We start from the raw sequence: 107,490 nt of genomic DNA on the forward strand, positions 1-107,490 counted from the left end.
CCCATACAGCCAGCGTGGAGCGCTCCACCCTAAGCAGGGGAGGTGAAAGGTAGTTCTGGGTTGAGCCCTGCAGGTCCAGCATACCCTAGCCTCGCCCTTACGGCGCCTCCGAGAATTCCCGCTCCAACAAAAGCGGCCCGAAGCGTCCTTTTCCCTTTCCGTCCTCTCTCCTCCCCCCCCCCCCCGCGGTGATCAAAATGGACTCGGCCGGCCCGGCTCGCTGCCCGCGCCCCACCCTCGCTCTAGCCGTTTAACGGTTCCTCGTGGGCCGTGAGGCGTGGCGCCGGCGGTCACGTGGGTGGGCGGGGCGCTCTATGAGGGAGGTGGTGGCCACGCTGCTACCGCGTGCGGGAGCGGTGCGGCGGCGGCGGGATGTGCTCCGCGCCGGGGGTGCCCAGCCCCGGCACAACCGTCTCCCTGCGGGTCCGCGCAGCGGACGTGCACTCGGAGGCGCCCGTCGTGCGGCTCTGGGGGCTGCTGGGCGAGCGCCGCGAGGACTACGCCCGCCTTCACCGTGATGTCCAGGCTGCGCCGGGCCCGCGCCTGGCGGCCTCTCCGGGCCCCGCCGGGGTGGCGGACAGTGGAGCCGAGCTGCGTGCCGGGGAGCTGTGCCTGGTGGAGCTGAGGGGCTTCTGGCACCGCTGCCGTGTGGTGAGTCGCCGTGATCGGGACTACCGCGTCTTCCTGCTTGATGAGGGCTGCACAGTGCCTGCAGCTGCCTATTACCTGGCACGGGGTCGTGAGGAGCTTTTCCACCTGCCGCCTGAAGTGCTGGGCTGCGTTGTGGCTGACCTGGTACTCTTCAGAGGTGGCAGGGTAGTGGCCTGTGGGGAGCCGCCACTCTCCACCTGCACAGCGAAGGCTGTGGAGTTTCTCGGTTACCTGCACGGCAAGGAGGTGTCCGGCCTGGTGCGGGAAGTGATGATGCCGCAGCTCCTCGTAGTGCTTGAGCTGCCGCAGCTTGTGGCCCAGATGCACCACCTGGGCCTGGCCAGGCAGGTCACCCCCAGTTGGTTCTGCCTGATGCTCAAGCGCTGCCTGGCTCATGCCCACTTGCAGAACCAGCTCAAGCTGCAGCCTCCAGCTCATCTGCCTGCAGCTTCTGCAGTGCCACTGCTCCTCCATGTTTTCCCTCTGTATCAACCTGTGTCACCTGCCTTGGATTACTTCTACCCGCAACTTCAGCTGGGAGTGACAGAGCCTGTGCTAGTGACCGAGATCTCTGACCCCCACCACATATATTGCCAGTTGCGGAGCCTGTCCCAGGAGATCCATCGCCTTTCTGATACCATGCACCAGCTTTTTGATGGAGCCACTTGGGAGCAGGTTTTACTACTCAAACTGGGCTCACCCTGTGCTGCCCGTGGCATTGGTGGCCACTGGTACCGAGCGCTCCTGCTGGAGGTTGTTGCTGGGGAGCGGGACCAACAAGTGGCCCAGGTGATCTTTGTGGACTATGGCAAGAAAGAGTTTGTGACGGCCTCTAACCTGCGCCATTTGCCTCTTGAGTGTTTTCACATGCCAGTGGTGACTTACCCATGTGCCCTTCAGGGTATCTCGCATGGGGGTCATGGCTGGTCCCCATCCCAGATCAGCAAGATGAAAGCCTTGTTGTTAGGCAAGGGAGTGAATGCTCGCATTGAAACTTTTAATTCCTTTGAACATCTCTATTATGTGAGCCTGTATGGTGAAGATGGCATGAACTTGAACTGTTTCTTTGGGGTGCAGGCTCGCTGCCTGGCTAGCAGCCTTATGCAGGTCAGGCAAACTGAGACTCGGGAGCAGCTTGAAGTAGAAGAATCCACAGCTGAAGATCTGGGGTCACCACCAGGAGCACCTCCTGTTGCTTTAGTGCAAAGACATTTGGTGTCTGTTCCTATAGTTGGCGTGCGTCTGAAGTTAGGCGCGTTCTATGATGCGCAGATCTCCCATCTCCGAGATCCGTCCGAGTTCTGGCTGCAGCTCCAGGAGCATCACCAGCTCTTCAGCCAGCTTATGCAGAGTATGTGGAATTTTTACTCCCAAGCCACGAACCTGGATGGTGTTACAGGGGACCTGCAGCCTGGATACCTTTGTGCCAGCAGGAAAGATGGTGCCTTTCATCGAGCCGCAATCACCAGAGTACTGGACAGTGCTATAGAAATACATCTGGTGGACAGAGGCAATGTGGAAACTGTAGACTGTGGTGAGATAAAGGAGCTCTTCCCTCAGTTCAAGGAACTACCTGCATTAGCTCTGAAGTGTTGTTTGGCAGGTACCTCTCCTCTGAGGGGGAGTTGGAGTGAAGAATCTGTGTCTGCCTTCAGAAAGATTGTGCTGAACAAGAGTCTAAGGATTCGTGTTTTAGGCACACAGGGTGATAAATATGTGGTTGAAATTCTTGACCAATCCCAATTAGGAGAGAAAAGTGTAAGTAAAATCATGACCAAGGGAGGATACGCTAAATACCGGAGGTCTGAAATACCTGAGACAGTACAAAAATCGTCTGGTCAGGCTGCAAGGCAAGATTCATCTGCAGGATGTGCTAGGGAGGAAAAACAAATAAATATGGTGGAAAGACTTGGAGAATCTGATCCAAAGAGAAATGGTAGAGCATTAAGTCCTTATATGACTCTGGTCAAAGATGGTCCTTTTGCCATTCACAGTTCAAAAACTAGTGAATCTGTTCCTGCTGAGAAAAAGTGTGAGGGCACACAAAACCTGCCCTCTTCTCTTGCACAGAATTACCTGGAAATGAGGCCAGGTTCTTATGGTGGTCAGTTAGAAGTTGGAAGTACAGTTAATGTAGTTGTATCATATGTTGAGAGTCCTGGTTGTTTTTGGTGTCAATTAAGTAGGAATTGTCATGACCTTAAGATATTAATGGCTGAAATTCAGGAGTATTGTAAGAATTCATCTCAACCACACATCTGGCCAAATCCTGTATGTTTAGCCCAGTACTCGGAGGATGAAAAATGGTACAGGGCTCTAATTGTTAGTGAAGTTACTTCTACAGAGCAAGTAGAAGTAATATATGTTGACTATGGCAACAGAGAGTTGGTCTCTAGAACACATCTCCGTTCAACTAATGAAAACTTTCTTAACCTAAAGGCTCAGGCTTTCAGGTGCAGCCTTTACAACTTAATCCAACCAAATGGTCAGGATCCTTTTTTTTGGGATGAAAAAGCAGTTCTGGCATTTCAAGAGTTTATTGATGCCTCATCGTGTCAGTTGGAGCTGAAGTGTACAATATTTGCCTTGGCTTCAATAAACAATAAAGAACTGTTTAATATTGTGGACTTAATGACACCTTTTCAGAGTGCTTGCCAGTTTCTGATAGAAAGAGGTTTGGCTAGACCTTTGCCACCTCAAAAACCTCTGGCATCCTCTGTTCAGCTTCATTCTTACTATTATTCTATGCATGATATCAAAATTGGGAGTGAAGAAGACATTTATATTACGCATGTTGATGATCCATGGAAATTTTACTGCCAGCTTGCAAGATGTACGGATATCTTGGCACAGCTTACAGAAAACATTGGTCATCTAAGTAAAACAGTGACTAGTTTAAAAACCTTGCAAAAATCTGGGAAGTTGTGTCTTGCGAGGTATACTGACAATCACTGGTACAGGGGAGTAGTTACAAAAACAAAACCTAATAAGGAAGTCTTCTTTGTGGATTTTGGGAACACAGAGCTGGTAAAGAAAGAAGATCTGCTTCCTGTACCCAGTGGTGCTTATGATGTCTTGCTTTTGCCAATGCAGGCCATAAAGTGTTCTTTATCTGATATATCTACTGTTCCAAAAGAAGCTACAGTGTGGTTTAAACAAGCTGTCCTAGAGAGGCGATTAAAGGCAATAGTGGTTGCAAAGGAATCTGATGGAAAACTGTTGATTGAGTTGTTTGATGGTAATACTCAAATTAATGCAAAATTGAAGGAGGGGTTAAGATTAACAAACAATGTAGAGCTGTGTAGGCATGTAGAAAACGAAACTTCAAGCCATAGAAATACAGACGTGAAAGAGAGGAATGAGACTGCAGAGTTGTCACCTGCGTGTTCAGGAAGGATTCTTGAAAGAAAAAAGTGGAGCCCTGAAGCCCAAGGAGGAGAAGGGAGTAGCAAAATGCACTTAAAACAAAAAGATATAAACCTCTTCCAGACTGTTACAAAGAGAGAACTGGAAGCTGAATTACTGGAGTCTGAAAAGTATGGCAATAATAAAGATGCTTTGTTACTAAATAAAGTGGAGAATAGAAACTGCTTTTCCCTTACCAAGAAAGATGAACCATCACGTGTTAAATCTGATACTAAAAGCCAGTGTATACCACTTAAAAACATATCCGATCTACCTCAGAAGAACATAGTGCCAGCTCTTAAAGTGCTAGTGTATGTTTCTCATGTAAATGATCCTTCAGATTTTTATGTTCAACTGGTAAGTGATGAGTCTGAACTTAACAGTATTTCAGAAAGCTTAAACAGTGAGACAAGAGTGCAGAACCCTTGTGGACAACTCTTGCAAGCAGGAGACTTGATCAGTGCTGTTTATTCAGAAGACAGCTTATGGTACAGAGCTGTAGTAAAAGATAAGACTTCTGAGGATTTGATTAGTGTGCAATATATTGATTATGGTAATACTTCAGTAATTAATGTTGGTCAAGTGTGTAGACTCCCTGAAGACTTGTCATCTATTCCAGCAATAAGTATTCACTGCTTACTAGGTGGACTTAAATGTAAAAAACCTACAAATTGGGCAGAGAAAGCAATGCTTTACTTCTCCCAGAGAACAAGTGAAGTTCAGGTAACATGTGAATTTGTAGAGAAAGTTGAGGATAAATGGGAAATTATTCTCAGTGACCATCAAGGTATAATAACAGTGGATTTAGTTAATGGAAATCTTTCAAGTAGGGAAAGATCTCATTCAACAGAAGCACTTGACAAAAGAGAAAATGGTGCTGAAGTGGTAAATGTGTGTGAGCCTTTGCCTCCTAATGAGCAAAGTGAAACTTCCGATGTAAGTGGCTCTAAATCATTTATCTGGAAGATACCAGAGGCAGGTCAAACTGTAAAAATTTATGTCACAGTAGTAAAGGGTCCAGAGTATTTTTGGAGTCAGGGTGCTGATACAGAAAACATAAAATACATAGAGGAAAAAATAAAGGAAGCTGAAAATCTTGGACTAAACTCTATGAATGATTGCAGATCTTGTATTAAAACTGGTGATATTTGTATAGCAAAATACAGTGAAGATGGGAAGTTCTACAGAGCGAAAGTCGGCAACATAAAAGGTGACAACTTAGTTGTTAGATATGTGGATTATGGAACTGAGGAAATGGTTGGTGTGGAGATGGTCAGACAAATTCCAAACGAATTGCTCACAATACCTAATCAAGCATTTCCTTGCTGTCTGTCAGGATTTAATTCCTCGGAGGGCTCATGGCTTAGTGAAGCAGAAGATAAGTTCTATGATATGACTGTAGAACTCTTACTAGAAGCTAAAGTGATAGAAACTCGGGAATATAAAGCTTCTGAAGTTCCTCTGTCTGTTGTCAAGCTGGAAGCTTGTGGGAAGAGTATTAATGAAGAGATGAAATGTTTTTGGAAGGCCAATACAGGAACTGGTGACACGGCTTTTGTAAATCTTGAGAACCCTTTAAAGGAGAACACAGGGTCAAGTAATAATACGGATCTTTGTCTTGAAAAAGAAACTATTGCTACTTGTAGAGTACTTCAGGAAGAAGATAAAAGTGCTGTGCAGAGTGATTTACTATGTTCTGGATGTCTCTTGGATGTAACTTCTGTGTCTTCAAATAATGTAGAACCAAACATAACAGTGGAAGCTGTGGAACAGATGTCTGTGAAAGCTGATGACGAATGTAAAACAGCTGAGCATCAAAACAGCTTTGATAAAGAGACCCCTCTATTTGAAAAAGAGAGTGATAATGACATGTCACTAGAACCAACACAATGCTGTTCATTTTGTGTTTCGGGGAGTGACATGAAAGCTGCAGAACAAGAGCTATCTGAAGTACCATTTGTAGAGGATGCTGAGCTGAAAGCAGAACTGACTGGCACTGCTTCAGCAGTAAGTCTTCTCCTGGAAAGTAAACAAGAAGAGCTGTTAGGATGGCCGTTGCTCCAGGTACAGCCTTCTTTGGGGGATGAAATGGGGTCATTACTGGAACTGGAACAACTACAAATGCACTCTTCATATGATGATCTGAAAGAGTTCATATTGGAGCTAGAATCGCTTTCAGTGCAGTCCTCGCTTGGTGAAAAAACAAAGGAGGCTTTGGAATTAGAGTCACTTGAAATGCAGACAACTCCAGGCAGTGAAGCAGAAGAGAGAATTTTGGAACTGGAACCACTTGAAGTGCCACACTTGAATGATGAGACAGGGGAACTGGCAGCTCTGAAATCTTTTGAAATATCACCACCACCTCATGAGAGAGAGAAGTTGGCACCTTCAGTTAGCGAAGGGGAGAAGACCTTAGAATTATTTCCATCTGATGTACAACTTCCTGTGGGAGATAAAACACCAGCACTGGAACTGGATTTGCCTGGGGTTCATGAAGCAGAAGCTATGCAAAATGATTGGATGGAAGTAGATCCTACCCTGATGTTGTCTTCGTTTGGTGGTGGAGCTGAGAAACAACTGGAACTAGAGACCCTTGACATACAGTCAATGCTAGATGCTGAAATTAAACACCTTCTTGAGTTGGTGCTGCCTGATGTGCAGCCTTCTCAGCAGGATGAAGATGAGGACTTGTTAGGGCTGGAACACACAGTGTTGCAAGCTTCTGCAAATAGCAAAAGTCAGTTTTCATTCCTTACAACAGACTTGACAAATGAGAGGCCTGTTTGCACTGTAAAATCATGTGACTGCAAAATTGAGAAATGTAAGGAATGGCAAAAAAAGCAAGATGGCAGTTCTGCGGAAGAATGGATGAAACAAGACTCGGCTGACTCATTTAAAGAATGTAGAAGTAAACTTCTAAATGAGCAGTCTTTAGACTGTAAGCCTGTGGGTGAAGAAATAGGAAAAAAGCAAAATGAAAACTTGGCTGACTGCTGTGCAGGTGAAATATCTGATTTTAAGGAGCTAACTAACCAAAATGTAGTATATATTCAAACATGAAAATAACTTTGTTTTGGTGGGAAAACCGGATTTTTATTCTCTAATACTCTATTAGGGTTTTGGTTTAGTCTTGACTTCAGCCTTCATTGAAGGGTTGTGGACACCAGAACGTGTGTAGTGTCTTATGGGTAGTGTGACAGTCTAATGGGAGATAATTTTACTTTGAGAAGTTAACAGTTTTATAAATGCAAAACTATTTCTAAACAAGCAATGTCTTTTCAGGACTGTTGAGGATGATAGTTTTTTAACTATCAAATGCTAAGTAGTTTGGAAGGGGTAGGGAGGGGGACTGGAAACAGGGTGTTGTAAGGCAGTTAAGATTTTTTTTCTTTCTCCCCCTCACCCCCCTCTTTCACTGATATTTCATCATTTTTGTAGAACACAGTGAGTACACTTATAATCTAAAGGGCTTTGCTGTCGGTTCCAAATGCATGGTGTGGACGTCTCTGAAGTGGTGCGAGGCTCGCATTTTGGAGGTATCTGAAAAAGGTACCAGGGTAAGTGGGATTTGAATGCTCTTTCTGCATTCATAAGAACTGGTCCTTTTTCTGTCTTCCTCCAAACTTGAATTATTTTGCAGAAGTTTGTTACAGAAATTAATATTTAGTATTGAAAATGCTGATTCTGGACTTCTAGACTACATAGTATCCACTCAATATGAGGCAACTATTTCTATATGTCAACAGTTCATACTCCATTTAGATCTTATTCCTTAAGCTGAGTGGAGAAAAAACCAGAGACAGATCTCTCAGTTTTAAGCTGCATGCTTCCCCCCACTCCCACCATGTAGTTCTGTTATCTCTGCATTACAAGTCAATGTTCTGCTATGCAGCTTTATTACTGTTAAATGCCCATGACATCTGGCATCATTTTATTGACACATTGAAAAATTAGTCTTAGAGCAATAGAAATTTAGGAAGAAACTTACACTATGACTTAAAAATAACACACAATTTCACTGAAAAATATATCCTTATTGAATGAGCGACTTTGTCCAGATGACTGGAGGGAGTTAACTTTAATACTAATTGTAATATTACAGGCAGCCTTTTCCTACTTCTCTTCCCTAAGTTGTGGAATAAAAGGGTAAATGAGAGAGAAAACTCTCTTCAAGTACCTACTAATTCTTATTTTTATATTTATCACTTCAGTCATAATTTAAGGTTAAAAAACAGGCATCAAATGAACCTGCAAACAAGTTTCCAGCTGGCTCAGATCTTGTGTCTTCCAGCCTTTATCTCCTCAGGTGCTTGGGTTAGGATCCTTTCAGTCTTCAGGAACTGCATGCGAAATAATTAAATTAGATTCTGCAGATCAGGTTCAGTAGTGATATTCAGCTTTGCTAACAGTTAGTTCTTAAACATCTGTTCTTCCTTGGAATATCTGAGTTCAAAGCTTTCTCTAACTTAGTGAATCTTCAATAGTATTTTGCCATTACTGTGCCTTGTAGGGTATACATTTACTGAGTGTGTTTTCAGGATCCGCAGTTGTGCTAGATATGAGTTGGCTCTGTTTGTACAGGTTTTGAATCTTTCCAGTGGCAGTGAGGAGATTGTGGATCCTGAGAACGTGTGGAATTGTATTCCTGATTGGGCTTGCCGATCGTCTGAGGTATGGTGGTGTAGTAGCTGAGAACTAGGGGGAAGGAAGTGGGAAGGGAAAAAAGCAGAGACTTTCTAAAAAGGCTCCCTGAGTTTAGCTGTGATTAATGTGTTGCCATGAGAATAGAAAGGTAAAGTATTTCTCTTTAAGAGGTCACGTTGCCTAATGTTGGGGTTGCCTAATCTAAAAGATTTATATAAGCCAATAAAACCGTCAGCCATTTGGACTAAGGACAGTGAATTCAGTCTAGGGACAGTTTAATGAACAGTGCTTGAATGAAGAAATGTTACTGGAAGACTAATTTTAATCAAGAATTTTAGAATAATGCTGAGATGCATGAATTCTCACAAATCATGCTAGCAGAATATGTAACTGGTCCGTTTTGAAAAATATTTCCGAATTACTTAGTAATAGAAGTGATAATGAGGTTTTGAACAGCGTCATTCATGAAGCACAAACCAGTGAAGAATTCATGTCTAGAGTCTAAAACTCAGTTGATCAGCCATGTTACTGAAGATGATACATAATGAACTGGAAATTCATTCTATTACTTTTGCCTAGAAGCAAAAAAGGGAAAAGGCATCTGTAGTGAGTTATAGCAGGGAAACAGTGCTGAGTAAGAGTCCAGCAGTGCTGATATAACAAGTTAGTCTAGTATTTAGAGAAGTGCATCAACAGAAAACTATTTTGGCAATTGTGCCTGCACTTCCTAACAGAATCCCCCTTCTTTAGGCAGTTACCCATGCAACAGATAACTTGGAGTCCTTACTAGAGGAGTCAGTACTTCAAGGTAAGGCTGCCTTAAATCTAACAAAAAGCTTGTGTACTCAGTCTTGGGGTACATTTTAACTTTTTAGTAAATATTTTACTTTAGAAAATTCATTTGAAATGCCTTTTTTGATTGTGAATTTTTTAATCTAATACTGTGTCTTTAATTTTTTTTTAGTGACTTTAGTTCATATACTGTCACAGCATAACAGTGATTATAGGCAATGAAAACTGCTACTGTGTCTTGAGTAGAAATCAGTTTAGCATGTGTTTATTCAACCTAGTGCATTGAGCCCTGTGGTCAAGCTGGAGAGGTATGCTCAGAGTATAGATTCTGATAGGGCATGGGCAACCACCATAATGCACGTGCACACGCACACTTGCTTTTAAAGCAAGATGACTGCTGGACAGAAATGTTAATGATTGCAGTTTTGGACTTGAATGCCCAAATCCCTTAGGGGATTATGATCCCTGACTCTAAAACTGAAACACCACCATCTTAATTGTCACAAAGATAATTTGTGAATAATGTGCGTAAATCTTTAATACTACTTGAAACTTTGAAGTGTTACTGAAGAAACTGACTATCTATTCTGTGTACCAGCGAAGTCCAGCAGAGGCTTTTTTTGCTTATGCACTAGTCATATAATGTGTAGAACCATAAAGTAGTTGAGGCTGGAAGGGACCTCTGGAGGTCATACAGTCCAACCTGCTACCCCAAGCAGGGTCAGCTAGACCAGGTTGCTCAGAGCCATGTCCAGTCAGGTCTTAAATATCTTCAAGGCTGGACACTCCACCACCTCTCTGGGCAACTGCTTCCAGTATTTGACCAGTGTTTGCCTGAAGAAGACGTGACTTAACTTTATATAATACTAGCATTGTGTTTTCAGTGACTGAATTGTTAACTGTTTACATACAGCTGTGCTAAAAGCTGTCTAGTTTATGGATAACATAAGGCTGCAACTGATAACTATTTCTTGCTTGACAGGGTAAGTAGATCACAGAACTTGATTAAAACGTCAAAATGGAGATCCTGTAAATCCCCCCTGTACTGGGTCACTTTTGAGGGAATGTCTTTCATTGCACACAAACTCTGTAAGAAAAAATACATGTTTGCTGTGTACTTGTAAGTTGTATATTGGTTAATAAACATAGTAGGTAGCCTACTAGCATTTTAGTCCTGGCTAAATGTTAATACAATCACTACTCTGATGTAAAAACTGCTGAGAGTCTGCTGGCCAGACAGTTGTACCAGTCAGGTGGGGAAGTGTGTGCCTTTGTTTCTGCTTAATGCAGGGTGGTTCTTGATCTTGCTGTTTCTGTCTTCAAATACATATTTTGTGGTTTTTATACCACTTCAGTATTTTTTTCCTCTTGACTTGCTAACTGTTGCTGTCTAAATTCAACCTCTGTCTTTACATACGCAGCATGTTTTTTTACCTTATGCACCCTCTAAGAAAAACTTGCTGAGTAAACCTGAGCTGAAGTCACACACCCATGTTGTACAGAACTGAATTTTGCTGAACACCTGGGCCACTGGCTGTAAAGACAGTTTAAACAGAATATATTCAGTCCACAGAATGTGGGGTGTGTGTGGGGCGGGGGGGGGGAACTCCTGCGGTGGCTCATATTAATCCTGCTGAGGGATGGAATGGCTTAACTCAAAACTAGTATCTGGGAACAGTGCTCACTTAATCTGCTTGGTCAGTTTGATTATTCAAACTGTCTTGCAATTGCTTGTCATTATACAATAACTTTTCAGGAATACAGTCTTTAGTATGGTGCAGGATGTAGGTAAGCCTGAAGTTTTATAGAGCTATGTAGAGCTATTTTTAGATATTAATGGATTTGTATATGCTTCTAGAAATGCCTTGATGGGTGTAATCTTTTTATTCTTTCTAGAAAAGCAAACTGGCTGCAGTTCAGATTTACCTGAAGATCCTTCTGTCCTCCAGCATTCTTGAAACTGAGTGACATTACATGTCTACGACTGTGCTGAACAAGTACCCATGTACACAAACATTCCTATGAAAATGTATTTTTAAAAGAACAAGAATATAAGCAAATAACATTCTGAATGTTTCTTTTACATAATTGAACAAATGCCTGTCACTACCATACTTCTCTGTTAAAGAATAGTGCTTGTTGGTAGACCATTTTGTTGTCAGCTTGGCATCTTAACAAAGCTGTCCTCTACTTAAATAAGAATGTGCAGCCTTTGACTGGCATTTCTTATTGAATGTTTGTGTGCACTAACTTGTATTGAGCTGTTAGTGGGCTTTCCTTGAACAAAGGTTTCTTGTGAGCTACTGTATAGACTACTGTGTTGCACACTACAGCTTACTGATGTTCACTTTCTGAAAAGTTGTGTTGTTAAAATAGTGTGGTTCTTTTTTTTTCTTGGAGAGAAGCTGAGGATATTTTTTTGTTTGTCTCTTTGGGAAAGAATTTACTTTGGTTTGAAGTCTTAAATTTGGTGCTCTCATTAAGCAATGGAAGAAGCTGGAATAAAGCTTGTGCTGGGGTATGCTGTCCATTTTTTATTAATGACTCTTTCCCTTTCTGTATGCATATATCCACATGCTGTGTGCATACAAATGTCTTCAGCTGTACTGCTGTTAGCTGTAGCTATGCATATCTTGCAGTTACCAGTTCTGTTTTAACCCTAAGCAGTCCTCTAGAGCAATGTCAGCTGTGCTGACTCCTTTGAAACACCACACACTTGTGGTTTTTGAGTCCTTAATTGTGCTAAAACCTTTCCTGTAAATGTGAGGCACCAGTTCTGCTGCTTCATGCATACAGTGTGGTAGGGACCTCTTCTTAAACAGCTGCAGCTTTTCATACCTTTTGTTCTCCTCACATGTGGAAAAGGGGTTTTTACTGCTAGGATAGTCCTGTTCCATGATACTACCTACTATAGGTTCTTCTCTCTTGGAGAGCTACAGACTCAAGAATTCCAGGTCTCTGACATGGTAGTCTTCCTCAGTATCACAGATCTGAACTGCTACTGCTTATTCCATAAGAAACACTTACAAATTTTGGTTCTTTTAGAAGAGAGACAAGACAAAGTGGTAGGGTGGAAAGAATTTAATTAAGAAAGTAAATTCTGAAAAACAGACCTTGAATGTTGTTGTAGTCTCATGTTAAGATCGCAGACTATATAAATATTTCACTACATTAACTTAGGTTACCTGTGTTGCTTGTTCCAGTTCTATTTTTGTCTGTAGTCTTACTTTGAAGCAAGTAGGCTACAGTTAGATGTAGTCCCCCTTTTGCAAGGCTTATTCACTTAGCAGTCATTCTTCATCCTGGTGGCTTCAGAGAATCTCATCCCAAGAACCAGAACCTTGCTTTAGCTATTAGCAAAGCCAACTCCTTCTACTTCACACAGATACAGACAGCAATGCTAATACTTTAACTAGGGCTAAGGACGTGGAGTACTGTAACATCAAGGTGGTCAAGCAATCTGACCGGGGCATCACATACCCCTTTTCTTAATAGGGACAATGGAAGTGAGGGATGTCTCTTCCATACTGTCTACAGTAGTATTGCTGACATGAGGAAAGATTAACAAGGAGGGCCCTGCTTAAAGCTCTGCCTGAAGAGAGTAATGGTAGCTACAACAGGACTGGCCATTTTAGCAGCTTTTGGAAGGGAAACACTCTGAATATAGCAGTAAACACAGATCTTGGAAAATGGAGGTGGACTAAGTTCATGTGAAAAGTTGTATGTCAGAACAGAAACTCCCCTCTCTTGTTATCCTAAACTATAATCTCTGGCTTTCATTGCAACTTTTATGATGGCAGTTTTGGAGAGCTTCTTCCACTAGCAGATGGCTAGCTTGAAGGAGCAAAAACCTGCTCTTACTTGCAGTTGTTGCCAGAGCATAGCTGAAATACTTCAGATAGTTTGAAGAAAGTCTCTTTCAGTTGTTATTGAAAAAGGCTTGCTGGATGCAAACTGACTTGAAGCTTGGTTTTAGTTGAATTCCTTGATACTTAGCCTATCTTTGTAAACTTGGTTTTAAGTCAAAACCAGGAGGAATGTTTAAGTTGCCACCTGAAATGACTTATTTACAGCTTCCTAGAAAGCACAAGTTATCCTGTTACAGTATTTCAAAGAATTCCATTAATTCATCTGAATTAAAAACCTTTTTACATTTTAACAGTGTAGCCTGATGCATTATCCTTTTTCGTTCCACACCCCAAAAGCTGTGTAGGTGACCAACACTACCCTATAGCTCAGTAATATCTGGCCAGTATTAGTGTCACAACGTCCGTGGCATTTACAGACTTCTTTGTATTAGTTATTCAGGTTGAGCTGGAGACAAATCAATATTGGTGCCAGGAATAACATTGAGCCCTATGCCATCCACAAGAGAATCCCACTTACTGAAGTCCCTTCTCAGACCTATAAAATACAGGAGGAAAAAAACTGAAATGAGTTAAGGAGTCAAATTTTTATAAAGGTGCACCTAAATCGCATTATAGGATTATTGAAGGGTTTTTTATTTCATCTTTGTAAATGAAACAACTCAGCGATGTATGGGAACATTGTTTTATGCAAGGAAACTGACATTCCTTTTCTTACATATTAAAACAAATATACTAAAGCTCAAATGTTCTTCTTCTGAGTCACTTAGATTACAGAAGCAACTTTAACAAACCTCTAGAACAAGAATAGGAATTGAGTGGTGGTTCTTAACCTCTTCTGCAATGCTCATTTTCAATCTTGTTCTAAGCAGAATGATTATATGTAAAGTTTCACAATAATTAAGCATTGAGTCACTCCATACTTTGACTTAAATGTAGATACTTACTCAAATGTTTCTGCAGGAAGGCTAATGAAGCATGATTGCTAATATCAATAGCTTCATTCGGATCTATTTCTCCTTTTAATTTGAAAAATCTTCCAACAAGTTCTCCACTCACAAAGGTAAAGTCAGGAAAGCTCTGATGTACTGACCCTCTGCAAATAGAAAATGTTGAACAGCCTCATAAGAATAGAGTCTTCCAATTAAAAGATGACATGTTGCAAAGTCTTCAAAGACAGTCATGCATCTTATACCTATATTTTCTAGCACATAAAATAAAGCAGGTTAATCTCAGGAACAGGAGTATGCAAGATTAGCAATAAACTCTCCTAACCACAGAAGGGAGGCAAGTTTTGTACATGATGCTGTAAGTTACTAGAACTGCAGCAGTGATAGAAGAGTACGCTTGGCAAAACTTCAAGATCATCAAGTTGCCTCTCTCTTGTGAGTATAGGTGGATTATATGGGAGTCCATTCCCTGTAAACGGTGCTTTTACTAGTTGAGTGCACAGCTGCACCCAAAGTGTATTTAAAGTGTTCAGACAGAGATGATGCATGAGGCTCAGAGTGAAATTTGTGCCCCAGGGCAGGGATGTACACCTTGGAGTATCCTAAACTTTGGGTTACTGGCTGCTCCGAGATAGGTGTCTACTGTTAGAGACGTATTACCATCTGATTTAAACATGCAGTGAAAGCCTGGGCCTCAAGATAGCAGTGACTGCATTCCTTCCATGCAGGTATATGCAAGTGCTTGCCTGAACAGCTGCAACAAGAGAGCAAGTTTTATATGCAAAGATTTGTCTCCAACCAGGAGACGAAGGATGGATTCCTGATACTTACTTGATAGTGATCATTTTCTTGTTTGTATCATTGGAGCCAAGCTTCTTCATCTTTAAGATGTTATCAGCCCACTGGAATTTTTCAGAGTTGATAAAAAGCAGTGGTTGTTGAACACTGTTTTGGTAAATGTCCTCACCTACTGGAAGCATCCAAGCATCCAGTGCAATGCCACACCTGTCAAAAACAACTTCTGGATATTGTCGCAGAGGTAGAAAGCTTTGTATGGAAGCTTTGATTTGCAGCAAAGGTGGGAAAGAGAAACTATCTAGGATACTGAACAGGAAGATGGGTTTGTTTCAAAATGATTTCCGATCTGGGGGAAGAGTAGTCCATCATTTCCTTTGCTGGTCTCCACTACCAGCTGCAATTGGGCACTGGAGCTTCTGCAGGGTCCCACAGTATTATGATAAAACATGATACAACTATGTTCCAGTTCCCAGGCTTCAAAGAAACACAGGTTGAGAAAATGGTACATGGCAAACAAAACTTTTCTTCGAGAGCTGATTAGTGGTCAAGGGATCTTAGGTAAGGCCCTTTCCCCTCCGCCCCCAACCTCTCAAGTGCCAAATGTCCCTTGCCTTTGTTTTACATACTTACTTACCTGAATCTAATTTCTTTGCTGAGACTCTCTATAACTGTAGCACCACCAAAAGAGTGTCCCATCACAGCTATTCTGCTAGTATCAACAGAATCCTGCCAAAAAAATCCAGACGCTGTAAGAGACTTTCTTTTCCAATCTTTTCTTTGTGGATAGTTTTTTAGACACCAGACCCTACTGAAGTAGGAAGAGCATGATTCCAGCTCTTACCAAACTTATCTATCCAGCTTGAGGTGACCTGAAAATATGTTTATAAATCTAAAGTGTGATCTTCAGAACAGTGTACAGGAACCAGTTTAGAAATGTAAGAGGGAAATCAGAAACATTATTAGGCTTTTAACAAAATGAAATCACTGCCTTTCACTCACCTTTAGGAGATTCCAGTCAAAGTCTGAATTAAGTACATTCATTACTTCCTCTCCTGAATTAATTTCAAGAATTACGTTGAGGGCTTTGATACACTCCTGTGCTCTCTGTTGCACCTAGGGAGAGAGAGAAGATAGGACAGAGCAGTGGAATTACCTGACAACTGCTAAACTTGCAGGTCCTTTAGACACGAGATTAGTCTGATTTTTTCCCTAAGTTACAGATACGGTAAGTACTATCCTGAAGTGTAGCCTTGATCTGTACAATGGAACTCTGTCAAGTTTTGATAAATAGCAAATCTGACTTTTGGTGGTCAGAGAGCTTAAGCTGATCTTCTACACAAGGAGGAATTTACACCTATGGCATATGCTAAAGACCTTCAACTCCATCATCCGGTCACTCACAGGTTGTGGGGATGTGCAAAGGTGTAAATTACACATAGGCAAGGAAAACGGACTTGTGGCTCCCTCTTGTGCTCACTTCGATGAGCAAACTGCATTAAACCACTTGCCCTTTCTGCATAATAGCTTTGAAACTGTCTTTACACTGGAGAAACACAAAATAAGAATCTGTCTCAAGGCCCTTACTGTTCTGTGTACATAGGCATTCTTGAAAACTGCAGTAAAGCTGTTGCAAATACTGGTTTTCAAAGTTCAGTATATTGCAGTGCAGTTGATTTTGAGATTTTACTAAAAAGAAAAGCTTCAAAAAGAATCAAAGAACAGCAGCGTTCTAAGTGATCCACAGAGTTTAGAGAGCCAGCAAAATGTCTGTGCATCACTGAAGTTCAACTAAATCTCTCAAAAAACCTCTTGACTTTCACCAGTAGAGTTTCCAGGCAACAGCTCCTGTAGGCTGTTTACAAGCTCGAACATTATGTATTTAGGCTCATAAGTAGGATGTTGCGTAGACACAGGAAAGGTCACTTGTACTGGTGTCTGTTTGGCCCAGTGAGATAAAAAGAAACACTCCCCTGGCTTTTGTTGGGTTTGGATTGGGTGGAAAAAAATGCTCCCATATTTCAAAGGGCAAGCCTATACTTGGAAGAGCTTGCTAGTATAGCCGTATCATCTCTAGTATGGATGCTGCATATAATCAGTAAGTCTGCATTTGTTAACCCAGTTTACAGCAATGTAAAAATGTATTGAAGATGATGAAGCAACCATTCCCCTTAGAGCAGAAATGATTCACCCTGCTATGCAACAGTAAACAAAATAAAAGCAAAAGCAAGCCAAAGGCCACACAAACATTTGAATTCAACTCCATGCCACTTAAAGAACATGTCACACACAGAAGAAACAGCCAGAGCTGACTAAGCATGACATTGCAACCTCACAGGAAAGCTTCACTGAAGAAGCAGTTTATGCTATGAAGAAAGCTGTTGTTGGCTTTCATATTTCCAGGACTACAGGGTTTCTGTGCATTTTTATATATCTGCTGAGTCATGTTAAAGAAGTATTTGGCTTCAATATAGAGTTCTCCTTCTATATACAGGGAGGAAGAACCTTCCTGCCCAAATATTCCAATATTCCCACACACCAGCTACTTCATCCCCCGCAAATCCACCTCTGTATTTGGCCAACATCCCTTTTCATGAGCAATATGAGTAATAACTCCATCTGCACTCAGGGTTTTTGCCACTACAACTTCATCAATTACAAATCATACCCAACAATGCTTTTGACCCACAGCTATGCCGACAGAAGACTTGCAGGCCTAGCCAAAAGGAGAGAATGTCCTAGCTTTCATCAGTCCAAAAGACGCGTCGTTCCTGCCTCACTTCCTAGAGGACAGAGCTATGATGAGTACCTGTTTGTGACGCAAAGAACGTTCTTCCTCTCCAGACTTTAGTTTCCTGTAGTAGATCCACTCCTTCTCCATGTTCGATGTAGACTCTTCCTGTGGCTCAGAAACAGACTTTCTTTTACAGTAGTATGTTGCTGAAGCTGATTCATCTCTGTAACACAGACAAACGATTATTTCTGAAGATATATTCCATTTGGTTTGGGAGAAGTCATTCAAAGTTTTATACTTATCTCAAGAAATGCAGGCTCCCAATTTGGTGCTACTGCAGTTATAACTGATGTAGACAAGAAATTCTAAATAAGGAATTAACCCCACCAAAAGTCCCACAACCTTTCTATCCTCCAGGTTCTAATAATAAGAGAGAGAGAAAAATAGTATGCTTTAAGAATGACAAATGCTATCTACCATGAGCCTTTTCAGTCAGGGACTTCAAATTCATTTCCCTTTGTTTAGCTAAGGGTTGAGCTACAGAAGTACCATGGAGTTTGAAGGATATATTAGTTTTGCTTTTTTTTTTAAAAAAAATCTACTTTACAACAAGTAACATCCTATTCTGCCTCTGTTTAATTATTAAGGCCATTGTTGAGAAAAATCAACCCTCTTTAGTCAAACCAAGTATTTTTTAAACGTAAGATCTCAGACTTTGCTGACAGTTTCTAACCAGAAGAAATCACAGCAGTAGAACAGTATGAAAAAGTTTGTTTCAATTACAAGTATGCAGTATACATACCTGTGTTCCACAGCAGCAACTATAAAACCTTGAGAAGCCATCTCAATGCAAATAGCAGAATAGATAGTCCTGCAATCAAAACCACACTCTGGTTATACACATACAACATAATTATTTTTACTTGGCTCCTTAAACATTGACTAAGCCACATGTGTGCAAGCTGTATTTCAGTATTTCTTGCTTTATTTTGCCGGCTGGTAGAGCATGCTTTTGTATGCCAGTCACCTAAGTGTCTTCTAAGTTTCACAATACCTTGTAACTATCTCAGTACCTGTTTAGAAGAAAAAATGTTAATGATTAAAAAAGTAGCACATTGATGCTTTGCATCTTCAAAGACCTGTTCAAATATTAACTAGCTAATCTTCACAGTATATACTTCCATCCCTAAAAAAACCCAAACAAACAAGAAATAGAAATCAGTAAACCAAAGCCTCTGCTTCCATTTACTGGCATTGATTGCAGTGGAGGCATACTGATCCTGAGCAGCCTGCTCTCAAAAGCTGTTTCAACTATGTGGGGATCTAACCCCCTCTGCTGAAAAGCTGTTCAGTACCATTCCTGGAAGCTGTTATCTTCACAGACAACAAAAATAGTTTGTCAACAAACTGTGGAATTACCGAAAAGCTCCGAGTCCATGGGAAAAAACAAGGAGTGGGTATTTTTCTCCGGACTTGAAAGCAGCATTTGATTTTGCAGGACAGGTCACTGAACCTAGATAAAAAACAAAGCATGTCATTATTACCTACATGAGAAAAAAGCATTTGTTTCTTTGGGAGAGATCCCAAGAGTTTCCCTCACCACAGTGGTGACCACTGATCTCAGAGAGGTCATCTGAAGAACAAGTTACCAAATCTTAAAATGCAGAAGGCAAACGGGGATCTTATTCTGTGAATACTTTCTACTTGGCAGAAGACACTTTCCTCCTCCTCCTCATCCAGTCCACATCCTAGCACAAGCACTATGTATCTTTCAAACCCTAAGAGAACAGATTTTCAAGAAGTGCTAGGCATCCGAGTCTGGTTGATATTCAGAGTTTAATATCTATCTGACCTTTGTTCATTTGCAAATTTCTCTGTGGGATTTAAATCCTGCCACAGTGGATCCTGCCACTTACCCACACTGACTACAGCAAATCTCCCAGACCCTGATATTTATAACAGTCAGGGACTGCTGGTCTGCCCAAGGAGCTGGGTCACATTCAGTATTGAGCCTTGCTACACAAACCCTTCCCAAACACACACGGTTCTTCAGGAAAAACTACCTTGTAGTCCTACAGCAACAACATACTGCTCACACAGCAGTGAGGCCACTAACCCGCCTACAGCTCATACCCTCTCACTAGTCAATAAAAACATAAACCAGTCATACCAACATAGTATTGGAAAAGCCTTTCTCCCACAATTCGGTACATGTTAAGGAAGTCACAAAGTCCGTGATAATATTCTTTATCTGGAATCCATGGTGCCTCTTCATTTTCTGTGGCATCGCATGATGGATAATACAGGCGCAAAAAACTTCCCTAGGATTAAAAAAGAAATTTTTTTAATGTATTGCAGAGAAAAAAGAAGACAAACACATCTATGACAAAGGCTTAAGATGCAAGAAAGGCAGCTCAAGATGTAAGAGAATCTCATGAGAAATTTTTTATCCAATACAGGCTTTGGTGCCAATCCTATGTCACTATCTTTTTGTACCTGCAATGACCTAAAGTAGTATGATTGCTGGCATCCAGATGCACATGATTTCTTCTAGGTTAGCCTACGGCTAATTCAAAACTCTACATTTAATTGATTTATTAATTACAAACATTCACTACCTCTTTGCTCTATTTCTCTCTGTATCTTGCTGAATCTTTTCTTCCATCTTCCTTAAGTCTGGTGACACAGTTCACTCAATTTAACAGTCTGCTGCCTCCAAAAGGAGTGATGGTGTCTCCTTCAGCCTTCCTGTAAGCTCTCATTGCTTTCCTTGCATCAGTGGGTCTCTTGGAGCCCTTACTGAGCCAATTCAGCTTGCTAAACAGGGGGAAAAGTTAACTAACACCCCTAGAAGTATAGTTTTCCACCAGGTTAGCACAACAGATTTTACTTGGAGACTAATTTCTGGAAGTGTGGTCCAGCAGACAAGATGTGGGCAGAGTCAGAGGCATGGTGTCAACTCCTGCGGACAGGGAATAAATTCACGGTCAGAGTGTTCCTGTCTACACTAAGCAAAGGATATTTCTGTTGTCAGTAAAGCACTTTGACAGTTGCACAGCAAAGCAGTGTAATACATTCTTTTCCCTCCAGCCTCCTTGTCAAGATGTTTACAAGTCTGTAGCGGTCCCTCTCTCTAAATACAATTTTATTACCAGCAGTTTATCTGTCTCCATTTCCTATTATGGGTTTCAATCTCCTCTTTCTGCCCATATTCCAAGTCATCTTGTAAACCAAGCAAGCTTTCCACAATCAAGTGGACTCTCCATTCCCCCTTGCCAGTATTTTTTCTACACGGACCACAACAATGTACAAATGTGCAGAGCATAAAGGAGATGTCCCAGCAGATGACGCATGTGCAATCTGCATTCTTACTTCGTGGTTTGCAAGGGAATTTGCAACACATTATTAGAATTCACTTTCTGTCTCTGTTTTTTAGGAAATTAACTCTAAAACTGCAGACAAGGCAAGAAGGTCAAAAAGAACAATACTTAAAATAAGCTTTGGAATAAAGTCAGGTTCCTCAAATACTAGTTTATCAGTTTCATACAGAATGTGTACCAAAAGCTTGTTTAATTAACCTTGTTTCCATTAACAAACTTAAATCAATCCTTGACACAAAGACCCTTAAGGAAAAAAGCATAAAACCTTTATCCATGCTGGTAATTATATTATCTTGATCCCGGAATATCCCTGTGAATTCTTCCAGGTGACTAGCTGTTTAGCAGCAAGGAAGAGAGCTTCATTATGTGTCCCTTACAGAACTGTAATTATGTGGATTCCTTGTCTAATAATAACCCATTGCTTGATTTCAGAGAGAGACTAATTATTTCTTTGTGCTCATACAAAGTAAGCACAGGACAGCAGAGAAAAACATACAAATAACCACTGCAAACCAATCACAAATTCCACTATACCTAGCTAGCCTGAAGAGTAAAACCACAGTGCAAACACAGCAGTGTCCTCGTAGGAAAATGAAGAAGCAAGAGAATTTGAAATGGAAACCCATAAGCAAGCTCATTAGCTAGCTATTACTTTTCCCATCTTCTTATCATGGTGCCTCCCCATTACAGCACTAACAATAGCAGAATAAACATCCTGCTCTTTTACAGATAGTTACAGTTTCCCTAAGACATCTCACGCTTTACCCTGCAGCTGAAACACTACATATTCTCTTTACCCAGCCCTGACAAATCCTGCTAGGATCTTTGTGATGAGAATAGCTACAGTCATGGAAACTGGGTGCAGAGTTGGGCTCCCTGGGAGCCAAATGCAGAAGGGAGCTCCGCAGTAGATGTGAGGAACCCCCTGGGTGCCAAGAGGACATGGTTTCTCTGTAGTATCTTGCCTAGGGAAATCGGAAGGCAGGGATATTAGGGGAGGGAGGAAGTAACTTTCATGCTACATCTACGCTTGTAAATTTAACCAAGCCAGGGAATGTTCCTGGGCATCAGAATTTGATAAACTGAACTATTAAATATAGTCAAAGTGGTCCATGGCCTGCCTCTGCCGTGAGTCAGGCTGGCGTGCTCTCAGTCAGTTCCTGGAGACATGCCATCTCCTGAACCGTGCCCAGTACACATCCTGCTTTGGGATGGAGAGCAGAGAAAGCATGCTTAGCTGTGTGAGCATGAATCATGTAGTGCCTCTGCAAACAGACAAGGCCTCCTGTTTAATTCATCTGCAAAACTACAGAAAGTTGTCAATCCAATATTGTGGCTTAAATCAAAAGGAGGAAGAACTGACTGCTTTACCTCAGCTGCATTTTCAGTCATCAGGTCTGTACATCCAACAGAGTGCGGTCCTTTTCCTTCAGGGATCCTATAAAACTTCTCAGTGTTGCTGCTCCCCATTTCTTTTGGCACCTTAACTGACAAACCTGGGGAAAAACACAAATCAAGAGACTTCAATGGCCTTGCTGGCATTTGTGATCCGATCATCTACACTGAAAAAAATGCAGTGCGCTAAAGGTCCAGACTAGGAAAGTGAAAGGTTTATGAGAAACAGATCTGAAAGCTTGAGTCATCCAGTCTGACTTGCTCTATGAAAGAATTTCCTTAGTCCTGAGGATCAGACAGCACGCTGCTCTTGAAAATGCACCGAACAGGAAGGCTTTGGGTCTCAATATCCTGGAAAAAAATCAAACTCAAGTGATTACACTCAACCCACTTCCATTCTCTCAGTTTCAGCTGGAGGTTTTCTTCAGTCCGTCTCCCAAATGATTCTGCAGCATTAACAGGGCCTGTCCTGCCACGACACAATGGTGTAAGGGGTTACGTTTTCAGATCCTTTAAGTGTGCATTGCTCAGAAGATAAAAGTTGCCTGTATTTAGAGTCCTTTTGTCGTTATAAAAAAGAGAACTTCAGACACTGGGGGCCTTCTGGAGTTTCTAATGCACTTATTTTAATAAAAAGTTATAAATCTTTCCACCTCTGGGCTCTGGCTAGCTTAGGATGGCGTCAACAGGGAGGAAACTTTTGTCTAAGGATCCAGCAGTGGCATTGAGGAGGTCATGTTGCTGTGGTGCCCAGCAGCAGCAATCTCACTTATCAGACACAAACAGGGAAGCACAAGCCTGAGAGCAGCGGGTTTCAGATGTGAAGACAGTTCCCTCCCACACAGGCTACGAACTAAAGCTGCTCCTCATATGAATGGCACAGAGGGAAGTTTTCGCAACTCCTTGGTAAACAGAACTGGCGTACACATCTGGTGGAGAAGAAGCTCATGCAGAAGATGAAAAAAAATCCTGCAGCCATTTTTCCAAGAGCCACAAGGAAACCTGGACTCGGTCACTGGAGAGAAAAGGCACAGCAGAAGAGTCACGGAGGAGTGCAGATGAGGCTGGTGGAAAGGAGCAATCATCCCCCACAGGCACCGCGGAGTCACACGTCTAAGCTGCCTCAAACAGTCTCACCCTGGGATGGGCAGAGGGAAGCAGCTGCTGTCTGAATGGAAGGGTGAAGAAGCTGTTTCTCAGAGTAGCCAGAAGATGTAAACTGGCCCCTGTGACTCGCTCTGGCAGCCAGGATGGCGTGACAGCCCCATCCCAGGCTCGATGCTAAAACCCAGCCGCGGTGCGCGCCTCCGGCAGCCATCCCCCAACGCCGGGCACGTCTGCGTCCAGCCTGCGAGCCCCCGCGGTGCCCCGGCCCCAGCAAAGCCTCCGCGCCCCCCCGCCGCGGCGATACCTGCCTGCGGTCCGACGAGCGGCGGCGGCGGCGGCTCGCAACACGGCGGCATCCCGCGGCGGCCCGCGGGCCCTGCGCGCTCCGCGCTGCCCGGCGGGAGGCGGCGGGGCGGGGCGGGCAGCGCCGGGGCGGGCAGCGCCGCTCCTCCTGCTCCTGCTCCTCCTCCTCCGCCGGAAGAGGCAGCGCGGCGGCAAGATGGTGCGGAAGCTCAAGTACCACGAGCAGAAGCTGCTGAAGCGGCTGGAGCTGGTGAGCTGGGAGGCGGCGGCGGGCAGCTTGGCGGAGGTGCGGGCGCTGCGGCGCTACCGCGTGGGGCGGCGGGAGGACTACGCGCGCTACAAGGCGCTGAGCCGCGCCGTGCGCGCCCTGGCGCGCCGCCTCCGCGACCTGGGCCCCGCGGGCGGCGCCTTCCGCGCGCGCTGCGCCGCGGCGCTGCTGGAGAAGCTCTACGCCATGGGGCTGGTGAGCTCCCGGCGCTCGCTGGCCCTCTGCGAGCGCGTCTCGGCCGCCGCCTTCTGCCGCCGCCGCCTGCCCTGCCTGCTGCTCAAGCTGCGCATGGCGCAGAACCTGCGCGACGCCGTGGCCTTCGTGGAGCAGGGCCACGTGCGCCTGGGGCCCGAGGTGGTCACCGACCCCGCGCTCCTGGTCACCCGCGCCATGGAGGACTTCATCACCTGGACCGACGCCTCCCGCCTCCGCCGCAAGGTCCTCGACTACAACCAGGAGCGCGACGACTTCGACCTGGCCGCCTAGACACCGCCGACACCATCCACACGACCGGACCTCCACCACCAAACTCGACCAGACATCCACCACCAAACTCGACCGGACCCCTGCACCAGACACTGCTCACCGCGACGCTCTCCGGCCCATCCCGAGCCGCTCTCCAGTCTGCATAGCGGTGGGACACTCTCTGCTGCCTCCCAGAAATAAACCAGGATGAACTCTCTCCACGTTGCGTGTCTCTGTTGTCCGTTTTTCCCCCTCAGGCAGCGTTTTGCCTCTGAGCTCAGCACATCAGTAGCAAAATGGTTGGCGTCAGGCTCTGGCTCTGCAGTTATCGGGTCCCAGTAGGTCCCCTTTGATCGGCACGCGTCTTTCCTGCTCCTCTAATGGCTGCTGCGGCGGCACTAGGTTGCCTTGGGGAGTTCGTGCTGCCACGGAGCTCAGCGCTCGACTCCTCCGTAGGCAGCAGCGTTGACAGCTAATCCACCCTCTGACGAGGAAGGGTGATGTGCACGACCGCAGGGCTCGCCGAATTCCTCCTAAGGCGGCCGCACTGGGAGCTAAATCGGGTAATGCCAACATGCCTTGGTGGACCTCGGCCAAGGAGAAGCTTGCCTGGCCTCGCACGTGTGCTCTTGGGCTGTTGTCATACCGTGGGCTGCGCACGCCACAGTCGGAGGTCAGAAGTGACTTTGCAGTGTTGTAATGCTGAATTAGCACTTGTCTGGGTCTTCTCCATATCGGTCGTGTGAATGCGTAGACCGGCCTACGCAGAGATGGCGATGACGGGTGACGAGAGCCCAAAGCGGTCGTGTCTGTACTAGCCCCAGCCTTGATGCCTCTCTCAGCTGTAATTTTTCCTCCTTACCATGCAAGACGCACTCAGGAAGAAGCATTTAATGATAAAACTGTAACAACGACTCCATTAAATACTTTAAATCCCCATATCAAACCTGAAAGGAGAGCAGGGAGGAGATATGTTCATTTTTAGTAAAGGGAGGTATTATTGCACTCCTAGTTTTAAAGTTGGCCACCTTCTCACGTTAGAAGGGATTGCTGAGAGTTGTGAAATGTTCGTCTGCATGCGTAAAACTACATTTCTGCAAACCAGAATGATCACTTTGAGATACCTGGTTTTATAAAACTTAAATCCCACAAATAAAGTGGAAGTGCTCTGATAGCATGAAAGGGCCAAGTTGGATGCTGTTATTTTAAGTGGTTGGCTGCTAATAATAGATGCTGAAAGGAGTATTAAACTTGGACAGCCACTCGGAGTAGCTGTTTTAGGACCAAATGCTATTGCTGTGGTATTTGGCAACTTTGCTGTTTCTTTTCTAAGAACTCCCTTTCCTGACACTGCTTTACCCCATCTCTAGCTACCAGTTCCTCATTTAGCTGGTGTGTGGAAAGTAACCAGAATACTTGCTTTTAGAATGATTTTCTTCCGGTTTAGAGGAAAGTGCCAATAGCAAAATGTTTGGGGTTGTCTCAGGTCTTAGCAATAACAAGGAAGTAGAGAAATGAGTTGGAGTAGTGCTCAGATACATGGGCACTTCTCTGGCTGGCACAAATAGGCTGTGGGCTTCCTATGTGCACCGGGAGAGAGTATTATCTATTGGCTGGTGGGAAGTTTTGATTATTATTATTATTATTTTTTCTTTAAGACATTAATATAGAAAGCAGTGCTTTTTTAAAAGCTCAGCCGCTTAGCTGAGCGGCGGTTCTTGTGTATCTCAGAAGGCCTGGCTGACCTCCAAGCTCATCCTGGAGGTATTTTGATAGGGAAGAACTGGGACTGTAAAAGTCTTAGCTCAGAAACAGAATTGAAAGAAGATACAAACATTACGTGCATAAGAGGTTGTAAGCTGGAAGAGAAGTCTGACTTCCAGCGTTCGGTATCTTTGTACTAGTGCTCCAGCTGACAACTGGGCACTCATTTACATAGCAGGATCTTAATGAAGTTGCCAGATACTGTTTAGACTAGAAGTAAAAGCTGTCCTAAACATGACTACGAGTCTACTATTAACTTTTGCATTTAGCTCATAAGCTGGATAAATATCAGTACTTCAGTGGAACCTAAGGCCTTCCAGGACTGTTGGGAACTTTATTCCTCTTTGGAAAAAGAGCAGAAGAGCAAAAATAAAAATGCTTTTACATTGTTAAAGAAATATGTGTGTATCTTATGATGTAACTTCTCCGAAAGTTTCTTGTGATTTATAAATACTCCACTAGGCACTGTTTATCATCTTGCAGGGAGGTTTCCTGAGGTTTTCTTTCCTTTTTCTTTTTTTTGTTTTGTTTTTCTTTTGAGGAGGGTAGTTTGATAGTTACAGGTCATTAGAGGTAAAAGGACATAAAAATAAATGGTTTGATTATATACTTACATATATACATTTTTTTCCTCTAGAAGTGCTTTCTTTGCCTCTGATCACAGCTACAAAAGGAATTGGTCGAATTAGGAGAGGAGTTTCAGACGCCCTGACTGTTTTGGGTCCAAAGGGCTGGACTGCAGCTCCCACCAGAGCGAGAGTCTGGGTGCATTAGAGCGGCTTTTCTGAACGGGGAGGGTGTTGATTTGAGGGGCGTTGCTGGATTATTGAATTAGGACCAGAAACTGACCTCAAATATTTTGGCAGTTGCTTCTGAAAGCAGCTAAGTGTTAGAATTTTTACCAGTATAATAAGCCAAATGCTATTAAGCAGAGCACTAAGTAAAAAAAAAAAAAAAAAAAAAAAAAAAAAGTATATATAAATAGGATCACAAGAGAGATAGGGTAACAACTTCCCTGCCCTCCCCATTTATCATTTGAACTACTCCTGGTTTATACTCAATTTTTTTAACAAAACATCATACTTAACACCTTGAAAAAATCTTTTTCTGAGTGAAATGCTTTGCTTATGATTAAAAAAAAAAAAAGAAAAAGAAATTGAAAAAAACATTTCATACCTGCAGCAAGACTTTTCATAAACACCTTTCCCGCTTTCATCCAAAATGATGTCATCATTTCTTGGGAAATTTAGAAAGTGTGTAAGTCAGGTGTGGTTAAAATAGCACACTCGTCGTACTTCACTGTTTTGGGGAACTTAAATAACAGGGCAGTGACACGCGCCATTGCATAAGAGCCTGTGTGTTGCATTTCGCTACTACTCAGTTGCTAAGCTGTCGCTGCCTCAGTCTGGTGCATGCATCCCCCAAAGAAATGCTAAAAAGGAAAATCTCAGGCCTCAGATGTAGAAGGCTGACAGAGGGAGAAAGCCAAGAATATTTTGGAGGACTTCGTAACGCTTATTGCTGCCAAAACTTTCTTTCTGCGGGACCAGGGAAATGCGGGTGCCAGGAGCCGGCGCCTGGGCCGATGCCCCGGTTACGCGCTCAGAGGTATTTCGGGAGCCGGAGATGACCTCCTTGGGAGTGCAGAGGTGGGGGCTGGACGGGGGCTGCGGCAGGGGTTCGTTAGGAAGAGCATCATCCTACAGGCTCCTTGCATTGCAGAGAGATGACGTGAAGGTGTGGGAAGATCATTAACCTCGGTGGTATTTAATTATTCGCCTCTTCTCTTTGTCCTAATACAACTTTACCTGGTTCATTTGTGCCTCTCCAATGTCTTATATAGCAGGAAAGGATCTACAGAACTGTAGCTGGTTAAATTAATTGGAAGAAATGGTGGCTAATTGATTTCCCTACAAAAACTGTGCTGTGGGATAAGAATATTCAACACTCCTGCTCTGATATGCTGGCTCAGAAATAAAATTCTTGTGTACTTTTTAAGAAGTACATTAAAAGTACTTTAAAAAGGCTCTGCTTTTATATAAAAGTCGGGAAGTCTGCTCTTCTGCTGGTTATACAGTAGATAAGGAGATGAGTGTTGAGCTGTTAAATTCTTAATGGCTAATACATAGGAATACATCTGCCTAGTATAAGTCCTGAGCCCAGCTTAAATATCATAAGCAGCATATCTTCTAGATATGAAAAAGCAGGTTGCATCTGATGTTAGCAAAAACGTGGGCATGCTGCTAGGTATTCATTTGTAATCAGGCAGATCTGCTTATGGTTTCCTTGTTTTTAATATATTAATGCTTTTGTCTTTAATTTGTGAATTTGAATGCATTTGACTGTGCTGATGTACCCTGTTTGTCATCAGCCAGTTCCTACATCTAGAGGCAGGCTTGGAGTTAAGGACTGTAAGTACACAGAAACGGCCATGCACTCCACTGATACAGGGAAAGAAAATGTGCATTGCGGGAATGTGCAAGGGAAAACATTTCCAGCTGTTCCCAATCCACGAAAGGGCAGTTCTTCTTGTCACGAGCCTGGCTTGCGGCTGCTCCAGCAGCTCCATCCAAGGCAGAGCCCTGCCTACGCCCGTGGGGAGCCTCAAGGGAGGCTGAGCAACAGCAAGGGGGAAAGGGCAGAGAAAAGCCGGAAAGCAGCTAGGACGGCCTCCATGCTCTTAAGTATACACAAAGGCTTGCTTTTTTCTTTTTTTTCCTTTTTTTTTCTTTTTTCTGATTCCAAGGGCTGGATCCAAAGCCGATATAAATCAACACTGACCTCGGTGCATCTGTGCTAACTCGCACAAGGTGAGAATCCGGCCTCGTGCTTTTTTTGTGCCAGACCCTGCAGACTTCTCGTCTCCAGAGCTGCTGTGGGTTGTAACGGCACTTTTCTCAATGTAAGAAAGGCAGGATCAGGTCCTGGGCGATTACCGTGATTAGTTATGCTGCATGCTTATTTCCAGAGCATTTTGCAGTATATTAGCTTTTCCATTATTGTCAAGCTGTGCAGTACCTCCGAAGTGCATGGAAAGTCACTGGCCTAGAAAGGTGACATTGGTGTCAGGGCTGGCTGCCCATTGTGTGATCTGCGGAGGTGCACTATACTCAATCTCTGACGCCTCTGCTGTGCTGCATGCATTCCTGCTGCTGCTGCTGTGGTCTTTCAAAGGTGTTAACACTTTAAAATCAAGAGTGAAAGTCGATTTTTTTTTTTTTTGAACCAGTGCAAAAAATATATCCTGTGCACGTTGTGATTGGGATTGTATTTGTCGAAGGAGGAAGCAAACGCAGAGCTGAGCTACGTGACATACCTCAAAACAAAGCACCTGTGAACACAAATTGCAAGCAGTTCCTCACTCGCGCTTTAAAAGTGGGCAGTGGTAAGGGAGGTTTTACCAGCGCCTGTTTTTTTGTTTTTGTTTTGTTTTTCTGACTTTGGCCTGTACTTTATTTGAAGCCTGCCAAGGAGGAAGGACTGAGTCAGCAGGGCTGCGAGTCTGGAGAATGCAAAAGGGGGAATGGGAAAGGAAGCGTCCCTCAAGTTTGGTCTGAAGGCTTTTGTATTGCAAGGTCTAAATAGCAGAGATGCTGGCTGAAATGCAAATGTGCTGCTCTACGGTACTTTTTCCAGTAAACAATACCTCGTTTTCTAAAGGCTACTTCAGCCTGACATCTTCCGAGCACTTGGCACGGGCTGGTGAAGGGGCAATGCCTGCCTAAATAATTCTGTCGGTAGCATCCCTGCGATCCCAGGTGCACTGCAGGCTGGGAAGTACCTTATATCCCCGCTGTGAAGATGAGGAACTGAGAACTCAGAGTGGTTAGGGTGGAGCTGGGCTATGCTCAGTGTTTCAGGTGTGCCAGTCCAGCATGTGGGGGCCACTGATACTCAGGGCAGTTCTGCTAAGCTGCCGCCAGGCCCCATTGGGGTGAGGAGGGGTGATCCTCCTGCCGCTTCAGCCATCAAGCCCCCCGCACCTCCCTCTCCAGCCGTGTTGCCGTGCCTTTTCCACGTGCTGCTCACAGCAGCGTTCACAAATGAGGTATTACCCCTCTTGTGCCTGCCGAGTCTGGCCCTGTTGCGGTGCACCACGTGCCGCCGGACGGAGGTGCCACCATCCTCCTCTTGAGCCCTGAGCTGGGTAACCCGTTCAGAGTACTTTCTCTGTGTGATTTGGCACTGGAGATTGAATCTAAGAGGGAATTCTTATTGCTGGGGGAAGGGATCATCCCTTAATCTCTACCACGTGCTACAAAACATTTCAACATTCACAGGGTCTGGAAGAAAAACCCTGGTGTTATGATGGCTTTCATCTGAGAGACACAGGTTTGGTCCCTGTTCTGAAGAACGCTAGGCATTTAGGCCACTGTCCTCAACCTCATTTTGGCTTGGTGCTTGCTGTTTCAGGCCTGAAGTTGGTTGTGTGTGTTGGAAAGTGTTTCTGCTCCAGCATAAGGACATGGGGACACGGGATGAAAGGAGCAGGTAGTGGCTTCAAAGTAAGCAGCAGGCGCTTAGGTTCAGTGCACCGTTAAGGGGTAGGAGAACTGCCTGGTACAGAGCACGATGGGCACCACACGTTCGCGGGATTTCCAAATGTGGTCAAGCTTTCTGATGCATAGGGTAGAAGTCATACATCTAGCATTTCTTAGGGGCAGGAACATGCTGGCTTGTGATTTCTATTTTTTAAGACTACTTCTCCTGATGTTATTAGGGAAGCCTGGGCACCTCTATTAATTCCATGAACAAACTGAGAATGTGTCACTGCAGCATGTACATCCCTGTAAATCTAGGCCTGAGTGACATTCCTGGACTCTTACAGATCCAAGAACTAAATCCAACTGTCCTCCAAGTGTACCTTCCCCAGCAGGAAAGTCCCGTCTCTCTCCTATACAAGTATGACTTCACCAGCAGAAAGATCCCCCTCCTACACTAATATTAGCTGATTTTGAGTAGAAAAAATGTCCAACTTCTACCAGGTGGAGAGAAATGGAGACCAACCAATAAACACAGGCAGATATGGAGATCTGAGCATCTCCAGTTTACTCCAGTGTGCCCACAGCAGTAAGCCACAAGAGCTTCTCAGCTGTTGTAAATCATGTCAGCAGGGCAGAGAAGTGTAATTCTACATGGCATTATTTCCCTTAATTTTTACCCAGAATAACCTCCTACCTTTTCTCTAGAGAGTCAACACCTACCATTCCAGGAATGACTTAAATGCTTGTGTCACAGGGGTAAAGTACAGGCTGATTCTTGCGGTGAATTCATCTGACTAATATTAGAGTCTACCACGTAGTCACCTATCTCTGAGCTCATTGTGTTTAAATCCTACCAGGGGAATCATGTCCTAAAAGCACTGTCTGCCAGCAGCCAAGATGAGGGCTTCAGTGTAGGCATCTGCATTGTCTTAGGTGAGAAGACTCTTGTGCTGGCTGCCCGGCCAAAGCCCCCTGTGCTATCAGGTGCTGTCTCCTGTAGACTCATGGAATAATTTAGGTTGGAAAGTGCCTCTGGAAGTCCTCTAGTCCAACCCCTGCTCAAAGCAGGGCTAGTGCTAAAGTTCAGCTGGGTTGCTCAGCACCTTGCCTGAGTTTTGAATATCTTAACAATGGAGACTCCACAACCCTGTCCCAGGGTTTAATCAACCTTGTGATATAGATAGATAGATGGATATTTTTTTCTTTCCATCTAGTCTCAATCTCCCTTGCTGCAGCCCATGAGTGCTGCTTCCCATCCTTTCACTGTGCACCTCCAAGGAAAGCCCAGGCTGAGATTTTCCTCCAGGGAAGCTTTATTCTCCCTCTCCCTTAATGCGCTCTGTGCACACAGCAGCGCAGGGACATGTCGCCTTCTCCCCACCACGGCCCCGCTGTCCCAAAGGGACACCCAGGGGCTAGAAGAGAGCAGATCCTCGGGCAGGGTGCAAGACACAGCCGTTCAGGAACGGCTGTGGGGGCAGGAGCTGAGAGATCGCAACCAGGGAAGGAGAAAGCCAGAAAGCCGAGCAGGCAGCTATGCAGAAAGTCAGCTCACAGAGCTATCTAAAACCCTCCTGCCAGCACCGTCGCTCCTCCCCGCGCTCTTCCCAGCTGCCTCTCGCTGCTTTTTGCCCCCCTCCTTCAGTGCCCAGCGCCTCACGTACCTTGCACACCGTGTCCCCGGGGCCCTCCGCAGCACGAGCCGGCCGCCGCCGCCGCTTCTCTCGCGGGCAGACCCGCCGCCCGGCACCCGCCGAAGGGGAGGGACCAAACTTTGCCTTAGTTTTCACGCCAGATGGCCTCCCTGGGAGAGCCCTTTCCGGGGGCCTCGCAGGCGAGCTTCGGGCGGCGGAGCCATTCTCGGAAAACTCGCTGCTTCCAGCCGGATCCGGCGGCTGTGTAGATGCTGGGTTGCGGCTTTGCACGTCAGGGGTTGTTTATACGCGGTGGGAGGGCTGGCTGGCACACGGCGCTGTTTGTGGCTGCCTCGGCAGTGCTGCTGAGCGTGGGAGCGGAGAGGCTGCCTTCGGCTCCTGCATCCCTGCAAAAAAATCCCTCTGCGCGATCCCGCTGCACGAGCAACCCAGCCCCGGGGGTACCGCAGGGCGGCTCGCAGCGTGGCTGAGCTTGGCTCAAGGTCTGTGCGCAAAGACCTGATGCTTTTCATCCACGCCTGCATCCGTGCCGTCAGCGAGCTTGGCCTGGCTGCAAACTAACCCTAAAACCAGCAGCAATGGTAAAAGATTATTTTGCAGAGTGATCACGGGTTGATCCTGCTGATGAAATGGCCGTATGAGCTTTGAGCAAAGGGAGGTGCCAGGGGCACGACAGAGGTGAGAGGGAGGGTGAAATTTAGCTTGGCCTAAGGTGCTTGGAAAATTGTGCCTTGGAGAGCTGGGGGGCTCGTGGGGTGGGATCGTTCGGCTTGCTTCCTCTCCCCTTGAAAGTTAAGTTATATTTTTAAACTCTGAATTTTGTTGGCATTTCCTCAGAAAACAAGAACAACGTTGCATGAAAGCATCTAAGATTTTTTTTTAATTTATTTTTGACTACTACTCATTTCAGTGAAGGGCTGGATGCATTAGAGCATATCATTTTCAGGACAGGTTTAATGCTGTTGTAAGATCTTGGAGGATAACTCTGAAGAGCTATTTAATCAAGGAACAGGTTCTTCAAGGTCCATGAGGAGGTAATGATGGGGATGAGAGGTGTACAAGTGGTTAAATTAACACAGACATGCCAAAGCCAAGGCTACTTTTGTAAACCGCTAAGGAACAGCAAAATCTATTATATTTTTTAATAGGGATTTATTATGGCTCTGATTCTGCACACAAATTATGTGATTTGAAGGAACTGCAAGGACATAATAGGGGTCAAATAAATTTATTAATTATACTGCAACCTGCAAGGTTTAGCTGAAAATGCCCAATGCAGCTCTGGCAGAAGTTTGATGACAACTGGAGAAATAAGTGAGGGTAACTAGGGAGTCACAGACTTTTTAAAGAAATACAGCTACTGCACCAACAGTAATCCTCTGCATACAAGTGAAAGAGCCAAATCTTCTAAACGACGTGGCATGCACTCCTAGCAACACTGAACAAGGTGGGATGACCCCTAAAATATACCACCTAGATTTGGGGCATATGAATCCACTCAGTGCACTGTTTAAAGCTGTTTTGCTGGGATGGTTTTCTCAGTTTGTGCACAGGACTTAGTAAAAGTAATGTGTCTTTCTCTTGGAGGTGGTCTACACAGTCCAACCACCAAGGTCAGGGCGCCCACTGAAGCGGGCTGTGATTCCCTCTGTCTCATTTTCCTCTTGCACAAAAGCAGGGTGGAGACGGGGATGGATGCTTCCAGCCTGGGGTTGGGATGTGGCTAGGATGAATATTGGAGCTGGGAGCTGGGAAGCCACCCTGTCCACCTCTGGCTCTCAGGGTGTAGCTGTAGCCCCTCGAATTGCAGACTTTCTCCTGTGTCACCTTCTGCAAGCTCTGCCATTAGCCCTTTCCAGCATGCTGGACGTGGAAATCACCTTCTCCCAAATATGCTGAAGTTACATTGTGAAGTAGATGTTAGCTAAGCATAAACCAGATCAAGTCCTAAAACTCTTCCAATTTATGAAGGGATCTGGACCAACTGGCTCGAGACCAGCTGTAGATGTGGGAGTAAAAAAGCGTAATTCCAGTCCTTTATCCCCACTTATTTGGCCAGACCAGAGAAAATGTCTCAGTAAGTTTCCATTCGCAGGATGCTGGATGATGGAAAAGCGTTGTGATCCCCGCAAACTGGTTAAATTCCCTGCCAGCAAAGCAGCCGGGAACCATCCTCCAACACAGGTATTCTCAGTGCAAGCTGCAGTCTTGTCGGGGCTTAAAATCTGCTTGCATTTCTTGATTGGAGTCTGTTGTGTGGGACTAAAAAGAGCCCAACACAGCTACGGAAAAGAGCTTTTTTAAGCCCCATGGCATTTTAAGCCCCATGGCATAGCTAGGTTATTTGCATGGAACTTTCTTTTTTTACAATAGCAGTAATAGATCTGCAGCATCAACGATGGGAGGAGCCAGTTTCCATGGCAAGTAACAACAGACCGAAGGCGAATGTTTGGTCTGGGCTGGCTGTTCTTTAGCAACATCCTTGAGAAGTGCAAACGGTTTTGTCTACGAGTCCTTTATATAAAGGACTCTTCACTCCAGATTTCCATGTTTATAAATGAAATGTCACCATCAGTCTGTGATCACTGGTTTTAAGATGAATTACTTCATTTTTTTTCTCTATCATTTGTTTTTGCTTTTTTTTTTTGTATAAATCCTGCTTTCTCACAGTGAGTGCCTCATTTTTAATCCAGACACTGCGTGATGCCTCTTAAGATGAGAGCAGCGGATGTATCAGAGAACACACACTGAATGACGTTGCACTGATACCAGGTATTTTCTGAAATGTGCAGCATGACAGAGCTTCATGAAGCTGTAGCTTTGGGGGATTACGACCTAGTGGAGGAGATTTTGAAGAAAGGGCACTGCGACCCGAATTATAAAGATGTCGACTGGAATGACAGGACCCCACTGCACTGGGCTGCTGCGATAGGTAAGGGCACCCATAGTGTCTTAAAAGGCAACGCCGACTGTAATTACATCCGGCTGTGATTAACACAGGTGATGGTTGAAGTTCCTGTCTATCCTTTCATCCTTAGCAAAAAAAAAAAAAGAGAGAGAAAAAAAAAGTCAATTTCAATGGGAATTTTACTTGCAAAATAACTCCTGGCATTACATTCAAAGTGATATCCTTTTGCTTTTTTTTTCCTACCTCGTGCGAAAATTGTAAATTTTCACAATACTCAAATGTAGTGTGTCTGCTTCTCCCTCTATCCGATAGAAAATAGAAATAGCTGGGTTTTGCTTTTTCAAGCAGTTCCACAAGTTGTGGAAATTTGAAGCTGAGTGAAAACAAGCAATTTCAGTATCTCATATAAAACAAACTTTTATTATAGATGCTCACAAGTTTTCCAATTTATACATTTTAAAAATTTATTTTATATTGGTCTAAAAAATTAATTGAAACAATGGAATAGTGAAGGCCCAAGTAATTGATATGTGCTGTTCAGAAAGTATCAGAAAACTTTTTGACTTTATTGCTGTTCTTGTTGTTAAATGGTTCAGGAAACAGCCTGCTTTGAAAAATGAATGTTTTCTGATGAATATATTTTATTTGATAAAATTGCCAAGCCGTGGGTATAACCTATCACTATGTGGCTGGAGGGTTTTATAGGCCTGATCAAATGTTTACAACTATCTTCTGTGTCTTGATGGTTTGAAATCTAATACCGGTGCATCCTTTCTCTGTATTTTTCTGCAATAACACAAGGGCAATCGGAGCTGGTTAAGCTGCTTGTGGATCACGGGGCTCGGCCTTGCTTGAGAAACGACGTGGGTTGGACCGCGGCGCACTTTGCTGCCGAGTCGGGACGCCTGGGCGTGCTTTGGACCCTTCACTCCTTGCACGCCGCCATGGATGCGGCGGATCTCTTTGGCGATACTCCCAAGAGGCTTGCGGAGATCTACGGGCACAAAGACTGCTTCAAGTTCTTAGAAACGTGAGTAGTGATAGCGGTTTCTGTGAATGCTGAAGTAGCAGAAGATGCTGTGGTGGTGGGAATTAAATTGACTGCTGTATAGAGACACGTGCATTCTTGCCACCTAAAGCCTAGCGAAGCTGTTGAGTAGGAGACATGCGAAATACAGATCTTTGCCATGAGCAGTTGCACAGTGGGAAGCCAATGGGAAAACAATCATTTATTCCACTGTCTTCCATGGTTTGCCCTGGTAGTTCTTCAAAAAGTATTACCGTTTCCTGAGCTTTGGAAAAGTATACCATTTTGTCTATTCATAGGCTTTGCAACATCGTTAAAATTCATTGCTTCCAAATTTTGGAAGACTCCTTATTGTCTTAACCTGTATGGTCATCATTGTTTTTTCTGCCCGTTTATTATCTGTTTTTTCTTTCCTTTATTTATTTTCTAAGACAATATTTCTAGCATCTAACTTTTGTCCATTACTATAAACTTTTTCCTATTTTTCATGTTTAGCTTTATTATGTATTTTTAATATGTATTAGGTATTCATTTTTTAATAAGTATTGTCACTCCTATATATACAACTAGTAAATTGCTTTTGAAGGGTTCCCTATTACTATGCATGTTTTCCAAATGAAGTATTTTCTCCCCACTAATCTGACTCACCGTATTTCCATTTTTGCAGAACTGGCATAAAATAGATCTCAAGCCTCTCACTTGGCTTATATAACTTAACTTGTCGTAACAAGTCAGTTTTTCTTCTGATTAGCTGGACTTCGAAGTTTTTGGTGAGACACTACAACCTGCCCAGCATGGGACTCTGGGCAAGAAATCACATTCCTCTTTCACTGGATTAGGCTGCAGTCCTCTTGTGAGTCACCACTGTAACTTCCAGACCCTGAGAACAGCCAAGGTTGAGAGTTTTCCTTCCCTTTCTATGATTTTACAACCCCATTGTAGTCCTTAATTGGTAACTTCCTTGTTGCTGCAATATTTTCAAGACTGTTTGAGCACCATATAAATGAGGTGCTCGTTGTATGTACATTTAATCCAGCTCCAAGTCTTCAGTTTGCCTTGAACGTTGCATGCAAACCTCGTACAAATTAGCAGTGCAGATTACAGACTTGGCATTTACAGTGCTTTTTCCAAACCACTTCTGCTACTCACTGCCTGTCGGGCTCGGGGCTGCCTCTTTCCACATCTGTGTTATTGAGGAGCTCAGCCCAAGAACGTCAAAGTTCAAAATCAGGCGTGGTGGCCATACAAATGTCTGAGAAGGCCAGTGCCTAACCAAAATTGCCTTAAATGTCTGAGAAGGCCAGTGCCTAACCAAAATTGCCTTTCGGAAATCGATGTTTCCACATACCCTGTAAAGCTGTCTGTTACTGCTATTATGGTTTTCCTTTTGCTATACTTCTAAGCTTGTTATTTGCTGCTGGAATGCTGCGTGTCCACCTCTTGACACCATCAGTATCCGTCCGTAGGAAAAGACACCCAAGCTGGAGACTTTCTAGGATAGCCCACATATCATGTTTCTAAGCTCTGGCTGTTATGGAAGCTGATGAGGCCTTGCATTTTACCTGCCCAGCCCATTGGAGCTGAAACCTTGCTGTTTATGGAGCTGACCTGCTGCAAACCTTCAGTGTCCGCACGCTAGCTGGCACAGCCTAAGACACATGGGATCTTTACACTCTCCGTAGCTTCTGGGTATATCTTTTACCCACTGGTAAGTCTCACATCCATGCACACAGGGCAATCAGTGCTGTTACTAGCTTTAGATCTGGAGTTTAGCCAGGAGTTTAATCCCCCCTGACTTGTTCTGTGGCCTGCCCAGGGCCATGCCAGCATCTTGGAGGTAAGCGCTCATGTCCACATCAGTACAGGTCCCCCGGCCTCTGAGAAATGAATGCACAAATGATGGGCACTGCATTTCTGCCTACCTCTGTGGGAGGTTTGCATGCCAAAATGAAATTTAAATGCTAAACAGCCGATATGTAAGCTTTGCTAATCAGGTCTTTACTACCTAGACCCTAGCAAGGATAATCTCAGGTTTGCAGTTGGGACCATGCCTTCCAGGTGAGGGTTTTCTCTTCATCCTGTTCTCCATTCTTTGCTTAGTTTCAGTATCAGAACAAGTAAATACTGTTTCCCCTAGAGGGTGAAAGGTCTGCAGATTTGCTCCCTTCAATTAATCATTTATATCAACTGCTTACCTATCAACCGCTGTCACTTTTACACTAAGCTTACCATTAACTCCTGTTTCACGGGTTCTGCTGAATCTGTGGAATTTGCTGCGCTGCTCACCGTAGCCGCGGTGGTGAGGTGATTAGCCAAGGCGAGGGAATTACCTGGGCGATACAAATGAGTAACGCGCACAGCAGGCAGAGGAGGCTGTGTGACGGAGATAGCTGCCGGAATGATTGACAGAATGACTGACATCCCCATCTCCGGGAGTGTGAGGAGGCAACTGCCTCGGGCGACCCTGGGAACCGATTTTGGGTTTTCCGAGGCGAATGACTAACGGAGGGCGCAGGAAGCGAGCGGTGGTCCTAAAGAGTGGCGTGGTGGTCTGACTGGCCCCGTGGTGCCCGGCTGCTGAGCCAGGAGCGTGGCTGGCGGAGCAGGGAGCGCGACTGCCCGTGGCGTCATGCAGCAGCGCCTTGGCTCCAGGTGTGTAAAAGGGGGTCGGGGACCGGGGCAACAGCTGGAGACCAGGTGGTTCCCGAGGACCCGGAGGAGGAGGTGGCCTCACGAGCCCAGCCTGGGCTGGTCTGGGCAACACAGGTTTCTCTGCTGTCACATTGCAAGAAATGGCTGGAAATAGGAACCTCTTGAAGGACCTCAGTGAGCTTCTTGAGAGGCTGCAAAGGTAGGCTGTTAAAACAAAGTACAAAGGTACCATACGCCCTGTCACATCCCCTCGCTCTGCCCCCAGAGCCCTGGCAAGGAAGAGAGGGTTATACACGCATTGCACTGTGTGAAGAGCCAGGCGAGGAGGTGGGCTGAGCCGACCGAAGAGCGGAACCTGGATACAAATAGCTACCGCGGTGCCAGGGTCTCGTTTGAGATAGACCAAGAAGGGTTGTCTGAAGTCTGCAGATCTCGCACTGCAGAAAGCACAGAGAGAGGCGGAGGAGCGAGGGCTGGGAGGCCCGAGAAACCAGAAAGACCCTTGGAGAGCCTGGGCCTTGTACTGCTTGTGAGAAGCCATCAAAAGCCATCATCAACCTTGTGCAGCCACGGCAAAGCCTGTGGGCAGCCAGAGCAACCAAGATTTTATCACTGGGGCTCAGGAATCATTTTTTTAAGCCCAGTCACTATAATTTACAGGTGTGGGGAGAGCATCTGCCCAAATGCAGGTTTCACTTCCTCACATTGCCAAAAAAGCTCTGAGTTACCTAGGAGGAATTAATGGTATTTATGGTATAGTAACAATTACCTTCTGCTTCTGCAGATATGTGCAATGTCCCACAGATTATTTCTGTCTCCAGGCAGTGCTTGCTTAGGCTCCGCACGGGAGCTAGGTGGTACCTCTGCGTATTGCAGACAGAAGATGAAGCTCTGTGTGTGTGCTGGTCCTGCGTGCCACCGAGTAGATCTGTCCTCTTTTCAAGGCGTTGGCTGTATTGAGCATGTAAATATGAGGGATATTTTGTTACAGAGCATCACTGTCAGTTTTGGGTATTTGGCTGTCATGCAAAACGGTGTGAGGAGAGAAAAAACAATTTTTAAGATAACAGCCTGAGGGTCTGTGCCAAATGCAGGGTTGCAGTGCATATCTGAACAGGAATATAAGCATCCAAATCATTCTTAAATCCTGGTCCCCCCCTCTCCCCTACTGCCACCAGATGCTTTTGGTGCCTAAATCAAGAGGCACCTCCCGACGCAGCTGCGGTGCTCACTGGGTGCCTCGAGTCAGAGGCTGGTGCAGGCTCAGACGTGCCGTTTCTGGCCACCAAGGGTCTGTTGTGAGCTGGCTTTGAATGCAAAAGCTTAAATGCTTAAAATTTAAGCCAGAGCTTAAATTCTCCCTCTAAAGCTCTGGGGAGGCCTCAAACCTCTGGCTGTTAATGGTAGTATAAAACCTGGTGGTTTAAGTGGTTCGCCCAGAAGTGGGAGTTCAGGGGTTTCCACAAGCAGAAGAGCTTTGAACCCACAAAATGTACATCTTGAAAAGTGCGTGTGCTACCGGGAAGCATCTGCTGCCGGAAGACCCTGAATTCTCAGGAATTAGAGCCCAGGTCTGCCAGCCCTGGCGGGAGACCGCAGGCTTCCTGCATGGTGACCCCTCGGCTGCTGGATTTTCTGCTTGCAGATGTGGGCTGAGTGATTGCTCTGTGCTGAGGATTGTTTTTATTAGTCATGTAAATGCAAGGACTGTTGCTACAGAGTATCACCAGCGCTCACCGAGATTTGCATGGCCATGCAAAGAATTGTAAACAGGCTTCAAAGCAGAGCTGGTTCTGAATAACAAAGCTGTAATTTGCATCAGGATTTTTTCCACCAGAATAGCTTTACCTTGGATGCTAGACACAGCGCGGAGGCAGCATAAACCTGTTGCCTTTGTCTGTCTGCATCCCACCTGCAAAGTGCTGGTGCTGCAGCAAGGCTGTTGGTATCTGGGATTTATAGAGCAAAGTGTGATTTCTGACTTCTGGGAGCTGGTGCAGACAGATGTCACAGATCCCCAGCATTTCTGGAAAGTAGTGTGGGGTGCAGACATGGGCATGTCACTGCGCAAGCTGCGCAGTTAACAACATGTAGTAGGAAAAATATTTAAAAGCTATGATTAACAAAACAATAACTAAAATTGATAATATATATTTTTTCCGTGCCCAAAGCAGTTTATTCATTTTGCTTCTGATGAAAGTGTTTTTTCATTTGCCTTGATTGTTTGCAATGACAAAGTATCACATGACAAGTGTAATGATAATTTACTGATAATTCAAGGCTACGGGAAAAAACAGAGTGAAGTATGTTTATTTTGAGGGTAACAGCTTGTTCAATGTCATTTGATAACAGTTTTGGATGTGTTTGTTCAATGAAAAATTTATCAACATTGCAAAAATACAAGGACATGCACAAAAGCAGAAATCATGGATGCCAAAAGCAAACACACTACTGATTTGGAAATCCCCAGGTGTGGGTGGATGAGGTTCAGTGTCTGACATCTGCAGGTTTCACACACTTGAAATCATGAATACAATTTGAAAAACACAGCTGAAAACCCCTAGAAACCAGAGGAGAGTTCTGAATAGTTTGTACATGCAGATTTTGGGCAGTGTAAAATAATGTCTTTAACATAACTTAATGCTTGTCCATCCAAAATTTGAGCCTTTATAGCACAGCCTTATTTCCATAACATTGTTTAATGCAGGTTATTATTTTTTAAATAGATAGCAGCATAAATTCTCAAGTTTAGATCTGGATTTGAATGCAAAGTTTAGCATAATTTCAGAGCTAAATTGGACTAAGATCAGATAATTCCTGAGGTTAAAAGATTATCTGTAAGGAATATTTGTGTCTAGACTTTCCCAAATTTCAGTGATCTTCAGATCTGGTGTTTTGGCACTAGGAGTTTCTAACACTCAGTAATGAGCAATACAAAAATGCTAGAAAGTGGAAATGTTAAATTTGCTGTGAATTAAAATACTGTGTACAACTGCTCTGCGATCTGCTTAGTGTATTTAACAGCAAGTAAGTTCATGAGATCAGTCTTTGAGAGATTTGCCTGGTTAAAGTTGTGCCTCCGAAAGTAAGAGTGTGAGTCTCACCTTAGGTCCTTATCAAAGGTTTCCCACCTCAGCGCAACTCTGGATGAGAATCTGGTCACTTGGGGTGATAAATGCTTGGGGAATTTGTGGTGAGGCTCATTGCTTTCTCACATATTGGTGGCAGCAGAAACTGCTTTGTGTTGACCATGCTGACCCCATCTATTGACCATGATGAGCCCATCTGTTCATAAAGACAGACCTGCTCATGAAATGTCTTGTAACTATGCTGTGCTCTGTATTTGAAGCTGTATGCTTGCTTTCTTCCCCAGAGCAGAGGTGGAGAGCAGAAACTATTGCTGGACAGCCTCGATGAAAGGAATCCACTTAGACCAGAGAGATGAAGACTGGGAGCTCAAGAAAGAAGAGCTTGAGAGAAACTTGCTGTGTGCTCAGGAGAACGATACACCCTGTGCTCAAAAGAAAAATAGAAAAAAGAGGGTGAAGCAGTAGTGTACTTTGGCTGTCCGGTGCCACTGAGAACTTGCAGTGTGGATTAAAGACACTGGCAAAGCCAGGATGCCTCTGCAGGGTGAAATAGGGAGGAATGGAAAAGGCAAATGGCCACAAGAAGACACCGTTATGAAGTACTGTACATACTGTCATTAATAGGAGTAGATAGAAGTGCTTCTCTCTGTTTGTACATCTGTATCTCAGATTTCAACTATGAGATAACTGCAGATGGTATTTAAATATATTAATATTCTAATCCACTGAACGTATATAAATCTGTAGAAATGGCAGCAGCTGCCCTGAACGCCTGAGAGGGAAGCGTTTTTAGTCTCTGTTGATCAGGAAGCTCCTGGGAGTGTGGTTCTGCTGACTGGTGCTCTCCATGTCTTTGCTTGTTTGCTTCAGGTCCTGAGTCGAGCAGGGGTCCACGGGACCTCATAGTCTACAGTGGTGCCTCTCCCTTTTGTGTGGGAGGGGGATCTAGCTGCCTCTTCTGGTTTGAATGGAGACTGATGTTGATACTTCACTGGACACATCTGTCTAACAGCTTGTATCTATGATTTTTGGTCCAGAAAAAGGGAAAATGTGCTTCCTTGTTACTACTTTCAGACATCTGTGGCTGCCAAGACAGAACACTGCCTTATTTTTAGCAATGTCCCTAACCTTTTTTAAGTCTGCAGCATAGGAATGCTGCAAACAAGCCCTGAGCTATCTTGCTGCTCATCAAAGCTTTTTAAGGTTAACACATCTTTTAACTGTTTCACTTTTCAATTATTAGAAATACTTTGATTATGACTCATTTGATCCAAACCAATTTTCCACACCATGCCAGTGTTTGGCAACCATTCACAGTGCCTTCTGACACTCTCCTGACATCTTTTGTGTGTCTGCTTTCTTCCTTCTCCCTCTGCTTCCCCTCCACTAGCCAAACATGATGCTTCTGCATTGCCTTGGTTACACATATCCTCCACACCCAGCCACAACTTTCAGGCATTTAAATCGCAACCAAGGGCTCTGTGATTCACTTCCCACTCCTAGATTTCCAGGAATCAACTCAGCTGCCTACACATAGGTGTCTAATGTCATTTGAGATGCTCTCAGGTACCCAGGCTGACTCTGCAGGTCTCTAGAATATCCTACATTATAGCTCCGAACCCTGTGCAGATGCCTTGGATACCCTGGGACTTCTCAGAGGACACTAGCTACCTGTGTTGAGGCAAACGAGCCAAGCTCTTAGCTTTGCCTTTTGCCATTTGTACTCCCATTACTTTTATCTGGACTGCTCAGCCTGGCTGTTGGGTTAGTGACAGTACAGGTGGAGACGTATGTGGGACAGTGCCTATTGCCATACTACTAAATTAAACAGGCCTGTTTCTAGCCCTGAGGCCACCTGGCAGACCATCCCGTAGCTGAGGAACCCTTTCCTTGGTCTGGACATGCCATTGTGTCTCTCCCGAGAGCATATAACTTTACTGCACATGCTGCGGTTGTGCTGTTTTATTGCCTGTCTCCTCCAGGGCCATCCGGATGGGACTGGTGTGTGGGGGAGCGATGCTGTGGTGGGCATCATGTTCATGGGGGTTTCATGGAGATGGAAAAAGGTGCCTTGATGCTCAGCCCGATTTGCTGGGGCTGTGTTTTTCTGTGTACGCAGGATGTTATTTTTGCTTCCTGAGTTTTGTGTTATTTGAGCCCTGGAGGGGTGATGTTACACAGGACATGGGGAGAGAGCATGGTCTTTTTGCAGAAGAACTTTTGCGCTGGGGGACTTTTGGGACTGCCATGTTAAAGGATCGACTGCGTGAGCAATCACGGGGAAAGAAGGGAGGTGTGGTAGTGCCTGTCCTGTAAGTGCCCCTCAGCTGGGGAGGTGTGTCCGGATGAAATGTTTAAGATCTGCCTTTCCTGGGAAATGTGGGTGGTGCTGAAAGTGCCTCCCACCATGTAACAGGGAGGTAGTGGAGTTGCACATCTGCCCTGAAAAGTGCAATTGCAGCTAAAGGCAAACAGCTAGTCTGAGAGGCAATATCTATGCTGTCAGTGCCTAATTTTGATGAGATGACTCGCACCCTTTCTTTTCTTCTAACAGGACAACATGAATGTAGTTTTTTGCTTTACTAAAGCAGGAAAGGACAGGAGAGAGTGAAAGCTAATGGTTGGAAAACATTTTCTTTTGCTTTCTTACTAACCTCTTCCCTTTTCATTTTTGTGGAGATGGAGAGGAAGAGGGAAGGGAGTGTCCTTTTGCCCATGAGAAAGGCAACCCTTAAAGCAGAAAGCTTACAAACCAAGCTTCTCCTTCACTTGAACTTTTCAAACTAGCATCACGGGGCCACTCACATTCTCTGAGCAGAAACCGTTCCTCTGGATCAATTTCTATTAGAGAGTGCATAGAAATTAGTGATGCCTTCACACTGTTATCCTACAAGACAACCGTATCTCCTTTATCTGGGGGAAAGGTGGTCTGAGATGCTTTCTGCTAGTAGGGGTTGCCTTCTGCAACATTAAGAGTTGTCTGAGTAAAGGCAGCAGAGAAACCCCAATAGCTTCTCATAGAGTTAATCCATGTCTGCCAGGGCTGATGCTACACCTGTGATGACTCCCTGGAGGGCATTTTGGATGTATCTGGAAGGTGCCTTCAGGAGGACTCTGAGCTGTGGGCTCCACACCTGGCAACGGACCTCCTGGATGAGTTATTCTTCAAAGAAAAGATGCCGAGATGTGGCATTGGGCATGAGCTAAGACGTCCCTCTGGGCCTGAGCTGGTTAAAGAATCGAACAATTCAGGTTCCTCTCTGTTCATGGCAGAATTATTTCATAGTCAGATAATCTGCCCATGGCAGATGAAGCTGGACTTTATTCCATACTGCATTTTACACAAAAACAACCTTCCAAGGTGTTTTACAGAGTTAGAACCCATGAGTAGAAGCCAGTCTGGAGAGCAGTTACACAGAAATTACATTACTTTGCATGAAATATGAAAGAGATAAAGGATCCATAAAGCCAGAGCAGGTTGTGGGCTCATCATCTTACCTGTCTGCTATTGGGGCATTTTTACATTTCTGTTTATAAGTCACTAACTACCTGTAGTAAATAACATGCTCAACACATTCACATCAGTTATAAACAAATGCATGATAATTATACAACCCACAATATTTTAAACTACACAGCCATAGTAGAAATAATTGTAAAATAAAATAGATACAAACATGTTGTTTAGTTGTATAAGTAGTTTTCATCAGCAAATATTGTAGCATTTTTAAAAGCATTTTAAGGAGGGGGTTGCAGTGTGTTTACTCCCATTTTACAGCTAGCCCATAGGCCAAATCTAAATTACCTTGTTGTTGACAATAATTTAACTCAAAGAACTATTTAAATCAAATAATAATGATAATAATTATTTAACTTGTAACAGTTTGATTCAAAGAATTTTAACAAACTTTTCTTAACTTAGATGGAGAAGAAAGAACATCTGTATCACTTCACAATGGCAGGATAGTTTCCTTAGAAATTAAATGACTTGTTTTTAATAAAAAAGAAATCAACATTTTTAACGTGCTCCAGCTGAAGGACAATGTAGCTTTTATTACAGTTCCTAACTTCTGCAAACCTTGCACTTCACACAGGGCAGAGTCCTTAATAATATCTTTTCCAGTTGGGGATTTCCGAAAATCAGAATAAGGGAGTGAACAGCTGGAAAAGCATACTGAAATACTAAACAAAGAAACATCAGAGGATTTTTACTCTGAGCGCTATAAGGCATTGAGAAGATCAAACATGTAAAGTAAATGCTGTAAGTGAAGAAGTAGTACATAATAGCTTTCATGGCTTTGACATGGGCTTCCACGCTGAGGTTCTTCAGTGAGCTGGTTTGCATGTTGCGTTTGTGTCTCCAGAGAGAAAAGAGGAGGAGAAGGGCTGAAAGAATTAATGTCACGAATGCCATGGAAAATCCAAAGCCACTGGCAAAAAAAAAGGTAAAACGACATTGTCTGCTTTGACATTCAACATCCAGGAACTTCCAAGGAAGGTGGCATTGATGTAGTTGCACAGCATTTTGTGAGTCATTTTATAGCTAGGGATGCAGACGAGTAGGGATAAAAACAATGAACCCAGCAACAGCCATGGCACAATCCTGTCAATATTTACTTTCAGGTAGTTGAAGAAGACATGCCTGAAATTTGCAATTTTCACACAATAAAAAACACACAGACAGGCAGAAGCCCACAAGTTGGAAGAAATTAAAAAGGTGAGAAGAACTGAAAGTATTTCGGGTATGGTGTTCACATAAAATAACTCAGGATAAATTCTTGAAAGAAAGGTATGTACCCATGTGATGCACAACAAGCAAAACCTGGAGCACCCCAGAAACATCAAGATCTTCTCACTGGAGGTTAAGTTTTTCTTTTTGATCCAGGCAATGCAATGCACAGCCACGATGAAAGCATTTATCAGCATTCCAGCACAAGTCTGAACTGTGATGACTGCCACAACAATGATATCGTATGAATTGACATGTTTTTCTTGAGGTTGGCAAGCTTCCATTCTCCAAGGCAGGGAGCGGTTCTGGGTGGGAGAAGTAGGTTGTAAGGCCAACGCTGAGTGCAGGACAGCAGCTGCTGGTGCCCTGCCTTTTTGTCTGAGCATCACGTATGGAAACAGGAGCTTTATAGAGCTGGTGGGGAGAGAGATTTTGGCGCCGCTCCTCTTCAGTGGCACAGGTGCTCAGGCAGGAATGTAAATGTGCCAGGTATTCCCTTACCTAGTGTCAGTCTTCAATATTTGAATTTCAGTTCAGAAGAGCTGTGTTTGGTGGCACAGGTAATGTACACGCTTTTCTGCAGCGAACAATGCTGTGGTTTAGTGACTGTCCCATGCTTGAGCTCCTTCAGGGCTCATGAACTGCATTCTCCTTTTGCCTTTGTCACTCTGAGGTTCATGCTGAGGGATGCTCTCTGGCCGCACCAAGCAGTCCGGCGCCTTGCACAGAGCACGGTCGGAGGAGGCTACATCCTCCTCTATCACTGGAGTCCAGGAACTGGAACATTCATCTGAGATGCTGGAATCTTGAATCGGTTTTTATCCTGAGTGGGCTGAAATCCACATTAGTTTTCCCAAGGGTATCACCTTAATCATGACCAAAGAGGCATGCAGTGTTGGGGGGGCAGTGTTAAAGGATAAGCAGAACTTTCTTGCAAAGGTTTAAATTGAGTCAGAGAGAGGAAAAGGGCAAACATCAGTGTGAATCCCTATGCCAGGGTTCAAAACTCATCTGTTAAGTGTGGAGTATCTGCTAGCAGTGTGGTGAGTTTTAGGGACAGGACCAGGTTGTGTTGCCTCCTCCCTGAACCGGTAAGCTTCTAAATGACTAAGTCCAGAAAAAAATTGTTTTGTGACAGGCAAGGTGTGTGAAACTGGTTAGACTTTGTGTTTGTACAAGACCTTGCACAGTGGGACCATAGTTACCAACCAGAGCTTCAGCTGATGTTGTAGTGTAAGTAGGAAAGAGTAAAATTACAACAAGCAGCTACAAGAAATCAGGCACTAGAGTTTTTTCTCTTCAGAATGATGCACCTGTCTTCTGGGGGATACAACTGCAAGCACTGCTCTCTGAATAGCGTTGTCACATGCCTTATTTGCATTTTTTCACTGAAGACCTGGCTATAGCATTAAAACATTGAAATGTTTCTACATAAGGCCTGAAGTTCATCTCAACTTCAAAACACAGTATGTCTCCACGCTCTGCCATCCCCTGGACATGGGAACTGTAGCGGGGACAAGTGAAGGGTGTAACGGCACCAGGAGAGCAGCGCTTGAGCTCGTAACCTCTGTGCTCAAACCACCTACCCTAATGCTCCCCCCTTCCAAGATGGTGCTGTGTCTGATGATTTGACTCAAGAATAGTTTGTCTGTATTTTGGGGGAGGGAAGAGCCTATAAAATGATAAAATCATCTGTGGGAAGTGTCCACAGGCAAGGGTCTGTGTGGGATCCCCAGTGCAAAGCACCAGGAGCACATGGCTTCACGGGCTTACGAGTGGGACCAAATCAGGACTCCTCACTGTACTCCTGTTCTGAGAAATGAAGTCTTGGAGAGCTCCTGAGGAAACCCAGTCACCACATTTTGTTGGAAATTGATGGCTGAAGGTCTGTTGATTACAAAAATAAAGCTAACTGATTAAATAAATTAATTAAAGATGATGCTTTACTCAGAAAATCAGATGAGAAGAAATATTTGTTTGCATATCCCAAGATATTTCCAGCAATACCCCTCCCCCCCCCAGGAAACCTTTTTTTCAAGTGAATTATATACATCCAATTGCAGATCGCAAGCCTCTTCTGTTGAAGAAGGTGCTGTTTCCATTCTCAGCAGCTTTGTTGGGCTCCTGTCAAAGTGGGAAGAGGAAAGCAGAAATAAAGAGTGATATTATCTCTGAAGAAATCACAGAAATATTATTAGATAGTTCAATAGCCCCTGATTGCTACAAGGGTTAATTTGCTAAGACGAGTAATGAAATGGGGAGGCAGATTGCTTATCACATTGATTTATGGCTATATCTAATAAGATTAAAATCTGCACTTCCTTACAGCGTTCAACCCTTTTGATGGCTTATCGTTATCGGTACTTTTGAAGGGTATTCACCCACAGGATGCTATATCTATGCTGGCAGGTAGCACTAGATGAGCTTCTGAAATGGATTCTCGGAGGATATGAGCCCTAGTTACCTGCTTCTATGCCTTTATGGTATTCTTATCCTTTTCCTCCATTTTCTGGCTCAGGATCAGGGTGAGATTTCACCGCATTTGCCTGTGATTTTGAAATTATCTTCTATGTTTCAGATCCAAAACTCTATTGAAGAAAGAGGGAAGGATGCAATGGTTTTGTTTTTCTTTTAGTGGAAGGCAGTAAGTCATCAGCGTGGGAGTTGTATCAACTCATGTCATTTTAGCCACTGACTAAATTGTATTATTGTGTATTATTTCATTTCATAGTTTATGATGTTGATGGAGGGCAGCATAGAAAGGACATCCCAGAAATAAACTCAGGTAAGCCAGGATAGTAAGTAAGCAGAGTGTTGAATTACTACAGAGATCTGAGCTAGCCTTTGGAGACTGCAAATCTGGCAGCTGTGATGGCACCAGAGGAGGCTGGAAGTTCCCTCATATGTAAGAAAATTCCCAAATGCATCATGGATGAGTATTGTAGGATAATTTAAAATGTGTGTGATGAACCTCAGCTACTTCTGGGGAGAAGGGAGAAGACCTCCCCTTTGGAGCCTGGTAGCAGTCAGAGAGGATGGAAAGGCAAGACCAGGGCAAGGGGCAGAGGAAAGAAAGGTCCATCAAAGGTTGGTGATAGAAAGGGAAGCTGGAAAGGTCAGGAAATTTCCACAAGGATAATTCTGTAGGCAGCCCAAGATCTTAGTCTTAAATCTGGAAACACACTCAGCTGCTCCTGGGAGAGCAGTGGTCTGCAAAGCCCAGCAGACCTTGCATTTCAGAGGAGGAGCGCAGCACTGGGAGTGCACGGCTCAGCACCTCCTGGGCTGGCCCAAACCCACATCGCTCACCCCTGCGCTCTTCTGCGAAACAACTCCCGGAGACACCTCACCGCTGGCTCTAATTCCACTTCTTCTTCATTAATTTGCATTCATCTTAAGTGAGTTACTTGGTTTCACACGACTGATGACGACAATACAAAGCTCAAGTACCGTTAGCCCTCCTCCACCATTTCAGTGTCATTGCCGTGAGAGAGCTTTCATTTCCTGGGGCTGCCTGTTATCTGCTTTATGCTTTGGAGTAGGTTTCCTCTGGTTTTGCTGACAGAACAGTAACACATAGTGCTGCTATTTTTTTTTTCTTCCCATACGTATGTGAGCAGAATAGAAGTTATTTCTATAATAAAAGGCCTGAAGATGAACTGTCTATGCTGTGTCTGCACAAAGGCATTAAACAAAAATGTTAGACTCTACCAGGACCACACAGTGGCTTGGATTTGGCTTAGCTCTGCAGGGGGAAGCTGACACTTTAAAAAAAGGAGGACTATAAAATAGGAGTCTCAAATGCTGTGCTTGACTGCTTATCTCAGTGTTTCAATGGAAGATGCGAATTGGTTGGCTAAAACACAGGTGTCTGTTGCTGGTTCAAATCTATCTTCTCTGGTGCCACTTCAGAAGGCAGGGGGGACTCCCCCAAGCATCGCAGCTGCCAGCCTATGTGGATATTTTGGATACCCTGGTGCATCTCAGATGGCAACGGACACCTACGTTTAGGCAACTGTAATGCGTGCAGGATCTGAGATGCATAGGCGTTGCAGTGTAGACATTTATATTCAGTTGCCTGAGTCTGAGCTTAGTTCAAGCTCAGGTGTTTATGAAAGGTGGACTAAAGCCCTTCTCTCTCCAGAGTGCTTGTCTTTCTCTTTTGACTATATGGGGATCTTAGATGACCAGCCTAGGTTAGCTAACTAGGCTATTAGATGCCTAACTTCTGCCTAGATCCCACCCCACCTAAACATTAACAGCAATGTTTAAAACTCCATAGTGGCTTTAGGATATGAGTGCTGGAAATAGGAACAAATCCCCCCTGGGCAGGTGCTATGAATTGACATGGAAGTCTTAATCTAACCCCAAATTCTCCTGTATCTGATATTGCTGCAAAGAGGGCACTGGCATGTTGTAGTGCAGCAATGGTTATCTGCATGCATGTTCCTGGGCGGTTACTGCTTAAAGAGAGATGGGTGCTGATGAGGCAGCCAGATAGACTGTGTAGTCCTTGATACATCACTGTGGTCTAATTGATTGTTTATCTCATTTCCGAAACAGAAAGGCAGCTTTTGAAGGTGATATTATCTTACCGGTATGTGTTACTGATCTAAATCAACTTCAGCAAGCCTATAGATCGAGCTTAATATGTTAACACAAATATATTGATTTCCTTAACAGCTGGAGAGAAATGCTCTGAGAAACAGCTCTTACAGATGGAAATTTCCCATCTCCTATATCCTAGCTGACAGCCTGGGTAATAAAGCTTTTTATTGTGGTATGACTTGCATTAGATATACTGTGGTTTTGTACAGCCCTCCGGGCTGCTTTAGTTTCATTTGCTGTTGAGTTACACTGTGTTAACACCGTTGGCACTGTAGGCCAGACAGAGCGACTTAGCTCTGCTACAGCACACGTTGTTATCAGTGTAACAGCCCCAATGATCAGCCCCAATGATCAGCCCCAATGCTGATGAGCGGACACTTTGATTTCTATCAGTGCATCTGGTCGGGATCCCTTGATAAAGAAGTCAGAAAATAATCATAGGAATATCCAAGTGGATCTACTGCACCCTTTGAGCCTCATCTCTTCTTAACAGTTCCAGCTCAGTACTGTCAGCAGCGAATAGTAGCCATTTCCTAACTGAAAAGTCAAGAGGATTCTTCCTTTTTGTTGTCATCTAATTTTAGAAACTATTTTAAAGTTTGAACAGTTTAGCTGTTAAAGTGAATAGTAAATCACTGTTAAAATCCCATGATCTTTCCTGTGTTTACTAACCCGGAGCTAGAAATGGCCAAAGTTTACAATACTTAATAGCTGAAATTACATAATGGCATGCAATAAAATACCCAGCAAAACCTGAGAAATGCTCTGGATGTTTAAAAGTCTGCTTGTGTTTTCCAGCTGTATCAGCTTGCCTAATAAAAGATATTATCTCTCCCGACGGCCTCTGCTGAGATAGTTTTAGCAAGGGAATTCTAACAGCCTCTTGTACTTTCATCCAAGTAGATATTTTTAATACGTGTTGATATTTTTAACACATGTTCACAATTTCCATCCAGAATTATGCCTATTTAGTGTAACACAATAAAAGAAGACCAATTCTTATTGTTACCTCTTCTGTATCTTTCAGATCTGAATGCTGAAGGTGTTGTCCTGCAGGCATTTGGCATGTTCAGGCTGAAGTCTTGTGTTGATTTCAAGCCCTATGAAGGGGAAAAAACTTACCTGAAATTTGAGAAGCTGGGTGGGTAATTTTGTATTAACAGACTAGTTTGTACCACTGTGTTCTGTGTGCTTTATGAGCACAGTTTGATTTCTTCCCAACTGTGTAGATATTCATTTTAATTCTTGCTAGTATAGAGGTCATAAATATTGGAGCCACATTTCTCTCCCAAAGCCTGTTTGCATCACACTAAAAACAAAGCCAATGCAAACAGACTAACCAGGCAAAGGTATTATCTGCACTCAATGTTTTCTTAATATAAGAGAACAATATTTTATTTCCATTTGCATGCCAGCTACTGAAGAGAATCCCTTCCTTGGCACTCCTTCAGGGAGAACAAGCAAATAACTTCCTCCTGGTGTCAGATAGCGGTGGGGTATGTCACGAGTGTGTTGGCATTAGCATGTAACTTCCTTCTTGCTTCCAGATGCGGAGCTGGGTTAACTGACCAAATGCTGAATCCAGCAACCTCTACCGCTGGGCAAGCCACCGCGGGCTGCCTGTGCACTCAGGGGAGAGGAGGTGACTCTTCCAGGGCACAAACCATCTCACCTAAAATAGAGGTGTAAAACAGATCACACTCCAATTGCCTGTTTCTGTCCAGTGACTCTAACAGGCACCTGGGGAGCAGGCTCGGCGGCACGTGCCGACACTGTGACCATCCAGAGTTAAGCAAGGGGAACCCCCGTTTGCTGGGTAGGACCATGAGGAAGCTGGTGACGCCAGCTAGTGTGTGTGTCTAGGAGCCAGTGCAGATCCCCTGGGGTACGGGGAGATGGTGCATAGCATTTTTTGGAAGGTTATTCTTTTTAACACACTGTGATGAATTATTCCTGAACGGACACAGAAAGTTAGGATTTAAATCTGTGTTTGGGAACTGAACCAGGGAAGGCAAGGCAACCCAAGTTCACTGGAGGCTGTTTAGCACCTTTGAAAACTGGACCACTTATTTAGGTACTTTGGTATACACATGATCAGCCAGCTCAGCGTACGATGCTGTAAGGCACCTACTATACTCCTCTGTGCTGCTTTTCTTCTGCTCCTCCTCTCCCTATACTGGTTGAGCTGGGGCTATCCAGAGTTGGAGAGCAAATATTAAATTTGCCATCACCACCTCCCTTAGGAGACATGCAGCCAGTTCAAGGACACGCATGCTCTGCTGCGCAGCAGGGGTGGCTCTCCCCCCCTGGGAGAGCAAAATGAAAAAAGGAGGCCGGCTGCACTCTGGGTCAGGGACTCATTGCTGGGCTGTGGCAAAGCAACAAAAGCACATGTTGTTTCATGTTCTGGCATAAATTAGCAGTCTGGACAAGCATAAGACTGGAAATTTCAGGCAGGTGATTCTAAAAAACATTATTTTGTTACTTACACCTTGATCTTGCAATTGAGTGGATGGATGCAGTGTCTGAGTCTTTGTCTTACAGGTGCTGGTCTTATGTGGGGGACTTTCAGAGTGGCCAGACAGCATCTATAGGAGAGAGGTGTGACTATAAAGCCGTAGTGGAACATGAGCTCCTTCATGCCTTGGGATTTTGCCATGAGCAATCCAGGACAGATCGTGATGACTATGTTCAGATATGGAGGGATGAAATTATTGAAGGTACACTGCAGGTTTGAAAAGATTGAGAATTATCTTTAGACGCATGTTCCTTTTAACAATGGCACTGCCATCTATTTTTGTTAACTGCTATTATTGGGTTCATTAATTTCTCTGCCAAAATGTCTCCAGTTAAAAATGACTGTCTGCATGTTGACAACTACAACAATAATTAGTCATGGGTAAAGCATTTTGAAAAGTTTTGCACTCATTTTTATTTCTGGTCTTGCCTGATCATGCTTGTATGTCTTTGACTAGGTTTTGCATATGCCTTTGACAAACACAATGATGGTTTCCTCGATGACCTCAATACCCCATATGAGTATGCGTCAGTCCTGCACTATGGACCATATTCTTTCAACATCAATAGCAACGTCCCATCCGTTACAACAACAGTTTCTGAATTCAGTGAGATTATTGGGCAGATGTTGGATTTCAGCTGGCTTGACTTACTGAGGTTGAATCGCATGTACAACTGCAGTAAGTTCATTCTCACACATGTGTTTGAAAAATCCTTGTTCGTGCTTCACAATAGCATGGATTGAAACATCTGACAGGCATAGGAACACTTCACCTTTGGGCTGCTAAAAGAAATTATAGTTCTTATACAGCAAGCATGCTCCATGGTGGCTGGATCCCCATTTATTTATAGAACACCTTTGGAGTGAATCAAGGGTCTAATAGCTTTCATTCTCATGGACTTCACTGTGAGTTTACTTGTAATAATACCTGTTTCATCCAGGGATGCTGCTAACGATGATAAAATCTTCAGATAATGGTAGTCTGCAATTGGTGTCTCTGAAATCACAGTATTTCAAGTTCTTTTTACTGCCTGTGTGATGTCAGATAAGACAATTGGGGTCAGAAGCATGGATGCGGATAATTGTACTTTCCATGGGCAAAGTTATGAAAGTAAATACTCCCCCACACTGTGTGGTACTGACATACTGTGTTAACATAAACCCAGCAAAACCAAATATTGGTCCAACAGTAACACACATAGGCTTAGAGAAAATGACAGATATCTGAAAGAGAAAACTAGCACTCAGAGGTCAAGCAAGGAAGTATCAATGGAGAGTGGGAGAAGGAGACAGATGGTGCCTTCAGGAGGAAGCATCGTTTACGTGTGGTAACAGAGATGTAGATGCAGAACCTTGTGTAGTCTTTGGTTGCATTAAGAACATATTTACTGGAGTTAAATGGTGTATGTAAGCAGTCTGGGAATAGGGATGACAGTGAAAGCCTTATTTGATATTGATGGACAGGGTAAAATACGTTACCCTATTTCTGGCAGCTTCAAGCCTCACCTTCTTGGACCAGTGCTCCTTTGTATACATCAGTGTCTGTGAGATGGTGCAGAGTTGACAAGATGATGCTGACTGGGACCATACATTGGGCAAACCAGGATATGAAGACCATACCTTGGTGGGAAACTGCAGGTAGCAGCTCTATTTTTGGATGGTTATTAGACTTTACCATGGTTTTAAAACATGTGAAAATGAAAATACACAGAGATAGATAAGAGACATTAGAAATGCCCTAGTATTAAGCTTAATCACTGTATATCTGAAAGTAAACATGATTTTCAACTTTTCAGGTAGAAAGGCTAATCATTTTCATTTTTTAATGTTTAACTCTTCCTTAAACTGCTTTCCTACATTGTAACATCTCATAAAGAAAGGAGAATTTGAGATTTAGCTGCTGCAAATTGGTTGTAGTTCCATTAAAATCAAGGGACCCCTACCACTTTGCAGTGGTCAGCTTCAGGGGAACTCCATGGAATTAAGTCAGGTGAGGATCAATCCTTTTCTGCATATTTTATGGCATTATGGTTGTTTTCTGGCCTTTTTAGTTAAAAAAAAAAGCTAAAAGACACTTTCCCTTGGCACAGGAGTTCACTTCAGGTGTCCCCACAGAAGTACATAATTAGACAAATATCACAAAACACAAACCTTGTTTATAAACAAATTCTGACGCCGAATCTGATTCAGGATCGTCAGAATAGCAAGCTGGGTTTCAGAATGTGGCACAAAGCAGGAAGCAGCCGCCCTCAGAAGACTTCTTTGAGGGTTGGGCGCTGAGCAATACGGAGCCATATCTGAAAAGTGTAGCGGCTGCTAATTTAAAGTTTGTTCGAGCTGCACCACGTAAGGAGGCTGAAGAATTATCCGAGAGATGAAGCAGCTGTTATTTCCCCTCTTCTGAGTAAAGTATTGCAGGGGTCCTTTTGATCAAGGCTTTGGCTCAGGCTGCACTGATTCAAACATATATTGAACAAATAGGAATGCATTGAGTTCTGCAGTATTTTGATTGCTGTTGGGATACAGGAGTTGTGTAGGGTCTCTTTCTAAGGGCAGTGGGGAAAAAATTGAACACCACAGAGGAGTATTGTACAGACACTCCAAAAGTCCTCCAGCAGAGAAGGTTTTTTTTGCAAGTCAGGTGCATGAGCATGAGCCTGGCTGTGCTGCATACAATTGGTCACAGTCAGGCACATCTGTTTCCAAAGCCACAAAGCAGTCAGCCACAGAAGTCCTCCACCATGCAAGAGAGGGGAAAAAATACAGAACGGAAAAGAAGGCTGTTTCTGTGGGACTTGTTCCCAGGGAAGCAAGAGCAGGAGATGGCTTTGGGCCCTAACAGATCTTGTCTGTTGCCTAACGCTCTGTTCTGTTACAGCCTGGAGATCTGGTGGTTGTATGAAATTTGCAGTCTGTGAGGAGAAGAGTGGCAGTGTCATAGGCCTGGCATGGGTTTGGGTGTGCCTGGGTGACAGCGTAGATCTGGGGAAAGGCGAAAGGCTGCAGCCAGCACTTGGGAGCATCAACGAGCAGGACCCAACACGAGTAGGGGGTTTGTTTAGGTCCCAGTGTTGGTGAGGAAGGAACAATTTCTTATTTGTGGGGCAATGAGACTGTTTGTCTGTTGTTCGATGGCCTGTTTGCTTGCACTCTGCAGGATGTGTGGTTTGCTGACACTGTAAAGACTGTGATGTGTGACAGAGCATGTGGCTGAGGAGCTGACACCGCTTCCTGCCCTGTGTGCCTTGTCACAGACAACTAACTGCCCATCTCCACTGTGGGAGAAGAAGAAGATGTAAACACTAAACAGCCAGCCTTCAAACGTTTCCTGAGAGCAAATGGGTCAGAAGTTAGTGGAAAATAGGCAGCTTGCATGGGTATTTGTAGGGGAACTTAATGCAGAATGCCAGCAATGCCTATGGAAATGCACGCAAGCGCAGACAAGCACCTGGAGGTGATAGCAAAGCTCAGACTAGGATCAGGTGGCTGTTTCAGATCCATCGTTATCTACAGGGTCTCTGCTGTTAGCATCACTCAGCTCCCAAATGGACAGAAATCTACAAACCCATAGATGCAACCACAAGGTATTTGAGGATCCCCAGTGTGATGCAGCTTGAAAATGTCCATGCTGCCAGAATAGGTATTTCCTTTAGGTATGGGAAACATTGGCGCTATTACTGCTCAGCCGCCTTCAAGAGACCGATTTTAAATTGGATTATACAGAATAGGGCCGATCCAGAGAATGAGAGTGGACTGAAAGTGGTCAGCCTCTGTGACCAGGAAGATTGCAGGCTCAGAAGAGACCCACAGGTAGAACTGCAGGCTAAATATGAAAGACAGGAAATATTTGAAACACATTAGCATGAGTAGGTATGAGTTGGTCATGAAACAATTATGGTTAGAAGCTAAAAAATCCTTTACTCATAGCAGAAATAAAGCAAAAAATTCTTCAGCTACTTGTATGGGGCAGTCTGATAAAAGGCTTACCTTACATGACACAGTTTCCAGTGAATATAGAAGACAATGCCATGACCTAACAGGACCTTTCCAGTGCATTCCCAGTTTGTCTTCAATAAAATCCCTAGCCAGATGCATTCACTTGTATTTGTATGTGTTTATAGGATTGTCTCATGTACATTTTGCACTTCATTTCTAATGAATGGAACTGAATGGGTACCCCATTTAGTCAACTGAACACTAGTTTTCAAGCCGTATTTCAGTGCATTCACATTTTAATATTGATTGCAATGTCGAGAGAATTCTTTTCTATTGAAGTATTTGTTCTAATTTGGAATTAATTTTATAACCAGGCAAGTGAAAACCGTAATAAAGCTTATTTGGCACTGGAGTTTCATTACTGAATGGAGCAAAAACTCGTATCACATCACTGTGTTATGTATTTCCTAGATGGAGGATATTTCATGCACTTAGATACAAAAACTGGACATGCTGGTCAGCCAGCTCTTTTGGAATCTCGCATCCTTTATCCAAGGAGGAAAGAAAAATGCCTTCAGTTTTTCTACAGGCTAAATGGAAGTGCACAAGATAGATAAGTTGGTTATCTGGGTTAAGAAAGATGATGGCACTGGAAACATTAGGAGGATGGAAAAGCTGCACACTATCACAGGTAGGTGAATATGTTTTTTCCATAGCTGAAGTGCTGATGAACTTCGATGTAAGTCAGGCCTGGGATGGTTTGTCATACAATAATTTGCTTAAGTGCCCCTGTAAATCTAACCCTCATTTACTTTAGTTGAGTAATTCCAGAATTAGTGCCCATGAAAGCAGAATTTGACCCAGTGATGGTTTCTTTAAGACCATTTTTAGATTAGTTTGGATGCAGGGCATCAGACAATCCTCATTTAGACAAACTGATCAAAGGAAGCTTGAGGAAGACCCATCATGATTTAGGATTGTGCACTGGACTTTTTGTTCTTAAGTGGATTTATTTCTCCCTTCAGCTGATGGAGAACATCACTAGAAACTGGTCAGAATTCCCTTTGGTGTCCAAACCAAATTCCTCTATGGGTTTCAGGGCACCAGAAGAGATCCAGCCAAGTCTGCGGGGGGGATTGCCATTGATGACACCAGCCTGACAGAGGCAAATTGCCCCACCAACATCTGGCACATCAGAACCTTCACATCCCTTTTTAACAGTACTTCAAAAAGCGATTATATCATAAGCCCTGTATTTTACAGCTCGGAAGGCTATGCCTTTGCTTTACAGCTGTATCCTCATGGAAGAAATACTTCACCTTACATGAATTACATGGAGATTACTTTCCATCTCTGCAGCAGTCAAAATGATGGCCTTCTTGAATGGCCAGCTGGACACAGACAAGTTATCTTGTCTGTTTTGGATCAAGACCCTGATATTATCCACAGGATGTCCCTCAGCCTTAGCTTTACTACAGATCCAAAGCAACTAGTATTTGGTAAGTCAGAGTGCATCAGGGAGAAATACAGGAATGCAAAGGTTTTCTCAAGCTGGAGAAAAATGTTGAAAGCCAGGAGACTGGGCTGGATTTGTTCTGCATGTAACACTATTAGGCTGACTGGTGATCAGCTTTAATTACTTGTATATGTTTGCACAACAGGTGGAAATGACACTCTGCAGTGGGACAAACCATCAATCACTGGAAGTTTTTCTTTCTGCAACTGTTATATGAGCCCAGGTGTTGGCTGGAATACTTTCCTGACACACAGGGAGCTGCATTGGAAAAAATTCCTTAAAAATGATGATCTTTTCATCTTCTCAGATTGTGAAGGTATAGCATTGTATTATCAGAATCCCCACTAGAATAGAGTATGTACGTAGTATTCTGTTTGTGAAGAAAGCATGAAAGATGATGCTGATTAACAAACATCTGGCGTCACCTATTCCAGGAATCAGGTTTTCTAGTGGTTTAAGGTGCCTGGATTTTTGAATACCCAGCATGATCCTTTGAATAACTTTGATTCTCTGATCTTGGAAGATCAGATTTTCGGGACAGATTATACTTCCACATCTTGAAAATAAGCTTACTTAATGGTGCTCCTATTTGCACCCAGCCCCAAATCACTTCCTACTTATGAAAATTCTGGTTTGAAAATGAAGAGGTTGTTTATTGGACCATGAAAAACAGAAGGAGTTTTTGATCAAAAGCCTTTTTCCTGAGGCTGCAGATTTTGCCAGGAATGCGTGTAGCTGCTCTGCTCTGACAAAAGAGGCAGGGGAGAGGAAGAAGGAAAAGAGCTGTTTAGTGCAGTCCTGGCATGCAGGCACCCCTCCGAGAAGGCCAAAGGGACTGTGCATGCCTGTCCTCTGTGACACAGCCCCATCTCAGATGACTGGGTTCATCTCATCTCACGTTAGCTGTCCAAAATAGAGCCTTCTAGACTCCCCTGTGGTTCATTAGAGAGCAACGGGAACCTCTGGAGAGCAATTCAGCCCATCCTAAGATACATGCGATGAGTTATTCTTCTCATGTGCTGATCTCCATTCGCTGCAAAGGGATCCATCACTGATGGCTAATGGTTGGTGAGACAAATCCCATCCCATCCCATCTGTACAAGTTTCCTTCGGGCAACGACAGTGCTTGGAAAGTGGAAACAATGTGCATAAACAAATGATCATGAAACCAGTTCTGACTCTAACACAGTGGTTAGAGCACTTGTCTCAGAGAGGAGAAGCCAGTTTGGAGTCTGCTGTGAATGTGGTGGCAATGGCACATGAGCCAGAATCACCCCATGCAGCTGAGCCTGTGACCCAGGCTAGGGACGGTCCTGGCAGGAGGCTTTCTCCCTTGTTCATCATGAAAAAGTTTTGCAAAATTCTTGATTTCCTTGCACTGGAGAATGGAAACACTTCTGAAACTGCGTGAACTTTTGCAAGGTGGAAAAAACTGCTTCCCATGCATCTTTAACCAGGAACGTGTAGGGCTTAATAAACATGCGAAGGGAAGTCTATGTTCCTGGCATACAGAAAGGCCCAGCTTTTATGCAGGTTACGTAGGGCATTTGGCAACTCTTCCAAGTTCCCTTTGGCAATAAGAAAAGCAGCTGAGGCCTGATTCTGATTTCCCTGACAGCACTTTGTACCAGGAGTAATTCACTGAGGGCAATTCAGTCCTTCCGTGTGACGGGGAAGCCAGTGAGCCCACGAGCACTGGTGAAATGGTATATACAAAACTGAAAGCCTTGATAGGAGACTGCAGTTAGGCTCCAATTATGATCTGGTTCAGCTTAATCTCTAGATGTTAAATTCAATATGATCACCTTTATAAAGGTCCAGTCTCTGCATTTTAATATTCATTTTGAGACCAGAGGCAGCACTTCATTACCCTCTGACAAAAGTTGCACGTTACCTCTGTAGAACCACTGAAGGTCTGTCCCATTCCTCCCACCTATTCACAGGTCTTTCCACCCTGTCTCTTCACCTCCCAACCCAGTTTCAGATCATCTCTGACCCAAGCAACCTCCTCTCTTGCCCCAGTCTCCCTCCAGTTCCCATCTGAACTCAGTAACCCCAAGATCCCCCACTGTGCTTGACAAAGGCACAAGCTGGAGCTCCATGCACATCTGCTACTCTCTTCTCCTCCAGTTTCCACTCTCAGCTGTTTTTCTGGGCACTTCTGCAGCCTCTGGAGCTATTAGGGTAAGTTATTGCTGCTTTGTTACTTGGCCCTGAAAGTCAGCCTAACACATACAAAAAAAACTGTACTATACTCCATGCATTACATTAATTGCTGTAATCATCTTTTCGAACAGATCTCACCCCTTTGATTACCTCTGAAGTCCCAGGCCCATCACTGAAGTGCTCTGAAGCTGTCCACTGCAATTGCAAGCAACTACAATTGCATCCATTACAGATAACATACATTACTTCAGTGAAGCAGCTACGTTCTGTGGCTTCTTCATTTTACGACTCTGAACTAAGCTTCCCTGCTAGTTTTAAGAGAGTAAACGCATAGGCTCCACGTAGATTATTTTGGCCCAAGCAGCAAAGTTCTTTTCTCAGCTGTATCCAGTCTTTCTAATTCCTACATTTTGTTCCTTATGTCTATCTTTGCTGTTGGCAAGGCTTCCTTCTCAGCTCTTGTGTTTGAAGTCTCTCTGTCCAGTCTTGCCTAGCCAAGAGCACCAGTGCCTGACTTTCCAAGATCCTGTTTCAGATCTTACATTCCCCCATGGCCATTACAGCTTCCACAAGTTCAGCTTTCTCTAACACTCACTCCCAAGTATCCATCATGTTAGGTTACTGCCTAAAAAATGGTACGTTTTATCTGCTTCTAGACTCAGTTAACATTATTGACAAGTTTTCATAAAAACAGGCGGTTTGGTTGCATTTGGGGATGCAGTTGGAGATGCATACATTGTGCATGAAAGGCACTATATGAATATGTTGTATTGCATTAGTATAACATGAGGTGGCTGCAGAAAAATTGTCCTCTGTAACCCCAAACACATGCCTGTGTAGAATGACTGATCTTTAGACATTCTCTTTACTTTCTTGGGTAGTTTTTAAGTTAAGGGAACTTAAAAACAAGTGTTTTTCAAGCTACTCTGACTTGGCTTCAGGTTTTTGTTTTTTCTCACACGCACTGTCACAGATCTACAAATAATTGCCTTTGTGCTGTGTTTTGACTCTTTTTGCTTGTCTGTGAAAACAGCTTGTACGTCATGTACTTTGAGACATGCTTCTCTAAGTCTTATGTGTAGGGCTTTTGCATGTGACTAGGAGCCACATGCACACTCAGAGAGTGCAAAAACGAAACTGATTTGGGGAAATTAGCTCAAATATTGCCTGCACATTTGGGATCTCTAAGGTTGAGGGTAGCAATCATGCAGGCTAAGGTCCAAATTCCCAAGGAGACTTACATACAGATCACAATATTCATAAATTCAGAGTCTTATTTCACCAAATTAAAATACAGGAATGTACAAGTATACATATTTTGTTACGGAGTTCCTTAAAAATAGCTGCTGGTAATACAGGATTTCTACTATGAACAAAGAATCTATCTTTAGTCAGTCCTTTCTTAGTTTAGCAACTCTCAATTTTATCAAATAGGGGCTATATTCCCAGGAATTCCTCTGACAAAGGGGTCTCCCAGAATCTGGAAGACTATCCAATTACAATTTAAAGAAATTTACAGCAAAGATGACTGGCTAAAGATTGAAGTCTCTGAGAGTGTTAGGAAAAGAGAAGGAAAAAGTGTAAGACACTCTGAGTGAGAGCAAGCAAGCTTCACTTTTTCATATGAGTAAAGTGAGGAGATGCCTGTCCTTAAATTTCACGGTAAGTGGAGTCAAGGTTCCTGGTGTGGGGTTGGGACCTGCTTGCTTTCCTTCCTTTCTTCTTTGCTTCTGCTTCTCTCTCTCTCCCTTTTGCTATGTGCAGGCCTCATATTTATACAAAAAACTTAAATTCATTCTCATGGAGTCCTTTTAGATGTACATGTGTTAACAAAAAGGTGGTCCTGTCTTAAAAGCTCTGTTTGGGGCAGTACAAGCAGAGAAGAACCGATTGCTATTAATCCGCTGAGTCGGGGAGAGGTGAATGGCTGCCCCCCCCCCCCCCCCCCAATCCTGCCAGGAACAAAAGGAAGTCTCCAGAGAGCCATTACCTTGGAAATCCCACCCACAGCAGGATCATCAAGAGTTTACAGGAGCTCTTTCTAGCCCTTTCTAGGTGGTGGGAGTTGTCCACAGAAGGAGACTGTATGATCATGACAGGAAGGAGAATTGCACTATTGTGCAATCCCACCCCATGCAGACCATAGGTTTTGTAGTCCCTGAGGTGGCACTGGAGAGTGTCCAGTTGATTCAGAAGCGTTTGAGATTGACTGCCAGTCAAGCCCATTTACTCTTCTTTATTGCCAGAGCTCCTGCCCAACTCACCTTTAGGCATGGCTGGGCTCAACAAAACATTTACGTTATTGTCCACTTTGTAAAACTTTATAAACATCATCTGTATAGGTGGGGGAAATTGCCGGTTGACTCTCAGGTGAAATAGAAGAGTTAACTAGCAAGTGAAGAACTAGGGGACTAAAACAGAGCAAGGAAGAAAGTGGATGGACCAGGAAACTAACCAATTTCATATCACCTTCAGGACAATATTTTTAAAACGTGTGAGTTATCTGAAGGGAACGATGTCACTATTGAAAAGATCCCCTGTAGTGGGGGGATGGTGGGTCCGACAGACCAGGTTCACCTTGTTGGTTTATAACATGTGCCTCAATAACATTTTCTCCTGCTGGTTCAGATCTCAGGTCTCAGTTAGCCCATGAGCCCTCCCTGACCTATGTCCCCTCAAAAAGAAGACAGCAAACCGCGGAACAACAATTTTCAATCTTTCAAGTTTGCAGGGTAGCATGATGAAGAGTGGGGTTACTTTCTCTTTCGTACCTGTAAGGTCTAAATCCTCTCCGAAACTCTCAAGAAAAGAAAGGGGCATCAAGCTGAATGGTCAAGGAGCTACTGGTGTATGTGACCATCTCTGGAGGGCAGGGGTGACATGTCATGTACTGGGGCATCAGTCCTAGGATGGAACCAGCTTTGGGAAACCACTGCCAGAGAGTTCATAGTTACATCTCTCTTATCTCTAAGTTTTATAATGTGATGTTAATTATTAATTGAAAACAGCAATGGGCCAAATTCTGGTATCACTGTAGTTCCAATAAACCCAGAATAACTGTGCTTAAGCACACGTGTTAGAGCCTGTGCAGTCAAGACCATAGTGCTGACAGATAGGGAACACAGCAACTCTGGACCATGTTGAGATCTTCTTACATGAAGTCTGGCCTGGCCTTTCACCGTGTGGACTGAAGATCAGAAGTTATCACATTCCCCTCTGTAACATTCCTTTAAAGTGGACTTAGGTAAATGATAATAACAATGCCATCACGTGTCATTTAGCGGGGAAACCTTGCTATTTTAATAATGCTACAAAGATGGAAAGCTCAGAGCTGGTTGGCTGATGTTCTGTGAAAAGCTCAGTGGCATGCCATATAAATTGCAAGAGATGAAAGGGACCAGTTTGTTTTTCCATCGCAAAAATGGGCTCCACCAGCTTCCTGCCCTGCCTAGCTCTCCTATTATGTTATGCTTATGCTACTCCAATCTCTGTAAGTAGAAACCTGGTTTCTACAGTTCCCTCTCATTCCAGAGACATATTGTACCTTATACTGGACGTATTTTACTCTTTTTCAGGTCGAGCATCTCTCCAGTGAAGCTGGTAAGGACTCTGAACTGTTTTGAGTACTGATGCATTTTCTTTTGCTTGCTGTGTACCACCACATCTGAGTGCATTATGTTTTGTCTCTCTTACAGCACAAGATGCTGATTCTGCTGAGATGATAATCAAAGACATTCCAGACATAAACTTAGGTGAGTTCATGTCTAAATTATCATGCAGTCCCTCTGAGAAAGCTGTAGGCAGAATGCTGAAGCTTCAGCATTGTAAAGAAGAGGTGGGTGACTGATGGTCAGGAAGAGAAGACCGTGGTAACAAGAGAAATAAACAGATAAAATGAAGCGGGCTCCAAATTATCTTCCTCAGGCTGTTTTGAATAGACTGTTGAAATTATCCTAGGCTTCAAGGCACTTCAAGGCTTGGATGAAACTGAGGGTCAGATTGTAACTCTATATAAATGACAGATGTAGATGTCTTTCGCTTGAAGATGTAACATGCTGTATCAATAGGAAAGGCTTTGGAGTACCGCTAGCCTTTCCCCCATCTTTATAGATGGTTTTTATAGAGTTGCACAAAGTGGACAATAGCTTAAATGTTTTGTTGAGCTTCTATATAAGCAGTAAGGTAATCAAAAGACACAACACACTGTACCTTCTTTCTCTGATTTTTTATGCCCTGTAATGCAAATTTCTACCTTTCTACCTTCGTTGCTGTACTACACAATATTGCTTCCTGATGCATTGCTACAAATTGCTAAGTTCTCTAGAGTATTGCTTCATCATGTCACTGTTGCCACTGGCTGGTAACAAGCAAGGGGTTATCACACAGGCCACCAGATTTCTGCCACCCGCAGTGCAGCCATTGCTGAGTAGTTAATATTGAGTAGAAGCTGCTGTCACTTTGAGGCCAGTGTAAATAGAGGCTGATCCTTCTCTATTCTCTGTAAATGCCTGAGGACGTAAAACTTGTACACTTCATAAATAGGTTCAATATGCTTTATGAATTAAAATATATTTGATACTTCATTTCAATTATCTTTCACTAAACTGCCTTTCAGCTGCTGGACTGGACCTCTTTCAGGGGGATATCTTGTTCCAGGTAAGTAATGCAAAATGTTGTAGCTATTATTTGTCCTAATTGTATTTTCAGTACAAATCAGCCCATCTTTCTACAACAGCAGCATCATCAGGTGTTAATTCTCTTTTCAGCAAAATCAGCGAAACGCCCTTAGAGATGAGATGTACAGATGGAAGTTCCCTGTTCCCTATATTCTGGGTGATAACCTAGGTAATGCAGACACTTTATTCAGATTTTAAGTCCAAACCCTGTTTGCACTGGAGTCACTATAAGAAAAAATTTGTCTTTTTCAGAACGGCTCTCCCACATTAAAATTCACTAATAAACACACTGCTCCTTTACCTGAAAACCAAATTTTTCTCCTACACCTATTAAAAAAGCATATAATTTAATCAAACTCAATCACTTTTCTTTTGGTCCCACATGTATATCTGTGTCTATTTTTCACTTATCCGGGGTGAGTGATCTGCAGTATGTTAAAAATGCGTTCCTGAAATACGTTTTCCAGATCTGAATGCCAAAGCAGTCATTCTTGAAGCATTTGAAATGTTCCGTCTGAAGTCTTGCATTGATTTCAAGCCATATGAAGGAGAGAGTTCCTACATATTCTTCATAAAAGGAAGCGGGTAAGGGTTATAGCAGTTCCTGTTTAGTTTTGCTCTGCAGAATCAGTTTGGAATTCATCTCATCTGATTTCCACAGTCGGAAGGTTTAGTCTAGGCTTGTTGTCGAAGCTCCATTTATAGTCAGTGAAGAGAAAGAGGCCACCAAGAGAACAATTCATCTCATTTTCTTAGACGCATAGTTTAGAAGCAGCTACCTCCCTCTGCTGACCACAAAGGATGCTGAGATAATCAACCTGGAATGGACATCTAACATTTAGATGGCTCCTCTTTGATGAGGTGAATCCCAGCCATTCCTGGGTTCTCTTCAGCAGCTGCCACTTTCCTACCTGGGGATGTTTCCATTTTACCGGTGTGTGAAACCACCTCTATGTATATTTTCTGAACTTGCTCCTGGGCTATATCAAGAAGTCCCCAGTGAACTGCCCAAGGAGCTCCTTTCCTCCTCAGCATGCTTGGCATCTGCTGAGCTGTGGACAGGGGGCTGGATCCTTACACAAGAAGATACATTTTCTCACCCCAGGCCAATATACTGTATAGTTGCTCTTAAAAAGGACCAAGTAATGCTAAATCCTTCCAGCTACTGGTGATCTCTTCTCTAGCCCAAGTGTTTGAAAGAAAGCTCAGTTTCCCTTGATGAGTTTGCTTTTTCTATCTATGCGCTATGTTTCTTGCCATGTTTCTTGGCAAAAAGGCAGCTGATATAGGACAAAACTGCAGATCTCAAAAATCAGGGGTGACCTTGTCTAACATGGAGGTTATGTAACATGCTGGCCTCATTCACGTGATAGTGAGTAACTTTTCAGGGCTTAGGCTGCCTTCATTCTGCAGATCATCAAGGCACTTGGTCAACACTTTAATAATAATGCATATACTTGCTTTGTATTTAAATCTTTTGATATTACTTGGATTATTGATATAATCCTGTAAGCAGATTGAGACCTTAAATGCAGAAAAGAATACTTAATAGGCAATGAAATCTCTTTCTCAGGTGTTGGTCCATGGTGGGAGACCAGCAGACTGGACAGAACCTCTCTATTGGGGCAGGGTGTGACCATAAAGCAGTTGTGGAACATGAGGTCCTGCATGCTTTGGGATTTTACCACGAGCAGTCAAGGATGGACCGGGATGATTATGTGACAGTCTGGTGGGACGAAATTCTTACAGGTTGGTTTTGAACTTCAAGCAAAAGTTTATGAAGTGCAGACTGACAGTATCTTTCTTCCCCCCTAGTTTTTAAAGTCTCCTTAAAGATGTGAATTTAGTGACATGGGGCCACACCTGAGACCCCCTGTAAATCAATCTGTAGATGAAGCATGGTTTCCATACAGTTTCTCTAGTGGAAGATAAGGAACAATCTAAGGCCAGAAGAGAGCAGCCCTCCTTGGAAGTCAGGATACTTTTTTGCCCCTTGGCTACAGGACTGGTCTACTCTCTGATTTTCAACAAAACATTTTCCCTCTGTAAGAGACTGTTTCCTCTTTTGCTATGTAATGTGAAATATGATCTGGGATGGTGTGGTGGGACCCTCAACTTGTCCTGAGTTTTAAGGTGGCTCTGCCACACCCTCTTCTTTAATGTAAGGTCCTCTCAAAGTCTGAAAGGGTTTTATACTCAGAGACTCAGGTCTTCCAGAAACTGGAAAGATTCACTTTGTACATAAAGAAGCTTCAAAGAGGCTAGATCAGATGGGATGCATAAAATAGGGTTCTTTCCCACCCTCCCCTGCCCACTGTGTCTCTGCAGGTCCTTAGTTTCATCAGATTTGGTAGCTTTCTGAGTTTCAGCAAACTCCCTATAGTCCTCCTGGTCCATAGGTAGTTTCTTCTTCTGTCTCCTCTGAAGTCTCTCTCCCTTACTATTTAATGATAACATATTTGAAAAAGAGTGAATGGTAGTCTATAACAAATTCTTAAAGGCATGCTAGCAAAGGCACCAAGTGTTAATTCTTCTCCTGCTTGCAGTAGCGGTGCATTGTGATGCCAGTGCAACTAAATTGCCCTGCCGTTGCTTGTAGTCCATGTGGACAAACAGATCATTTTGGTCTTCAGGGTTATGCACTTGCCATCTTTACAAATAAGTGTAAAATACATGCAAAATAGGCATCAGAAATGAACAGGATCCAGAGAGCTCTATGTTCTCACTTGGATAGATAAGAACTGCTGTACAAGCTCTCTCTCCTGACCTCTAAGTGCAGTATCTGTTATTTTGTATTGCTCCAAGCTGTATGGCAGTGTGAACTCATACTTGCCTCTGCCCTGTAACTGCATTATTTTTGGGGGTGGCTGAGCAGTAGATGGGATATGGATGTTGATGGTTTTTCAGACCATAATTTTTATTGTTATAAAAAGAACTAAAATCAATTCACCTTATTATAAACTTGGTCTCAACTTGAATCATGGTGATGATGATGATGGTGGTGATGATAATATCTAGAGCCTGACTTTTGGGACCCATTAGGCTGTGCATTGTAAGTAACCATCTCTGAAACCAAGAGTCTTTTAATGGATTATTATAAACTTCATGTTGTTCAGAGCTATTGAAAAGCTCAACAAAACAGTGCCAATTCTCCGTGCAGGTATGTTTTTTCTTTATTTTCAAAAATATCTTGTTGGATGCTCTCACTTTATCTGTGGTGTATTCAGGACCCACAAAAATGAAACATCAGAAGAATGATACAGATTATGCACCTTAGTGTAACATTATTCTGAATGTAGTAAGTCCTGGGGTTAGTCTGATATCATTACAGTTAATTCTTACCTTCTGTAGGTTTCTATCCATAATACATAATCCTATTTTCCAGTGAGGAAAACACATTAGGTAGAAAGCTTCAACTGAAGCTATCTGAAAGAATTAAAAGATTGGAGGTGGAACAGGAAGGTTAATTTGATGATCTAGTTTGCATTGGATTCAGCCAATGGGCAGAATTTGTTTCTTGTGGCTTTTGGTTTAGGATTCAGCTTGCAGACTAATACGTCTCAACATAGATGTCTACCTCTATGTGTCTGCCTATGAACTGTGTGTCTAAGCATAGATGACTGTGTTAGCATGAGATGAGTCACTCTTGGCCAAATGAATTCCACCGTGTTTGAGTCAGCATAGACTAGATTTACTGTATACTACAGAGGAAGGCACAAAGCTCAAGAACACAGCTTATCAATCCTTCACTTGGGCAATGCCCTTCAGCCTGGTTTTGTGGTTTTTTTACCTTGTCCTGAAATAATACCTGCTCCTCTAAAGGGAAATAAGGCTGGTGTGTATGTGTCTGTTTGTCCATCTGTTCCCCCATGAATGACCTGAAAACCCAAATGTAATAGCATGGTAACAGTTTTGACCGTAACACATTTCTATAAACTTCAGTGCAAATAGCTGGCTGGTTAGAAAAAAAGATCTCTTATTCATGTTCCTGCTGACAGAAAAGCTAATAAGCTTATTAGACTTCAGAGAGAACACACAGGAAAGCCTATGAAAAGCCTCCTCACTGAAGGGTTTATTTCTTTTAAAAACATCTAAAAGTTACTCTTTGCTTGATAAGGATCTTAAAAAACAGCATTATTACACAAGACTGTGTTCTGCCAAGATTTTATTCCCAGCTATAAAAAGCAATAGTACTTGATTAGCAAGCTTCTCACCCTTTTTGATAAAAGATTCAGTTCAGGTATCTCCAAGAAAATAACCCCCAAGCCCTTTTATAATCTCCAGCCTTGGACTGAAGACCTTTGTGCCCAGTATAGAGCTTCGGAAGGGAAGGGTGGTTGTACACAGAGAAGCTGTAATTATCCACTGAGTACAGTCATGTGCTGTTTCTTCTTGGAGAGAGAATGAACCCAAATATTCTGGAAATATTATCTATGGCAATACTGGGAATCTCCCTTTACTTCCACACTGAAGTGTGTGAATCCCTCCCTCTGCCCTAGAGGATACTTCCACAGTGAAAAAAGAACCTTTTCTCTTAGAAGAAATAATTTCACCAAGAAATGTGTTTCCATAAGACTCCTCAGAAAAATTTTCAGGTTAATAAAACAAAAACATGCAAATGGGTGTAGCTGTAGCAATGCCATCAATCCAGGGTAAAAAACTCATTGCTTTTACACATTCATACCATGCTGTTTGCACTGAAGGACAGCAGAGGCTGGGGGCACTCCAGAACTGCCGTTCCTGCCCCCTCAATGAGTGAAGGGCTCCTCCTTGTTGCTATGGGATCTAATATCCTGGGAAACATTTGCATCAATGTCCACAGAATCTGGAATGGAGCATATTCATGTTTAAATTTATTCCTTCAGGATGCTTACCAGGGACCATTAGACAATCTAGTCTGACCTCCAGTATATCGCAGGTCTTTATGGCTGGCTTATATTTGATTTTCAACCTACAGAACTCACACGGGGGCAGGAAACTGCAATCTAAAGATGCTTTGTTGTCCAAATTACCTTATAAACAAGTCACATAGAATTTGAACCCTTTATCAGAAAGCAATTGCTTTTTGGTATATCAATTCTACCTCAGAGAATTGTATCCAAGAGACCTTGCTAAATCCATTTGTTTTCTGATTACTCTAAGAATGAACACTTTTCTGTTCTTTTTGCAGGCATGGAACACAACTTTCTGAAGTACGATGACAGCTACATCACTGACCTGAACACCCCTTATGACTATGAATCAGTAATGCACTATGGACCATTTTCATTTAACAAAAACGATAGCATCCCCACAATCACAGCGAAGATACCAGCTTTTGATAACATCATTGGACAACGTCTAGACTTCAGTGCCATTGACCTGGAAAGACTCAATCGCATGTATAACTGCAGTAAGTCATAATCTAAGTACGGCAAACTGTTTCCTATGTTTACACTTTAGCCTTCCTCTTACCTCCCTTAAGTCTCTAAAAACAAGAAAATTCTTCTCGGGTGCTCTTGAGGCAGTACTGAAGTGGGCCTGTGGTACAGAGACTCAGACTGTTCATTTCTTCCTTGTCCATCTCTTTAGCTCTGCTAACTGTCACTACTTTTGTAACAGTCCAATTAGTCAATGAAAGTCAGTTCATTCCCATCTTCTCTTCCATGTTGCTCCTAGGGGCTCAGACATGCAGTTGTGTTCTGCTGGTTTGTGGGCAGTTTCTCTGTGCCTCTGCTGTGTGGTAAACGCAATTGTGCTTTGTTCTCTTTTACTGAAATTTAGACCAGATGCATAATTTTCCAGCTGGTATGAGCTAAGTCTAAACTGGTTGCTCAGCTGGTTAAAGATGTTATCACCACCTGTACTTCTTAGCAAGAAATTATTGTCCCCACAGCTCTGCCAACAGGAACATCCACTTGCAGGCAAACTTAGCTGAACTGACCTAAGCTAACTGGACAGACTTTGCCTGAAGTGGGTTAAACCATGCTCCTGAATCCAGGCAGCCAGGTGAGCCTTGGAGACTGATAACCTCCAGCAGTTAAATACAGGAATGGGATGATAACATCTTTAATCAACACCACTGTTCACAAAGAGACTGTGTCTCCAAGACTTACAAGCAGGCACAGAGACAGCCACCAGCAGTCACTCTGTTTCAGCTGACACATGTGAGTTTGCTAAGCTTCTGCAATGTGGTGGCATCTTGGTATCTTTATGCAGGGAATCCCTCCGGGAATTAACCTTTTCTTCTCTTGAATCCTTGTCTTAGGACTCACATCTGCTGTGATCAGGTCTTCTGTACATGATATCTATATCAATATAAACAAAAACTCACATCAGAGCAGAAATATCCAAATTTTGTTTTAAATGAGATCCTTCTTTGGAGGTAACCATGTATGCGTTTATTTCAGCTTCAACTCATACTCTTTTGGACCAGTGTGCTTTTGAGCTTGAAAATATCTGTGGCATGATTCAAGGCGCCACAGATGACCTAGACTGGGTCCATCAACAGAGCAGTGCTACAGGGCAAGAAGACCACACACTTTCTGGGCGTTGTCAAGGTAAAACCAAGTAACAGAACACTTATCCATAGAAAAACGGTTAGCTGGGGTAATGGTCACTTGTGCATGTCTGTGCTGGGCTGTTCGGTTTAAAGGAAGTTTTAGAGAAGTTGTTAAAGATGTTCTCATTGTAGTCAACCCTTGAGAAATGCCAGCACTGGCTACTCTAAAAACAGAAGATTAAATGACTACATTCAGGAGACCGCCCAGCAGATACCTTAGCTGCAATGTTTCTAGTTAAGCAAAAAGCCTCTTTCCTTTTCACATGTCTTGGCACTGTAAGACTGAGTTTATGATCTCTTTAGTGTTATCATTAAGCTTTTTGAACATAGTAGAATGTTCTCCAGACCAGCAGTATAAAAGGGAAAAAAGAACCATCTTAAACTAGTCCTTTTAAATATGGAAGAGGATTTACTGCGACTTTCAAAGTCTGAGTAAGAGTTATGCTGCCACATGATAAGAATGAAAGAGCACTCAAAAACCACTGATAAATGTTGCAGTTGCAAAGTGAACAATAAGTTAAACTTGAGAAGTACATGCTCTGGAGGTAGAAGAAAGTCACATTTCATGATAATGCTCTTTTAAAATGTTAATTTGACATTTTTCAAAGGAAGAGAATCTCAAAAAGGGTCGAGTCAGCACCAGTCACAGTTGCAGGTTGCTAGTTTACAAGTGAGAGTAAAGATTAAGCAAGGGCATGATTTGTCATTATTTAGTCAGCAGAAACTATTACAGACTTCAAGAAACTTTGGTAGAAAAATTTGCCTAAGTATAGAATGCAAGAATCATGGCCCAAAGCACATTCAGTTGTGCTTTTTTATTCTTTGATGAGGGAAGAATTTGACTTGTCATCAGGAAGACAGTCTGTTCCCCTTATGTTGAACCAGACACTGGAAAGAAGAACAGAGCCTTAATCTCTCATAATGCTAGTAGTTATTGATCAGGTGTGAGAATGCAAAATAACTCAAGAAAAGCATTTGACATCTTCTATAAGAACATTCTTCTAATGTTCCTCTAATATTTTTCCTTCTTTCACCTTTTTTTTTTTTTTTTTTTTTTGCATTATATAATTGTTACTGAAAAAGAGTTCAGTTGAGTTGTTTGATACTACTGGGTATGAACCTGTCTAAAATAAGCACTTGCACTTATGCTTTAGCATCGAGTGAATCAGTTAGCATAAAATAAGTAACTATGTTCCCTGAAGAGTTAATGGAGAGAGGTAGGTGCCTTTGAGGATCTCCAGAGTGCCTAAATGAATTGCCAGGTTAGGGAGTGCCGCTTCTTTTGAAGGTCTTCAAAGGCTCATTAACTGCATCAGGAATTTAGGTACTTTTGGAGAATTGCTTTTGCAGCTATCTCAGGTAGGGGCTAATTTTAGGTTTCTAACACAGATGAACCATATTTCGCTCAAACAGTCGCCAATACAGTGTTTTTTACTTTTTCCTGGCCTACCTGAGGGAGGGAAAGTACAGCTTAATAGTCAGAGGGAGGACCCAGCAGCCAGACTTTTGATTTGATCCCTGTATGTCCTTGCCGAAGTCCCCAAAGAACAGATCCTGACTGTCTGCCATAGGTGCTTAATGTTGCCTTTGTTATTGTTTCTCTTTGTTAACAAAAAAGAGATTAAGACTAGTTCCTCCGAGGCTTTGATACCATAATACGCTCAACAACAAAGTTAGGCACCTGAATAAGGCTCACAGCCCTGTCTCCCACTTGCAGCAATAGTAATCTTAGATCCTACTTGCTTAACAGTGAAGTGCCTTGCCTTGTGTGTGTATAAAGTAACTAGGCACCCTTGATAAAGTTTCCATAGAGTAAGTGTTTAAAGCATTGCTGTCAGGTGGGAGGCAACAGATAATACTCCCCACGCCTGGGTAGAGGGAACATGAAACACAGAATAGCTCTGAGCGCTCCACTGGCCATACGGGTGGCTGTACTGTGATCGTGGGCTGCAGGTTTGACTGATGACACACCAGATGCTAGCTGCAACCATGAGAGTCCAAGGAACCTTCTCCAAGAAGAGGAGGCTTTCACATGATAGCTAAAAGAATTTCACTAAATAGTGTAATCATAGACTATAATAACTATAGAGCAATGCAATACAGATAAGATGTGACAAGGTCGTGTGATACCAAGATAAGAAATGTTTGTAAATGGTTAATTTGTGAATGTCAAATGAAAACAAAGGTAAATATAAGGATAAAGGTAGATATTTCAAATCTAAAATAAAGATCACGTCAGAGAATGTTAGTGGGGAATTAAATTACAGTGGCAAAAATTCTTATCCAATATCCCCAAACTGAGGAGCTAAGTTTTGAAAAGTATTTAGACAAGCTGTAAAAAGGAGCTTCTCCATGTTCAAGGTCAGGAGAGTGCTAGTTTAGTGCTCAACCCTTTTTTATTATCTTCATCTGATACAAAATTATCTTATTCTTTATAAGGTAATAGCATGTGAACATATCACCTTATCTTCCATGTAAATGAAGTGATAATTATATCTACTAGTCACTTGCAGTTAGGTTGTTTTCTTCAACCTTCATGTGGAAGGCCCTATATCATCTCTGTCTCACACCTTTGACATTTCTGAGGCACCTAACTTCCAGCTAAACCAACTGGCACAAAATTGAAATAAGGAGGCTGCAATAAGTTACATACATATATATGCTAAACTACTAGTCATATTCTTACCTTGTTCTGTCTTGACTGGTTAACATATACTGTTTCCTTCTGCTGTTTATGTCAATTACTACATTTAGGCCTACTGAAAGAGTGGAGTTGAAATGATAGGTTTATACTATGCAGCTAGCAGGAAAGCTGGGAAGAGACACTGATACTCTACACTTTCCTCCCAGATGCTGGCTATTTCATGTACTTTGACACCAGCTCTGGCGAGGCAGATGAGGTGGCAGTCCTAGAGTCTCGAATCCTTTATCCAAAGAGAACTCAGCAGTGCCTCCAGTTCTTCTATAGGATCACAGGAAGCCTTTCTGACAAGCTGGTCGTCTGGGTTAAAGAGGATGATGGCACTGGAAATGTTCGCAAGATGAGGAAAATGCAAACCTTTGAAGGTAATTCTGGAAATACAAGGAATATACAAAATACTGGGGGAGGAAAGGTTGACTGAGTCTAGGAATCGGCTCAGAATTCAAAAGGTTTTCTCTATCCTACCAGAAGTGTATTTTGCAATCCAGCTAATGATTTTGGTATTGCAGAAGTGTATGTGTCAGTGAAACTGTGGCTTGTAATAGTGCAATTCAGGTGGTCCACAGCAGAAGTCACAACTCTCCTGATAATATTATATTGCACTTAAGGAATAGGACCTCAAACTCTGCTGGAGTTTTATCAGTCTAGGTTTCCACTGTCTATAGTATGATCTGACTCTGACTTGCTGCCATGTAAATGCCTGTGCTCACATTAGTCAATAAGAAGGCCAGGCTGATTTTTTACATAGCCAGAAATAAAAAAATACATTTAATTATGGAAATGTGAGTTCCCACTTTTGGGTGATGTTGCTACGCAGGACAAATCCAGCTACCACAGGACTATGCATTTAATGCTGTCAAAACGCACGATACATGATAACCTGCCTATATTGAGCTGCTGGAATTTCATGGAAGAAGGATAAGTTCATGAAAAACTGGTGGTGACACTTGATTCCAACATCCTGGGATACTTACTCTCATCTGCTTGTTATGATTTGGTCTTTAGCATCTTGCCCTTTGAATTAGAGACTGTCATTCACTAATGTCTGCATACTTCCTAATACAATGTGTCCAAGGCATTTAGATGATAATGTCTTGTAATGTGAGTATATTGTAATCATAATAGCAACTTAAGATCTCTAGCCTTCAGGGCTCTATGAGAAAACCAGTTGTCTACAAATGCAGCTTGGATGGATGGATGGCTAGGAATAAGCTGCTTCATAATATCACCAATCATGCTGATGGCAAAATTTTGCTTTTCTTTTACCAAAGCGGATAATGACTACAACTGGAAAATTGCCCATGTAACCCTCAATGCTCAAAAGAAGTTCCGATACCTCTTCCAAGGACTAAAGGGCAACCCCAGCTCTTCATCTGGTGGGATTGCTATTGATGACGTGACCCTTGCAGAAACACCCTGTCCCATGGCTGTGTGGGTCATTCGGAATTTCAGCCAAGTCCTTGAAAACACATCGAGCAGTGTTATTCATAGCCCTCGGTTTTATAGCCCTGAGGGTTACGGCTATGGCATAAGTTTGTATCCCCACTCAACAACCAGTGGCTACACTCGAATTGCCTTTCACTTGTGCAGTGGAGAGAATGATGGTGTTCTGGAGTGGCCAGCTCTGAACCGCCAGGCTACCCTCACAGTGCTGGACCAGGATCCTGACATCTTGAAAAGGATGTCCTCAAGTAGAAGCTTCACCACAAGCAGCAGCCAGGTTCTCTCAAGTAAGTGGTGTTTGCATGAAAATGGAAAAAAATAGTGAAAATGAAAGCTAAGGAGTCTGAGCCACAGGACTGAGTGTAGGATTCAAAGTCAGGTAACTGCATCTACATTTCCTGATTTGGGCCCTTTCCCTGTGTATGACTCAGAATTCCTGCCTATTAAAGGCCATCTGATGTGAAAAGTGTCCCATGGAGGGTTGTTGTTGTTATTATGAAGAATCCGTGGGATATCTGAGTTTGACTATCTGAGTTTGACACAGTTCTCCTGTGTCAACGAGTTGCCAAATCCCATTCTATCTGCAGTTTGAGAATATATTTCCTAGTTTCCAAGCTCTTTCATCTTAGTGCCCAACATGATGGGTGGTATGTTAGCACATGATAGTGCAACATCAGCAGGGTGCTGCATTCCAGTGCTAATCCAACACTAATTAAGTTAAAACTACATTTTGGGGGCTCAGTTAACTTGAATATACATAGTCTGAAAGCATTGGGTTCAGACTGTAGCTGTATTCAAGGAGCAAAATACCTGCCAACACCTGGGAGATCAGTCTGCAGCATTTGAAACTTCTCTCACTTTGTTGGCTGTAGACTGCAGGTTACAAACTCCTTTAGACAGGGACTATCTTGCAGCTCCAGACTTATATCGCATGTAGCACCATTGTTCTATGTCCAGGCCTAGGATTCCCGATGGATGTGGTAATTCAAGGAAAGAAGAAAAGCACAATCTGGAATTTGCTGCAGAATAAAATACTAGTGATGACTTTCCATCCCTCTTTACTTTTTCCAGTGCAACATGGCTACATGCCTTTTCAGTAGGAAGTTTTAGATTCCAGGTATGATTTTTTTTAATAGAACCATAGCAATGAACAAAACCCATCAGACTCTAAACTACCCATGCTTAAAAGCTGAATGTGAGCACTCAGCCATGCTGAGGGGGTGTCCTTATGCAGGAGGGTGCTCTTAGTTGGTGACAACAGCTAAAGTAATTTGAGTTAGTTTAGCCTTCAGTGAAAGGAGAGCTGTGGAACTTAAAAGCCTTCACATGGGCTAAGAGTCCTCATGGAGACCATTGCTAAGCACCTGCTGGCACCCATAGTTTGTCAGTGCTCTGTGACTTGTTTGGGCATCTGAGCCCTGAACGGGATTTTGCAGTATAAAGCCTGTTTAACCTGGGGTAAAAGTCACGTCATACTTCCAGACTGGAAGATTTTATGGTGCTTATTTCTCACCCCTACTCTCTTTGCAGATGCTAACACAACCTCAATATGGAACAGACCATCTATTGTTGGAACGTTTGATGCCTCCTGCAATTGCTATAGAAGTGTGAACTTGGGCTGGAATAACTTCATATCCCACAGCCAGCTGAGAAGGAGAAGCTTCCTGAAAAATGATGATTTGATTATTTTTGCAGAATTTCATGGTAAAGACTCTTCTCTAGCTTCTCCTTACAAAAACAACTGGATCATCTCTTTTCTGTCTCTTTCCTATCTCTCTCTTTTCACATGCTCACTCAAATAACTGTGGTCTCCAGTCTCTAAGCGCTCTTCTCTTCTAACAGGAAGAACTTTTAAAAGGATTTGTTTGCTTTAATTTCAGGTGGGCAATATTGACTGATGTGTTTGTGAGTTCAGAGGAATCTAAATGGCAATGATTTCTTGAAGGTTAACTCCTTAGACACCTTCAAGCACCCTAACCAGTAGCTACCTCCATTTCGAGGCATGTAAACACATTCAAAAGCCTTTTCCATTGTGTCTCTTTCCAAAGAGAGCAGCCACACTTAGCACACTTTTCCAAAGCAGTGAATTCTTCTGATTTACCTAAGTAGATACCATAAATGCAGTATTATTTCCTATCCTCTGCTGTAAATACGCATCACTTCCTGTGGCACAGCAAGAGCCCTCTAAGGGGCTTATGGACAAGGAGGATCCTCCAGTCCACAGAGCAGCCTGCGACCCTCTGGCACAAAGAATACTGCATACAATAATATCACTCACTGTTATCTGATGTCTTTCTCTCCTCTTTCCTTCTTCAAAAGATATAATTTACCTCAATAACACTGAAGTCCCTGTTCAGTCTGCACAATCTTCCGTCACGGAAAGCCTCATTCTAGAACGTCGGAAGAGAGCAGCCCAGGATATTGAGCCTGTTCAAGACTGGCTTCCGTATCTGCAAGACCCGTGTAACCCAAATCCTTGCCACAATGATGGAGTCTGTGTGAATACGAAAGGGAAAGCAAGCTGCAGGTACCACTGACCTCTCCCGTCAGCCTCGATTTTCTTCTGAACTCAGTAACACAAGCAATAAGTATTCAGAGCTACAATTCCCCCAAGAAGATTGGGGCCACTCAGTTTTCAGGCAAGAGCAGGAACAAAACACCTCACTGTTTTTGAACTAGCAGCCCCCAGAAAACCCTCTCTGTGGTGCTTTCCAGGGGATGTAAATAGCCTCCAACCCCACCAGGTGGGGATGCTGTGATGGGAACCTCTCTAATGGGAACTGCCCATGCAGAACAGCGCGTGTGGGACTTGTAGGTGGGCCTATAGGGTAGGACACAAGCCCTGCTACACTGGCTCTATCCACTAGCCACTAAACCACTCTCTGTGGTTTATTTTTGCAGGTGCCCATCAGGACAAGCCTTCTTCTTTACGGGTGAGAGATGTCAGTCAATGCAGGTCCATGGAAACATCCTGGGACTGACAGTTGGTGGAATTGCTGGAACCATTGTCTTAACCATCGTCCTCATTTCCATGATGAGTAGAAGATAAAGAGCTGTAGGGGGATAAATCTCAGCCCTGTATTTTTCAAGAGTCCAGAAGACATCAGTTTGCAGTGAAAAATATTAAAGTACAACTTGTAAAAGAGCAGTCAGCATATGAATGTGGAAAGCAAAACAAATCATCTTTTAACAGTTTCTGCCTTAACATGCCCGATTATCTGGCTGGACCTGACCATGGGCAAAGGAGAGTTGCAGATCCATTTACCTTCTGCAAGCTGCTCCAGCCAGGGGAGTCCCCCACAAAAGTTTTCCAGCTCAAAAATTGCCCAGGGTTATATAACGAATGACAAAAAATCCCATGAAGATGAATAAAATTGCAGGCCCTGCTTGGTAGTTAATGTGCGAGAGAGAGAAACATGAACGAAGCCACGTTGCTGCTCCTTTCTCATCTGCAAGATTGATGAGAGCAGTTGCCATCACATGCAAGCATGTCTGCCCTCAAGTACCCCGCCGCCCTTCATTTCTCTTCTCTCCAGACCCCTTCCCCTCTTAATGCTATACAAAGCTCCCATGCAGAGGGACATCACATGAAAGCATCCAGGCAAGTCCCAGTGAAGTCCTCTCCTGCCCATAATTTGGTGGTGCTGGTCAGCAAGCTGCCCCTACCCTGGAATTACTTTACCCTCAGCCAGCAGCAGGTATCAGGGGTCTGTGCCAGACAGTGCCATCACTGAGAGAGACAAGGACAAGATAAGATCACAAGGACATCTCAAGGATTCGGGCTGTGAGGAAAACACAGGGCGGCGGGGGCTTCCAGTGGTGGGACACATTCATCAGAAGAGGCCTCTGCCCACTCCACCCCTGCACTGGGAACAGTTGCTCGCTGGAGTTTGGGCTGGCAGAGTTTCATGGCAACAGGCTAGAAGCCTGCTCAAAATTGTGACTGCCTCTTAGCTGAGGGCAGTAAGCTTCAGCCCAAGCTGCAGGGGAAATCACCTTGTTACTTGTTCTAGCACAAGTGCAGGCACTGTCTTTACCACCTCTGGAGTGAAGGGATGGTGCCAAATCTGCTTTGGCTAGTGCAGCAATTGAAAAGGTGACAGGAAAGAGTTTCAACAACAAAACGAGACATTGCAACAACGGGCAAAGGGCATAAAGGCATTAAGTGGCTTAGCAGAAACATAAGAGAAGAGCAATCAGGAATAGAAAGAAAGATTTAACCAGCTGAGAAAGCTCTTTCTTAGTGCTAAAGACATGGAAGCAGGAAGAGACTTGTCAGAAGCCAAACCGAGTCTGGCTTTGCAAAGGAAGGGAAAACAAACAGCAGTGAGCCTTTTTTCAGCCGTATTCATGAAAAGAGAATACGGGCCAATGAAGACATGCAGCAATGAGCACAGGCGTAAGCCAGAGAGAAGCTCACCCAAGTGCACCAAAGTTTCCCTGTGTTTTGGCGAGGAGCATGGGCAGGAAGGCAGGATGGCTATGAATATAACGGTGTGGAAATGGAAATTGCTCTGTCTGAAATGGAAGTGAAATCTGGTAATTGGGCTGAACGAAGACCAAGGACTAGATATGCCCACTTGGTTCTTTGGCAAGAGCTGGAAAATGGTCTCCTTGCTTTCACAGTGATGTTCTTATACATACCCTGACTCCAAGGGCCGGTGCACCAAACACGAAGAAAATCAAAGGTATAATTGCAAGATGGCATAACTCACTGCAAAAAAATACATGTACTCGGACACTGTAAGTTTACGTCTGTTGGCAAAGCATGTATCTTCATGCCCTGGGCTTTCTCCCACCCACGACGCCCACGCTGCCCCGCTACCACCAGCACACACTCCCTCCTGCCAAATGTAGCCCGGGGCTGCAGAGCTCTCCTGCAGCCTCTGCTTGGCTCCGCGTGCAGTGCTGGGCTGGGCTGCACCGTGCTGCTGAGAGGGCTCTGGCAGGGCCTTCGGAGGTGCTGCTGCACGCTGAGCAAGACAGCAAAGGGGAAGAGCTGCCCCAGGCCAGAGGAGCCAGCTTCACCAAGCACCCAGGGGCTGGGCACCCACGCGCAGCTGCAGAGCACAGCAGCAGCAGCTGCCGCTCACTCCCCAGCATCACGGACAAGTGTCCTTCAGCTCCGGGAAGGTGCTGGAAAGCGTGCAGGAAACTGCTGTCCCACAACTGAGGGGGAGAGCTTTGGGAAGAGCAGGCTGACAGTCCTTCACAAAACTCAACCTGAAGCAAGTGCAGGGCACCTGCTCTCGCTCATTCCTGCCACAAGCTCACTCTCCCTCCATCTCCTCCCCGCAGCCCCACAAACACCCCAACGGCGGGCGTCCAGGGCACCTGGCCAGCCGCACTGGTGCTCCCAACAGAGGACCAGCAGCCACAGTGGCAGCTCCCAGGAGCCCTGGCCTTGCTCTTCACTGCCGATGGCATCTCCTTGGTGCAGACATCTGCTCTGGCCTTGAGAGCCGTCGGCTGGCACCGGCTGCTGCTGGGCCTCCCGCTCTCCCTTCCTTCAGCTTCCCTCAGCCTCCGCCCAGGTTGCTGCCTGCTTCTCCTTCCTTGGCTTGTCGCCTCTGGCTCTGCTGTGGCTCTTGGGCGTGGGGCTGGCAGCAGCAGGCCCGGCAGAGGGCACATGCTGCCGCCTTGCTGCCACCCTCCCGCTGAGCACAGGCAGGCTTGTCTGGGCTGGGGCCCTGCACCCCCAGCCTTGGGCACAGCGAGGCATGGCAAGCTCCTGCCGCAAGCATCTGCCCTGCCTGCCCCTCACTCCCAGCCTCACTGGAAGCCTCTCAAGCCAGCGCTCATCTCACGCCAGCTGCTTCTTCCCATCCTGACTCTTGTCTGTGGCAGCTGGCCACTGGCTTCAGCTCGGCTCGCGGAGGGACACCGGGCCTAGCGGTGGGCTCGGAAATAGCGGGGCCCGCAGCTGCATGGGCGAGGTGCCTGGGGACAAAGGCCCTGGCAAAGGACCGGCTTCTCGGGGCCTTCTTCCCCTCGGCCTTTCCTCCCAAGACTGCCCTGCAGCAGTGCCAGGCTCCCCAGACCACTGCGAAAGGCTGCACCAAGGAACACTTGCCCTCAGGACACCAGCAGAAGGTTAGGCAACGCTTAAGCCACCTGCACACACACACAGAGGTCCATGGCACCTGAGGGCATGCCCCCCCGCGCCAGCAGGCAGCTGGCCACGGGCGTTGGGAGGCCACTCTCAACTCGCTTGAAGATGCCATGGCAGCCAAACTGCCCTCTGCCCTGGCCCAGAGCTGCTCCCTGCCGCCCATGGCTTGGGGCTGGGCTCCTTGGCCTGCAGCCTCCCGTGCCCAGCTGGGCTGCGGCATCGCGGCGGGCCGAGGGGCAGAGCCTGGCCCTGCAGGAGCTGAGTTGGCAGCCGCCACAGAGCCTGTGTGGTCACAGCTGCGTGCAGAGCGGGCAGCATGGCGGCTGCCAGGGCACAGGCACAGGGGCCCCCTGGGCACCAGGCAGCTGCAGCCCCGTGTGGGGCCTTCAGGAAGGCACCAGCCCTGAGTCAGGCATTTCTGAGAGGGTCCCTGTGACACACCCCGGCCACTTCCCCAGCCCTCCCACGCAGGCCTTGCGCAGGCTGCTGCCTGTCCAGCCCTCCTGGCACCACCGGCCAAAGGGCCCGCTCCCGTCGCAGCCATCAGGGAGCGTGCTGGGCGCTGGCACTGGCCTAAGCGTGCGGGCAGACGGCACTGCTGCGCTCGCCTGCGTGGCCAGGACACAGGAGTCTGGCACTGCCACGCAAAGGCCACCGCCTTCCTAGGGGCTTGCCAGGGACGGGGCTGCGGTTTTGGCGGGCTTTCTGCTGGCCGCAGCTGTCCTGGGCTTGCCCTTGCAGTGCTGACAGTGCTCAGTGCTTGGGTGACACAAGGGACAGCTCAGCCCGGCGGGGGGTCCTGAAGTGATGTCGCCATCGCATCACAAGCCCTGCTCTTTGTGGAGGCGGGGCTGGGGCAGCCTCCGGTGTCACTTTGCCTGTGAGCCAGCGAGCGAGTGAGCAGGTGAAGAGTGTGGCATTGAGCCGGGACGAAGCAGCAAGGCGGCCGGGTAAGAGCTGCCTCCTTTGGTCTCCCCCCAGGCTCTCCTCCTCTCGGGGCCATCGGCCTGGCTCTGTCGGCCTCCTCCGCACCCCAAAACCCCTGCAGGCGCCATCCTTGGGCAGCCAGCTGGGTTGCAGCCTGCGACTGGACGCCCCCTCCCTCCACATGTCCCCTTCCAAGTGCCACAATCGCGGAAACAGCCCCTCAGCAAGGCCCAGCAATGTCCGGCAACGATTGTGCGCGCTTGGTGCTGAGGACAGGGTGTCCCAGGGGAACAGCGGTGAAAGCAGCCCCCGCAGCGGGCAACCAGGCAAGGCAGAGCGAGGGAGCCCACTGTGCCCTTCTTCTTCCAGAAGTGCTCTCTTGGCGGCCTTGGGCTCTTCTCCTGGGGGTGGATTGACGCTGTCAATCTAGCGGCGCGGAGCAGCGTGCAAAGGGTGAGCCCAAGAGCGGAGAAGGGGGGGCAGGCACTGGGAGGTTGGTGGACCCGCGCTGGAAGGCACTTGCTCAGCAGCACTTGGCCTCCTGCTGACCTCCCTTGGGCTGGCCGGGGCTGGGGGGCTGGCGGGGCACCGCTGCTAAGAGCTGGCTGCTGTGTTTTGCCTTGCACTCTTGAAACAGGACTGCACACGTGAGGCGCGCTCCCTTCGGCGGCATGGAGCCTCAGAGCCTGAGGACCGCGTGCGGGCTCGTGGCACTGAGCTTTTTGCTCCTGTGCCTGCCCAGCTTCCCCTCGGCCTGCAACCTCCTCATGCTGCTCCTGACGGTGGCCTCCACGGCTGTCCTGGATAGCCTCGGGCCCCAGGTAGGAGTCGGCCTTACCACTGCCCCAAGCACTGCCCGCACAGGGACAGGCCTGAGCCCGCGGCAGGGCCCATCCCTGGCGCAGTGTGCACGGGCCCCGCTTTGGCGGGCAGCTCAGCGGCCTGGCCAGGGCCGGCCTGCCTGCGGGAGGCTTCCGCCCCGCTTCAGCCTCTGCTTGCCCTGCTGCCTGTGACGCTGGCAGAGACGAGCAGGCAGAGGCCCCCTGCTTTTACCCGCTCTGCCCTCCAGCAGCACCTGCAGCAAGGGCACCCTCCCTCTCCTGCCCCACAGCCTGCCTCCAGCCTCCGCTCTCCCTGCCCAGGGCAGGCCTGGCCACAGCTGGGGGCACCCGGGCGGAGGCTGCAGGCTCCCCACTAACCCCGCCTTTTCTGGGCCTCTGCAGGGGCCTCTGGGCGCTGCTGGCAGCCTGGGCAACGGCAGCGGGGAGTTGCCCGGAGCTCAGCAGCCGTCTCCCAGAGCCTGGAGGCCTCTTTCGCGCCCTGCGCAGCTCAGGCGCCAACGCGCAGGGGAGCCCTCCTCTGCCCCACCTCTGCAACGCTGTACCACCCTGCAGCTCTGGCCCCCACCACTGCAGACGGCCTCCCCTCCCGCTGCACGCGGTGCCCGCTGGAGAGCGGTGCTGGGCTCCCTGCTTTGCCCAGGCTGCACTTGTGGGGGCTTCAGACGACTGCGCAAGGGCATCCGCAGATGTGCTGCCCTCCTGCGAAGGAGACGACGAGCGCCCAGCAGCCACCAGGCAAGGAGCAGCTACTTCGGGCAAGCACAGAGCTCAGCGCCTGCGCAGAGGCACTGGTAACAAGCACCCCGCTGAGCTACACGCCTTCGTCACCCCGGCGCCACTGGAAATAAACCTCTGTGCACCATTCTTTGGAGCCGAGAGTGATGCTTGCTCCCAAAACTCACTGAGCCAGTTGATTTGAACCATGCCCACAGGCTTGGGCAGTCCCAGCAGCACCAAAGGGCCTCTCCCAGGGCCTCCCCTTTGCCCACAAAACCTCTCGCCTTCCCCAGCCAGGCAGGCTGGCACCACAGCCATTGACCAACCTGAACAAGGGCTCTTGCACAGAGCAGGGCCAAAGGGCTCCTCCTGCAAAGCAGCCCCGGCACACGGGCTCTCTCCACCAGAGCGAGAGCTCAGCGCAGAGCTGGGCAGAGGGGCTTCCTCCCATCCACGGCCCCCATGCTGCCCCGCCACCACCATCCTGCCCAGTGCACACACACCCTCCTGCCCAGTGCAGCCCGGGGCCACAGAGCTCTCTTGCAAGCTGTGCTGGGCTGGGCTGCACCGTGCTGCTGAGAGGGCTCTGGCAGGGCCTTCGGAGGTGCTGCTGCACGCTGAGCAAGACAGCAAAGGGGAAGAGCTGCCCCAGGCCAGAGGAGCCAGCTTCACCAAGCACCCAGGGGCTGGGCACCCACGCGCAGCTGCAGAGCACAGCAGCAGCAGCTGCCGCTCACTCCCCAGCATCACGGACAAGTGTCCTTCAGCTCCGGGAAGGTGCTGGAAAGCGTGCAGGAAACTGCTGTCCCAAAACTGAGGCGGAGAGCTTTGGGAAGAGCAGGCTAACAGTCCTTCAGAAAACTCAACCTGAAGCAAGTGCAGGGCACCTGCTCTCGCTCATTCCTGCCACAAGCTCACTCTCCCTCCATCTCCTCCCCGCAGCCCCACAAACACCCCAACGGCGGGCGTCCAGGGCACCTGGCCAGCCGCACTGGTGCTCCCAACAGAGGACCAGCAGCCACAGTGGCAGCTCCCAGGAGCCCTGGCCTTGCTCTTCACTGCCGATGGCATCTCCTTGGTGCAGACATCTGCTCTGGCCTTGAGAGCCGTCGGCTGGCACCGGCTGCTGCTGGGCCTCCCGCTCTCCCTTCCTTCAGCTTCCCTCAGCCTCCGCCCAGGTTGCTGCCTGCTTCTCCTTCCTTGGCTTGTCGCCTCTGGCTCTGCTGTGGCTCTTGGGCGTGGGGCTGGCAGCAGCAGGCCCGGCAGAGGGCACATGCTGCCGCCTTGCTGCCACCCTCCCGCTGAGCACAGGCAGGCTTGTCTGGGCTGGGGCCCTGCACCCCCAGCCTTGGGCACAGCGAGGCATGGCAAGCTCCTGCCGCAAGCATCTGCCCTGCCTGCCCCTCACTCCCAGCCTCACTGGAAGCCTCTCAAGCCAGCGCTCATCTCACGCCAGCTGCTTCTTCCCATCCTGACTCTTGTCTGTGGCAGCTGGCCACTGGCTTCAGCTCGGCTCGCGGAGGGACACCGGGCCTAGCGGTGGGCTCGGAAATAGCGGGGCCCGCAGCTGCATGGGCGAGGTGCCTGGGGACAAAGGCCCTGGCAAAGGACCGGCTTCTCGGGGCCTTCTTCCCCTCGGCCTTTCCTCCCAAGACTGCCCTGCAGCAGTGCCAGGCTCCCCAGACCACTGCGAAAGGCTGCACCAAGGAACACTTGCCCTCAGGACACCAGCAGAAGGTTAGGCAACGCTTAAGCCACCTGCACACACACACAGAGGTCCATGGCACCTGAGGGCATGCCCCCCCGCGCCAGCAGGCAGCTGGCCACGGGCGTTGGGAGGCCACTCTCAACTCGCTTGAAGATGCCATGGCAGCCAAACTGCCCTCTGCCCTGGCCCAGAGCTGCTCCCTGCCGCCCATGGCTTGGGGCTGGGCTCCTTGGCCTGCAGCCTCCCGTGCCCAGCTGGGCTGCGGCATCGCGGCGGGCCGAGGGGCAGAGCCTGGCCCTGCAGGAGCTGAGTTGGCAGCCGCCACAGAGCCTGTGTGGTCACAGCTGCGTGCAGAGCGGGCAGCATGGCGGCTGCCAGGGCACAGGCACAGGGGCCCCCTGGGCACCAGGCAGCTGCAGCCCCGTGTGGGGCCTTCAGCAAGGCACCAGCCCTGAGTCAGGCATTTCTGAGAGGGTCCCTGTGACACACCCCGGCCACTTCCCCAGCCCTCCCACGCAGGCCTTGCGCAGGCTGCTGCCTGTCCAGCCCTCCTGGCACCACCAGCCAAAGGGCCCGCTCCCGTCGCAGCCATCAGGGAGCGTGCTGGGCGCTGGCACTGGCCTAAGCGTGCGGGCAGACGGCACTGCTGCGCTCGCCTGCGTGGCCAGGACACAGGAGTCTGGCACTGCCACGCAAAGGCCACCGCCTTCCTAGGGGCTTGCCAGGGACGGGGCTGCGGTTTTGGCGGGCTTTCTGCTGGCCGCAGCTGTCCTGGGCTTGCCCTTGCAGTGCTGACAGTGCTCAGTGCTTGGGTGACACAAGGGACAGCTCAGCCCGGCGGGGGGTCCTGAAGTGATGTCGCCATCGCATCACAAGCCCTGCTCTTTGTGGAGGCGGGGCTGGGGCAGCCTCCGGTGTCACTTTGCCTGTGAGCCAGCGAGCGAGTGAGCAGGTGAAGAGTGTGGCATTGAGCGGGGACGAAGCAGCAAGGCGGCCGGGTAAGAGCTGCCTCCTTTGGTCTCCCCCCAGGCTCTCCTCCTCTCGGGGCCATCGGCCTGGCTCTGTCGGCCTCCTCCGCACCCCAAAACCCCTGCAGGCGCCATCCTTGGGCAGCCAGCTGGGTTGCAGCCTGCGACTGGACGCCCCCTCCCTCCACATGTCCCCTTCCAAGTGCCACAATCGCGGAAACAGCCCCTCAGCAAGGCCCAGCAATGTCCGGCAACGATTGTGCGCGCTTGGTGCTGAGGACAGGGTGTCCCAGGGGAACAGCGGTGAAAGCAGCCCCCGCAGCGGGCAACCAGGCAAGGCAGAGCGAGGGAGCCCACTGTGCCCTTCTTCTTCCAGAAGTGCTCTCTTGGCGGCCTTGGGCTCTTCTCCTGGGGGTGGATTGACGCTGTCAATCTAGCGGCGCGGAGCAGCGTGCAAAGGGTGAGCCCAAGAGCGGAGAAGGGGGGGCAGGCACTGGGAGGTTGGTGGACCCGCGCTGGAAGGCACTTGCTCAGCAGCACTTGGCCTCCTGCTGACCTCCCTTGGGCTGGCCGGGGCTGGGGGGCTGGCGGGGCACCGCTGCTAAGAGCTGGCTGCTGTGTTTTGCCTTGCACTCTTGAAACAGGACTGCACACGTGAGGCGCGCTCCCTTCGGCGGCATGGAGCCTCAGAGCCTGAGGACCGCGTGCGGGCTCGTGGCACTGAGCTTTTTGCTCCTGTGCCTGCCCAGCTTCCCCTCGGCCTGCAACCTCCTCATGCTGCTCCTGACGGTGGCCTCCACGGCTGTCCTGGATAGCCTCGGGCCCCAGGTAGGAGTCGGCCTTACCATTGCCCCAAGCACTGCCCGCACAGGGACAGGCCTGAGCCCGCGGCAGGGCCCATCCCTGGCGCAGTGTGCACGGGCCCCGCTTTGGCGGGCAGCTCAGCGGCCTGGCCAGGGCCGGCCTGCCTGCGGGAGGCTTCCGCCCCGCTTCAGCCTCTGCTTGCCCCGCTGCCTGTGACGCTGGCAGAGACGAGCAGGCAGAGGCCCCCTGCTTTTACCCGCTCTGCCCTCCAGCAGCACCTGCAGCAAGGGCACCCTCCCTCTCCTGCCCCAAAGCCTGCCTCCAGCCTCCGCTCTCCCTGCCCAGGGCAGGCCTGGCCACAGCTGGGGGCACCCGGGCGGAGGCTGCAGGCTCCCCACTAACCCCGCCTTTTCTGGGCCTCTGCAGGGGCCTCTGGGCGCTGCTGGCAGCCTGGGCAACGGCAGCGGGGAGTTGCCCGGAGCTCAGCAGCCGTCTCCCAGAGCCTGGCGGCCTCTTTCGCGCCCTGCGCAGCTCAGGCGCCAACGCGCAGGGGAGCCCTCCTCTGCCCCACCTCTGCAACGCTGTACCACCCTGCAGCTCTGGCCCCCACCACTGCAGACGGCCTCCCCTCCCGCTGCACGCGGTGCCCGCTGGAGAGCGGTGCTGGGCTCCCTGCTTTGCCCAGGCTGCACTTGTGGGGGCTTCAGACGACTGCGCAAGGGCATCCGCAGATGTGCTGCCCTCCTGCGAAGGAGACGACGAGCGCCCAGCAGCCACCAGGCAAGGAGCAGCTACTTCGGGCAAGCACAGAGCTCAGCGCCTGCGCAGAGGCACTGGTAACAAGCACCCCGCTGAGCTACACGCCTTCGTCACCCCGGCGCCACTGGAAATAAACCTCTGTGCACCATTCTTTGGAGCCGAGAGTGATGCTTGCTCCCAAAACTCACTGAGCCAGTTGATTTGAACCATGCCCACAGGCTTGGGCAGTCCCAGCAGCACCAAAGGGCCTCTCCCAGGGCCTCCCCTTTGCCCACAAAACCTCTCGCCTTCCCCAGCCAGGCAGGCTGGCACCACAGCCATTGACCAACCTGAACAAGGGCTCTTGCACAGAGCAGGGCCAAAGGGCTCCTCCTGCAAAGCAGCCCCGGCACACGGGCTCTCTCCACCAGAGCGAGAGCTCAGCGCAGAGCTGGGCAGAGGGGCTTCCTCCCATCCACGGCCCCCATGCTGCCCCGCCACCACCATCCTGCCCAGTGCACACACACCCTCCTGCCCAGTGCAGCCCGGGGCCACAGAGCTCTCTTGCAAGCTGGGCTGGGCTGGGCTGCACCGTGCTGCTGAGAGGGCTCTGGCAGGGCTTTCGGAGGTGCTGCTGCACGCTGAGCAAGACAGCAAAGGGGAAGAGCTGCCCCAGGCCAGAGGAGCCAGCTTCACCAAGCACCCAGGGGCTGGGCACCCACGCGCAGCTGCAGAGCACAGCAGCAGCAGCTGCCGCTCACTCCCCAGCATCACGGACAAGTGTCCTTCAGCTCCGGGAAGGTGCTGGAAAGCGTGCAGGAAACTGCTGTCCCAAAACTGAGGCGGAGAGCTTTGGGAAGAGCAGGCTAACAGTCCTTCAGAAAACTCAACCTGAAGCAAGTGCAGGGCACCTGCTCTCGCTCATTCCTGCCACAAGCTCACTCTCCCTCCATCTCCTCCCCGCAGCCCCACAAACACCCCAACGGCGGGCGTCCAGGGCACCTGGCCAGCCGCACTGGTGCTCCCAACAGAGGACCAGCAGCCACAGTGGCAGCTCCCAGGAGCCCTGGCCTTGCTCTTCACTGCCGATGGCATCTCCTTGGTGCAGACATCTGCTCTGGCCTTGAGAGCCGTCGGCTGGCACCGGCTGCTGCTGGGCCTCCCGCTCTCCCTTCCTTCAGCTTCCCTCAGCCTCCGCCCAGGTTGCTGCCTGCTTCTCCTTCCTTGGCTTGTCGCCTCTGGCTCTGCTGTGGCTCTTGGGCGTGGGGCTGGCAGCAGCAGGCCCGGCAGAGGGCACATGCTGCCGCCTTGCTGCCACCCTCCCGCTGAGCACAGGCAGGCTTGTCTGGGCTGGGGCCCTGCACCCCCAGCCTTGGGCACAGCGAGGCATGGCAAGCTCCTGCCGCAAGCATCTGCCCTGCCTGCCCCTCACTCCCAGCCTCACTGGAAGCCTCTCAAGCCAGCGCTCATCTCACGCCAGCTGCTTCTTCCCATCCTGACTCTTGTCTGTGGCAGCTGGCCACTGGCTTCAGCTCGGCTCGCGGAGGGACACCGGGCCTAGCGGTGGGCTCGGAAATAGCGGGGCCCGCAGCTGCATGGGCGAGGTGCCTGGGGACAAAGGCCCTGGCAAAGGACCGGCTTCTCGGGGCCTTCTTCCCCTCGGCCTTTCCTCCCAAGACTGCCCTGCAGCAGTGCCAGGCTCCCCAGACCACTGCGAAAGGCTGCACCAAGGAACACTTGCCCTCAGGACACCAGCAGAAGGTTAGGCAACGCTTAAGCCACCTGCACACACACACAGAGGTCCATGGCACCTGAGGGCATGCCCCCCCGCGCCAGCAGGCAGCTGGCCACGGGCGTTGGGAGGCCACTCTCAACTCGCTTGAAGATGCCATGGCAGCCAAACTGCCCTCTGCCCTGGCCCAGAGCTGCTCCCTGCCGCCCATGGCTTGGGGCTGGGCTCCTTGGCCTGCAGCCTCCCGTGCCCAGCTGGGCTGCGGCATCGCGGCGGGCCGAGGGGCAGAGCCTGGCCCTGCAGGAGCTGAGTTGGCAGCCGCCACAGAGCCTGTGTGGTCACAGCTGCGTGCAGAGCGGGCAGCATGGCGGCTGCCAGGGCACAGGCACAGGGGCCCCCTGGGCACCAGGCAGCTGCAGCCCCGTGTGGGGCCTTCAGCAAGGCACCAGCCCTGAGTCAGGCATTTCTGAGAGGGTCCCTGTGACACACCCCGGCCACTTCCCCAGCCCTCCCACGCAGGCCTTGCGCAGGCTGCTGCCTGTCCAGCCCTCCTGGCACCACCAGCCAAAGGGCCCGCTCCCGTCGCAGCCATCAGGGAGCGTGCTGGGCGCTGGCACTGGCCTAAGCGTGCGGGCAGACGGCACTGCTGCACTCGCCTGCGTGGCCAGGACACAGGAGTCTGGCACTGCCACGCAAAGGCCACCGCCTTCCTAGGGGCTTGCCAGGGACGGGGCTGCGGTTTTGGCGGGCTTTCTGCTGGCCGCAGCTGTCCTGGGCTTGCCCTTGCAGTGCTGACAGCGGTCAGTGCTTGGGTGACACAAGGGACAGCTCAGCCCGGCGGGGGGTCCTGAAGTGATGTCGCCATCGCATCACAAGCCCTGCTCTTTGTGGAGGCGGGGCTGGGGCAGCCTCCGGTGTCACTTTGCCTGTGAGCCAGCGAGCGAGTGAGCAGGTGAAGAGTGTGGCATTGAGCCGGGACGAAGCAGCAAGGCGGCCGGGTAAGAGCTGCCTCCTTTGGTCTCCCCCCAGGCTCTCCTCCTCTCGGGGCCATCGGCCTGGCTCTGTCGGCCTCCTCCGCACCCCAAAACCCCTGCAGGCGCCATCCTTGGGCAGCCAGCTGGGTTGCAGCCTGCGACTGGACGCCCCCTCCCTCCACATGTCCCCTTCCAAGTGCCACAATCGCGGAAACAGCCCCTCAGCAAGGCCCAGCAATGTCCGGCAACGATTGTGCGCGCTTGGTGCTGAGGACAGGGTGTCCCAGGGGAACAGCGGTGAAAGCAGCCCCCGCAGCGGGCAACCAGGCAAGGCAGAGCGAGGGAGCCCACTGTGCCCTTCTTCTTCCAGAAGTGCTCTCTTGGCGGCCTTGGGCTCTTCTCCTGGGGGTGGATTGACGCTGTCAATCTAGCGGCGCGGAGCAGCGTGCAAAGGGTGAGCCCAAGAGCGGAGAAGGGGGGGCAGGCACTGGGAGGTTGGTGGACCCGCGCTGGAAGGCACTTGCTCAGCAGCACTTGGCCTCCTGCTGACCTCCCTTGGGCTGGCCGGGGCTGGGGGGCTGGCGGGGCACCGCTGCTAAGAGCTGGCTGCTGTGTTTTGCCTTGCACTCTTGAAACAGGACTGCACACGTGAGGCGCGCTCCCTTCGGCGGCATGGAGCCTCAGAGCCTGAGGACCGCGTGCGGGCTCGTGGCACTGAGCTTTTTGCTCCTGTGCCTGCCCAGCTTCCCCTCGGCCTGCAACCTCCTCATGCTGCTCCTGACGGTGGCCTCCACGGCTGTCCTGGATAGCCTCGGGCCCCAGGTAGGAGTCGGCCTTACCACTGCCCCAAGCACTGCCCGCACAGGGACAGGCCTGAGCCCGCGGCAGGGCCCATCCCTGGCGCAGTGTGCACGGGCCCCGCTTTGGCGGGCAGCTCAGCGGCCTGGCCAGGGCCGGCCTGCCTGCGGGAGGCTTCCGCCCCGCTTCAGCCTCTGCTTGCCCTGCTGCCTGTGACGCTGGCAGAGACGAGCAGGCAGAGGCCCCCTGCTTTTACCCGCTCTGCCCTCCAGCAGCACCTGCAGCAAGGGCACCCTCCCTCTCCTGCCCCAAAGCCTGCCTCCAGCCTCCGCTCTCCCTGCCCAGGGCAGGCCTGGCCACAGCTGGGGGCACCCAGGCGGAGGCTGCAGGCTCCCCACTAACCCCGCCTTTTCTGGGCCTCTGCAGGGGCCTCTGGGCGCTGCTGGCAGCCTGGGCAACGGCAGCGGGGAGTTGCCCGGAGCTCAGCAGCCGTCTCCCAGAGCCTGGCGGCCTCTTTCGCGCCCTGCGCAGCTCAGGCGCCAACGCGCAGGGGAGCCCTCCTCTGCCCCACCTCTGCAACGCTGTACCACCCTGCAGCTCTGGCCCCCACCACTGCAGACGGCCTCCCCTCCCGCTGCACGCGGTGCCCGCTGGAGAGCGGTGCTGGGCTCCCTGCTTTGCCCAGGCTGCACTTGTGGGGGCTTCAGACGACTGCGCAAGGGCATCCGCAGATGTGCTGCCCTCCTGCGAAGGAGACGACGAGCGCCCAGCAGCCACCAGGCAAGGAGCAGCTACTTCGGGCAAGCACAGAGCTCAGCGCCTGCGCAGAGGCACTGGTAACAAGCACCCCGCTGAGCTACACGCCTTCGTCACCCCGGCGCCACTGGAAATAAACCTCTGTGCACCATTCTTTGGAGCCGAGAGTGATGCTTGCTCCCAAAACTCACTGAGCCAGTTGATTTGAACCATGCCCACAGGCTTGGGCAGTCCCAGCAGCACCAAAGGGCCTCTCCCAGGGCCTCCCCTTTGCCCACAAAACCTCTCGCCTTCCCCAGCCAGGCAGGCTGGCACCACAGCCATTGACCAACCTGAACAAGGGCTCTTGCACAGAGCAGGGCCAAAGGGCTCCTCCTGCAAAGCAGCCCCGGCACACGGGCTCTCTCCACCAGAGCGAGAGCTCAGCGCAGAGCTGGGCAGAGGGGCTTCCTCCCATCCACGGCCCCCATGCTGCCCCGCCACCACCATCCTGCCCAGTGCACACACACCCTCCTGCCCAGTGCAGCCCGGGGCCACAGAGCTCTCTTGCAAGCTGTGCTGGGCTGGGCTGCGCCGTGCTGCTGAGAGGGCTCTGGCAGGGCTTTCGGAGGTGCTGCTGCACGCTGAGCAAGACAGCAAAGGGGAAGAGCTGCCCCAGGCCAGAGGAGCCAGCTTCACCAAGCACCCAGGGGCTGGGCACCCACGCGCAGCTGCAGAGCACAGCAGCAGCAGCTGCCGCTCACTCCCCAGCATCACGGACAAGTGTCCTTCAGCTCCGGGAAGGTGCTGGAAAGCGTGCAGGAAACTGCTGTCCCAAAACTGAGGCGGAGAGCTTTGGGAAGAGCAGGCTAACAGTCCTTCAGAAAACTCAACCTGAAGCAAGTGCAGGGCACCTGCTCTCGCTCATTCCTGCCACAAGCTCACTCTCCCTCCATCTCCTCCCCGCAGCCCCACAAACACCCCAACGGCGGGCGTCCAGGGCACCTGGCCAGCCGCACTGGTGCTCCCAACAGAGGACCAGCAGCCACAGTGGCAGCTCCCAGGAGCCCTGGCCTTGCTCTTCACTGCCGATGGCATCTCCTTGGTGCAGACATCTGCTCTGGCCTTGAGAGCCGTCGGCTGGCACCGGCTGCTGCTGGGCCTCCCGCTCTCCCTTCCTTCAGCTTCCCTCAGCCTCCGCCCAGGTTGCTGCCTGCTTCTCCTTCCTTGGCTTGTCGCCTCTGGCTCTGCTGTGGCTCTTGGGCGTGGGGCTGGCAGCAGCAGGCCCGGCAGAGGGCACATGCTGCCGCCTTGCTGCCACCCTCCCGCTGAGCACAGGCAGGCTTGTCTGGGCTGGGGCCCTGCACCCCCAGCCTTGGGCACAGCGAGGCATGGCAAGCTCCTGCCGCAAGCATCTGCCCTGCCTGCCCCTCACTCCCAGCCTCACTGGAAGCCTCTCAAGCCAGCGCTCATCTCACGCCAGCTGCTTCTTCCCATCCTGACTCTTGTCTGTGGCAGCTGGCCACTGGCTTCAGCTCGGCTCGCGGAGGGACACCGGGCCTAGCGGTGGGCTCGGAAATAGCGGGGCCCGCAGCTGCATGGGCGAGGTGCCTGGGGACAAAGGCCCTGGCAAAGGACCGGCTTCTCGGGGCCTTCTTCCCCTCGGCCTTTCCTCCCAAGACTGCCCTGCAGCAGTGCCAGGCTCCCCAGACCACTGCGAAAGGCTGCACCAAGGAACACTTGCCCTCAGGACACCAGCAGAAGGTTAGGCAACGCTTAAGCCACCTGCACACACACACAGAGGTCCATGGCACCTGAGGGCATGCCCCCCCGCGCCAGCAGGCAGCTGGCCACGGGCGTTGGGAGGCCACTCTCAACTCGCTTGAAGATGCCATGGCAGCCAAACTGCCCTCTGCCCTGGCCCAGAGCTGCTCCCTGCCGCCCATGGCTTGGGGCTGGGCTCCTTGGCCTGCAGCCTCCCGTGCCCAGCTGGGCTGCGGCATCGCGGCGGGCCGAGGGGCAGAGCCTGGCCCTGCAGGAGCTGAGTTGGCAGCCGCCACAGAGCCTGTGTGGTCACAGCTGCGTGCAGAGCGGGCAGCATGGCGGCTGCCAGGGCACAGGCACAGGGGCCCCCTGGGCACCAGGCAGCTGCAGCCCCGTGTGGGGCCTTCAGCAAGGCACCAGCCCTGAGTCAGGCATTTCTGAGAGGGTCCCTGTGACACACCCCGGCCACTTCCCCAGCCCTCCCACGCAGGCCTTGCGCAGGCTGCTGCCTGTCCAGCCCTCCTGGCACCACCAGCCAAAGGGCCCGCTCCCGTCGCAGCCATCAGGGAGCGTGCTGGGCGCTGGCACTGGCCTAAGCGTGCGGGCAGACGGCACTGCTGCGCTCGCCTGCGTGGCCAGGACACAGGAGTCTGGCACTGCCACGCAAAGGCCACCGCCTTCCTAGGGGCTTGCCAGGGACGGGGCTGCGGTTTTGGCGGGCTTTCTGCTGGCCGCAGCTGTCCTGGGCTTGCCCTTGCAGTGCTGACAGTGCTCAGTGCTTGGGTGACACAAGGGACAGCTCAGCCCGGCGGGGGGTCCTGAAGTGATGTCGCCATCGCATCACAAGCCCTGCTCTTTGTGGAGGCGGGGCTGGGGCAGCCTCCGGTGTCACTTTGCCTGTGAGCCAGCGAGCGAGTGAGCAGGTGAAGAGTGTGGCATTGAGCGGGGACGAAGCAGCAAGGCGGCCGGGTAAGAGCTGCCTCCTTTGGTCTCCCCCCAGGCTCTCCTCCTCTCGGGGCCATCGGCCTGGCTCTGTCGGCCTCCTCCGCACCCCAAAACCCCTGCAGGCGCCATCCTTGGGCAGCCAGCTGGGTTGCAGCCTGCGACTGGACGCCCCCTCCCTCCACATGTCCCCTTCCAAGTGCCACAATCGCGGAAACAGCCCCTCAGCAAGGCCCAGCAATGTCCGGCAACGATTGTGCGCGCTTGGTGCTGAGGACAGGGTGTCCCAGGGGAACAGCGGTGAAAGCAGCCCCCGCAGCGGGCAACCAGGCAAGGCAGAGCGAGGGAGCCCACTGTGCCCTTCTTCTTCCAGAAGTGCTCTCTTGGCGGCCTTGGGCTCTTCTCCTGGGGGTGGATTGACGCTGTCAATCTAGCGGCGCGGAGCAGCGTGCAAAGGGTGAGCCCAAGAGCGGAGAAGGGGGGGCAGGCACTGGGAGGTTGGTGGACCCGCGCTGGAAGGCACTTGCTCAGCAGCACTTGGCCTCCTGCTGACCTCCCTTGGGCTGGCCGGGGCTGGGGGGCTGGCGGGGCACCGCTGCTAAGAGCTGGCTGCTGTGTTTTGCCTTGCACTCTTGAAACAGGACTGCACACGTGAGGCGCGCTCCCTTCGGCGGCATGGAGCCTCAGAGCCTGAGGACCGCGTGCGGGCTCGTGGCACTGAGCTTTTTGCTCCTGTGCCTGCCCAGCTTCCCCTCGGCCTGCAACCTCCTCATGCTGCTCCTGACGGTGGCCTCCATGGCTGTCCTGGATAGCCTCGGGCCCCAGGTAGGAGTCGGCCTTACCATTGCCCCAAGCACTGCCCGCACAGGGACAGGCCTGAGCCCGCGGCAGGGCCCATCCCTGGCGCAGTGTGCACGGGCCCCGCTTTGGCGGGCAGCTCAGCGGCCTGGCCAGGGCCGGCCTGCCTGCGGGAGGCTTCCGCCCCGCTTCAGCCTCTGCTTGCCCCGCTGCCTGTGACGCTGGCAGAGACGAGCAGGCAGAGGCCCCCTGCTTTTACCCGCTCTGCCCTCCAGCAGCACCTGCAGCAAGGGCACCCTCCCTCTCCTGCCCCAAAGCCTGCCTCCAGCCTCCGCTCTCCCTGCCCAGGGCAGGCCTGGCCACAGCTGGGGGCACCCGGGCGGAGGCTGCAGGCTCCCCACTAACCCCGCCTTTTCTGGGCCTCTGCAGGGGCCTCTGGGCGCTGCTGGCAGCCTGGGCAACGGCAGCGGGGAGTTGCCCGGAGCTCAGCAGCCGTCTCCCAGAGCCTGGCGGCCTCTTTCGCGCCCTGCGCAGCTCAGGCGCCAACGCGCAGGGGAGCCCTCCTCTGCCCCACCTCTGCAACGCTGTACCACCCTGCAGCTCTGGCCCCCACCACTGCAGACGGCCTCCCCTCCCGCTGCACGCGGTGCCCGCTGGAGAGCGGTGCTGGGCTCCCTGCTTTGCCCAGGCTGCACTTGTGGGGGCTTCAGACGACTGCGCAAGGGCATCCGCAGATGTGCTGCCCTCCTGCGAAGGAGACGACGAGCGCCCAGCAGCCACCAGGCAAGGAGCAGCTACTTCGGGCAAGCACAGAGCTCAGCGCCTGCGCAGAGGCACTGGTAACAAGCACCCCGCTGAGCTACACGCCTTCGTCACCCCGGCGCCACTGGAAATAAACCTCTGTGCACCATTCTTTGGAGCCGAGAGTGATGCTTGCTCCCAAAACTCACTGAGCCAGTTGATTTGAACCATGCCCACAGGCTTGGGCAGTCCCAGCAGCACCAAAGGGCCTCTCCCAGGGCCTCCCCTTTGCCCACAAAACCTCTCGCCTTCCCCAGCCAGGCAGGCTGGCACCACAGCCATTGACCAACCTGAACAAGGGCTCTTGCACAGAGCAGGGCCAAAGGGCTCCTCCTGCAAAGCAGCCCCGGCACACGGGCTCTCTCCACCAGAGCGAGAGCTCAGCGCAGAGCTGGGCAGAGGGGCTTCCTCCCATCCACGGCCCCCATGCTGCCCCGCCACCACCATCCTGCCCAGTGCACACACACCCTCCTGCCCAGTGCAGCCCGGGGCCACAGAGCTCTCTTGCAAGCTGTGCTGGGCTGGGCTGCACCGTGCTGCTGAGAGGGCTCTGGCAGGGCCTTCGGAGGTGCTGCTGCACGCTGAGCAAGACAGCAAAGGGGAAGAGCTGCCCCAGGCCAGAGGAGCCAGCTTCACCAAGCACCCAGGGGCTGGGCACCCACGCGCAGCTGCAGAGCACAGCAGCAGCAGCTGCCGCTCACTCCCCAGCATCACGGACAAGTGTCCTTCAGCTCCGGGAAGGTGCTGGAAAGCGTGCAGGAAACTGCTGTCCCAAAACTGAGGCGGAGAGCTTTGGGAAGAGCAGGCTAACAGTCCTTCAGAAAACTCAACCTGAAGCAAGTGCAGGGCACCTGCTCTCGCTCATTCCTGCCACAAGCTCACTCTCCCTCCATCTCCTCCCCGCAGCCCCACAAACACCCCAACGGCGGGCGTCCAGGGCACCTGGCCAGCCGCACTGGTGCTCCCAACAGAGGACCAGCAGCCACAGTGGCAGCTCCCAGGAGCCCTGGCCTTGCTCTTCACTGCCGATGGCATCTCCTTGGTGCAGACATCTGCTCTGGCCTTGAGAGCCGTCGGCTGGCACCGGCTGCTGCTGGGCCTCCCGCTCTCCCTTCCTTCAGCTTCCCTCAGCCTCCGCCCAGGTTGCTGCCTGCTTCTCCTTCCTTGGCTTGTCGCCTCTGGCTCTGCTGTGGCTCTTGGGCGTGGGGCTGGCAGCAGCAGGCCCGGCAGAGGGCACATGCTGCCGCCTTGCTGCCACCCTCCCGCTGAGCACAGGCAGGCTTGTCTGGGCTGGGGCCCTGCACCCCCAGCCTTGGGCACAGCGAGGCATGGCAAGCTCCTGCCGCAAGCATCTGCCCTGCCTGCCCCTCACTCCCAGCCTCACTGGAAGCCTCTCAAGCCAGCGCTCATCTCACGCCAGCTGCTTCTTCCCATCCTGACTCTTGTCTGTGGCAGCTGGCCACTGGCTTCAGCTCGGCTCGCGGAGGGACACCGGGCCTAGCGGTGGGCTCGGAAATAGCGGGGCCCGCAGCTGCATGGGCGAGGTGCCTGGGGATAAAGGCCCTGGCAAAGGACCAGCTTCTCGGGGCCTTCTTCCCCTCGGCCTTTCCTCCCAAGACTGCCCTGCAGCAGTGCCAGGCTCCCCAGACCACTGCGAAAGGCTGCACCAAGGAACACTTGCCCTCAGGACACCAGCAGAAGGTTAGGCAACGCTTAAGCCACCTGCACACACACACAGAGGTCCATGGCACCTGAGGGCATGCCCCCCCGCGCCAGCAGGCAGCTGGCCACGGGCGTTGGGAGGCCACTCTCAACTCGCTTGAAGATGCCATGGCAGCCAAACTGCCCTCTGCCCTGGCCCAGAGCTGCTCCCTGCCGCCCATGGCTTGGGGCTGGGCTCCTTGGCCTGCAGCCTCCCGTGCCCAGCTGGGCTGCGGCATCGCGGCGGGCCGAGGGGCAGAGCCTGGCCCTGCAGGAGCTGAGTTGGCAGCCGCCACAGAGCCTGTGTGGTCACAGCTGCGTGCAGAGCGGGCAGCATGGCGGCTGCCAGGGCACAGGCACAGGGGCCCCCTGGGCACCAGGCAGCTGCAGCCCCGTGTGGGGCCTTCAGCAAGGCACCAGCCCTGAGTCAGGCATTTCTGAGAGGGTCCCTGTGACACACCCCGGCCACTTCCCCAGCCCTCCCACGCAGGCCTTGCGCAGGCTGCTGCCTGTCCAGCCCTCCTGGCACCACCAGCCAAAGGGCCCGCTCCCGTCGCAGCCATCAGGGAGCGTGCTGGGCGCTGGCACTGGCCTAAGCGTGCGGGCAGACGGCACTGCTGCACTCGCCTGCGTGGCCAGGACACAGGAGTCTGGCACTGCCACGCAAAGGCCACCGCCTTCCTAGGGGCTTGCCAGGGACGGGGCTGCGGTTTTGGCGGGCTTTCTGCTGGCCGCAGCTGTCCTGGGCTTGCCCTTGCAGTGCTGACAGTGCTCAGTGCTTGGGTGACACAAGGGACAGCTCAGCCCGGCGGGGGGTCCTGAAGTGATGTCGCCATCGCATCACAAGCCCTGCTCTTTGTGGAGGCGGGGCTGGGGCAGCCTCCGGTGTCACTTTGCCTGTGAGCCAGCGAGCGAGTGAGCAGGTGAAGAGTGTGGCATTGAGCGGGGACGAAGCAGCAAGGCGGCCGGGTAAGAGCTGCCTCCTTTGGTCTCCCCCCAGGCTCTCCTCCTCTCGGGGCCATCGGCCTGGCTCTGTCGGCCTCCTCCGCACCCCAAAACCCCTGCAGGCGCCATCCTTGGGCAGCCAGCTGGGTTGCAGCCTGCGACTGGACGCCCCCTCCCTCCACATGTCCCCTTCCAAGTGCCACAATCGCGGAAACAGCCCCTCAGCAAGGCCCAGCAATGTCCGGCAACGATTGTGCGCGCTTGGTGCTGAGGACAGGGTGTCCCAGGGGAACAGCGGTGAAAGCAGCCCCCGCAGCGGGCAACCAGGCAAGGCAGAGCGAGGGAGCCCACTGTGCCCTTCTTCTTCCAGAAGTGCTCTCTTGGCGGCCTTGGGCTCTTCTCCTGGGGGTGGATTGACGCTGTCAATCTAGCGGCACGGAGCAGCGTGCAAAGGGTGAGCCCAAGAGCGGAGAAGGGGGGGCAGGCACTGGGAGGTTGGTGGACCCGCGCTGGAAGGCACTTGCTCAGCAGCACTTGGCCTCCTGCTGACCTCCCTTGGGCTGGCCGGGGCTGGGGGGCTGGCGGGGCACCGCTGCTAAGAGCTGGCTGCTGTGTTTTGCCTTGCACTCTTGAAACAGGACTGCACACGTGAGGCGCGCTCCCTTCGGCGGCATGGAGCCTCAGAGCCTGAGGACCGCGTGCGGGCTCGTGGCACTGAGCTTTTTGCTCCTGTGCCTGCCCAGCTTCCCCTCGGCCTGCAACCTCCTCATGCTGCTCCTGACGGTGGCCTCCACGGCTGTCCTGGATAGCCTCGGGCCCCAGGTAGGAGTCGGCCTTACCATTGCCCCAAGCACTGCCCGCACAGGGACAGGCCTGAGCCCGCGGCAGGGCCCATCCCTGGCGCAGTGTGCACGGGCCCCGCTTTGGCGGGCAGCTCAGCGGCCTGGCCAGGGCCGGCCTGCCTGCGGGAGGCTTCCGCCCCGCTGCAGCCTCTGCTTGCCCCGCTGCCTGTGACGCTGGCAGAGACGAGCAGGCAGAGGCCCCCTGCTTTTACCCGCTCTGCCCTCCAGCAGCACCTGCAGCAAGGGCACCCTCCCTCTCCTGCCCCAAAGCCTGCCTCCAGCCTCCGCTCTCCCTGCCCAGGGCAGGCCTGGCCACAGCTGGGGGCACCCGGGCGGAGGCTGCAGGCTCCCCACTAACCCCGCCTTTTCTGGGCCTCTGCAGGGGCCTCTGGGCGCTGCTGGCAGCCTGGGCAACGGCAGCGGGGAGTTGCCCGGAGCTCAGCAGCCGTCTCCCAGAGCCTGGCGGCCTCTTTCGCGCCCTGCGCAGCTCAGGCGCCAACGCGCAGGGGAGCCCTCCTCTGCCCCACCTCTGCAACGCTGGACCACCCTGCAGCTCTGGCCCCCACCACTGCAGACGGCCTCCCCTCCCGCTGCACGTGGTGCCCGCTGGAGAGCGGTGCTGGGCTCCCTGCTTTGCCCAGGCTGCACTTGTGGGGGCTTCAGACGACTGCGCAAGGGCATCCGCAGATGTGCTGCCCTCCTGCGAAGGAGACGACGAGCACCCAGCAGCCACCAGGCAAGGAGCAGCTACTTCGGGCAAGCACAGAGCTCAGCGCCTGCGCAGAGGCACTGGTAACAAGCACCCCGCTGAGCTACACGCCTTCGTCACCCCGGCGCCACTGGAAATAAACCTCTGTGCACCATTCTTTGGAGCCGAGAGTGATGCTTGCTCCCAAAACTCACTGAGCCAGTTGATTTGAACCATGCCCACAGGCTTGGGCAGTCCCAGCAGCACCAAAGGGCCTCTCCCAGGGCCTCCCCTTTGCCCACAAAACCTCTCGCCTTCCCCAGCCAGGCAGGCTGGCACCACAGCCATTGACCAACCTGAACAAGGGCTCTTGCACAGAGCAGGGCCAAAGGGCTCCTCCTGCAAAGCAGCCCCGGCACACGGGCTCTCTCCACCAGAGCGAGAGCTCAGCGCAGAGCTGGGCAGAGGGGCTTCCTCCCATCCACGGCCCCCATGCTGCCCCGCCACCACCATCCTGCCCAGTGCACACACACCCTCCTGCCCAGTGCAGCCCGGGGCCACAGAGCTCTCTTGCAGGCTGTGCTGGGCTGTGCTGCACCGTGCTGCTGAGAGGGCTCTGGCAGGGCCTTCGGAGGTGCTGCTCCGCCTTCAAAGCAGAGTAGTAGCAGCTGCCGCTCACTCGCCAGGATGATGAACAAGTGTCCTTCAGGTCCATGGTGCTGGTCGTGTAGGAAAGTGGTGTAATAAGACTGAATTTGAGAGCTTTTGGAAGAAGGGGCTGAAACTCAACCTGAAGCAAGTTGAGGGGACCCGCTATCGCTCATTCCCGTCACAATTTCACACTCTGTCCCAAACACAAGAATGCAGGGTGCAGAGCAGGGGCCTTTCCCTGTAGAGCCCCATCCCAGGCAAGGCAAGCACGGCTGGCCAGGAGATGGTGGCCAGGTTCAAGGCTGAGGGTAGAGCATCAAGCAAGTGCGTAGTGAGGAAGCAGGTGCTAAGTTTAGGTGGGAATCCAGTCTCCAGACAAGGGTGTGGATGAGTTCTGGAGAGGAGAAACAGGGTCATAGACAGTGCTGGGAACACTGGGCAGGTCCACAGGGCTGGGACTGGTCTGAGGTCAAGGTAGGCAGGCAGCCCATGGTCAAGATCAGCAGGGTCCATAGCTATACACAGGCGTGGCTATAGCTGAGCTGGAGAGCAGTGCTGCTAGAGTGTAGCTGAGGCAGGAACTGAAGGGCCAAGCCTGAAGTGAGAGGGGGCTGCTATGTCAATGGGCAGAGGGTGTGAGGGGTGGAAGGCCCAATTGCAGCTGTTCAGGGCCATGAAGGCCCCTCCATGCACTCATGCTCTGGGGAGCTCCATGCTTGGCCAAGCATGATCTCCCCTTCCTCGATCCATGCTGACTTCTCCCAGTCCCCTTCGTACCCTTCCTAGAGTTCACCATGGTTACCAGGATGACTGGCTCCATCCCTTTTCCAGGAGTGTAGGTGAGGCTGAGAGGCTTGTAGTTCTCCAGATAATCCCTCTTGCCCTCAGGGAAGCTAGCAGTGACATTTGCTTTCACCCTGTCCTTGGGAACCTGTCTTGACTGCCATGGCATCTTCAAGTGAGTTGAGAGTGGCCTCCCAACGCCCGTGGCCAGCTGCCTGCTGGCGCGGGGGGGCATGCCCTCAGGTGCCATGGACCTCTGTGTGTGTGTGCAGGTGGCTTAAGCGTTGCCTAACCTTCTGCTGGTGTCCTGAGGGCAAGTGTTCCTTGGTGCAGCCTTTCGTAGTGGTCTGGGGAGCCTGGCACTGCTGCAGGGCAGTCTTGGGAGGAAAGGCCGAGGGGAAGAAGGCCCCGAGAAGCCAGTCCTTTGCCAGGGCCTTTGTCCCCAGGCACCTCGCCCATGCAGCTGCGGGCCCCGCTATTTCCGAGCCCACCGCTAGGCCCGGTGTCCCTCCGCGAGCCGAGCTGAAGCCAGTGGCCAGCTGCCACAGACAAGAGTCAGGATGGGAAGAAGCAGCTGGCGTGAGATGAGCGCTGGCTTGAGAGGCTTCCAGTGAGGCTGGGAGTGAGGGGCAGGCAGGGCAGATGCTTGCGGCAGGAGCTTGCCATGCCTCGCTGTGCCCAAGGCTGGGGGTGCAGGGCCCCAGCCCAGACAAGCCTGCCTGTGCTCAGCGGGAGGGTGGCAGCAAGGCGGCAGCACGTGTCCTCTGCTGGGCCTCCTGCTACGAGCTCCACGGCTGGGGGTGGAATTAGATGGTGTGGCGGACAGATGAGTGAACTTTTGCCTTAAACATTTCTTGGTACATAAGGTGTAAGCAAACCATAACCCCGAACAAGCCATCTGTTCCTGGCGGAAACAGGACTGAGCTGCTGCGACCCCCGAAACGGTCTCCCTGTGACCACCCGGGACACACCGAGCCTGCGCTGAACCAGACCACGATCGGGCAGAGACTTTGGGACCTGGCCCTAGTTCAGTGAGAAAGGGCCCCAGAGCTGGTGCAGGCTGGAAAGATAAGGGAGTTACAAGCAGTCTGCATTCCTATGCTTCACACTCCAGGAGGGAGGATGTGAAGGCTTTGAAATAAGGCCTGCTTGGGTGCCAGCCTCCCCTCACTGCTGAAACAGTGTTAATTAGGGGGGGGTCTGGATTATATCCTCTTCTTCAGGACCTTGGAAGATAACACCTACTGTCACTGCTGGGGCAGTGCTAATTGCTGGAACAACACCTCTTTGTTAGGGCCTTGAGAGACAAAGGTGGGACCCAAGGAATCAAAACACATCTGTCAGCAGAAACCGCAACAGTAAAGATAAGGGAGAAAAACAGCCTGCCTAGGAACAACGAGGAGACCCAATAAGGAGCAGGAACCCAGACCTAAAAATTACTATTGGTCTGAACTACCGCGTGAGGGGTGGGAAACTTAATTTGAAAAAGCTATAATTGCCCAGGGGTTTCTTTGTTCGGGGTCCCTCTTCGGAGGCACCCAACTCGAGCTGTAACTACTGCACGCGTGTCATTACAATTTATTTATTTAATTTGCCTTGATTTGGCTCCGAACTTTTCAGCGGGAACCTAGGGTCGGACCCTGCTCGAGTTGTAATTACTGCATGCGCATCGCTAAAATTTACACCCAGGGTGAAGAGGACCAATGGGACGCCGCTGGATCCACGGGTGGTGATATCTCTGTATCTCTCCCCCTTTTCTCTCTCTCTCTCTCTCTCTCCTCCCCTTTGCCTTTCCCCACCTTTTCTCCCCACTCTATGGAAAATAAAGTTAAAAGATTGTACGATATTTGACTGGTTTTAGCGTCTTAATCTTGTCCTTGGGATCGTAACGAACCCCCCCCCCCCCCCCCCCGATATTGGATCCGGACAGATGGTCCTCACGGACACAAGTTACTGTCGTTGTTAACAAGACCCCTCATCCATTTCTGCCTGGCCTTTTGCCATAGACTTGGTGTGAAATAGGAGCTCTCACTGCAGGGCTGACTGGCCATCACTGTTGCCATGCAGGGTGTTGACCAACTCCATTTCTGCTACCCTGTTTCGTTTGGTCTGGGGGACTATAAAAGGATATGGGGAGCGTTTGTGGCTTGTTTCAGTGCTTTCTTTTAGTTTCACCCAGAACTCTCCGCCGATGGGGCCTGGCATGGCTTGGGTACCACTTCAATGGTAAGCACAGCACAAGGCTGCCATGGCTGAACTCTCCCCACCGCCCTACGCTTCTCAAGAGCTGCTGCATTTCTTCTGCATAGCAGTTCAGCAGGCAAGGAGGCCTGGGTGCTGGGCTGGGACCTGCTGCACCTGTATGGGACTTTCCTTAAACACAGATCAAACAATAAAATCTAACCATGAGCCCCCATGGCCTTGGCACTACCGTATTCCTAAGCACTCCCACCATTTCACCAGAGCCCTTGTGTCGCTGGTAGTTTCAATAGTGAAGCAATTTTGAACTGCAGTATGCTAAATGCTGCTACTGAAATTCTATGTAAAAATATGTATTAAAGGGCAGTAAAATTTTCCAATTTTCCCTTTTAATGTTTTTGCTGGTTTTTTTTTTTTTTTAGTTGGTGTCTTGCTCGTGTGCACTGGGCGGCGCACGCAGCGCACCATGGGCTGCGCGATTTGCTGGTGCTCACAGCAATGCTGGCTGGGGGTGGGGATTCTTCTCTCTTGGTGGCCGCGGCTTCATCTCGTTCCCTTGGGACTGGGAACAGACTTTTAATCCCCGGTTTCACGACCGATCTGGAGCATTTCGCAGCGGCCCAGCGCCCTCAAACCTCCCCGCCGGAGCGCCGCTGGGGCAGCCGTGCCACTGCCCCGGGGAACGAGCCACGCCCCAACGGTCGGCGTCGCGGGGCGGGCTCTGCGCACGCGCGGCGGCGGCCGTTGCCAGGCGACGCGGTGGGCGGTTGCTCGCCGCCGTGTGAGGAGAAGGGGTGCAAGAGCAGCCGCGGGAGCTGGGAGATGGGTGTCTCTGGGTGTGCGTGTGCACACCCCCAGCAGCTCTTCCCACTGACACTTCCGACGTGGCTGCGTGTATAAAAGTGAAAAGTGTTCAGTCTGGGGGGGAGAAGGGGGAGAGAGAAGGAGAGAGGGAGGTGTGCCTGGGAGGAATGATCCAGGAAGAGGGTGTAAGAGGATTAGCACTCCTTATACTGAAGAACAAATGAACTTGGAAAGGGAGTAAGTTCAAAGAAATGATCTTAGATTTTGTGGAGATTGTATCATAGCTCTTACCCTGGTTTTCTAACAGGAAAATTCTCAGGAAATCACATGGTCTGTGTGTAAATCTGTT

General features: G+C 48.6%; 6 protein-coding genes and 1 long non-coding RNA gene across 19 annotated transcripts; 5 read left to right on the forward strand and 2 right to left on the reverse strand.

The window, feature by feature from the left end:
• Window positions 1-322: 322 nt before the first annotated feature.
• Window positions 323-12,011, forward strand: TDRD6 (tudor domain containing 6). The gene is made up of 5 exons (XM_026093855.2): window positions 323-7,057; window positions 7,495-7,613; window positions 8,638-8,727; window positions 9,451-9,508; window positions 11,389-12,011. Exons 1-5 carry the CDS (start codon window positions 373-375, stop codon window positions 11,448-11,450), a joined length of 7,014 nt encoding a protein of 2,337 aa, XP_025949640.2. The 5' UTR covers window positions 323-372; the 3' UTR covers window positions 11,451-12,011.
• Window positions 12,012-12,558: 547 nt separating this feature from the next.
• PLA2G7 (phospholipase A2 group VII) lies at window positions 12,559-32,802 on the reverse strand. Of its 6 annotated transcripts, XM_064508320.1 has the most exons (12): window positions 32,668-32,796; window positions 27,696-27,755; window positions 22,589-22,713; window positions 20,008-20,158; window positions 19,257-19,350; window positions 18,640-18,708; window positions 17,913-18,060; window positions 16,106-16,219; window positions 15,741-15,832; window positions 15,140-15,313; window positions 14,306-14,454; window positions 12,559-13,896 (listed from the first exon to the last, which is right to left on the reverse strand). In XM_064508320.1, the coding sequence occupies exons 2-12, from the start codon at window positions 27,751-27,753 to the stop codon at window positions 13,793-13,795; spliced, it is 1,278 nt and encodes a 425-aa protein (XP_064364390.1). In that variant the 5' UTR covers window positions 27,754-27,755; window positions 32,668-32,796; the 3' UTR covers window positions 12,559-13,792. The 6 variants fall into 6 exon arrangements, with proteins under 6 accessions (XP_064364390.1, XP_025949654.1, XP_025949651.1 ...); XM_026093869.2 differs by lacking the exon at window positions 27,696-27,755 and having other exon boundaries at window positions 32,668-32,802; XM_026093866.2 differs by lacking the exon at window positions 32,668-32,796 and having other exon boundaries at window positions 27,696-27,771.
• On the forward strand, window positions 24,182-43,059 carry ANKRD66 (ankyrin repeat domain 66). Of its 8 annotated transcripts, none has more exons than XM_064508324.1 (5): window positions 33,035-33,336; window positions 34,754-34,842; window positions 35,451-35,590; window positions 36,368-36,596; window positions 42,619-43,059. In XM_064508324.1, the coding sequence occupies exons 3-5, from the start codon at window positions 35,452-35,454 to the stop codon at window positions 42,797-42,799; spliced, it is 549 nt and encodes a 182-aa protein (XP_064364394.1). In that variant the 5' UTR covers window positions 33,035-33,336; window positions 34,754-34,842; window position 35,451; the 3' UTR covers window positions 42,800-43,059. The 8 variants fall into 8 exon arrangements, with proteins under 8 accessions (XP_025949660.2, XP_064364395.1, XP_025949664.2 ...); XM_026093873.2 differs by lacking the exon at window positions 33,035-33,336 and adding an exon at window positions 33,370-34,105 and having other exon boundaries at window positions 35,352-35,590; XM_064508323.1 differs by lacking the exon at window positions 33,035-33,336 and adding an exon at window positions 33,370-33,692 and having other exon boundaries at window positions 35,352-35,590.
• Window positions 24,219-24,976, forward strand: IMP3 (IMP U3 small nucleolar ribonucleoprotein 3). Its single transcript, XM_064508322.1, has one exon. The coding sequence runs from the start codon at window positions 24,219-24,221 to the stop codon at window positions 24,774-24,776; it is 558 nt and encodes a 185-aa protein (XP_064364392.1). The 3' UTR covers window positions 24,777-24,976.
• A 3,207-nt stretch (window positions 43,060-46,266) lies between the features above and the next one.
• On the reverse strand, window positions 46,267-47,988 carry LOC112979568 (taste receptor type 2 member 9-like). The gene is given in 2 exon segments (XM_026093871.2): window positions 46,267-46,789; window positions 46,792-47,988. Coding segments are annotated over 2 exon segments (1,050 nt in total). The 5' UTR covers window positions 47,450-47,988; the 3' UTR covers window positions 46,267-46,397.
• Window positions 47,989-65,186: 17,198 nt separating this feature from the next.
• Window positions 65,187-80,313, forward strand: MEP1A (meprin A subunit alpha). The gene is made up of 14 exons (XM_064508326.1): window positions 65,187-65,297; window positions 65,383-65,407; window positions 65,503-65,559; window positions 66,423-66,463; window positions 66,574-66,652; window positions 66,951-67,068; window positions 68,057-68,232; window positions 71,654-71,875; window positions 72,873-73,022; window positions 75,875-76,090; window positions 76,997-77,455; window positions 78,699-78,872; window positions 79,488-79,695; window positions 80,070-80,313. The coding sequence occupies exons 1-14, from the start codon at window positions 65,229-65,231 to the stop codon at window positions 80,215-80,217; spliced, it is 2,142 nt and encodes a 713-aa protein (XP_064364396.1). The 5' UTR covers window positions 65,187-65,228; the 3' UTR covers window positions 80,218-80,313.
• Window positions 80,314-88,296: 7,983 nt separating this feature from the next.
• On the forward strand, window positions 88,297-90,088 carry LOC135327998 (uncharacterized). Its single transcript, XR_010388714.1, has 3 exons — window positions 88,297-88,902; window positions 89,087-89,270; window positions 89,673-90,088. It is a non-coding gene; the product is annotated as an uncharacterized LOC135327998 (long non-coding RNA).
• The last annotated feature ends 17,402 nt before the right edge of the window (window positions 90,089-107,490 follow it).

This window comes from Dromaius novaehollandiae, chromosome 3 (assembly GCF_036370855.1).
Source record: "Dromaius novaehollandiae isolate bDroNov1 chromosome 3, bDroNov1.hap1, whole genome shotgun sequence".
Classification (NCBI taxonomy): Eukaryota; Metazoa; Chordata; class Aves; order Casuariiformes; family Dromaiidae; genus Dromaius; species Dromaius novaehollandiae.

Excerpts from the sequence above, each read along its gene's own strand:
- IMP3 (XM_064508322.1), top strand. The coding sequence starts at position 24,219 with ATGGTGCGGAAGCTCAAGTACCACGAGCAGAAGCTGCTGAAGCGGCTG.
- PLA2G7 (XM_064508320.1), bottom strand. The coding sequence starts at position 27,753 with ATGATGACATCATTTTGGATGAAAGCGGGAAAGGTGTTTATGAAAAGT. Across the intron at positions 15,833-16,105 it reads TTGACTGGAATCTCCTAAAG|GATTCTGTTGATACTAGCAG; the intron begins GTGAGTGAAAGG and ends TTTTTTTGGCAG. Across the intron at positions 15,314-15,740 it reads AGCAAAGAAATTAGATTCAG|GTGTGGCATTGCACTGGATG; the intron begins GTAAGTAAGTAT and ends TGTTTTTGACAG.
- TDRD6 (XM_026093855.2), top strand. The coding sequence starts at position 373 with ATGTGCTCCGCGCCGGGGGTGCCCAGCCCCGGCACAACCGTCTCCCTG. Across the intron at positions 7,058-7,494 it reads CTTGGCTGACTGCTGTGCAG|AACACAGTGAGTACACTTAT; the intron begins GTGAAATATCTG and ends TCATTTTTGTAG. Across the intron at positions 7,614-8,637 it reads TATCTGAAAAAGGTACCAGG|GTTTTGAATCTTTCCAGTGG; the intron begins GTAAGTGGGATT and ends CTGTTTGTACAG.
- MEP1A (XM_064508326.1), top strand. The coding sequence starts at position 65,229 with ATGGGCTCCACCAGCTTCCTGCCCTGCCTAGCTCTCCTATTATGTTAT. Across the intron at positions 71,876-72,872 it reads CAATCGCATGTATAACTGCA|CTTCAACTCATACTCTTTTG; the intron begins GTAAGTCATAAT and ends CGTTTATTTCAG. Across the intron at positions 78,873-79,487 it reads TATTTTTGCAGAATTTCATG|ATATAATTTACCTCAATAAC; the intron begins GTAAAGACTCTT and ends CTTCTTCAAAAG.
- ANKRD66 (XM_026093875.2), top strand. The coding sequence starts at position 35,443 with ATGTGCAGCATGACAGAGCTTCATGAAGCTGTAGCTTTGGGGGATTAC. Across the intron at positions 35,591-36,367 it reads GCACTGGGCTGCTGCGATAG|GGCAATCGGAGCTGGTTAAG; the intron begins GTAAGGGCACCC and ends CAATAACACAAG. Across the intron at positions 36,597-42,618 it reads TGCTTCAAGTTCTTAGAAAC|AGCAGAGGTGGAGAGCAGAA; the intron begins GTGAGTAGTGAT and ends TTTCTTCCCCAG.